Source organism: Colius striatus, chromosome Z, assembly GCF_028858725.1.
Source record: "Colius striatus isolate bColStr4 chromosome Z, bColStr4.1.hap1, whole genome shotgun sequence".
NCBI lineage: Eukaryota > Metazoa > Chordata > Aves > Coliiformes > Coliidae > Colius > Colius striatus.
In genome coordinates this window covers 68,997,095-69,141,273 of record NC_084790.1, presented here as the reverse complement: position 1 = coordinate 69,141,273, position 144,179 = coordinate 68,997,095, and the positions used below count along the sequence as shown (strand labels likewise).

Here is a 144,179-nt window from a genome sequence, read left to right as displayed (position 1 = left end):
CTTTTGATCTTGTAGCAGATTTTGTACACCTCGTTATTAAGCAGACAGCACCAGATGCTGCCAGACAAAAGGAAGGAGAAAACCTCCATATCTCCAACAGTAGTAGCAATCAGAGCTTGACAGTAACATATGGCAGAGTCAGTGCAAGTGCTGGGAACTAAGCCTAATATAAAGGGACACTAAATCACATCTTTAAGTTTTTAAATGGAAAGAACTAGCTACTTATTTTACTTTCTTGTGGCTTCCTAGCTCAAGTTTTAAAAACATGTGAGGTGTGTGAGTGATTTAGTTTTTGCTATGTTTAAACAGGTTTATATGTTATTCGAAACAGGTGGTGTTATAAACCGAATTAAGAACTTACAGCACAGCAATAAAAGAATTAAGGGCACATTATTAAAAGCACTTAAAGATATTGACAATCTCTGGAGATAGACTGTCACATTTTTAACAAATTAGAAGAAGTACCTGTACAATCAGTGTCCGAAGTCTCCTACAACACTTCCCTGTTTTCCATCTTGCAAATATTCTGCAGTAGTTAATGTTTGTACATTTGGGGCTGCTTGGATGAGCAGCCAAATTTGAAGTGTCTCTTTTTATCAGTAGGAAATTTTTTGCAGAAAGCATTCTACCAAAGTTGAGCAAATGTGTCCTAAGTATGCTTCTCTAATGTTCAAAATGGCTGTATGAGTAATAAATACTCAGAGAATTTTACCCAGCTAATATTCTCCCAACTAATGTTTGGCATTTGGAGTGCACTGAATGACAAAAGCACAACTTTTAAATATTAATTTGCAGGCCTTGCTTCAGTAATTAGGAATGTTTCTTAAGTTTTAGAAAATAAATACTGTACCACGCATAAACAAGGCAAGGCAAACTACATCAAACATCACAGTGCAATGTGATGTAAAAAGCCAGAGCCAGTCTCTCAAGTGTGGTGCAAGCTCCACAGGTGTGTGCTAGGGAGGATTTGTGAGTCTCCAGTATACAAGGAACATTTTTGTAGTGACGTAAATGCTGTACTGAGCATTTCAGCCATGGCGGAAACAGGAGATTTTCCTTATTGAAAGGAGAGGCATGTAAGATCCCTCAGATCTTTCCTAACTTGAACTATTTTTATTAATTGTTAACTCACAACCATGAGCACATTTATAAGAGGTTTTTCCTAAACATCATCGACATAGTGTCACAATTTAATCATTATACATCTAGGATGGAAGTTTCTGTTTGTTAAATTCAGATTAAAAAGTCACTTGGGCAGAACACAAATTCAGAAGACGTACAGAAAACTCCGGTGAGGGTAATATGAAAGCAAAAGCTTTCAGTCTCTGGACTGCAAAAATAGCAAAATGACCAAAAAATTGCAAATGACCAAAAATTGACTGTTTGTTGCCAAAAAGACGGGAAGAAAAGAGTTGAGAAAAGAGATGTGTTGACATATGGAAAGAGATAGCAAGGAAAAAAAAATCAGATATTTGACACAGCACTGGTATGAGGACAGAGTAAATAAATGTTCTAAACCTGAATTACAAGAAAATATGAAGGACAGAGGAAAATAATTGTGAGGTTACAGTAACCAATTTGCTTACATTAACTGAGATATCTATACCACATGACAATATTTAGATGTTGTATCTTTAAAGAGAAATTTCCATTTCCTTTTTGATAACTCTCAGGAAGATAATGACCCTGATGTTAACAAAATGTTTGATTATTTTGTTACAAAATGCATTACTATAACAAACTGATAAATTTCCCAAAGTGGAAAACTATGGTAGACCTTATTGTTTTTTCAGTTGGAAAGGAATAAAAAATGTAATATTCAACTGAGTAAAAAAATTAATTCTGAAATATTGAGAATCCATAACGTTAACATTTCTAAAATATATTTGTGTCTATCATTGTGCTGGGTCTGGTCAGGATGAAATTAACTTTCTATGTAGAAGCCCTTAGGGTACTGTTTTCTGCATTCACAGTTTGAACAGTGTTAGTACTGCATCTGTGTTTGAACTATTGCTGAACAGTGTGTGCTTGCATACAGCAAGCATTAAGGCTTTCTCTCTTCTCCCTTCTCTCTTTGAGTAGGCTGGGTATGGGCACGTGGCAGACACTGGAAAGGCACATGACCAAGACAGCTGACCCAAACTGGCAAAAGCATTATTTCATACCATGTGATGTCTTGCTCAGAAGCAAAAGCTCGGGGAGAGGAGGGAGAGACCTTTGTGGTTCTGGCATTCATCTTACCAAGTAACCATTGCCCTAGTTCCCAGAGAGTAGCATCTGCCAGTAGGGCATGCATTCCTCTTTCTTTTTCCTTACATGCAACTTTTCTTATTAAACTGTCAGTGTCTCTGTCTGTGGGTCTTATCATCTTCCTTCTATGTTCTCCCCAGCTTGTAAGAGTGAAGGAGAAATATGGTGGGTGCTTGACCACTGGCTGAAGTCAACCCACCACAGTCATTCTATGATTTAACATGATTTTTTTTGCACTGCTCCATTCCTTTAATATCTCCTCTGTGTTCTTTACTTTCCCAGATTAAAATACTCTCTGGAAAATCTGGTAAATACTTTTTACCTATTATTTGAAAAATAACAATACAGGATAATTCAATGATATTTCATTTGAACAACAACAGTGAGCATCTTTCACCACAAGCAAAATTGATACAGAATCTGCAATAGGATTTCAAGAAGATAGATTTTTATAATTTTCTAGTTTAAGGATAGCAGAGGTCTTATGTTTAAGATTTGAGAAATATTTAAAAGCATCCATATAGACTCTTTACGGTATTATAAACAAGCACTAGGACTTACCTTTGAACATAATTCAAAACTTTTTAACAAATAGTACCTGGTTTTAAAGTGAGATATTTAATGAGGATAATATACTAAACGTGGTCAACATTCTAGGAGTCATTGCAATAGTATTCCTTTTTTTCATAAGCTTCTTCAAAATGAAGTATGTTCATTTTACTTCACTGACTAAAACTGAGACGATGAAAACTGACATAAGGTCTGTGATGTAAGCAATTATTAAAATGGTAGCCAAGTGGTTTCTCAGTGATTATTTCCAATATGATGAGAAGGATCCAAATTTGTCAGTAAGTAACAGCAGGTTGTTAATTCACTAGTGGAGGATAGCCATAGAAAATCTGTATTTCTCTGGATAGCTGATAAAATAGTAATGTTGCTGCATACAACAGTGTTGAAACATATACGTATTTCAACACACCACTTTAGTGACCAATGAAAACAAAAGTATTATTCACAACAATCAGTAGAGCTCCTAGGATCAGTGCAAATATGAAGGGAGAGCAACAGATCTTAATAGAGATAATGAGAATGATTTAAGAAGGAACAATGTTGCTATCAATATACATTAGCGAATTTATTATAAGGATTGGAAAAACACCTGTTTAAGGCCAACCTTTGTACAAAACCAAGCAAATACTGACTGGACAACAATAAGCAGGGAATAGTTTCTAATTATTTGACTATAAGGCTTGACAACAGCATTTGGGAGCACTGATAAAATATCACAGGATCATAGAATGGTAGGGTTGGAAGGGACCTTTAGAGATCATCTAGTCCAACCGCACTGCAGAAGCAAGTTCACCTAGATCAGGTTGCACAGAAACATGTCCAAGCAGGTCTTGAAGACTTCCAAGGAAAGAGACTCCACAATCTCTCTTGGTAGCCTGTTTGAACTTGGCGAAAAGGGTAAGTAAAAGAGCTCCTACAATTTTCAGCTGCAACATGTCAGTTCACAAGAGAAAGTGTTAGGAGCGATAGTTGTGAATTAAGTATGTCCAGACTTGAGGGATGTGCCTTCCAGTCCTACATGACAAAACACTGCACTGCCTGTAGCACAAAAACTACAGAAGTCTTCTGGAAATAACAACTGTGACAAGATACATTTCACTCAATTTTTTAAACAGATTGCTGTTTCTTGTAGGAAAGGAAAACAAATATTTTACTTCTGAAATCTTTCTTTATAATTACAAATGAATACAAAAATGATAGATATTCCTAATCTGAAATATACACTGCAAGTTATTGGCAAGTTGAATTCTAAGCACCTGGCATTGTACACAACAGCATAGTCTCAGTATTTTGGAAAATTAACATGTGAAGTAAAAAAGAAACATCCAGTAAGAAAATACTCTACAATGTGACCAAGAGATGCTTTAAATCATGTTCTGGTTCCAGCTGAAAGAAAATAACATGTCATGGTAGCAATACAGAGAACAGCAGGTAAACATTAAAAGAATAAATCCGAAAACTTGCGATCAAAGACTGCAGAAGGAGAAAGAAGAGCATTAAAAACATAGATGTTGTGTCTCTTGTATTGTGTCAATGCACCAAGATGTTAGGTATTTAAGATCTGCTTGCCCAAGTAGAATACGTATTAAATGACTAAAAACAGTTATATCCATCAGTAAGCAGACAACAAAGCAGCTTTTACCATAGACATATCAGTCTTTCCACAAGAACAAAATGTTATTAAGAAATATGTATACTGTTATGTTTGCCTAATTATGTAATATAAAATACTATGAAGATGGACATTTTTATAAGTATTTCAAGTGAAAGCTGTAAAATGTTAAAGATGTCATGAATGGTAAATCTTTCAAAATGTTCAATGAGTAATTTATTAAACAATCAGTTAAGGCCAAGAATTCAAATCTAGAAATGTAATGAAGAATGTAGAGAATGAAGTGTAAACTTCATCAGCATGTTCTTTTAATGACTTGCAAGTTCGAGATAACATCCCAGAGGAATTTAAAAAAAACCCAACAAAACAAAGAAATCACAAAATTATTTGGCATTGTAAAGAAAAAAATTTCCAACAGTCAGAAAAATTACAAAAACAGTAACTGATGACTTCAAATAAATAGAGCACTTTTTGGTACACTAACTGTCCTTCTAATTCTCTGCTTTCCTGTGATATCTGCAGAACTCTTAGCCAAATATAGTAATATAATTATTGTATATTAATAATATCTAATTATTAACTTTTTTTGTCAGCAAGAACTATAACTTCAAGAACAAAAGTGGTAAGAAAAAATTGTAGGTTTCTAAAACAATTAAAAATATGCTAAAAACATCGGTAAACTTTGTAAAAAATGAAAATAGATCTGGTATAAAAGTCATGGTTGAAAGTAAGTAGTCATCAAAGTGTTCATCTAATTTTTTTAAAACCTGTCAAGAAAAGCAATATGATAATGTCATGAAGTTTATACATCCATGACATAAATCAGGCTACTTCCTACATTACAGTAAAGCCTTAGTAATTAGGACTTGGTATACCTCTGCCTTTTTTTTACTAGCATGGTGTGGTGGTTTAGCCCCGGCTAGATGCCAGGTGCCCGCCAAGTCATTCTGTCACCCCCCTACTAAACTGGACAGGGGAGAGAGAAATATAATGATAGTACAACAGTTCACTGGAGAATCTCTCCCTTCAGTGCCTGGCCACTTCCTTGACCTTGATGTCTGCAGAGATGTTATCACTCCCTTCTGCTGCTGCTGCAGTTTAACATCTGCACAGTAACTTCTTCCCCCTCTCAAATACATTATTCACAGAGGTGTTACCTCAGTCACTAATTGACCAGGCCTTGATCAGCAAGTCCATCTTAGAATTCACTGGCTTTGGCTCTGTCAGCTACAGGGGAAACTTCCAGCAGCTCTTTGTCTAAAGAAGTCACTCTTGTAGTTCCCCTGTTATCAAAACCTGGCCCAGGCAAAACCACCACACATGGTAAAGTTTATGGGGAAAAAAAAATTATGTGACTAGTATAGGGAGAAGGAGGAACAGGAACAGCTTTGAAGCTGAATCATGAAGCTTCAAAGACATTATGGCAGAAAAGTCACTAAGTCTGTTACTTCCAATATTCTAACAAGAGATGGCTTCACTGCATGAAAACAAGAAAACACAGAGGACACTGTGGTTGTTTGACCCTGGCTGGATGCCAGGTGCCCACCATGCTGTTCTATCACCCCACTCCTCAGAAAACCAAGGAGGGGAGAAAAGAAGATGGAAGCCTTATGGGTTGAGATAAAACAAGTTTAGTAAAGAAATAGCAAGGCCGCATGCATGAGCAGTAAAGCAATGCAAATAAAGATGTTGCTCTCTCCTTCCCCATCAGCAGCCATATCCAGCCACTTCATGAGAAGCAGGGCCTCGGTACACATAGCATTTGCTTTGGAAGACAAAAGTGAATCACATCTCCCCTTCCTGCTCCTCTCCCTGAGTTTATATTGCTGAGCTGACCTCATATGGTATGGAACATCTCCTTGGTCAGCCTGGGTCAGCTGTCCTGGCCATGGCCCCTCTCAAGATCCTGCCCACCCACAGCCATCAGTGAAGGTGGGGGAGGGACAGACTTGATGCTGGAAAGCTGGACTTGATGCTGCGTGCACAGTAGACAAAACATTGATGTGCCATCAATACAATTCTTCAGCTACCAACAGAAGGCACAGCACCACAAGGGCTGCTGTGGAAAATCACCACCACCTCAGATCCAATAAGGTGGTATCTGTAAGATTGTTTGTCTAGAAATTAGTTACTATGAAACCTAGGAAGAACCTAAATTCTGCAGGAGATATCCTATGAATCTGAAGACATGGCCCTATATGCAGTAGTAGCAAATGCACAAGGTAGAGGGAAAGTGAAATGTTTGTCCAGCTCCAGAATTACTCAAAATCATCTGATCAGTTGCATACAATGTACCAATGATACTGCGAATTTACAGTTACATTTTACTTCCGTCATTTTATGTAAGAATTCCATGAGAAAAGCCCTACTTATCCACTCACATAGTCTGTTCCACAGTGACGGATATTTCATCTAGATATCTTAAACTTATTTACATTGCCTAAAAATTCCTTTCAATTTCATAGTTAGATTGTATTCACTGTTGTAGTTCTCTTCCTTCAACAGTTCTACTAAAAACATGGGATTAAAAAAAATTATATGAACATAAAATTCATGTTATTTTTTTTAAACTAATCTAGACAGACATTAAAATGCAGACAAGTGTGTAGCCTAAGGCTTATTAATGCAAAATAAATTAATATATATGACTCCATGTAATTTGCTGAGAATTTCCACTTTAACTTCAGAAGTCAAAACACATCTTGGGAATACTTCTCCTTTGGCAAAGTGCCACTGATTTCCAGGGCATGAATTATATGGAATTAGAGTAATCACCCCGATGCCAGATAGCTTTCCTTCTAATAACTTTTTCTACGTCTAGACTATGACAAGTTTTTAAATTCAAGTGCTAGGTATTACAGTAATCTTCAGTAGCAGCAATACTGGGGAGGAAAATCTGTACATTCTACCGTGGTTCCTAATAATTTCATCAAAGCCTCTCTAAAGTAGTTGTGAAATAAAGAATAATAAAAGTATTCAACACATATTTTTATACTTCTAGGCCAGAATGTCAAGATGACAAATGTCAAGTATAAGGCAGAGAGTGATACACTTGCCATGTGTACTGCACAAGCCACTTCCAGCAGCTTCAAGCCAGTCCTGGGCATACATCTTTTCTACAACCAGGCAAGGAAAAGGCATGAAATGCCAACAAACTGAGGTAAAAGCAACTTGTTCTATGCATCCTGCACTCCTACCAGACAATGTTGGAGGGCCACAAAAAGTAGGATAAAGAGATTTTGGGATCACTGGGTGAGATGAATCTCTGTTTTGTGAATGTGGGGAGGTGGCTAAGGACAGATAGTCAGCCTCCCATGACAGGAAAGAAGAGTAAGGTTTGGAGTGGGAGTGGGGAAAAAGGGGCTGTAACCTGCTATTGGTTCCTACCCACAGCAGTAACAGTCAGCTCCATCTCCTCAAGGCTCCTCTTTGATCATGTGGCTTGTGTTTCCTAAATATGTCACTTTTAGGAATATCTGAACAAGACTAGGTAGCAAGTCTCCCCGCACTGAGCCATCAGTTCCTTGGCACTCTGCTGTCAGGCAGAGGACAAAAGAGTATTTAGTTTTCTTGTCATCAGAGAAGTCACTGAGATACACCACTTCTCTCACTACTTGTGCTTACAGTCAGCCCTACACTCTCCCTATGTCTCCTGCAAATCTGGAGCAGACTGCATCCGGCTGATCTGGAAATGGTCCTACTCTCACTCTTAGCACTCCTCCTGCATCTGTGTGTGTAACACATCTAGTCACGCCATAAGAGTCAGAGGTACTGTATCAAGCCATATAAATTTCTACCAACAGGCACCGTTGCCATGCTTTCTTTGTAAAACTTCAGCCTGCTGTGACTTTTTTTTTTTTTTAATAGACCACTGGTAACGGCAAGTGTGCTGAATGTAGAGTTTAATATACCATACCTAAAACAAATGGTAGGTAGTATTTTTTTTGCAAAAAAGAAACAAACTATGTGGCTGTGAAACATGGTACCTTGTCCAGTATCCTTCTCAAAATCACACTGGTCCTACACACTATATTATCTCTGAACTGCAGCACTTCTGCTATCTAGTCAGTCTTTATTAGTTACTAACAAGTGCTGAAATTTTACCTACAGAAACAGCCACATAAAACCAAATTCTAACTATCTGGGTGCACATTATATTTGCCACAGTTGTTGTGGCATCTGTATGAGGCTTCGGCAATGCTTCTTTTAGTCAGAATTCAACACATTTGTCCAAAGCATTGATTGATTAACAAATAGTTTTATCTAAGGCTTTGGGTTTGAAATGTAGCTAATGTTGCAGGTTAAAGTTGAAAAGTGTTAAGCAGAATTTTTTTCCATAAATTCAGTTTCTAGAAGTCATAATACACATTGAAATGAAAAGGTAGTCCTGGGTAAAGATGTAAATTTCTGATACTTTCTGAAACTCCTCTCTTATATATTACTCAGCAATTTCCCTAACATATACAGTCACCTAAAATACCAGCTGCCTACAGATGAAGTGAAAACTTTGAAGCCTCAAATCTTTGTAATTGTTCTGGTTTAGCAAGGAGCAGCTTTTGGCTTGGTAACAGGGGGAGCGGGTTGCAGTGAAGACCCGGTAAAGAGTTTGCGGACCCTCCCCCGGCTCCTGGGTTCACACCCACCTCCGGCCCGGCTGGGCCAATCTGGCGCCTCTGCGATCACTATTTAGGGGACGGGAATTTGAAATGCGAGGCAGGAGGTGTAAGAGTAATACAAGATGGAGGCGACCACGCGGACCCTTCAGCCAGAGGAGGAAGGAAGGAGGAGCAGTAGACCGGAGACCCTTCTGCAAGCCGTGGCGAGAATGCAAGCTGTGCCCCTGAAACCTGTGGAGATCCGTGGCAGGACTGAGAGCCACCAGCAGCTCCATGTGTGTGATGGGAACATGACTTTTTGTTCACTAGAAACAGGAAAGAATATATTGTAAATAGTTAACCAAGGGCTAGCAACCTTGTGATAGCTTACGAAGTTGAGAAACCGCAAAAGATAAACATTACTGAACTAATCAACTACAAGTTGTTCCGAGTTTCAGACTTAAGCAGAGGACACCAAGGAAGACTACTGGGGCCTTCATCAACGATCAGCCGGAGGCAGAAAACGACCCCTAGCAACTGGGTGGACATGCGCGGAAGGACGCTGGAGGGGTGACGTGAAGGAGAGTATAAAAGGAGGAACAGAACGACTCTCGGTGCGGCAGTTGGTGGAGCGGTGACTCCCCCTGTCGCCCAGCGCTGTGCTTTGCTTTTTCTTTTCTGTGTTAATAAATTGGTTTTAATTGGCTTAAATGGCCCATTGTGCTCATTTATAACAGCTTGGTGCCGTGACTCGGATCGGAGGCCGTAAGGGAGGATTCTCAGTCATTAGGGGGGGCGCCCCACCAATTTGGTGGCCCCGGTGCTTGAAATCCACCCTCGACCCCGACCGACGAACCCCTAAAAGAAAGAAAAGAGAAAGCAAAGGGGATCCCGGAGTGCAATTAAGGCACTCCGGAAGAATTAAGGGCCCGGGGAACCCCCTTAAAAGTTTTGTGCACAAAGTCCGGACGAAGACGCGGGACGACGGTCCAGGGCGCGTGAGTATTACGGGATCCGTCCGGGCGGGGGTTGGGATCCCGGAGTGCGACTGTGTGATGTGCATGAGAGGAGAGCTGGCAGCCAGACTCTCCAAGTGAGTGCGGACCCTCAGTAGTGCGGTTCCCACAGACCCGCGAGGGCTTGGGCCACGAACCAGGGGAAGCGAAAGTTGATTGTGTGAAAGAAGGCACTCCGGAAGAATAAGACAGGGGAAGGGCAAGCCCCTGTGGGATCCCGGAGCGCGGAAAGAAAGCACTCCGGAAGAATGGGACAGGGGAAGAGTAAGCCCCCTGCCGAGGTAAAACTCCCTCCAGTACCTAGGGAAAGCCCTTTAGGGTTTGTGTTAGAAAACTGGCGACATTTTCCAGGCACACAGGACAAGGATAAGGCCAAAATGATTCACTATTGCGTTGAAGTATGGGGAGGGAAGGAAATTTCTAAAAGGGTGTTTTGGCCTATATTCGGTTCTTCAGAACTTTGGGTAAGACAAGCCTTAAATATTTGGGTGAATAGCAAAATACCCCCCTGTACCCAAGAAGAGAGTCATTACGCTAAGGTGTGGGTGGAGAGACCGGAGGTATTTCTTTTTAAGCTCTCCGAAATACCAAAAGGGAATAAGAGTAAGAAAAAGGGAAGTAAACCAGATGACGCTTTAGTGCCACCTCCACCCTATGTACCCCCACCCCAAGTACAGGCAGCAGTGGCTCCTCCGAGCGCACCAGCAGGGACAGACTCAGATTCAGACGAACCCGAATATACAGGACCGGTAAACCGAAGCCGGACCAGGAAGGGTTTATATCCCTTAAGAGAGATGCCTATGGGGGGACCCCAACCTGGCATAGGGTTTATATCGGTGCCTCTAAGTTCGGGGGATGTTAGGGATTTTAAGAAAGAAATGGGATCCCTTTTGGAAGATCCACTTGGAGTAGCCGAGCGGGTAGATCAATTTTTGGGACCCAGCATGTACACTTGGGAAGAACTGCAATCTATATTGAACATCTTATTTACAGCAGAAGAGAAAAATTTGATCAGAAGGGAAGGAATGCGCATCTGGGATACGCAGCACGCGCAAGGGCCGGCAGCAGATACAAAATGGCCGTTACAAAACCCTAATTGGGACCATCAGAATCCGGCCCATAGAGTGCATATGCAAGATCTCAGAACAATAATTGTGCAAGGGATCAGGGAGTCTGTTCCAAGGGGACAGAATATTAACAAAGCTTTTAACGAAAGACAAAAAAAAGATGAGACCCCCACCGAATGGCTGGAGAGACTAAGAAAGAACTTTCAGTTGTATTCAGGAATGGATCCGGATGGACAAATGGGACAGGCAGTACTGAAAGTACACTTTGTTTCCAAATCCTGGGAAGACATTAGAAAGAAAATACAAAAATTAGAGGATTGGCAAGATAGGGAGCTAGATGAATTGCTAAGAGAGGCCCAAAAGGTATATGTGAGAAGGGAGGAAGAGCGAGATAAGAAACAAGCCCGAATAATGGTGGCTGCAATGCGTGAAAGCCAGGAGATGGATAGGAAACCCAAGCAAGACAAAAGGGAATCCAGGTGGAATGGACAAGATAAACAAAACTTGAAGGTGTATTTTTATTGCGGGAAAAAGGGACACTTTAAGAAGGAATGTCGGATGCGGATCAGGGATGAGAAGGAGTTTAAGGAGGATTAGGGGGGTCAGGGGCTCTACCTTTTGGAGACCCAGAAACATCGAAGAGAGCCCTTGATAAAATTGAAGGTGGGTCCCCAGGGCCAGGACATTACTTTCCTGGTTGACACTGGAGCTGAAAGGTCTACACTCCAGTCATTACCTAAAGGGTGTAAATTATCTAGAGAAACTGCCACAGTAGTGGGAGCAAAAGGAGAACCTTTTGAAGTTAAGATAATAAAAGAGGTAATGGTAGAATCAGACTCCAAAATGGGCATTGGGGACTTTTTATTAGTACCCGAATCAGATTATAACCTATTAGGAAGGGATATGATTGTAGAATTAGGTATTCAAATCACAGTGGTGGAACAGGAAATCCAAATTAAGTTGTGCCCCTTGAGATTGGAAGATGAGGAAAGGATCAACCCTGAAGTATGGTATAATCCTGACAACGCTGGAAGATTAGAAATTACTCCCTTCAAGGTCACTATTAGAAATCCAGAGATTCCAGTAAGAATAAAACAATACCCAATGTCTTTGGAAGGGAGAAAAGGGCTGAAACCAGAAATCGACCGGCTAATCAAACAGGGATTACTGGAGCCCTGTATGTCCCCTTATAATACTCCAATTTTACCGGTAAAGAAACCAAACGGGTCTTATCGTTTAGTACATGACTTAAGAGAAATAAACAAAAGAACAATAGCCAGGTTCCCAGTAGTGGCTAATCCCTATACGTTATTGAGTAAACTGAGCCCGGACAATCACTGGTACAGTGTAATCGACTTAAAGGATGCCTTTTGGGCTTGTCCTTTAGATGAAGTGAGTAGAGATTACTTTGCCTTTGAATGGGAAGACCCAGAGACAGGGAGGAAACAACAACTTAGATGGACGGTGTTACCCCAAGGTTTTACAGAATCCCCTAATTTATTTGGGCAGGCTTTGGAACAAATATTGGAGGATTACCAAACTGAACCTGGGATAACCTTGATACAATATGTAGATGATTTATTAATAGCAGGAAAAGATGAAGAAGCAGTAAGAAAAGAAAGTATAAAACTTTTAAATTTTTTGGGACTTAAAGGATTAAAGGTTTCAAGAGCCAAACTACAGTTTGTGGAAGAAGAAGTAAAATATTTAGGGCACTATTTAAAACGAGGTGAAAAAAGAATAGACCCAGAAAGAGTGCAGGCTATTCTATCATTGCCAATACCTAAAAACAAGAGACAAATTAGACAAATTTTGGGTTTAACAGGATATTGTAGACAATGGATTGAGAATTATAGTAGTAAGGCCAGGTTCTTATACCAAAAGCTGACTCAGGATGGGTGGATGAAATGGACTCAGGAGGACACAGAAAAACTGAGGGAACTAACGAAGAGTCTGATGCATGCCCCAGTTTTAAGCCTCCCTGATTTAAGAAGACCTTTTTACTTATTTGTTAATATAGAGGAAGGAATAGTTTTTGGAGTACTAGCCCAAGAATGGGCAGATAAGAGGAAACCTGTAGCGTATCTATCGAAACTTTTGGACCCCGTAAGCAGAGGATGGCCTGCGTGTCTGCAAATGTTAGCTGGGTGCGCGTTATTAGTCGAAGAGGCTAGGAAAATTACCTTTAATAGCAATCTCAAGGTTTATTCTCCCCATAATATCAGGAGCGTTATGCAGCAAAAGGCAGACAAATGGATATCAGACACTAGGCTCCTAAAATATGAGGGAATTTTATTAGAAGCACCAAATTTTACCTTAGAAACAACTGCTATTCAAAATCCAGCTACCTTTTTGTTTGAGAATGTAGAAGAAACACCTTTGACACATAATTGTTTGATAACTATTGAAGAACAAACTAAAATTAGGCCTGACTTAGAAGAAGAAGAATTAGATGAAGGAGAAAAGTTATTTGTAGATGGATCCTCCCGGGTGGTAGAAGGAAAACGTCAATCAGGTTACGCTATCATAAGGGGCACAAACTTACAAGTAGTGGAATCAGGGGCTTTGGATAAGTCCTGGTCAGCACAAGCCTGTGAACTGTATGCCATCCTTCGAGCTTTAAAACTTTTGAAGGGGAAGGAGGGAACGATATATACTGATTCCAAATATGGGTTTGGGGTAGTACACACCTTTGGAAAATTATGGGAAGAACGAGGATTAATTAACTCACAAGGGAAGGGGTTAGTTCACCAGCAATTGATAATTGAAGTATTGCAAGCCCTGAGGGGACCCAAAAGAATAGCAGTAGTACACCTAAAAGGCCATCAAACAGGAATGGACCTCAAAACTAGGGGGAATAATGCAGCAGATCGGGAAGCTAAGCGAGCAGCAGCTAGAGAAATGCTTTTAAGGGAAAACCCGAAGAGGCAGGATAGATTAACGGAGGACACGGAATTAGTCTTCACCTCCGAAGAAGAGGATAAGTTGAAGAAACTGGAATTGTCTAAGGACAATGGAAAATGGATAACCCAGGATGGGCGGGAAATATTGCCCAAAGCAGTAGCCCAAAGAATTATGTATAAACTACACCAAGGTACACACTGGGGAGCTCAAGGACTAGCAGATCATTTTGCAACCAAATATATGACTATTGGGTTGCACGACATTGCCAAACACATCACCAAAAGTTGTCCTACCTGTTTACGAGTTAATCGGAGTAACTTGAGGAAATTACCTCCCGGAGGTCGACCCTTAGCTAAAAGACCATTTTCGAGCCTACAAATTGACTTTACAGAACTACCTAAAGTGGGGCGAATAAGATACCTTTTGGTGATGGTGGATCATCTCACACACTATGTGGAAGCATTCCCAACTACCAGAGAGACTGCCCAAACTGTAGTAAAAATTTTGCTTGAAGAAGTAATACCGAGATATGGGGTACCCGAAACCATAGACTCAGATCAAGGCCCGCACTTTACCTCGAAAATAACTCAGGATTTAGCTAATGCGTTGGGAATAAAGTGGGAAAGACATACCCCATATCATCCTCAGAGCTCAGGGCGGGTAGAAAGGATGAACGGAGAAATAAAGAAACAATTAACTAAACTGATGTTAGAAACTAAATTATCATGGGTAAAATGTATACCACTGGCCCTATTGAACATCAGAACACAACCACGAGCAGATACGGGGTTATCTCCCTTTGAGATGTTATATGGAATGCCTTATAATTTAGAAAAGGTACAAACAAACCCCAATATTAATGACGACAATTTGAATCGTTATTTAATTATTTTGGCAAAGTATAGGAGAAGTTTATGGGAAAAAGGAATGTGGACCCAAAGACCTCCTTTGGATCTTGTATTACATCAGGTGCAGCCCGGAGATTGGGTGTTAGTCAGAAGTTGGAAGGAAAACCCACTAGTACCGAAGTGGGAAGGGCCCTATTTAACACTGCTCACCACAGACACCGCCATAAGAACAGCCGAGAAAGGGTGGACTCATGCAAGCCGAATAAAGGGGCCAGTAGACCCTTCCAACTTCCCAGAGTGTCCGGCTCCTCAGTGGAAAGTAAAGACACCAACAGACGACCTAAAGCTGATATTAACTAAGGTTACACCAGGGACGTCCGGACAAAGCTCATAGACTTGGAGGAAGGAAAGACGGTACGATTATAAATCCCTGCCCCTTAAGTAGTGGGAAAGACTGTCACCAGCAAACCAGGAAAGAATCCAGCGAAAGCTATCATTGACTTTGTGTCCCTATTTACCGAGCTTGAATTTTTAACAGCTAACTTTTGCATTTTTGTTAATTATTTAGCTTGCTGAACTGTTGTTATAAAATTGGTACAAGTTAAAACTTGTAAGAAGTTGTGATAGATCCACTGTCAGAAAAAGGGAGGGCCCATACTTACCAACCGTACTGGGAGGGATAGTTTGGGCATAACCTCAATCCGAGGCCTCAAAGCCGGGATTGGGGCCTCTTATTTGAATTTGGCAATACTATTCTAACCAGCCTCTTGGCCCCCGCGAGGGTCAAGCCGTGGGCGAACCAACAGCTGCAGGTGCAACTCCCTGTGAACTCTCTCAAAGAGCGAGAGGAATGTAAGTTCCATCCCCAAAAGGATCCTTGCTGCCAAGAAGATAATAACCCTCGTAACTAGCAGCAAACTAGTTGACGAGCGAGGCAGAGGGATACTTGGTGAAAGGACGGAACCCCATGGAGCTTACAGGCAATGACCAAAGGGGCGAGAGGATTCGGGTTAGAAGGATGGGAAAATTGGGCAGACTAATTAACCATACCCACACTGGCAGTGGATTTTACTTAACTTTAATGTGGATGTGGATGATATGGTCATTGATCAGGACAGCACTAGGAGACAATGTACCAAGCCATGAACCCTTTAAATGGTCACTTATCAGATGGGAAGATCAACGGGTCATTGCAAAAACTACAACTTCGGGGGCCCCCTCTTTTAGATGTCAGCTGTGTGACATTATTCAGACTCAGCCCTGTAAGAATAAGGTAGGGTTCTATATGTGCCCAGCATCAAATCCAGGGAAGGCATACTGCAACTATCCTGGGGAATTTTATTGTGGATATTGGGGATGTGAAACTATAGCTCATGGCTTTACTCCAAGAGGAGGAAGGGACCTATATATAAAAGTTGGATGGTACCCATGGGACTGCACTCCTTCCCTACTTGATTCTAGTGGTGGAGTGAGAAATCCGGGGAACTGTCAGTCTATTCAGATAAATGTGACCTACGATAAAATTAGTGATTCAATTTGGTTCATGGGAAAAACCTGGGGAGCAAGGTTATGGGAACCAGGAAAAGATCGGGGAGGGCACTTTCTAATAAAAAAGGAATCAGTCCCTCATGATCCAGCATCTGTGGGACCGAACCCAGTAATTGCTGAAGAAAGGAAAGAAAAAGAATGGGGCAATTATTCGATGGTAGGAAATTCTACAAGAGAATTAAATTACTCAGAAAATTGGCCAACAATGGCTCGATCTACTCGGGAATATAGTATGTTGTGGAAAGTGATGCAAGCTACCTTTGGACTTCTCAACAGTACAAACCCAAACTTAACCAATGAATGTTGGCTGTGTTTTGCTATTAATCCGCCCTTTTATGAAGCTTTAGGGGCCACAGCAAAACATAAAAGGGTTAATGGAACTAATCCACGGGAATGTTTTTGGAAAAAAGGTCAAGACAGAACCCCAGGGATATCAATAGCCCACGTAACAGGGAAGGGAAGGTGCATAGGGAAAATTCCACCAGATAAAACGCATCTGTGTGAAATGAATATGGCAGTTGTTAAGCCTGAAAAACCAGCCCAATGACTCCTCCCTGCAGCAAACACTAAATGGCTATGTAATACACTGGGAGTAACTCCATGTATATCCATACCTAACTTTAATGAATCATCTGAATATTGTATACAAGTTATGATACTCCCACGAATTATATACCATCCGAAAGAATATGTATACGAACATCAGACTACTCCCGAACACCACCTGATAAAAAGAGAACCTTTTACGGCCACGGCTCTTACCGTAGCCGTCCTGTTGGGAATAGGAGGAGCAGGAGTGGGAACAGGGGCAGCTGCCTTAATAAACCAACAAAAAGGTATGATGAACTTGAGAGCCTCAGTAGATGAAGATTTGAGTAGAATCGAAAAGGCGATAGATGGGCTAGTCAAATCCGTAAGATCTTTATCAGAAGTAGTGCTCCAGAATAGAAGGGGTTTAGATTTATTGTTTTTACAACAGGGGGGGTTGTGTGTAGCCTTACGAGAGGAATGTTGCACATATGCAGATCACACTGGAATAGTGATAGATACCATGGCTGAGCTCAGGAAGCAATTGGAAAAACGTAAAAAGGAAAGAGAAGCACAACAGAGTTGGTATGAATCATGGTTCAACCACTCTCCTTGGCTCACAACGCTTTTGTCCACTATAGCAGGACCTCTAATATTATTAATCTTGATATTAACCTTTGGGCCTTGTATATTTAACAAATTGATAAACATAGTGAAGGGAAGATTGGAGGCTGCTCACCTTATGCTAGTTAGAGCGAGATATGAACCACTAAACAGTGAAAACACAGAGGACTACTTGGAGCTCAGCAGAAAGGAGCTCACCAGGTTCAGTGAACAAAAAGAGTGAAATAGAAAAAGGGGGGATTGTGATGGGAACATGACTTTTTGTTCACTAGAAACAGGAAAGAATATATTGTAAATAGTTAACCAAGGGCTAGCAACCTTGTGATAGCTTACGAAGTTGAGAAACCGCAAAAGATAAACATTACTGAACTAATCAACTACAAGTTGTTCCGAGTTTCAGACGTAAGCAGAGGACACCAAGGAAGACTACTGGGGCCTTCATCAACGATCAGCCGGAGGCAGAAAACGACCCCTAGCAACTGGGTGGACATGCGCGGAAGGACGCTGGAGGGGTGACGTGAAGGAGAGTATAAAAGGAGGAACAGAACGACTCTCGGTGCGGCAGTTGGTGGAGCGGTGACTCCCCCTGTCGCCCAGCGCTGTGCTTTGCTTTTTCTTTTCTGTGTTAATAAATTGGTTTTAATTGGCTTAAATGGCCCATTGTGCTCATTTATAACAATGTGAGTGAGCCCGGACGGGCGAGGGACTGTGTGGGGAGACGGCCATGGCCCAGGCCGTGTTGGAGAGCCTGCACGCCGCAGAGCAGCCCCACACGAGAGGCAGAGAGGAGCTGCAGCCTTTGGAATGGGTGCACGTCAGACCAGCCCGTGCAGGGCTGCCATGCATGTGAGTTACCCCACGGACTCGCAGGGAGGACTGGTGTGGAGTTCACCCGTCCTGAAGAGGGACAGACGGCAGAAGCTATTGGGAGCAGACTGACTGAGACCTCCACTGCCTGCCCCCCCGAACCGTTCGGGGGGGGCAAGGTAAAAACCCCGGGATCAGGGCTCTGAGCCCGGGAAGAGGGGAGGTGTGGCGGGAAGGTGTTCTTAAAAAGGCTGGTTGGACTCTTCATTGACGTATTCCTCTGTGTTGTTTCGTTTTGGTTATGTTTTGGGTTTTTTTTTGGGGGGGGGGGTATGTTTTAGTTGATGTTGCATTAAATTATTTTCTGTTTTCTTCCCCAAACCGAGTAGCCTGGTCTGTTTTGTCCTGGACCTTAAGCGGCAATTAAGCCCTCCCTGCCCTCGAGCAATTCTCAGCCTCTTCGGTACTTGAGGCTAATCGTGGTCTTTGTTCCCTGATGGGCCTAAACCACGACAGTAATGCATCAATAGAAATTAATATCTTTCCAAAATAGTGTACAGTCATGCCTTTAAGACAATAGAAGACTACTTCTTTCCTTCAGAAACACCAAGTGATATCTGTTTTGTAACCTTTTTGAACTTTTCCTTTCCTAAAGCCTTAAGCTTCCCTCTCCAAACTCATCATTTGTCCTGCAAATACTTCACATTGCTCCCTACAGCTTTAGAAAATTAAAAGAGAAGAAAAATGCCATAAAAATTAAAGACCTTTTAAAAAGTAATTCTTGCATTTTGGATTGCAGTAACACATTGAACTGTGATATGGAAGTTCATACTTATTTGTGTTTCCTTCCAATCAGCTGACCCTTGATGCTGTACTCAAAATTACAACCTAGATCTTACAAATAAAATAAAAACCCAAAATATTCAGGACCCAAAAATACCTGCCAGTTTTTCCCACATAAAATCTATAAAATCAATATTCATTAAATTTAAAGTTCTGATGGAAAATTGCTGCAGTAATATTTATCTCCCCTTGAAACAAGTATAGGAATGATTAGTGAATTCTGTTCAGAGCTACCATTGTTCAGACATTGGTTAGTCTGCCTTGGATTTTCTTTGTTTCTCGTCTTTTAAATATATATGTTTTTTAAATAAGTTATAAAGAATTCATTGTGAGCTTTTGAGAAAAGGAAGTAAAACAATCAGCCAGATATGAAAGCTCTCAAAATTAGGAGCTGCACAGTGCACAAGTACAATTCCCAGAAGATTGAGTGTAAAATACAATACTTAAATACCACAGATGTGGCTGACATTTTCTGTTCCAGAGTTCATTCCTATTCCCATATTACAGAGATGCCAATTATAATTCTTATTCTGATAGTTCACAGTGGCACTTCCCATGTGTATCTGATACATTGATTTTTAAATAGATCACACAAGATCAGGAGCCAGGTCTAACTAGATAACCTACAACTCCTTCACAACCTGGTTACTAACACTGTAGTTTGCTGAACATTTAGTTCAGAGGCAATGCTGGAGCTTCTTTTCAGAGGAAATGTTTTCCTAAGCACCTTTGTGATAGCAGATACAGTTGAACAGGCCGAGGATCTGATCTGAATTCAAAATAACCCACAAAAAACTTAACTCACATCAGTTCCCTGAGGGGGTAGAAAGCAATATGAAGAACTAATTATGCTGACACGATCACAAAAAAGAAATAACTGTCAAACTCTGACCAGGATATCTTATTAGTACCTTCAGAGATTTCCTCTAAAATTGTTCCCTGCTTCACTTATTTATATTTAAAATGACTTTACTTACTGACCGGAGCCTGTCAGTGCTCCTCATATTTCAGACTGGATTTGAAACACAGCCAAGAGGCCTTTTTTTTTTTTTTTTAAAAAAAAAAAAAAACAAAAAGAAAGCAACAGGTTTTAACAAAAGTATCCAAGTATATCAAATCAATTGTCCACTTAGACACTTGTTCACCACCTTTTTCTGAAAACTCTGTAGTACTAACGATAATGGAGTGCTGTAAAATAGAGGTTATTTTGCCATTTACAGTTTCCACTAGTCTAGGCTAATAGAAAATAATATGTAGTGCACGGGTCATGCTTGAATAGGAAATGCAGGGCTATATGAGCCTTCTCACCATGCATCATCAAGGGATACACAATAGGTGCCTGAAACAGCCCCACCACAGCGGTGTAAAATGGCAGCATCATTGCAAACTTATGTTTAATTTCCTTAAAATATGCACATACATTTATCTAAAGGTCTGATGCATTGTAAAGGGGTTCAAACTAGATAATCTCTAAAGGGCCCTTCCATCCCCTATCATTCTATGATTCTATGAAAGAGATACTGGTTTCAGCAGATATAGAGGGAAGCAGATCTAGCATAGAACAAATTGCTCTGTTTATTAAAGTAGCTTGTAACATCCACAAATGACAATGAATGTCAGGCAGTATTCACTCATGTCTTATGATATTATTTCTGCCTAGTTCTCCCGAACACCATTTCTTTATAGAAAAAATCAATCAGGATTTATAATCAGGATGTCAGAGTTGACAATACGGCAGATAACACTCTTCCATTAAATCTGCCATACTGAACTTGCACCCAGGCCATACAAATAAAGTTTCAGTAGTGCTGAAACTTCACAGCTGGACTTAGCCACATGAAGTAAAACAGCTTTCAGGAGACCTATCTTCTTCCTGGGTCATAGAACAACTGAAGAAAGAAGGGACCTCTAGATATCACTTCGTCTGACACCTGTGCTCAAATAAGTTTATCTAGAGTAGATGGCATTGGACTTTATCCAGAAGGCTTTTGAATATCTCCCAAGGAGGAAGACTCTGCAACCTCCCTCCATAAACTGTGACAGTGTTCACCACCTTTATCTGAAAACTTCTCAAAGAAGAATACTTCCTGGTGTTCAGGAGGAACTCCCTGTCTTATCACTGGGCTCTACAGAAAAGATCCTTGCTCCATCTTTGCATCTTTACTTGAGGTATTTAAATATGTCAGTAAGATACCCCTTAGCTTTCTCTTTTCCAGAACAAACAGTTCCAACACTCTCAACCTTTCCTCAAAAAAGAGACACTCAATTTCCTTCATCATTTCAGTGGGCCTTCATTGGACTCTCTACTGCATATCCATACCTTCCTTGTAATGGGAAGCACAGACCTGGATACATTACTCCAGATGTGAACTCATCGGCACTGAGGAGAGTGTAAGGGTAACCTTCCTCAATCCGCTGGCAAAACTGCTATTAATGCAGCCCAGGTTACCATTAGCCCTTGTTTTCTTGTGGTAAGAGAACATCTTTGACTCATGTTCAACCTGGTGACTAGCAATATTCTCATGGCAATTTCTTCAAAGCTCTTTTCCAGTCTGACAGCCCCTGAGTCTGTACTGGTACATGGGGTAGTTTCCCCCCAGATGCATACCTTTACATCTCTTGTTGAATTCTATTCAGCTCATTTCTGCAGCTTGTTTCCTCAGCCCATTGAGATTCTCCTGGATAAAAGCACAACCTTCCAGTGTATGAGCCACTCCTCATCGTTTTGTCACAGTCATCAGAAAACTTAGCAAGGGAACACTCTACCCCATCATCCAGATCATTAAAGACATGAAATAGTATCGGATCCAGTATTGAACCCTGGAGTACACAGCTTGTTACTGGCCTAAGTTTGATTTTTTTGTCTCTGATAACCACTCTTTAGTCCTGGCTATTCAGACAATTTTCAATTCACTTCAATGTCTGTTCAGTCAGTCCATATGTCAACAGCTTTTCTATGAGTATCTCATAGGAGACGATGTCAGAGACCTTACTGAAATCCATGTAGACAATATCCACTTCTCTCTCATCATCTATCAGACCAGTAATTTGCTGATCAGACTAGTTTGCTGAAATATTCCCTGACCTGATGCTTGTCCACCAAGGGTTCATCTTCCTCTCCTCAGCCTTCATCCTGGTCTCTGAGACCTGGGATACTTGAAGACTACTTTTACTAGCAAAGACTGTAAAAGGCAGAGAGGCATAAAAGGCATTCAGCATCTCTATGTTTTCCATGTCCTGTGTAAAAGTCCTCACCTCCATTCAGCAGTATGCCCATGTATTCTCTAGCCTTTCCTTTGCCATTCATATATTTGTAGAAGTTCTTCCTGATTTCCTAGCCGTGCCTTCTTCTCTATGATTGGACAGTGTGTCATTATTCCTCCCAGGTTAACTGCCCTTACTTCACCGTCCATATACTACTTCTCTGTGACCTTTGCTAGGAGCATATAGTTCATCCACATGGGCTTGCTGCCATTTTTACTTGACCTTGGAGACAACTGGCTTTCTTGGTCCCTCGTTTCTTCCAAGGCCTTATCCCATTGAACACTTCCTGAAGAGGCCAAAGTCTTCTTTCATAAATTGTAATCTTGTTTTTCATTCTACTGCCTCACCTCTCAGGAACCTAACACTGCCACCAAGACTGTATTTTACCTTCACTTCCCCAGCAATCTCTTGCTTGTCTGTGAGTATTATATCCAGCAGAAGATGTCTTCCAGCTGGCTTCTCTATCATTTTCATCAGGAAGTTTTCACTGATTTTCTCCAGGAAGCTCCTGGGTTGCTTACTGTGGTGGTTTAGCCAGGGCTGGGTATCAGGTGCCCACTAAGCCATAATATCACTCCCTGACCTAAACTGGACAAGGGAGAGAGAAATATAATGACCGATTTGTGTGTCAAGATAACGACAGGGAGATCACTCAGCAGTTAGCATCACAGGCAAAAGAGACTCAACTTGGAGAGAAAAAGGTTTGATTTATTAATAAATTACAAGAGCAGGGAGATGTGAAATAAAATCAAATCTTAAAATATCTCCTTCCAGCCCTCCTTCTTCCCAAGACTCTTCCCCCTGCCAGAGGTGCAATGGATGGAGGACGGAGATTGCAACCATTTCATTACAGGTGGAATTTGCCTCTGCTTCTTCTGAGGGGGAGGCTTCCTCACACTTCGCACTGCTACAGCGTGAGGTCCCTCCCCACAGGAGACAGTCCTTCAAAAACTCCAGTGTGGGTTCAGCACACTGTGTGTTCATGGGCTACAGTTCATTACAAACTTGTTCAGCATGGGGCCTCCCATGGGGGCGGCTCCTCACACCCTGCCCCAATGTGGGTCATCCCAATGTGAGTCCTTCAGGTACCGACTGCTCCAGTTCAAGTCTTTCACAGGATCACAAGTCTTGACAGCAAATTTGCTCTGATGTGGTCTTCTCTCTTCCCACGGGCTCCCAGGTCCTGCCAGGAACTTGCTCCATTGTGGATTTACCACAGAATCACAGCCTTCTTCAAGCATCCACCAGCTCTGGTGTGGGGTCCTCCATGGGCTGTGAGTAGATCTCCGCTCCTCGGTGGCCTCCATGGACTGCAGGGGCACAGCCGCCTCACCATGGGCTGCACCACAGGTCACAGGGGAGTCTTTTTTCAAGGCCTAAGCTCTGTCTGCCCGCTCCTTCTCCACTGACCTTAGTATCTGAGGAGGTGTTTTCACATTCTCACTCCTTGTTGATGCAGCCATTTTGCAAATGCCCAGTAACTTCTTTTCCTTCTCAAATATGTTATTCACAGAGGTATTACCTCCATTACTAATTGGCCAGGCTGGGTCAGCTGCGGGGTCCATCTTAGAACTGAATGACACTGGCCCTACCAGCTACAGGGGAAGCTTCTGGCAGCTCTTTATCTAAAGAAGCCACCTCTGTAGCTTCCCCTGCTACCAATAACCTGGCCCAGGCAAAACCACTGCACTTACACACTGAAGTCTTGTCCATCCAGCAGACTCATGCCAACATGGTAGAAGAGCAGAGCGTAATGGAGGCTGGAACAAGCCTTAGCAGTCTCTACAACATCCTGGATCAATAGTTCCGGGAAGGAGAAAAATCGTTTGGATAACAGGTCAGGTTGGCAGATGAGTGCCTCAATGCCCTGCAGCAGAGAGCTGCCACATCCTCTAGGTTATCCTGTGTGGTTTAGAGTTAGTTATCCTGGACTCTTCATGTGAAAACACACCCATCTCCTCCTCAGCTTGAATGGCAACAACCCTGTCCCACAAGCTACTAGGCTTCAGGTGGAGCAGAAGCTCTCTTGATACTTTGTGATGTGCCCTGTTTTCAACAGGTTTATATCAGAAAAAGGTATTAAGTAGTAAATAGCAGTGTTAATTTAGTATCATTCCTAGATCATTAAGTGACAGCCAGGAGAGAAGAGGGATATGAATTAATCTTCTCAGCTAGGATATAGTATTTCTATTTTAAGAACTTCTACCCAGCATGCCAACACATATGTAGCCTGTGCTAAATGCTAATTGCAGCCAACAATTCAGGGACAAGCCAGTTTAGCAGTGGATTGTCAGTAGCAGGTACCCAACAAGCTCTTCAAAATTTTCACTTTTTTTTTTTTTAATTTGTAGGAGCGATTTCATATATTAACTTCTGAAATTTTAATTGTTAGATAAATAAGAGAATGAAAGGCAAAGTACAAGAGAAATAGACAAGTGAAATGATCCTGAAGTCTCTCCTCATTTGCCCTGAGCCTGAAAGCTCCATATAGTTTTGTTAGATTCAGTATAATCTTACACAAGACCAAAATAAGAGTTAAATGAACTACAGGAAATCTCAGCAAAAGCTGAGACTTTCTAACATATGCAAAGCCTACTTATAGCATTACAATTGATATATCCTAATCATTTTCAGCAGTATCACAGCATTGTCAGTCATCACTTCACTGCAAATAAAACACTGTTGCTTCCTTTAAAACCTCACTCCTGAAATCATGTGCTACGTTAAAATGTCAACATGTGCTTTGATACGCAGCTCCTACAGGTACAGATAAATGATTCTTGGTGGCATGGATCATATTTAAATGTGAAAACAAAATCAGATTTATATTTTTAAAAAATGAAGAGTTCAACCTCCTTTAGCTACCCAGTTTTATCAGGTGTTGCCACTTGTGGTTCCTGCAGTTGCCAATGTCTAACCCCTAAACTTATGCAAGTGCACTCAGAGCGTAGAGTTGACCTGCTCTACCTCCCTGGGGCCAGGGCAGCACCATAACAAAGTTAGAATGAACTTATTTTAGAGTATTTATCTTGACAGATAGTAATACAGATGCCATAGGGGACATATCATTGTAGTTTTTAAACTAGGAAACACAGATCAAGAATGAAACATTGAATAACCTTTCATGCCATTCATAAACCTGCAGGAAGTCTGAAAGAAATACATCATGGTGCTCCTGTATGCAAAACAATACAACTAGCACACAAACAAAATCTGAAATACCCCAGCACCATATGTATTTATTGACATAATGTCCTACAATGTAACACATTGTTTCTTTCTAAATATTTTATTTTATGTCATTATATAATACACAAGACCAAAGGGTAACTCTGCCTCAGATTGTCTGGACCTGTGTAATGAATTAAAATGTGATGTTGTATATGTAACTCTGGATTCAAATGTTGTTGAATAGCCTAACATTGATTTTCAGTTTTCTAAGCTCATGTCCTTCTTTACAGATCTATTCACTGTGTTTTGACAGCTGATATAATTACTTTCTAAATGTCACTGTTGATTTTAGGAAAAAGCTGGAAAGAAGCATTAATGGAAAATAGAAGCTCTAAACATAGCAGAAGTAATATATTTAAAATGTAATTGCGCTTTTTAAATATAAAATGCATCTTTACTAAGATTTTGCTGAACTTCAAGTTTCAGTTGGCAACAAGAAAATAGAAAGTTCCAGGGAGAAGCAGGAGATAGTAATGATCATTTCATATTCGTATCAGTGAGCATATAAAGGAAATACCGTGTAGGTCCCCTATTTATGCTAAACACCCTTAGCTGTTGATGGGCCAGTGAAGTTAGGAAGAGAGCAAGCTATAGCATAAATTATAGTCACATCTGGAATCAGCCCAAGTAGTAGACTCAGCTATTGAAAAGAAAAGAAACCGTGCCTGAACTGCTCAACATATAGAAGAGTTACTTGAAATGTACAAAACTAGCATTATGATGAGCTAGATTTCCTCTATTTATTAGGACTAGTTCAAATGAGTCATCAAAATTATAAAGCAAACAAATAAAAATCCTACTTTCCAATCTCCTTCCTTTCTCCATCAACTGGGAGCTAAACTGTATGGAAATCCTCCACAGATCAAGATCTACAGCTACTGAAATCAGGTCACAGCACAAAGAAAAGCAAGGAGAAAGAATACAATAAAAAAGTAACTATCTGATCTTCTTTTGCACACTTGACCAGTGAGTATTCTATAACACATATTTCACTTACTCCCAGAGTTGCTGCTTTCTAATAAGTTCTTTGCAGAGAAGAAGGGAAAAGTTGTTTTAGGAAGAATAGTATTTGGCAGCTAGTTGCAGACTATAAAAATATTGTACACAACACATGCATGTTGATATTACAGCTCAAAAGATAGCACACATTGTTTTCTTTTAGGTATCTGATATCTGACATCTGAAGCCTGAAAATAGCATAAATAGCATAAATTGTCATTGGTATATACAACTCCTCTCATTCAAAAAATTCTTCACTTTCAAAAATTGAAAAAGAAAATCTGCGACATGCTAGGGATGGAAATTTATTCTCTGAATGTGTTTTTTTTTAAAAAAAAAAAAGTTTAAAGTAGCATTGCTAGTAAAGGAAGTTGGATAGAAAACTGGTAAAATTAGAGGAAATTCAAAATGAGGTGTCTTTTGATACAGAAGTAGAACTCAAATACAAGTATGTTGAAATTAGAACGTTTAGTTAAAAATAACTGTATTAGTGTTAAATATAATTATATTAGTGTCATCCATTGAAGTACAAAATCTGTATCAAAAGACATCTCATTTTGAATTTGCTCTAATTTTATCGGTTTTCTATTCAACTTGGTTTACTCGTAATTTTACTGTAAACTATCATCTTTCTTTAAAAAACAATGCTTTCAGAGAAGAGAATTGTGAAGAATTGTGTGTACCAATGTCAACTTAGACTCAAATTAGATAATCTTAGCCTTATGATTATAGTTAGGGAAAATTATATTTACATTTTTCTTTTTTATTATAGATGAGCTATGTCCACTTTTGTTCAATAGGATGCTGTTTAAGTCAGTCAAGGGCACGCTCCCCAAGATTTCTATATAAAAATATACTGCATTGAACTTTTCTTTCTTTTTTAACTTTTTAGGATTCATCCATTTGAAAGAAGACAATTTATCAACAGTAGATGTGCTATTTATTCTAGTCACAAACTCCTGCAGCTATATTACTACTCAAAATTAAACCCTAAGTTGACCTTTAGGTGCTAATGCTTATCTTAAGTAAGTCCTGGAACAAAGAGCCAAAGAACTTGAAGAAAATTTGACATTGGTCTGAGGCAGTATAATGGAAGATCTGAAATGTTTTGATTGTTTTCTTACTATGAAGACAGGGAAATATGACAAAATAGTGCCATAGTGTACTTATAGAAATTAAACTATGTGAATATTAGGCTCTAATTTGCGTCTAAATTCTCAATGTTTCAATTCATTTTCATGAATATGAAATATATGTAAAACTAGATTTCTGAAACTCTACAGTATATACACTTACATAATTATATATAAACAGATTAGTAACTTGCAGGAAACATAACTTTTTATCCAGTAAAATCATTCTTTTACAACTTGGAAAATTCCAATTAATCTACACAAAGTCTGTTAATCTGAAATTGTTAGTAGACCTTTATCATCATTTTATTGATAATATTTGTTCAAACTGCTTAATCCTTAAAATGTTATTTAACATGCTGCTATAAGACTGCTTAGGACAGAAGTTTCAGCCACATCACTACTTGAGTTTTCAAACAAGTAAAAACTTGTAATATGTTTGGAAAATGTAGCAAAATTGCTGCAGTTTCTATATATTAAGTTGTAGAAATGTATCTAAACTGAAAATCCCAAGGACAATTTCCTTGAAGAACAGAAAGTAAATGCAAACAAATATTTTTTTTTTTCAGACTTTGGTCTTAAGAATACAACAGATAATATTCACTTTCTAAATTTTTTTTCTGCTTTTATTTTTTTTTCTGCTTTTTTTCTGTGTTTCAACTACAACATAAAATATCTTCATCCTGAGAGCATCTATGCCTGTATATACTTTATTACAGTCACTATTTACTTTCAGTAGGTCTACGTGTAAATTAGCGGACATTGCTGTGAACTAGAAAAAAAATATACTGTTTAAAATGTGAAACAGCATTTTATAAAGGCTCTACTGCTTTTTGTTTTATCTGAAGTTACTGAGAGCAGTAACGAAAACCTCCATGATTATTAAGTACTTCTGCCCATCTATGGTTTCCAGCGTTTTCAATCCATGCGGATAAAAATAGAGCTATTCAGATATTCAATACTGATTTAGAGATTTTCCATCTTCAGAGTTGAAGACTCAGTAATACTTTCGTAGTGTAGGAAGGAGCAGAATCTGTGAAATGAGAAAAAATAAATACATCTCAGACTTTGGCTTCATAATCTGGCACAAATAAATGGAGCCTTTAGCTAGAAACAGGTTTGGTTTTATTTCAAAGGTGCCCTACAAGTGCTATCTTTCATAAATCCTGCTGGCTCATAGTGTATAAGCAATATTCCTTCTCCAGTCTGCTTTTCAAAAGCAGGTATTGCCATAATCTATAGTACAAGAGTTCAGAAGCAGGAAATCCAAGAGTGATTCATGATGCAACCTCATCATAAAAAACATAGAATGATTTTGTCTAGGAAATGTATCCCTGAGCTGCTTCATCCCAAAGGAGTATAAAGCTGGACTATGCTTGACTGGAATAAATGCAGGTTTCAGGCAGTTTATCAGCCGTTATCTTAGTGTCCACATTTCACAAGTATGTAAATATAATTCCTCTGCCACATTTGTGAATATCTCCAAAGTCAAATTGTGATTGCAACTTTTCCACCAATCCTTCCTCCCATTTGGACCACAGTTGCTACCATTTTCAGAATCTGGTGCTTTTATAGAAGACTTCACCTTAGAACTAGACAGTTTAATTACTCCCATGTGCAGCTTACAGGTATTAAGGAATTGAATTCCGGTATCAGAAAACAAAAAGTATTCTGCAGCTAAATCTTATGGCCTTTCTTTATATTTATCGTTTACCAGGTCCTGTAGAACTGTTATACAGATCACTTCCATGAAATGCCAGAAATAAAAAGATATCATGTCTCATTCTACAAAAATTAATTTCTGCACACAAACTCTGGCTCACAGGAAGTCTTCCATTTGTTTCCTGACAAATTTTACTAAGCAAGATTGAAGTGATGGACAATTGCTTAATTACATTAAATATAAGACAAATAGCAAAATAAAATAATATGTAAACTCTCACATGCCCTACAATAAAGACAAAAGCAGTAATTTTACTAAAATAATTTTACAGTTGTGAAACAATTAGTACATTGGTATAGACAGGCTGTTAAAGAATGTCCTATCAATGCAAATAACATTTCATATATACAATATGCTTCTTTTTGAGGACAAGCAGTTCTGTAGGAATTCAAAATTACTAAAGCTAATCCCAAGAGAGGTAAGAGCCTGTGCCACTGCTCCAGCACCCTCACAGTGAAATAGGTGTTTCTTATATTTAAATGGAACTTTTTGTGTTCCAGCTTCATCGCATTACCCCTTGTCCTGTTGCTAGCTACTATAGAAAAAGGGATGTCCCAACCTCCTGACACTCACCCTTTAGATATTTATAAATACACCATTAATTTTGTATACATCTGTTCAGTATCAAGTGTTTTAGATAGGGCTCAAACTTTTTAATAAAACTTGTGACATTTTCACTTTTAGTCTTATTTAATAACAACAGATAATTAGAGACTTAGGGTAAATTTTAAAAAATTTTATTCCCAGTGCATGGCTGCATTTATATTCCACATAGCAGGAAGACTACTGCAATTTAACATATACCTCTTTCCTTTAGGTCTTCAATGTATGCTTTCATAAACTCTTTCTCAAACTGCTCCCTTTCACGTTCACTTTCTGTAATTTCTTCAGTGTCTTCACAGACAATAGTTTCAACAGAGCTGTCCTTGAGGCTTATGAATCTAGACCGAGAATAACACAAGAATTTATGCAACAAGCTTCTGAACATCACTGGCCAACATGAATGACACTTTAGAAACTACTAATATAGGCAAAAAGGGGAACATAAGTAACGTTTGGCCAATTTTTGCATTATGAAATTGTTAGGATCTATTATTAGAAATAAAGATTTAAAATGACATCTTCTCTATACTCCTTTTTCCACATTAAAATTATCAGATTTATCTGTCTTTTTTTTCCTTATCTACACAAATAATTTCTTTCAATAACAGGTATATTTCTTTATTATGGAACTTCTGACAGACTAAACAGTAATTTCACATCAGTTAATGAATAGTATGAGCTCCATCCTAACAACATTGCCCAGCAATGTGGAATTTTGCCAGCAACAATATGCATCTCCATTTTTTGGTTATTGTTTTGTTATTTCTCTTTTACAATGCATGGCTGGACACTATGTCATATTTGCAAATTTCTGAAAGTTACACATTGCAGATGAAAAAATAGATTGTTACATAAACAACTGTGCAAACAAATGTGCAAATTAAGAGCATTCTGAAAATCTCTGACATTACCAAAGCAAGAAGGGGAAAAAAAATCCATATAGTTGTTATTTTAAAAAGTTGAAATGTTTCATCAAATCATATAGTTTTTTAAATTCCATTAATTACTGTGAGTCTTTGTCTGGTTGACTTAGCTGGAGAGGTGCCCATCAAGCAGCTTTCTTAATCCTCCTTCTCAGCAGGAGAGGGGAAAATACAAGATTTAAAAGTTCTAGGTTGAGATAGACAGCTTAATGAAGGAAAGCAAAAGCCATGCACAGAAGCAAAGCAAAACAAAAACTATTCTCTAGTCATCAGCAGATCATCTCCATCCCAGGAAGCAGGGACTCCGTAAGTGTAGCAATTGTCTTGGAAGACAAATATTTTAATAACAAATGGCCTACAGTCCTTCTTTCTCTTAACTTTTATTGCTGAGTATAACATCATATGGTACAGTATATCCCTTCAGTCGATTTGAGGCAGCTGTCCTGGCTATATACCCCCTAGCCTCTTACTCAACCTCAGCTTATTGGCTTTTGTGGAGGAGGACTGAGAAGACAGACAGTCTTGATGCTGTGGGAGTACTGCTCAACAGTAGTCAAATACCTGGGTGTCAACACCACTCTCTCTTCAAAGACTATCGCTATAAGGGATGCAATGGAGAAAGTTAACTTCATCCCAGTCAGACTCAGTTTGGAGTCATAAATGCTGTCATAGTCAAAGAGTTGAACACTGCCTGCAGAAATGCAAGATCATTGTAATATACAGACTAAAAAGCCTTTTATTCTTTTTATTCCTGTATGTAGCATGCAGCAATAAGGTGCTATTTCATAACAACTAATACATTAATTACTAAACTCATGTCACACTATTTAGTCTTTTAACCAGCCATTTGTCCCACTCCCAGTAGCATACATTTCACATTACTGATCTTATTGACAGCTGACTGCCAGACTACTGGTCCAATTTTGGGGCTTTTTTTGTTACAGCTACTATGGCCAAGTCCACATAGTTTAGGAATACAGGTGCACATGTGAGGAACTGGCAGATAAAAATCAGAAAGCTGCAGCTCCTCTGCAATTGCCAATTTCACTCCTTTAGGGCTTTAAAATAAATTGGGTCAGAATTTGACCACCAGATATGGTATGAACTGATACTTGTGAAAGTATATCCCCTGAGTATATCTACCTTATCTTCTCAATAATATATTTCTTTCTCTTGCACATTTACTTACTTTAAACCTGTGGTTGATTCACAGATGGCTGTGGGTATTTCAACCAAGTCATCACCACTAACAACTAACAAGCTGAGCTTTGGCATATTGACCAGAGCTCGAGGAAGATAAGTCAACTTGTTTTTCTGCAGGAGAAGAGTTTGCAGTTGATCTAACCTATAAAAATGTAAAAGATAAAAAAAAAAATACTTATTTCAGACACGAGAATCTATCCAAAATAACAATATAGCCTTAATCTTATATAAAAGAACAACAATTATGTATATATCTTTGGCTTCTCAAAAATTACTCATAACACCTTTCACAAACTGTGACCTTTAACAGAAATTACCAGCCATGGTTCAACATTATAGATATTAATAGCATACCCTTGACAAGTAGTCAGAAGCACTTCCAAGATAAAATGTTATTAAAATTACTGTGTTTTCATACAGAAAACTGAATATTATATAAAGTCTCATCATATGTATCCTGGAACTAATGAAAAATATGGGTCATCAGCTCACACCTTTGTCCACATGCTGGTTTTATGAACTAGATACATCTGTGCTAGGCAGGATATTCCCATCTATTGTTTTTCACTAGTAGTTAGTACTGTGGGGAACAAAAGCTCCCGGTTATATGGCTCTTGCAAGGTGTCCCAGTGAAATCAATTTAATGACTGTATTTTATAGAGGAAAGCATTGGGCTTCTTTTTATTTATTTCCCCAGGCTTCTCCTAATGCAATAGCAATTTCTGGCTGAGCATTTTTAGCTTGGAGTAGGTACATGATGAAAAGCATAAAAAAATGATGAAATAAGTTTATCTCGTTTGACCAGAAGAGTTCATTCCTAAAACATTGCTGCAGTCCATCACTTATCAGGCCTGTATGGTTTGTTTGAATACAAGGAAAGATACTAAGCAAGGCTTCAGTTTATTGCAAACTCATCTATTTTTTAATCTCAGACTTCATGGTAGTTCATTGGGGATCGTCAGCACCGCAATAAGAGTATCAGTTTCTGGGGACAAGGTAGGGAGAATATTCTAACATTTTCTAGTCTTCATTATGCACACAAGCTAAAGAGATCTCAACATTTGAAACTCAAAGTCAAACAAAGAAAGCCTTATTTTGAGGTGTCTGATTATGACAAATTAGTATCAACCAAATGTAGAAAAGGAATATTTTGGAGCTAGAGAAAGATATAAATGTTATAGAGGAAAAAAATCATCCTTAATTTGAGTGGCTATCTTTATATAAAATAAATAACCTCTTAGAAGCTCTTTGAAGTTAATAAAATCTCTAGTCAGATTCCCTGGAAAAAAAATGTCAGTTTTATGTTGTTGTGATTAGAACATATGAATGACTCATACAAAGTAAGACTTCATTCCTGCTGTCAGAGATATCTGTGATTACACAATGTCACAGAAAAGTCTTCTTGTCCAGCAACAAAGATCTTGAAAAAATTAAGGCTGAATGAGTTTTCTGAGAAGTTTCTTCTGCCTTAGGGATCTCTATTCCCAAATCAATAAGTAATCTGCAAGATTTTTAAAATAAACTTCAGTTAATATTTTTTTTGTTTACTTATGGTTATGTAAAGTTTTGTAAACCAAATTATAGGTGAACTGCAGAGTGAATAAACAGGCCAGTGATAAGAAAGTGCTCTTTCAAGCTAGTAAGTTCCACTAAAGTGATCCACATATTTTTTCAAACTACCTAGCCAGTCCTTAAATTGAGAGGGTGAGTCTGTGCGTGCACATGCATAAGAACTTCAGAGTAGGAAGGGAGAGTTGTCAACAGTTTTTTTAAGTCTTACTAATATTTTTGTGCTTTACTGCCAAAGTTTATCAGATTCTTTCAGTAATTTAAATATGCCCAAGTTCATCTTTCCAGTTGTGGTTTCCAGAGTGCTAACTCTATGATGAGTCCCCTTTGGTGTAACTGATGCAGAGTATGCTCTATGAACTTCCCAAAGAACAGTGGTTGGATATAATGACAATCATGAATGAAACAGAAAACATGATTAGTTAACTGAACAGTAGAGCCATTGACTGCGCAATTTGCCATCAATGAACAAGAAAAAGTAGTTTCTGTTTTCCAACATAATCCATCAACAATGATGGTAAAGCTTACATGAAAAACTCAAATGAGATTTTTTTCCATGTGATTTTTCAGTTAGGATGTCCGTTGGAAGATTGACACTTTCTAGATTTGCTTTGCAATTCACAAGCCTGACAATGAATTAAAACATAAACTACCTGTCTATGTCTTCTGGGAGATCTTTCAGGTTGTTGCTGCTAATATCCAACCACTGCAAATTAGACATCCGGAGTACACAAATTGGAATAGAATGGAACTTGTTTGCTGACACATCCACAACTGTGACTTGTTTCAGGTTACTTAGCTAGAAAGAAACAGTGCTTTATTTTAGTTACATTTTGCAAATACAAGAAGACATTTAGTTCATCAAACAGTCTTATTCCTTTCAAATCAGTTAGAAAAATAACAATTGCATTATATTTTTACTCAACTTTTTGCTAGTCTTTTCTCTTAGTCATCATTCCATAGGAAAATGGATTTCATAAACAACTACATCACTTTTCTAATACTATCATGGTATTGAATGACATTTTCAAACTAAAAAAAAAAAAATCTGTAGTTTCAAATGACACCAAGGCTGGAAACCAGATAAAAATACAGGTTTGATAATTACTAGACGCCAGGTTAACATTCTCAAAAACACAGATTTTATAACTTCTATTAAAAATATAAATATTTCTTCTGCTATAGTTCTGTTATGTACTGAGAATGTATTGCTAGGAGACTCTTAAAAATGAAACTGTCAATTTAAGGCAACACAAAATTTGTTCCAATATTTTTCAATAATCTTTAAAAATACATCCTCCATACTGCGAACTAAATACATAAGGTGCACTGGAGCTTTTTATTTGAATACTTTTCAAAGGAATTACATTTTTAAGTAGTAAACCTTTAGCACAATGAGGGTTAAATAAAAGTGGGAAAGATACCATTTCAAGAAATAAATATGTCAAAGCTCTCTGTGTACTGAATCAATTATTCACAGTACCAGTGTTCATAAAACCATGCAGCTAACTAAAGTGAATATCAAAGGAGCTTAAACATAATCTAAAAATGTACTTTGGAATGGAAATTATGTCTCTGAGCTTCTAATCATATGTCATAATCACAATCTAACTCTATAGATTATAGATTATAGAGAAAATACCAAAACAATTTCATTGGTCTTTTCCCGAAGGTTTCTCAGAATGTAGAAAATAATTAGGAGCCAAAAAGCCAAATATATTTTCCACTTTCAAAGTGAGCAAAACAAAAGCAACAACATACATTGTGAAAAAATTAGTAATCAAATACATTCTGAATCTCAGAGACGGATCATATTATTGTTGTTGTTGTTATTTGTTAAGAATTAAGTCCTATTTTATTACATTTTATGGCCAAGCTTCTTCTTACCGCAATATTGACAGACCTTTATCTTAATTTGACCCTTATCGTTTATGATACTCAAGTTTACAGCTTGGTGCTGTGTCAGAGACAGTTTGGTTTGGGATTTTTGGTTGTGTTTTTTTACTTTTTGATATACAGGGGTTTTACTTGGTTGGTTGTTTTCTTTGTTTGTTTTTCTAGATAGTACTTCAAATTGTTGTCAGACCTTAAAATTTGGGGAAATCTCTTCAGGTAGATTACTACACAATTAAGTTTACCTTTCAAAAATACAATAAAGCTTCAGATTTTCTCAAATAAAAGCTATCATTACAAATTCTTTCCAACACTGCATTCAAAGAGCCTTGATGAGGCATTACCATGGAAATGTCTCACTCCTGATTCAGAACTGGCAAGCATATATTTTATTCTGACACTTCTCACTTCCAAACTGTTTTGTCATGTTGTAGACTGACTACAAGCAATGAACACTCACTCCTACACTGTAAATTTTCCAGATACTATGTCTTTTTCCAATAAAATATAACCTTCCCTTCGAACAAGGAAAGCAGAGTGACTTGTACGTTTTAGAAAATAATTGACACAGTCTACATTACATTTACTTTGTGGTTTCAGATTATTGTCGCAGTTCCATATTCCAAGCAAATATATCAAGTTCCTCTGCACTCAGAATAAATTGTCAAAACTGCCAATATGAATTCTTCCCAGAAGGAATTTATTATTAAAAGAATTAAAACAATATTCCATAGGCTTGAATACACCCCAAATGTTCTCAAACCATCGCCAAAGAAGAAAAGCCAGTCTCTGATCGCTAAACAGCAAATTGTTTTAAAATAAATTTACATTACTGTACACTCAAGTTCCTGAGAACTTGGCTTTCATGTGCAGTCACCTGTCATGCTGAAACAACTTGGTAACATTAACAGTAGGTGATAAAATGGTGTTTCCTCTACAACAGTAACTAGTTTTATGATTTCTTGAAAGTGCTTTATTGCACTAAATGTTAAAAGTAACACTAATATAGTAGTGTTATTTTTTTCTATAAACAGAGATATTTCTGATCTTTTTCATATAGTACTGAAAACAGATTTCTTTAGTACTTTACTAGATTAAAATCTATAATTTTCAGGAATTTGTACTCCCATAAAAATGTACCAACATAATATAATGCCATGAACTCTGTTGATATAAAGTTTAGTTCAGTATACCACAGAAAATATGGAGCCACGATTATATTCTGCAAGCTGCAAGACCTCAATACTTGTTCTTCTAAGGTAATATTTAACAAAATCTGTCCATTTCCTATCATATAGTGAAACCTAACGGAGTTTTTATTTAATCTGTCTCTGATGTGTTACCAACAAACACCTATGATATATTATGCAATGGAAATTAGGGCAGCTGTGTATTATATTTTGTAAGGAAAACCATACGTATTTTATTTCTTCTTGAAGGACTGATGGATTTTTGCACCTTTTATACCATTTCACTTTCAAACAAGCATGGCTTCCTTATCATTTTTATGTTATAATTTCTTTCTCTTGATGTTGGTTTTCCCTATTTTCCTCTATTATGTGCTTTGAATAAATCAGTATATAGGGTTTATACAAGTTCCATTTTTAAAAACAGCTTGATTTTGTAGCCTAGCTGCCTGAACACACTTATTGTGGTCCTTATATTTAATCACTGTTGTCATTTTTATTTGACAAACTATCCCTTTTTGCTTATCTTAATAATTTTGTTCATAGAAATAATTCAGATAACATCATGAAACTCAACTGCTCCTCTTTTTCTCTGACAGTTAAACCTGCAGTTGAAAGAAAAGGACACCATGTCCTGGGCTGAAAAAGTCATTTGATTAATGGGTATGTTTTTATTTGTCTGCTGCTTTTTGCTGCAAAACAGATTTACTGATAAGATTGCATGCAAGTTTATCATCAGTTGCCTACTACTTAGTACCAACAAATGAAAAGGAGTAAAGTCCTGTCAAGCCTTACCACAAAAATACTGTATTTTTCAATTATGTTTGAGCATTCTGTGACAGATACCACATTGCATCAAAGTCAATGTATGACAAGATATACAAAGGATTAACCCAGAAGTGTCTATCAATGCATTACAAACATGCATTCATCCAGAAATTCCAGATTCAATGAATTTAAAGAAAATTTGTGGCACTTCAATAGGGTCAGGTTGGCATATATGTTGTCTCTCAAGATACATAAGTTGGCACTTATCATCTCATTTGCTTGCTGAGAGCAGAATGGTACATATGACAAGGGAACACTCTAAGTCTAAACTGCACAGTTGCCCACTTAGATATCACGCACTGAAACCAAATCCCATCTTCTCTGTCACAGAGTTGTAAGTATACCTCTTTTATCATCTCATTGACATTTCTGGAGAAAAGCATCAGTTAAAGAAACAGAGTACAAGTATCTTTAGATGCATAAGTCTTTCTTGAAGATTTGCATGTGTATTTATAGCACAATCCATTATCAGAATTCCAAACTGGATGCAAATTTGAGGAGGCAAAAGAATTTAATAGTCAATCCCATCCTTTAGTAACAAGATACTCATTACATATTTTGTGAAAAACCCTCTAAAGTTTAAAAATGCCTGTCTTCAAACAGTATGTCATTTGATGATAACATGATAAGCTCAATCCAAGAAATGTATGTAGAATAACATCTTCACTCAAATGGCATTATTCTGATTTTTGAATGCTAAAATCAAAAATCCTTTGTAGAGCTAATCCACAAAGAGATGCTATTATTCTTATACCAAAATGTTTTCTTGAGATTATCCCCTTTTATCTTCGGAGAATTAACATCGATCAAATATCTAAGTTTTAATCGCATAAATTTAACTATCATATTGTGCTGCTGTTCAGAGGAATCTCCACCAGCTTGAGAGTTGGGCATAGAGGAATCTCATGAGTTTCAACAGGGACAAGTGCAGAGTCCTGCATCTGGGGACGAACAACCCCTTTCACCAGGACAGGATAGGGATGACCTGCTGGAGAGCAGCTCTGCAGAGAGACACCTGGGAGTCCTGGTTGATAATAATCTAACCATGAGCCAATAATGTGCCCTCGTGGCCAAGAAGGCCAATGGCATCCTGGGGTGCATCGAGAAGAGTGTGGTAAGTAGGTCAAGGGAGGTTCTGCTCCTCTCGACTCTGCACTGGTGAGGCCTCATCTGCACTGCTGTATCCAGTTCTGGGCTCCTCTACTCAAGAGGGACATGGAACTGCAGGAGAGAGTTTAGTGCAGGGCCACCAAGATGATCAGGGGATTGGAGCATCTTCCTTATGAGGAAAGGCAGCAGGAACTGGGGCTGTTTAGTCTGAAGAAGAGGCAACTGAGGGGAGATCTCATTAACATTTATAAGTATATAAATGTCAGATGTCAGGAGGTTGGGGAATCCCCCTTTTCTATTTTATCTAGTAACAAGACAAGGAGTAATGGGATGAAGCTGGAACACAAAAAGTTACATTTATACATAAGAAAAAACTATTTTACTGTGAGGAGGATGGAGCAGTGGAACAGGCTGCCCAGAGGGGTTGTGGAGTCTCCTTCCTTGGAGGTCTTCAAGATCTGCCTGGACACATTCCTGTGTGACCTGATCTAGGTGCACCTCCAATTGGAGGGGGATTAGACTAGATGATTTCTAAAGGTCCCTTCCAACCCCTACCATTCTATGATTCTATGATATTATGACTCTATGATCTAAGTAAAAAAAAAAAAAAAATCATAGGAAGGGACTTTGCTTTTTATTATAGCAGTTTTTTGTATACACAAACCTTTTATCAGATTTAAAAAAAATAAGAAAGCTATATCAGATTTTAAAAAAATAAGAAAGCTATCTGCACATGCAACATTCCTTAAAATATCAGGTATTGATCATTCACAAGTGACTGATGAACCACACAGTAAGAAGAACAGCAGATATAGTTAAAAACCATAGAATGTGGATTACGTGTTTAAATTTAAATATAGGAGTTGTTCCAAGCCAATACATGTGTTGCATGTGTGAAATTAAGTACTCAATTAATGATTTTCTGGGTTGAAGTCAAAATAAGTCTGCTATCTCAAAAAATAAGTTTGTCTTGATTAGTTGCATTAAAATTTTATAGTCTTACTGCTGCAACTACATGCAGTTTGCATAAATTATTGCATTTTGCCATCATAAAGGCATCTCGTCTTCAAACTTCCAAAACTGTAAGCTAAGAACACACATTATAAGGAAAACTAAAATATACCAAAAGTCACTTAGGGGTTTCTCATCAAGTTAAGTAGATATAGCAGCTCACCTTGGGTACATAGTCTTTGTATGTTTTAATAAAACCACTGGAAGAGGAAAAGTAACAATGTCAATAGCTTATGGGAATAAACTCTCCAGAATGTTTCGAGAGGAAATGTCCTTTGAATCTATCAAAAGACCCTGTTAAGGTATTTTCTATTCCTTCACAAAGAGATGAGCAAAAACTACTTACTTTCACAACAGAATAGAGACATACCAAAAAGTTTTTTACATTTCTGTTCCAAGATGCAACACCAGATGAAGAAATAGTATTCAAGTGGTGCCATCTAATTATGATTTAAGTATGCAATGTTTATATTTTTCAATAATAATTCTCTTTTTCCATGACTACACAGTGTAGCTGGTGAAATTACCCTTCTGATTTTAAAAACTGAGTATGTTCAATTCTGAAGCCCAGAGTAAATTACTATTTGCCAAAGCAGGACAAGGGAAAAACAACGAAAAGAGAAGGAAATTTTTTTTCTGTAATAACTTTAAAAAACTATTATAGACAAAGATGACAGCAAAACCAAATAATGATAACACAATAACTAATGACTTTTTTCTACATTGATAAAATAGTAACCATTCACTGGAAAGAAAGAAAATATCAAAGTATTTTAATAGATAGTATCAGTAAAAGAGAACCAGGTAATGGTATAAGATTGACAGAAGCAAAATAAATAAGAAATCTCTTTGAGATTTGACATGCAAATGAACCTACAAATGTGTTCCATGGCTCTAACAGTAGCATTTTGGTGATTGATGATGGAATCATTTCATCTTATGTGTATTGGTGCCAGGCAATGAAAACAGCTTTCTGTATCAGATTAAACAGATATAGCCTGATAAGCTTGGAAACAAAACTTCATGAAATAGCAGCCAGAAATCAGTTTGCTTAAAAATATATGACAGAATATTAAGGAGGAAAAGACATTCTGACTTCAGTAGTGGAGCTCAGAAGGTTTGTGATCTATGAGGAGCTTCTTATGATATTCAGAATAAGAATCTCCATGGATTTTTGCTTTACAAATAGAAATGGTAAAACTTTTTTTGCCTTGGCACTGAGTCTTGCATGCTGTGGTGCTGCACACCAGAGTAGCTTGACAACTTGACAACTGGCTACCAAGCAGGAGAATCTTACAACTTGGAACAGGATTCATCTGTTCTTGAAGCAATAGTTTCATAAAGAAAATCCCAAAATGCAGGAAAATCACAATGCAGGTAAGTCTAGCTTACTCTGTGACATATCTGGTCTGGAATTAGACCTTTTCTAGTTGAGTAAATTGTTGCAAAATTTCTATCATCAAAATTTTTTTTTTAATGCTATAGATTACATGTGCATGACACTGATAGTATTCAAGTCTACAACTGAGAACACTGTCAACAAGTGAACATAATAGTTCACAATTTTGTGGTTTGATAGGAACATAGCATTTTATTTTCTTTCCCTCCTCTTCCTTCCTTTCTTGTAGTTGTGTTATATACATGCAGAGGGGTATTGTGTACTTTCTTTAATATAATGGCAAATGCAACAGGAAAAATTTTTAGTCCTTTTCTTCCCAAAGGATTATTTTCTTTCTGTATAGTAACATTTCTAGGTTTTATGTCTTTCTCTGATACAAACATGTAAAAATCAGAAATATATCTAATGTTAGTAAGACTCATATAGAGAGATCTTTTCCTCACCTGCACAAGAAAGCTGAAAAATGTCAGATATATTATATGCACAGTGGGTGGAGATATTTGCACAAACAGGCATTTGGCTACTTTCTAAGAACTTTTTTATGCAATTAAGAGCACAAGATTTTGACTTTTTATGGTTTTAATGCTTTGTTGCTATTTGGCACTACTCCATTGAGTCTGTGTCCAAGTACCCTGCTTGTGTCCAAGTAATTTGAAGTAGTAAATAACTGAATATTTATGCATATGCTTACTTATGAAAGCTTGAAACTGGGATTTCACTAATCATTTTACAGGAAAAATCTCCCTGGTGTGAGATTTACAGAGATCTGGGACAGGCACTGGTCACATTGCAGCTCTCTAGCAATACCTCCCAGCCATGTGATCTTTGGTACTGCCCCATAGAACACAGTAAGCCTACAAACCTCATCTGCTTTTAAGGCTTGGGTTTGTTTCTTTTCCTTATACACTAATGCTGCATTTATAGAAATTTCCTTTAAAAAAAAAAAAAAAACCAGTTGCCTACATAGAAAATATCTGGCCAAGTACATAGAGCAGTTAAGATGCTTCTATATTTCAGGCAGGCTTCTAGGTCTAAATTATGCTATGAGTTCTCCCATCAACTCAGAGTACCTCAGGAGGAGGTAGGTGCAAACTCAACTGAAGATTTGATCCATAATGCTACTTGGATTGCTAAATTTTGTCCTGTGACTCTTAAATAGGAAAAGATATCTAACAAAATGTGTCATCTGGCCTGTCTCAGCATAGTTACTCAGAAGAAAAATTGTGTAGATTCAGGTTTTATGGTACTGAAGCAGTATAAGCTCAGATACATTTTACACTTTTTCTTCTACATCTTATATCAAAATAAGTGGCTTCCAAACAAGTGTTTTACTACACAGTACCCTTCAGATTGCGTCCAAGCAACTTATCTTTTCTTAGCTACACATTGCTGTCGGAGACATATAGTCATCTGGTAATTTTTTCACAGTAAACAAAGAAAAAAAACACTTCTGCATACTTGTGCATATTATGTGCAATGGGAGATATTTTCAATGAATATGACATTTTACAAATACCTATATAATGCTTTGAGCATATAAAAATGTGAATATAACAAAGGAAACTATGACTATAGAATAAATACTGAGAAGGACTAACATTTATTATTAATAGTATGCATCTAAAACTGTCAAAATTTTCACAACTTAAAATAAAAATCAACATGGTGAGGTACAAGCTAATATAAGAACACTGAAATGCACACATTTCTTAAACTGATTGTAATCTGGGAAAAGATGGAAAGATGAAAAAAGTAGCTGTATATAACTCAGTGAAAATCTTGTGTTTGATACTCAGTAGTGGTCAAAAAATAAGTAAACAGTTGGATAGATATGCAACATGATATACAACAATTAACTCCAAAATTGCTTGACACTAAATAAGATAATTGTACACCTAAATACAAAATCTCATAGTTTTGATCATTTTTTCTCAAGGAAAAATACATTAGTAGGTGAGATTCAGAGATAAGTAATAGCCATTAACAGGATGGGAAGACTTCAGGATTTTTCCTCACTTTTTTTTTTTGCAGTAGTTATGAAATCCCTAAATCAAGATCAGAAAAGACTGTAAAGAGTAGAAGAAATAAGAAAGAAATGGTAAATTTGTGATGCATTCTTCCTTTGCAGTGTAAGAGCAACATAACCATAAAGTACTGGACTTCGCCTTAAAAATAAACTTCTGTGCAATTAGACTACGGGAATTGCCACAGCAATGAGTGTTTCAGTTAAAAAACTTCACAAAATTCAGATATGGCTGCCATGTACACAAATAATGAAAACCTCTATTTCTATCTCATTGTTCAGATGACAATTCAGATTTTTTTTTTCAGCTTCAGAGTATGGCACAAACACTTCTCTGATGTTCCAGTAGAATAACACCGAACACTGTATATTCAGCTGCTTATTGTTATTTCAAAGGTGAAAACTAAAAAGTTGTATTCTCTAGAAAGTAGATATGCAATGTAGCAATATTTTACAATAATAGCACATTACCAGAGCACATGGAACTCCTAATGGAGCTCTGTGATGCTATGCTGTAAAAACACATGTTGAGACATTTTTACTGTGAAGTTCTAATATCATTAGTAGCTATGACAGGCAAATGGGAGAAAGTGAACAGAAATATAATGGCAAGAATTCACTTACCAAGGTCAAAAAACACATCAGAGAAAGTATACACCAGTTTGCCGATTTCTAATCTTGACATTCTAATGATCACTCCAGGTAAGTGTTATGGAAAATGTCAGATACCTACCAAGACTTTTTTTTATTTTGGTAATAAGATTAGTGGAGATTTAAGATGCTCTATATTTTTTTATAAACTCCTAATTTCCTCCCTTTTTTCAAAAAAAACCGTACTCCAGCATTCTACAGATATGAAGCATCATATTAGGTCCTCAAGTCTAGTCAATCTTCTTATTGCCTTTAACCAGCATTTCAAAGAAACAGACTTGGAGTCAGCTTCTGAGGATGAAAAAAAAAAAAAAATCCAACAATAGAAAAGCACCAACTCCAACCAAAAATAAATCCCCACCCAAACACCAGCCACAAAGGCAGAAGAGAACAGCAAATTATGAAATGGTGATGCCCACATGTGATTTTGACACATATCTTCCAACTCATTCAGCTCCTCTGCCACCACGATCACACAGGTCAGATGTAGCTTTTAACTGACCAGTTCTATGTTTCAAAATGAGGCAAAATGGCAGCTTCAAGACAGTTTGGCAGCCACTGTCCTGACACCTGACAGGACTGAAGCTGGGAGTCATAACCCCCAGTAGCAGCCTTGTGGTGCATAGTCTCTCCAGTTGTTTAGTCATATAACCATCTATCATATAACCAGACACAGCCAGGGAATGTTCTGTCATATAGTCATACAAAGTCTTCATGAAAACTCTATATACAAATGAGCATTAACTTAGCATATATAACATATACCCAGTCATTAATTTCTTAACCTGAAACTCATCATGCTTTATGTTGCAGTTCAGAAGCATGACAGAGACCCAGCTTTGTGAACTGGCATCTCTTCAATAAGAAAAGCAGCAACCACTGGATCATACGCTCCACTGAATTTCCTTCAGTCTTCTTCATAAATTCCGCTTCACATTGGGTATAATTCCACACTTTTTTGCGCAGCACTGGTAAAGCAGAGGGCTTACATGACTGAGCTATATACGAGGGGGAAAAAAAATAGGATGATATCTGCTTTCAGCTGATATGGATGACACTTTATGCCTTTTCCACTGATCGGTGATGATAAATAAAAATCAGTCAGGCTTACTAAGTATTGTTTACAGTTGTGGTGATTTGATCAATCGTATTACTATCTAAAACTACTTCACAATTGATAGGCATGTATTCAGTAATAAATTAAATGCATTAACTGCAGTTAGACTCACCAACTTTATTCTTCTTACAGAATAAATAATACCTCTCATTAGCTGCACTTTATGGACTAACAAATAATGAGCTTCATTCTCCCTTCACCTACAAATTCCTTCTGACTCTCATCAATCCATGTATGTGGGCACCAGCAATATTTTTCTTTAAGTCAGAATATGTAAATGTGTTACTGCTATCTATTTGTTCTCCTCTCTACTTTTATTCAGTAGCTATATAAAATCTGCCTCAGATTATCTTGCTAATGAATGGAGGACAAGTAGAATTTTGAAAACATATTTTGCTACTGGACTCAATGAGGTTCAGAACCATTTTCAGAAAAAGCAGAGTTGAAATAATATCTAATACTCTTTCCTTCCACTCAATTATTTTACAATTTGATTCATGCTTGTTGTAACAATATAGCCCTGTTGTAATGTTCACATTATGCCTCTTTGCTCATCATCAAGTTTTCCATTACTACCTCTCTATCATTCTCTGCTATAAAAAAAAACATCAGACAGTGAAGGATTATCTCACTTTTCTTGAACTCATGTTAAAGGTAAAGGAAAGGGCACTCAGGTAGGAATGAGTGAGTTCTTTAATGAAGTGGGCTGTTATTATTAGCTGCTGACATGCTCACATAGTAGAGTGGTTTTGAAGTGATGCTAAATTAATTAGCAGATTTTGGAAGCACAATGTCAAGAACAGGATCAACTGACACATTTTCTTGTGCCTAAATGCATCATCCTGTTTCCTAACATAGACCCCTGCCCTTATTTAGCCCCTTGTCTGTTAAAATATTTATGAGAGTTCTTGCAGCAGTAGGGCCTCCATGAATCTCCTTGACACCTAACACCTTTGCACCTGCTCTTTTGGGTTTCACACCCGTCCTGCTAATGTTTGATGTTACATCTTATGCCAGTTCCATAAAGCAGCTGTTGCATGCATGGATTGACAACACTTTGGCCAACTGCATTGGAAAACAACTTGTCATGAGCACTAAGAAAAGTCAAAGAGAATGCAAGCACTGAGCAAAGGACAAGATGAAATCCTGTCTCACAGATAGGCACCCAAGCCAAGCAATAGAAAAACATTTGTGAGGCTGTGAAACATACGCACAGAAAGGCTGGTCTGATTAAGGTAAATGGGACTTTGACGGTGATTTAAAATGAAGAATTTTGTCAGAGGTTGGGTTGCTGCTGTTGACTTCACAGTACTAAGTTAAACCCTTTATTACACAACTCCTCTTTGTTTTGTGATCCTGCAAAACCCACACAAAATTAATTTTCTAAAAAATCTAATACATAACTCCTTTGTAGCTTTCTGAAAATGCTGCAACTGTGGAGATTTTATGGGTGCTTTGTAATCGTGCTGAATGACAGAAGAAGGAGCTAAGGGTGAGTTCTTCCAGTGCCTGACTGAATAGTTAAACCCTTGGGAAATTAATGTCTTGTAAACTCCCCTGACCGTGTTTTTCATTTTATAATTGTTATGCACATGAAAAACAAATGTTAAGGGAAATAAATAGGTATGGAAGTTTGCAGCTTTGAAGGATAATGTGCTGGTAAATCCACCTGTCATTGTACATTTCTATAAAGACTACCAGTGTCCTGACTGTATAATGAGGGTGTGGCTTTGGAAGTGTGAGTCATGGATCACAAGGACAAGAAGTTACATGGAAATGCCTACTGGGGACCTACAGTGTCTCCCCACACCTGCATAGAGCTTGTGCCTCTGCTCTTGCTGCTAAATATATCCCTTCACTGACTAAGACTGGTCAGAGAAGCCAAATCAGACCAAAAGAGGCCAAAAAAGCCTTTCCAGCTGTTCCAGCTCAGCTTTAAAATCTCTTTTAAAATTACATTAATGCATAAAAAGCTATTTATGTCTTTTCTGGATACTGCTGTGTTTGAAAAACTTAGCACAGTGTTTAAGGAATCTCTAATCACATCAGCTGGTTTTTTTCAGGCTATATGTTAGCATTGTTGAAAGATGCAAGAGACAACTAATTATAATTCTGTTTAACTAGGTAAACAAACGGCGGTAAACAAAGCTGAGGCAAGGCTCTTTTATTCGCGGCTGTGCGGCCGATTGAGGTAATCGGGGGGTTCCTGGAGCACGGGGAGCGGAGGATAAGCAAGGAGAGCCGCCAGGACCAGGCAGCTCTCGTGAGGGGGACGGTCTTGCCGGGAGGCGGAGCCGCAGCAACCGCGGGGGATTTAATCGTCCCACAGGGAGCACGAGCGGCCAGGGTGTGGTGCGGCAGTTCACGCAGGCAGGGCGAGCGGGGAGGAAGGGCAGGGAACAACCTCGCGGCCCATTTAGAGAAGCAGAAGTCAGAGAAGTGCCCCAGCTTCAGCTTCAGCGTAGCAAAATGGTGAGCACTCACCTAAGGACTAAAGCCAGGGCTCAGGTGGACAAAACCCAGTTGAAGGTCAATGCATCCACCCAGACTGAGCTGGTTACTAGAGAAGCTTCGGTCCAAGTGGAGTGCTACAGGTAGTGTTTAGACTGCTTAGGGACCTATGCCTCTGAGGCAACAAAGTGTCATAGGTGCCCTCAAGTTCAGGAACTGCAGCACCTGGTGAAAGAGCTGCAGGAACCAGTGAGTAGGCTCTGTAGTATTAGAGGGGAAGAAGTGGAGAAAGCTGGGGACTTCCACAATCAGGTGCAAGCCTCCAGTGAATCCCATAAGTCACAGACTCTGGTTACAACAAAGACAAAGGTTTGACTTCAAAGCCCTCCTTCCAGAGTGTCCATTACAAATAAGTACGAGCACTGACAACAAGGGACTTTGACGAGCAAGCTCCCTCCCAAGCAAGAGGGGAAAACCCACTAAACAACCCATCATCTATTCCACCTGCAGTAGGTAATGGACATTGCAGGAAGAGGTGAAGGGTGCTTGTTGTGGGTGACTCGCTGCTAAGGGGCACTGAGAGACCCATCTGTGGAGCAGGTAGGGAGTCAAGAGAGGTGTGTTGCTTGCCTGGGGCCAAGATCAGGGATGTGGCCAAGAGCGTGCCACGGCTCATCAGGGATGCAGGCTACTACTCCCTACTTGTGTTCCATGTAGGTATGAATGATGTCATGAGACATGACATCTCCAGGATCCAGATGGATTTTAAATACTTGGGGAAGCAGGTAAAAGGTAGAGGGGCTCAGGTTATTTTCTTCTCTATCCTGTTCACTGGTGATAAAGGAGGAGTTTGTAATGGAAAATTCAGCCAAGTGAACTCCTGGCTGTGAGTCTGGTGCCGGCGGGAAGGCTTTGGGTACTTCGACAGTGGATCCTTCCTTGAGGACTACAGCTTCATCGGACGTGATGGGATTCATCTCTCCCGTAAAGGCACTGGGTTATTTGCGAGCAGACTAGCAAATTTAATAAAGAGGTCTTTAAACTAAGGGACTTGGGGGGTGAGGGGAGAAGCAAAACAGAACAAGCTGTCCCCTCTAGCTGGGAAACAGGGCAGGACAGGGAATGCAATGATAAGTGCCCTTCGTCTGCACACTGGGCTGAGATGTGGAAGGCTGACCACCCTGAGAAAGAGCCAAACCGGGGAGGAACCTCCTGCACCCGCCCAGGGAAACCTGTGTGTTTGAGTAAGCCCCTGCATTGCCTCTACACCAATGCACGCAGCCTGGGGAATAAGCAGGAGGAACTGGAGATGTGGGTGCGGATGCGGGGCTACAACCTCATTGCGGTCACAGAGACGTGGTGGGACAGCTGCCATGACTGGAGCACAGCCATGGAGGGTTATGTATTGTTCAGGAAAGACAGACTGACAAGCCGTGGAGGTGGAGTTGCTCTCTATGTGAGTGAGCAATTAATGTGTACTGAACTGTGCCTGGGTGGGGATGAGGAGCTGGTAGAGTGCTTATGGGTGAAAATTAATGGCCAGGGCAAGGCAGGTGACACTGTTGTAGGAGTTTGCTACAGGCCACCTGATCAGGAGGAGGATGTGGATGAGGCCCTCTTCAAACAGCTGAGAGCTGCCTCACGATCACAGTCCCTGGTCCTCATGGGGGACTTTAACCACCCTGATATTTGCTGGGATAGCCACACAGCCAAGCACACACAGTCCAGGAGGTTCCTGCAGACTGTTGACAACAACTTCGTGTCACAGATGATCGAGGAACCAACAAGGAGGGGTGTGCTGCTGGGCCTGGTACTGACAAATAGAGAGGGCCTGGTTGGGGATGTGAAGGTTGGAGGCAACCTCGGCTGCAGTGACCATGAGATGGTAGAGTTCAAGATCCTGTGTGGAAGAGGAAGAACACAAAGCAGGATCATGACCCTGGATTTCAGGCGAGCCGATTTTGGCCTCTTCAAAGATCTACTTGGATGGATCTCATGGGATACAATTCTAGATGGTAGAAGTGCCCATGGGAGCTGGTCAGTCTTCTAGCACCGCTTCCTCCAAACCGAGGATCAGTATGTCCCCATGCGCAAGAAAGGAGGAAAAGGAGGTAGGAGGCCTCCTTGGCTGAGCAAGGATCTGCTGGGACAACTCAGGCATAAAGCAGCCATCTATGAGAGGTGGAAACAGGGGCTGGCTTTGTGGGAAGAGTATAGGAACATTGCCAGGGCATGCAGGGGTGCAACTAGGAAGACTAGAGACCTTCTAGAATTAAATTTAGCCAGGGATGTTAAGGACAGCAATAAGGCATTTTTGAAGTACATCAGCAGCAGAAGGATGGTGAGGGGGGATGTGGGCCTGCTGCTAAATGCTGAGGGTGCCCTGGTGACTGAGGATGCAGAGAAGGCCAAAATACTGAATTGTCAGCTTGTCCTAAGTGGAAGAGGAAGAGGTTAAAGACTTGTTGGCCAAGCTTAAGGCTCGTAAGTCAGTGGCTCCTGATGGGATGCACCCTAGAGTGCTGAGGAAGCTGGCTGATGTGGTTGCTAAGCCTCTCTCTATCATTTTTGAACAATCATGGAGGACAGGTGAGGTGCCTGAGAATTGGAGAAAGGCCAATGTCACGTCAGTCTTCAAAAAGGGCAGGAAGGATGACCCAGGAAACTACAGGCCTGTCAGCCTCACCTCCACCCCTGGAAAAGTGATGGAACTCATCCAGAATGTTATCACTAAACATATGAAGGATAAGATGGATATCAGAGGGACTCAACATGGCTTCATCAAGGGGAAATCTCATTTGAGCAATCTGATAGCCTTCTATGAGTGCATAACCAGCTGGCTAGATGAGGGGAGAGCAGCAGATGTCATCTACCTTGACTTCAGCAAGGCTTTTGACACTGTCTCCCATAACATCCTCATCACAAAGCTCAGGCAGTGTGGCTTGGATGAGGGGACAGTGAGGTAGATCAAGAGCTGGCTGAATGACAGAGCCCAGAGAGTGGTGATCAATGGCACAGAATCAAGTTGGAAGTCTGTGGCCCTTAGAGTTCCACAGGGATTGGTCTTGGGGCCAGTCTTGTTCAACATCTTCATCAACAACCTGGATGAGGGGACAGAGTGTACCCTCAGCAAGTTGGCTCATGACACCAAACTGGGAGGAATGGCTAATTGCCCAGAAGGCTGTGCTGCCATTCAGCGGGATCTCGACCGGCTTGAGATTTGGGCAGAGAGGAACCTCATGAGGTTCAACAAGGACAAGTGCAGAGTCCTGCATCTGGGAAGGAACAACACTCTTCACCAGTACAGGCTGGGAGTCAAACTGCTGAAGAGCAGCTCTACAGAGAGACACCTGGGAGTGTCTCTCTGAGATAATGAACCAAATATGAGCCAACAATGTGCCCTCATGGCCAAGAAGGCCAATGGCATCCTGATATGCATCAAGAAGAGTGTGGCCAGCAGGTCAAGGGAGGTCCAACTCTCCCTCCACTTTGCCCTGGTGAGGCCTCATCTGGAGTCCTGTGTCCAGTTCTGGGCTCCTCAGCTCTAAAGGGACAAGGAAGTGCTGGAGAGAGTCCAGCACAGGGCCACCAAGATGATCAGGGGTATGGAACATCTTTCATACAAGGAAAAGCTGCAGAAACTGGGACTATTTAGTCTGGAGGAGACTGAAGGGTGATCTTATTAACATTTACAAATATCTAAACAGTGGGTGTCAGGAGGTTGGGACATCCCTCTTTTCTATAGTAGATTGTAACAGGACAAGGGGTAATGGGATGAAGCTGGAACACAAAAAATTCTACTTAAATGTAAGGAAAAACTGTTTCACTGTGAGGGTGCCGGAGCAGTGGCACAGGCTGCCCAGAGGGGTTGTGGAGTTTCCTTCCTTGGAGGTCTTCAAGACCTGCCTTGACACGTTCCTATGCGACCTGATCTAGGTGAACCTACTTCTGCAGATGATCTCTAAAGGTCCCTTCCAACCCCTACCATTCTATGATTCTGTGATTCTATGAAAGTTAATTTTAGGGCTATGTCTTGGATTTAGGCTGAAAATAATTTTGATAACACAAGGATGCTTTTGTTATTGCTGAATAGCCCTTGCACAGCATCATGGGCTTTCCTCACCCCACCAAGCCAACAGTGTGCTGCAGGCCTCACCAGGAGCTAGGAGGGAGCATGGCCAGGACAAATTACTCGAACCACCCAAAGGATTATTCCATACCATAGAGCATCATGTCCAGTATATAAACCAGTGGGAGTTGGTGGGGAAGGGCAGTTTGCTGCTCACACATCAGTCAGTGGGTGGTGAAAAATTTCACTGTACAGCATTCGGGTCTGGGTTTTGTTCCTTTCGGTTTTATTTCTCTATCTGTTTTATTTCTTTTAATTGCTATTATGATGGTGACTATTATGTATTAGTATTGTTATAATTATCTTTTATATCATTTTTGTTATTATACTGTTATCTCAACCCACAAACTTTATTCTTTTTTTCACATTTCTCCTCTCCATCCCACTGAGGGTGGGAGAAGTGAGCAAACAGCTGCATAACGCTTAGTTGCTGGCTGGGGTCAAACTACAACATCAGGTTTGTGCCCTGCCTTTACTATCAGTAGCAAGAAGAGAAGAAAGAGATTTGCACTGTGTTATTGCTAGCATTTCTATGCAGTGTCCGTGATGATGTGAAAATCTCATTCACCCTCTCTGTTTCCTCCATATAATTTTTTAATAATTCTCATCAGATAAACTACCTTACAGTGAAAATCAGAGAGGAAATTACTGGTTGCATTTCCTCAGAACAGAACATAATCATAGGCAAACCACTGCAACATTGCCTGTAAATCATCAGTAACAGATGTTTAGGAAAAAAAAGTAGGAATCAGGAAAGGAGAGCCTAACGCTCCTCCCTAAAGCTTCTCCTACTCGTCCTCCAGGAATTAGGATGTTAAGAACCTAAGAAATGTAGATAACATCTGAAATTATGGTTAGGTGCTATCCAATGGTTTCATTTCTCCGTGAACAATAAATTTCACAGCAGCTGTGTGGCAGAAAACAGTTACATTTCCAACATAAAAAATAATGTTGGTGCGTGCCTTGGAGTGCTCTTCTCAGTCTTTGTTCTAATAATCATACCATGTCTCACCATTCAGACAGGTATTTCTGCTCACAGAAACATGCAGTTTTGTTTATAGAACTCTACATATTGTTTTTAATGGAAAATAGGCACTAGGAACAATGGAAGGTTAATATGTGGATTTAACTGTTAAAACACATTTTACTTTCACAGAAAATAGTTCTTTGCAGCCTACTTCTCATCACCACTGAACAAATCTCTTTCTGACCATGTCCTCCTTCATATATCAGAATAAATATAAGCAAAATTTAGTAATTTGAAAACTGAAATAAAAAGAAAAACCTTGGTCCCATTTAACTGCTGTTAAGGCATTTTCATCGATATTGCTACTAAAACGGTATTGCCAAAAGATGTGAACGTGACCTAATCTGTTAAGAAAAGATTTTAAGACTACAATAAACTGCCTTTGTAAGTGAAATTAAAAAAAAAAAAAAAAAAAAAAAGAAGAAGAAGATTCATTTGTTATCTTACTTCAAATGGGAGCTCTGTTATTTCCATATTTCCAGACAAATCCAGTTTTTCCAGATTCGCACAATCACCCAGTTCCGGAGGGATTGACTTCAAATTATTGAAACTCACATTTAGCACTTTGAGGTTTTTTAAGCAGCCTGTAAGGGAAAGATAATTAAAATCAGCTCATTAAAAACAAAACAAAGAAAACAAGAAGGGAGAAGGCAAAAATAAAAGGAATACTCAGTTTAGCCAAGAAAAAAATTCTTATTGTGATGATAAGTGAGTGCAGTGGCTGCTAACAGGGGTGCAGTCAATAGTGCTGTGTTGTACTTGTATGGATTTCTTTTAATCAGTGACAACAAAGACTTGCAACATCAGGGACAAGATGTGAGGGTAAGAGAGCACTGGAACGGGCTGTCCAGATGAGTTATGAAGTCTCCTTCTCTGGAGACATTCAAAACACATCTGAATGAGTTTCTATGTGACCTACTCTTGATGGTCCTGTTCTGGCAGGGAGGTTGGACTAGACGATCTCACAAGGTCCCTTCCACACCTTAGGATTCTATGATTCTGTGTGATTCTGTGATTCTATGAGATACTCACTGACCTCAATTGAAACTAAGGAAGTTGACGTTTGTTTTGAAAACTTGCCTGCTAACAAAAAAACCTCAGTATTTTTTATAGAACATTGTGAACAATCGCTCCTGCTAAGCTTACTAAATAAAGAATTCTGTCTTTGCTATCCAATATTGCAAGCTTTTTACTATAAAAGACAATGGGAGCTTGCATTCGTTTCATTATTTTCCTTACTGCAATTTGTCATCCCTATTGTCTTACTTTTAAGGCCCTTCTAATATTCTAGGCTACATTTACGCACATTATCCTTTCTGTTTCTTCTATATATGGCATTACATAATCTCCAGTAAAAAAGGCTTTAGAGACATCTTTAACAAGCAAAATGTATTATAGTGAAAAATGCAAATTGTACTGTGACATAGTCAAAAAAAAAATGAGGAATATGAACATATCAAATAGATGACATATTAGCAAAGGAGCCCTTAAAGACGCATATAACAAAATAAGAACGTTCTATGGACAGCTGTACTTTTATATTACATGGATGATCATAGAATCACAGTCACAGAACCACAGAATGGTTTCAGCTGGTGGGGACCTTAGAAGATAATTTAGTTTAAAACTCTGTACAACCTGATTTTGAAAACTTCTGATGATGACACATCCTGAACTTGTCCAGGATACATCTCTCAGTGTATTACCATCCTTAATGTAAAATATACTTCCACAAACCCAATCAAATTTCACTCTCATTTTGAAATCATTGTTCCCAGGGCCACCACAGGCTTTATCTTTTCATTAAGATTGCTTTATATATTGAAAAGCTACAATAAAGTCTCCCTGGAACCTTCTCTTCCTCAAGCTGAAAATTCCCAACTGTTTCAGCCATTCCTCATAAGACATGTTCCTTTAAACACTGTTTAACAGGTACACAGACTTTAGTAAAGCCTTTGACACCATCTCTCACTGCATCCTCCTGGGGAAACTGACTGTCCACAGCTTAGATGGACCTACTCTGAGATGGGTGGAAAATGGCCTGGATGGCCAGGCCCAGAGATTGGTGGTGAATGGAGTAAAACCCAGTTGGTGGCCAGTCACCAGAGGCTCAGCATTGTGGCCTCTTAACATCTTTATCAATAATCTGGATGAAGTGATTGAGTGCACCCTCAGTAAGTTTGCTGATGACACCAAACTGAGTGGGAGTGTTGAACTGCTTGAGGGACCTGGTCTGGCTGGAGCAATGGGTAGAGGCCATTTGTATGAGTTTTAACAAGGCCAAGTGCCAAGTGCTGCAACAACAACAACCCCGTGCAGTGCTACAGGCTTAGGGCAGAGTGACTGGAAAGATGTCCTGAAGAAAAGGACCTGGAGATGTTGATCTACAGACATCTGAAAATAAGCCAGCAGCATGCCCAGGTGGCCAAGAAGGCCAGTAGCATTCTGGTTTGTACCAGAAATAGTGTGGCCAGCAGAAGCATGGAAATGATTGTTCCACTCTATTCAGAGCTAGTGAGGCTAGACCACAAATAATATGTTTTCGGCCCCTCACTACAGGAGGTGACATGCAGAGACATGCAACAAAACTGGTGAAGTGTATCAAGCACAAGTTTACAGTGACGAGTAATTGAGAGAACTGGAGTTGTTTATTCTGGAGAAGAGGCAGTTGAAGACAGATTTTGTCACTTTCTACAAATACTTCAAAGGAGGTTCTGACAAGGTGGGGATTAGTTTCTTATCCCAGGTAACAAATGATAAGGCAAGAGGAAATAGTCTCAAGTTGCATCAGGGGACGTGTAGATTAGACATTAAGAACTTTTTCATTAAGAGAATTGTTAAACACTGGCACCAGAGAGGTGGTGCAGTTATCATCCCTGGAGATATTTAAAAGACACATAGATGAGATGCTGAGGGACTTGGTTTAGTGGTGGGCTTGACAGTGTTAGGTGAGTGGTTGGACTTAATGATCTTAACCAAAACTGTTTTACAATTCTATGTCTTTCTTGTACTGGGAATCCCAGATCCGGATGCAGTACTTCAAATGGTGTCTCTCCAGTGTGAAGCGTAAAGTAAGAATCACTTCCTTCAACCGGCTGGACGCACTTCTTTTGGTGCAAACCAGAATACAACAGTTTTCTGAGCTTCAAGTGCATATTACCAGTTCATATCCAATTTCTCATCCAGAAGTATTTCCTTGTGTGCTGATCTCAATTCATTAATCCTCCAGCCTGTATAGATTTTGAAAATTTCCCCAACCTATCTGCAGGATAGGATCTTGTATTTCACCTTGTAGACTTTCATGAGGTTCACATAGGTCAACTCCTCAAGCCTCTCAAGGCCTCCCTGAAAGGCATCCTTTCCCTCAAATTCATGAACTAGAATTTGGACTAGATGATCTCTAGAGGTCCCTTCCAACCCTACTATTCTATGATTCTGTGAACAGTATTATTCAGCATGGTATCATCTGCAATATTCCCCTCTGATCAGTGATAATCTTGTGATATCCTTCTCAAAAAATAATCACTGAAGCAGAAATGTCTTAAAATAAAATAAAGAATAGGGGAATTAGAAATTAATTTCTCTTCCAATTAATTCCCTCAGAGAAGAAAAGTAAATTCTATTGGAGTGAAAAAGGAGCTACTCATTCATTAGCACAAGAATGTTTTGTCTTTTAGCTATGGGATATTGTACTTACTGTGGAATGGAGTTAAATTTCCTCCCATCAGTCAATATTGGTGCTATGTTTTGGATTTGTGACCAAACACTGGTGGATTTGCTACTATTGAATAGTACTTACACAGCATGAAATCATTCTCCTGTTTCTCACTCTGCTGCCACAGTGAGTTAGCCAGGTGTGAGTAAGATGCCAGGAGGGCATAAGGCCAAGACACTGGACACAAGTTGATCAAAGTATACTATAGCGTATGACCTCACATTCAGCACTATACTGAGGGCTGGGGAGGCAGAGGAGGAATTTTCCAAGGTGGCTATTGATCAAGGACCGTCTGGTAATTGGTGAGCTGGTGGTGAGTGATTGGTTTTGTATTGCTTGGTTGATTGGTTAGTTGATTTTCTTGTTAAACTGTCTTCATCCTGACTCATGAGTTTCTCACTTTTGCCCTTTGATTCTCTCCCCATTCCTCTGTGGGATACTGAACAAACAGTGGCAGGGGACTGAGCAAGCTATGTGAGGCATAGCTGCCTATGAGTGTTAACCCACCACAGATGTATTACCTAGCTTTACAGACACTGGAATTTTTACCTCTCAGTTCCTTTAGTAGCTGGAAGACTAATGTAGACAGGGCATCTAGTGTCATCAACATCCAAGTCACCCTCTTGCCTAATGCTACTCAGATGATGCATCTCTTGTGCATAACTAAGAGACATCAAGCAGAATTTCTCACAAAACAACAATATCACAAAAATTTAACAACCTTCCTGGACAGTGACGGAGATAAGCACAGATTCTCTTTCTAACTTTCCTGCCTTATGAAACCATAACTTTTGAAGCCTTTTTCTCCTTTCACTGTTCCAAACATGTATGTCAATATCCACAACACAGTTTGTCCCAGCTTGCAGATATGAGAAAGTAGAAGCTGCATCACAATGTTTCTTCTCATATATCATGTCTTTTTAATCTAAGAGAAACACACTACAGAATTTACAGTCAATTGCCAGTAATTACTATGACTAAGATTATGAAGATTACCAGAAGAAACCATGAGTCCTACAGCTGAATTTAATTCTGATAACAAACTCAGGAAAATATGGATAAGTGGGGTACAGTTCAGTGAGAACTACCTACAGGGAGCAATCTTTTGCAATTCTGTGCAGTGGCTGTTTTTTCACCGTTGGGCTCTCCAGTGGATTAAGTTATGTCACCTGACAGTTGAGCAGTAGTCAAGCATTAACCCTTCCTCTAGGACTCCTAAGATATCACAGAATCATAGAATGGTAGGAGTTGGAAGTGACCTTTACAGATCATCTAGTCAAACTCCCTTGCTGAAACAGGTCCACCTAGATTAGGTCACATAGGCACATGTTCAGATGGGTCTTGAAGACCTCCAAGGAAGGAGACTTCACACCCTTCCTGGGCAGCCTGTGCCAGGGCTCCATCACCTCACAGTAAAATAATGTTTTCCTATGTTTAAATGGAAATTTCTGACTTCCAGCTTCATCCCATTACCACTTGTCCTGTTGATAGATACAACAGAAAATTACATAGGACTCACCAGGACCTCCTGGATAAAACCTTCAAACTACCACTTCACATAATATCATTTTTTTATTTATTATATTCTGTCTTCGAAATAGCTTAGTTATGTCCACTGCTGTCATGGAAAAAAACAAAGCCACAGACTTTCATCCTGTTCATGATTTTGAATGGTCTTTGGATTGACACTGAATTTATTTGTAGAAATTTTGTAACCATTATCTCTTTTGTCAATTTTATCTTTAAATAATGCTTTTCTTTCCCTGGTGTTTGCTTCTGTGATGATTTCATAGGTATAATTTATACATAAGAACTTATTTCCCTAGCCTGAATAAGACTTCTTTTTTACTCTTCTCCCACAGAATAAAAGCCCTTTGAACATTTTTACAATTGTTGCATCAAAATCCATTTTTTTAGATTCAGAAGGACCTGGAGAGGATGGTTCAATAGTTGAGGCCAGCTGTATGAGGTTTAACAAGGCCAAGTGAGGGGTCCTGAACTTGGGTCACAACCCCACGCAACACTACAGGCTTGGGTAAGAGTGGCTAGAAAGCTTCCTGAAGGGAAAGCACCTGAGGGGATTGATTGACAGCCACTTGAACATGAGCCAGCAGTGTGCCCAGGTGGACAAGAAGGCCAATAACGTCCTGGCTTTCATTAGCAATAGAAGGGCCAGTAGGATCAGGGAAGTGATTGTTTCCCTGTACTTGGTGCTGGTGAGGTTGCACCTCAAGTACTGTGTTCAGTTTTCGACCACTCATTACTTGAAGGACAATGAGGTGCTGGAGCATGTTCAAAGAAGAGTAATGAAACGTCGAAAGATCTGAAGAACAATTCTTGTGTGGAGCAGCTGAAGAAACTGGGGTTGTTTAGTCTGGAGTAAAGAAGGTACAGATGAGCCCTTTATCACTCTCTAGAAAGAAGCTTGTGACAAGGTGAGTGTTGGTCTTTTCTCCAAAGCAACGGGACAAGAAGAAACAGCCTCAAAGTGTGCCAGGGGAGGTTTAGATTAAACATTAAACATTAAAAAAAAAAAAAAAATCACTGGAAAAGTTGCCAAGCATTGGAAGAGGCTGCCCACGGGTATGGTTGAGTCATGGTCTCTGAAGATACTCAAGACACAGAGATGTGGCTCTTAGGAAAGTCCTTTCCAATCTAAATGAGTCTGTGTGAAATACTTTACAGGATGATAGAAAAACAAGATCTACTACTTGAAGTTTAACCATCTTCTCAAAAGAAAGATGGGAAGCAAATAAGGTAGCCACAACTTGCTTTTTCTTGATAAGTTTTTAACTTCATCCTCATTTCCATTCAGTTCCATATCTCTAATCGTTTTTTCCTCCAAAAAACATTTTAAAACTCTTATAAACCGTAATCTACACAGGTATAGAATCAAATAATCAAGGTCACAGATTGAGATATTTTCCTTTCTCAGATAAAGGGAGCAAGACGGTCACTCTCCTTTTTCCCTAGATCTGTTAAACAAGGCTGATAGTCTACTATTCTCAGAGAAAACATGTAAGTATACCATTACAGGACAACACTCATGACAATTCAAGATTCTCAAATCCAGATGTCTTGGCTGAAGAAAATTAGGGGGAAAATAATCTCTAAATAACTCTAAGTGTCATAGGCATTGTTAGTAAGATTCCAGCCATTCTCATCTACATTTGGAGTTTATTGCAATAACAGCTAGGAGATTGGGGAGTGAGGGTCAGTAAGGCAGAATGAATAGCTGTCAGCACCTTGTATTTAGAGGTTTATTTATACCCCTTAAGTGCAGAAGTTCTCCACTCTCTCAGATACTGTACCCAGCCACCACCAGGTTTAATGAGCAATACAGCAGCCTTAAGAGGGGATAAAGAAGGTGACATCCTCTTCACAGTTGCACAAATATAGACCAGGATTTAACTCCATGCCTGCCATGTGTATCTTCAAATAATACTCAAATACAACTTCTCAATTAGAAGTAGTAATAAAAAAATCAGTACTGCTACAACATTGTTGTTAAGTGTGCTTAATGGCATTGAATTTTCAGTTCTATAAAAAATGCAAACTAGAGAGTTAATCTGCTAATGTGTCTGTGTTTTCCATGGAGAGGTAATAAAAGCAGTAATGAAATCCATGGCTTCCCTGCCAGTTTCCCAATCTAGAATGTTTTATTTTTAAGCTGGAGCTGCAATGCCATAGTTGTTGCTTAAGATAACATTTATTCCCAGTTTAAATTTTTAATTCATTGTTTTAAAAAAAATTAATCGGTAATTAAACTCTATAATTTCTGATAGACAATGCATCATAGTAGTAATGATAATGCAACTTCATCATTTAGACAAGCCTATAGTAGTGACAAACCACAGAGACAAACCACAGTTGATGCTACAGGGAGTCTTTATATCTAAGGATCCCATTCAATACAAATGCAGATCTGCTAGCCGAAACTGGAGGAAAACATACAGTAAATTTTTGCATTGATCTGCAATGATCTGCTAGCAGTTTCCTATGGGCCAAGATAAATAGTTTCCTATTTCCAGTCTTCTCTGCTGAATTGGCGCTAGTGAGGCCACACATCAAATACTGGGTCACTCACTACAAGAAGGACATTGAAGATCTGGAGTGTGCCCAGAAATGGGCAACCAAGCTGGTGAAGGGTCTGGAGAAAAAATAAAATGGGGAACGGCTGAGGGAGCTGGGGATGTTTGACCTGGAGAGAAGGAGGCTGAGAGGAGACATGATCAGTCTTTACAACTACCTGATGGGGAGTTGTAATGAGGTGGGGATCAATCTCTTCTCTCTAGCAATGAATGATAGAAGAGGAGGAAATGAGCTCAAGTTACACCAGGAGATGTTTAGATTAGACATTAGGAAAAACTTTTTAACTGAAAGAGTTATTAAGCATTGGAACAGGCTGCCCAGAGAGGTGGTGGAGTCACCATCTCTGGAGATATTGAAAAGATGCATAGATGAGGTGCTGAGGGATATGGTTTCATTTAGTGATGGGCCTGGCAGTGTGAGATTAGTGATTAGATTTGATGACCTTAAAAGTCTGTCACGGTTTAGCAAGGAGCTGTTTTTCCTTTGGTAACAGGAAGACCGGGTTGCATTGAAGATCTGGTAAAGAGTTTTTGGACTCTCACCCGGCTTCTGGGTTCAGACCTACCTCCGGCCCAGCTGGGCCAATCTGGCACCTCTGCCATCACTATTTAGGACAGGAATTTGAAGTTCTTGCAGGAGGTGTAAGAACGATACAAGATGGAGGCCACAATCAGAGAAGGAGGAAGGAAGGAGGAGCACCAGACCAAAGACCCCTCTGCAAGCCGTGGTGAGAACGCAGCTGTACCCCTGCAACTCATGCAGGGCAATGGCAAGACTGCGAGCCACTAGCAGCTCTGTGTGAGTGCACCCAGTCAGGTGAGAGACTGTGTGGGGAGAGAGTCATGGCACAGGCCGTGCTGGAGAGCCTGCACACCGCAGAGCAGCCCCACACAATAGGCAGAAAGGAGCTGCAGCTTTTGGGATAAATGCACGTCGGAGCAGCCTGTGCAGGGTTGCCGTGTGTGTGAGGTACCTCACGGACTTGCAGGGAGGATTGGTGCAGAGCCCATCTGCTCTGGGGAGAGACAAATGGCAGAAGGAATAGACTGACTGAAACCCCCACTCCCTGCACCGCTGGGCCATTCAGCAGAGGAGGAGATAAAAACACTGGGATCAGGGCTCTGAGTCCAGGAAGAGGGGAGGGGTGGGGAGAAGGTGGTCTTAAAGGGCTGGTTGGACTCTTTGTTGTTGTACCACTCAGTGTTGTTTTATTTTGGTTATGTTTCGGGGTTTTATGGTTATGCTTTAGTTGATGTTGCATTAAATTATTTTCTGTTTTCTTCCTCAAGTCAAGTAGCCTGGTCTGTTTTGTCCTGCACCTTAAGAGGCAATTAAGCTCTCTCTGCCCTTTGGCAATCCTCAGGTCTTTGGTACTTGAGGCTAATAGTGGCCTTTTGTTCCCTGATTGGCCTAAACAAGGTCTTTTCCAATCCTATTGATTCTAGGTTTCTATGATTAGTGACATTGCCTTTTATTTATCTGAAAGGATATACTAGTGTTCAAGATTACAGGTAACAAAACTTTTGGGTTTTCTTTTACTCCTGCTCAAAGCATCCAATCAAAGGAATGATGAAGACTTCCTGATGTTCTTTTGTAGAATAAAGTTGCTAAACCTCCTTTTGTCACTAGAGCTTATAAAAAATGTAACACCAGAACAGATCAACCCAGGGCTAGTAAAATTTCATTCTTTAACCAATTTTCATTTATTTAATTAAAGAATTGAAACATATTAAGATAAATTGTAATTTTTAAAACAAAAAATAGAAAGGATAAAGACTAGAATCTCGATCTGTGGTCAGAAGACCATTAATACAATATAATGAGGAAAAGAACCCAAGATTTTCTCATAGAAAAATATGCAGAAATTCTTGTGGGCTGAATGGTAGAGACATACCTTTAGAGACAAAAATGTAGGGTGAGAATTTACTGAAAGGGTTGAAAAGAGGATTAATAAAAGTAAAACCACAATGAGCTGAACTTAAGGCATTTTGGTAGATTAGAAACTCCATAGGAAAGTATGTGACTTTTTCTTTTCATGTGACCAGATAAGCTGAAACGTGGACTCTGATTTTCTTGACGATCTCCAAATCAGGGTGTATCTCCCAACGCCAATGTAACAGATAAGCTCGGACTCTGGGCTGGAAAACACTTTCTGAACATCAAGAATACATGGAATAAACTGTTTGGGATGGGTAGACCAAAACATATTGATCACTTTGGAAATTGAAACAGTTATTTCTTGAAAAAACATTTTCTGATATAATCAGAATGATGTGCACAGTCTACAACATGCCCACTGTGACATAAGTGAAGCCTGGTAACTAAACAACAGTTTACTAATACGAATCTGCACTGTATAGATGGATACTGTTACATGTTGCATCATTATATATAACGTCATTAACATGAAACAATATGACAAACTCAATAGATATGAGTAATTTTTTAAAAAGTAATTCATATAATAAGTAGTTTCCATGGCAGTATTTACCATCTGAGCTCAGTAGCCCATGGCATTCTTTAAAATTCTTTAAAAAAATTCAACTTAATAAACCACTGGCCTTTGCAAGATAGAGTGATGATTAATTTTTTTTGAAATAATGTTTGTGTTACATTTTAGTATAATATTCCCATTTTTTGTAACTTAAGCAGATGAATAAAAAAAATATTCTTTCCTCTCTAGTTAGTCCAATAAAAAGTACCTCTTTGTACTTTTGTGATTCAAAAACCAAGAGTTAAATGTTGAGTTTACCAACTGTTCCAGTATGAGCAAAACGTTATTTGAGCAGTCAGCCTTAACCAACTGGCATCCTCTAAGACAGTCAGCTTGTAACAGAAGTAGTGTAATACATCACCGTCAAATGGGGAAAATAAACAAAATTTCCCTGTATACACAACTGAGCTATTGAATAGATAATATTCAATACTGAAAAAGTGGCAAAGGTGAGAGATGAATCTGTAACTCCTACAAACTAGGCTGCATTTAAACTGAGAATATGTATTTTCTTCTTGGAAACTCACACATTGGCACATTTGGAATCATATTAATCGAAAAGCTATTTTAGCTACCTAGAATTCATTTAAAACTGTATTACCTATATTTTTCCCCTCTGAGTTTTAGGAAATTGGATTAATGGTATGCACAGATGAAATCCCTGTGATTTTTTACTAAAATACATCTCAAAAGCATAGTTATTTTTCCTCTTAAATATTTGGCATATCAAAAATATGGGAGAACATAATAATGTACAAAGACTTTATTAACAGCTCTTTGAGATATTTCATAAATAATTTGTGGGACAACAAATCCTGATATAGCCTTGTTATAACATCCCACTGTAAAAGATTTAGAATCACATGAAAATGGCACTTCACTAGTTCCTATAGGAATATATTGTATTGGATATTTTCAATTATAGCAATTACTAAAGTACTAGTACTAACCAATATACAGCAACTTCACTGCAGCCAAGCAATCACAGCCAGAACTGCAAACTCACTCAAAAATCATTGCCAAAGAAAATCCAATGGCTACATCCTTGCTCAGGACCTTTTCAGTTATTCCTGGGAAAACCAGACTTGACAACTTTGAGACAGACAAGTCCATTTCACAGTTTTTTCCACATTTGTTTCCTTGTTTCCCATGAAATCGTTTGCTATTTTCAGCTCAAAAATATTCCCATCTGCCTTAGATACAAATTTGATCTGTTCACATCCATAGGTGATTCCAGCTAAGAGTGTGATTTAAAATATGTAAGAATGGATCCAAGTCTTTCTTCTTTCCTATTCAGAGTGCTCTCTTCTAAATCAGGTAAAACAGAAATATGAACTTGGTTTCTCCAGATATTTTAGCCCAGAGACTGCTACTGCAGCAATCATCTGCTGTACTCTCACATATTTAAAGCGCTCTTGTGAGAATCAAAATTAGTCCAAACACTCACCAGTTTAGCTTCTGCTGAATGAGTTGTTGATCTAAACTTGGCTTCAATTCTGTCTGAAGATTAAAGACTCAACAGTATGCATGTCACTGCCAACTTCAACCATCTGTCATTACTCTCAAGTATGTCTTAGCTGTGATATTTACCTACTTGCTGTTGTTTTGTAAACAGAACACAGAATGATGAATACCTTAGCACTTAACCTTTCCAAAGACCTTACCTTCTGGTTTAGCAACCAGTCCGTACTCCTTCCTTAGAGCCCTCGAACCATACTCACACTAATTATTTTCCTTCTGATAATTTATCAGGTAGATGATTAAAGTATGAAATATTTCATTTGGATGCAGCATCAGAAACCTTCAAAATATCCAAGTCTTTTCATAATAATTTCAAATTAAAATAATGAACATTTCCACTAGATATTAATATTTGTGTCTGTGCATGTGTAGCACATGAAATAACACCATAGCCATTTGCAAGCATATCACCTTACATATCAACAAAGAGAACATTAAACAAACTGAGATAAAAACTTCTCTGTAACTTACGCCATAACAGCACATGCAGCTACATTGCATTACAACACAGGAAACTCACTAAGACTGAAAATTATTTGGTAGTTTTAGGAAAAAAAAAAAAAAGTTCACATTTCTGGAGTGGATTTTTTTGTATTATTCATTTTTAAACTACGTCAAAGAACCTGTGTCTTTGTATGTGTTAGGATTACTGCTGGTATGTACAATTATTATATAAATATTGTCTACAGCTAACCAAATTCTTTAATTTGTTTATGTCGTTTCTCAAAAGGAGAGGCTTAAATTCAAGTTTCTCCACATAAGTGTTTAGCACAGTCATGACTGCTCTCATTTAACAAAGTTTTAAAAATAAATTTCTCAACAAGAGTTTGCTGTTAAGAGAAAGATACAGAGTGCTATAACACTGAATCTAAAGTGAGGCTTACAGCAAACACTTTCCCAATATTCATTGGCCCTTCCAGTCAGACAATTGCATTAAAAAGCAGCAACCAAACCATTGAAAGGAACAAAGCAAGATCTTGGGTATAAGCAGAAGGAATGAGCATGTTGGAGAAAAAGTGAGTAAACGAAAATAATATGAAAGCTATTGACCAGATATCATATCATTTAAACATAACTGAAAGAACAATAATTGTTCCTAAAAGCATTTGAAACTGTCGTCTTTATTTCCCAAGAAAGGTCTGGTATGACCTCTATATTACCCTCTACAGAGGACCAGAATGATTCTGGCTTAGGCAGAATGATCTCCTTTTGTGTCTTTGTTCTAGGTTCAGACTCTGTTAGCACTCAGAATCATTCTTGGGAATCATTTTCATTAACAATACACACTATTACAAGAAAGAAAAACCTCCTTAGCCTTTACCTGCCTCTATCATTAATCAGCAGCCCCTTATAACCTCATGTTTAATGGTTTAGGGCAGCAGTAGCCTCTGGAAGGGAACTGTCATTTCTCCTTTCTTCCAGACCACCTAGTAGAAAATGTTTGTCTATTAAACACACTGACCCATCTGAGTTCCATAAAGTGCTGACAAAACGGCATTATTATTACTGCTTGTGTGTCTTTTATGATTTATTAGTGTATTTTATTGTCAGATTGAAACTATAAAATATACCCCAATGTCAGTAGGAAATTTTCTGTGTAAAATACAATGTTAGTAAATAAATCAAGAGCATTAGTGTAACTCTACTAATAGAGTACAAAAGGAGCAGAAAAAAAATAGAAAAACCTAGCACTGATTTCTGTGTTTTGAGATGCTCTCACCTTGTTTTTCTTAGTTAAATCTTTAATTACATAGGTGGAGGTTGTAGTCTTGTCGGGTTTTTTTTTAAAGTTATGAGCTCTTAGTACACATAAGGAGTACCAATCATGAGGAAATCTTAGGACTGTTGCATTCAAAAACAAAGACTGAGGCATTAGTACAGCTGGGTGTATGGATTGAACTACAGAGTTATGGCGGACCTGCTTTTTCAGCTCTCAGAAATACCACCAGTTACAGCACTACTCTTTCTTCTAAGAGTAGTAAATCCCTGTCAAACCAATACAGTCTTTCAAACAAGGTTTTTGTATTGTAGGACCAGAAAACACAGGAGGGACAAAAAATAAAACTGTTGTTATTAGATGGATAAAAATAACAGAGAACAAAGTACGTAAGCATTAATAATTTTTGTCTCTAAAAACTCTGATATCATGTTGAATATACAGCTTTATAAAATAGGGGTCATTTTTGAACTCATTATAAAATTCAAAAGTTGGATTTTATTCAACATTATACTTTTTATTCCTTTTTACTACAATCTTGTTTTTCAATTAATCTTATTTCAGATTTACAGTTCTCTAATACTTCTGTTTTTCTTAATGTTCATTTCCCTGCAATGTACTTAAACAACATAAATAGCATTGCACAAATAGCTGAGTTATCTTGAAACAATTTACCAATTTCAGCTGGGAGATGGTTGATTTGATTTTTTGACAACTCCAGTACTCTCAGATCTTGAAATAATGCAATGTAGGCTGGAATTATTTGTATCAACGTGTTGTACACATGCCATTCTTTTAGATATGTCTGTTCTTTCAGAGATTCTGGGAAATCCTGTAAATGAAATAAGGACATATAAATACAAAGCATCAAGTTAGAATTTTGCTCTACCATGTTTCTAAACAGGGGGGAAAAAGAATTCCACTTCCAAACTTCAACACTTTGCCTTAATTATCTTGATATAGAACAGCAGTTTGCCAAATCCTCATAGGAGCTGTTTGCTTTTGAAGAGCATTGCAGCTGTCTGTTACCACATATTCATTTTTTAACTGCAAATGTAATCATTTTGCTCCAAAACTGAAACCTATCTGAAATACTCAACTTGTTTAGTGTCTCCCGTATTATCTCGTTTTTCCAGCTGGAGGAGTTTTTTGAAAACTCATTTCAGTGCTTTAATTCACACATCAAGATGTAGTAAAATGCAACACAGAGCAGAAGAATGGGTGTATGGAGAACATCTAAATATTGCTTGGCACCAAAAAAAAGAAAAAAAAAAAAAGAAGGGAAAGGAAAAAATGTGACTACATTCTTAATATCTGCCAGAAACATTTCAGATAAGATACATGTCAGCTTTGAAAGTAACTTAACTTCTTAAGTTATTTCAGCAATGTTTGAAATTTTTTACGAGATTTCTTTAGGAAGAATAAGAATACACGATTTTTAAATCAGTCCACAATTGCAATTAATTATTGTTTTAGTCATGCAGAATCTTTTATATCAATAATTCTAGTATCATTCTAAATACACACCAAACAATTTTGCTTCTGAGTAGTTTCCAGGTTATTCTATTCATCAAAAATTTCCAATATATAATAGTTACTGAAACTAAAAGTTTTAAAGCCTTAAATTCTTACAAAATTTGCTTTAGCTAATTGCTATTCAGTTCAATGCATTGCTAACATTTGGAATAAATAACCTGGATGAACTGCTATCACTAACTTTGCTCCATAAAAACAGATGTAAGAGTTTCAGCCTTGAATAATTTCCAAATTTATTTCCTGTGTGTGAAGAATGTGACACAGTAGAAATTAGTGGTTTTTATACAGAGGACATTTCCCACTTTTTTCTTTTTTTCCTTCTAGGTATCACAGATCCCCCAAGACTTTAACGAGAGTCATATATTTTAATTATATTTTATTAATTCTGAACTTATGAACTAGGAATAGTGCTACTTAACTCAGCTAAATAAAACATCTAATTGTAATTAAAAGGTATAGTAGACTGTTGATCATAAGCTGTTTTTTTGTTGTTTTGGTTCTTTTCAAATTTACACATGCAAACACTTAGCTTGTGTATGTGATTCTGCCTTGCTACCTGCTCTTCCGTATTTTATGTGGATTGTTTCACTCCTTGCTTCATTTTCCCATTAGGTGTACGTTGCATTGTAATCTATCTTACGTATTTGTCAGTTTATGGCAGTTAAAAATTAAAATGCCTGAAGTGCCTCAGGGCTGGTAATGACAAATCTCTCCATCTTTCTGGAGTAGGTTTCCACTCCACCATCTTCAGTATGGCATGAATTTTATTATATAAAATAATAAATACCAACTGCAAATTCAAATAGTATTGTCTTCTCAATCTGTACAGAATTAAAAATGCAGCACATAGGATACAACATTTAGCTGAACTGTCATAGTTGTCACCATAGGAAATAACTGTGATTCACAGAGAAAGTAGATACAGAGTAGTCATATTGAAGAGAAAAAGATGTCTGGGTAATGTACAACATTTGCCACACTGTGTCTTCACAGACCAGGATTTCTTTTGTCTTTCTATTGACCTATTGGGGTTTTGTGCTTTTTACTGTCACAACAGACCACCTCCAACTCCTCAACTGACAGATATAGCAGGGAGCAAAATGTAATGCTTGTCCCTGTGAAGCCAACAGCCTTGGTCTTGTCCCAGACTGAACAGAGTATTCCACAAACTTCTTGGTATATTGAAAACTGTGCACCAAGATTTCTTGTGCAGCAGCTGATGTAAATAAAGACATGAATTCCAAAGAATGGAAGGAGGTTCCACTCTTTAACCAATTTCCCTGAATTAGGTTTTTTGTCTTGAGATCATTTCTATCTCATAACTATATTTAAAATTTGCAAATAAAAGTTTAAAAATACTTTGCTATATTTTTTTAGTGTTCTCCATCTTACAATATATTTGTGTTTCTAAAGCATAAATTGACATGATGTTTTACTTCACTTACAAACTAGATAGAATAGGAACCAAAATTTGCACAAGCTTTACTTTTGTTTCACTCTTTGATTCCTTTGTGTTCTTTTGTAATCTGCTGTTGCCACACTAAAGCTGGCAGCCTGCTGATAAATTGCTCCACGAAGACTGACACTTGGAGGATGGCCAGTCTTCTGCCTTTAACAGCAAAACAATACCTCAAACTCTTTTGATTTTGGGGACAGAGAAAAAATAAGCATTAAAAGGAAATAAATCACAAACCTACAACCATAAGTCATTACACAATGGCTAATGAGGAGACAATTTACCTACTAGACATGAGCTCAAACTAAAACTATGATCAAAGTGCTGAGAAGTTTAAATTTTATTTCTTTTCCAGCTCTGTAGTTTTCTCTCTCATTGGCCAAATCAAAACCTTGGATCAAAATCTCGCTCATCTTTGAAACAGTTTGGAGCTAGATCCAAAAGTAGTATATCTCACCTATATTAATTGACTGGATCAGAAATTTTATACTTGGGGGGAGTGGGGAGGAGAGAGGGGGAGCAAGGAGCCATGTAATCTCAGAATTTAAATAAGCACAAGAGGTATTTTTTTTCTGTCCATATAAAGCAGAATTCTGCATGACTATTTGTGGCAAATAGATACCTCACTGTCACTAACAGTTGTGAATAACAAATGGAAATCCTCTGTTCTTTGTAAAGATACACAGTATGTTAGATGATAAAACTGGGAGAAGATATACAAATGTAGTTGTTCACTGCCTTTTTCTGCAATTAATTTTTATGGAAGAAGGCTATGATTTACAAGCAAAGGATTTCACCATAATTCATTCATTTACCTGTGCACATTGTACGTTTTACATTTTGTTTTGAATATCCAGATCTTCTGCTTAGGTATACCAGTACAACCAATAACAGGACAGCTCTGTATTTGAGTGAACTTTGTTAATATTCATATCACAAATTCAAAACTATTTTTTTTAACTATTTTCTGAAAATCATTTTTAATTCACTGATCCACTAGAGAATAAAATTTCATTAGTTAGACCAGAAAGTAAACACTCAGAGGGGACAAACAGTTAAAATTAATTCATTGAAAAATTCATATGAATATTCATGACATTATTTTGCCATAATTTTCATTCTGCTCTAATAGTAGTACTATATCTCTGAAGAACTAATTTAATTCCATAGATACAGGTTTACATGTACAAAAGATCTCAATTAAGTATTTCATCAACTCTTTACCATTCTCTCCTAGGCAACTGATTCAAACACACTATTTGAGACTCCAAAGTCCTTATATAGCCTTTTTTCATGATGGCTTCACCTGGAAAATTGTCAGGTAAATAAAAAGATTTTTCTGAAGCATATCTTAGGAACCTCAAATTACTTGTGGCACTGTACACCATTCTCTTACTTTCAAGTCCAAAGGGCTCTGCAAACACCAGAGGATTGATGAGACTTGTGGCTGGTGCAATATGTTGTGTTCAGCCCATTTCTTAAAAAGATGAGAGAAAAGCCTGTTTATTTCAATCACAATGTCAGATCATCACAGAATCTCAAGGGCTGGAAGGGATCTTGAAAGGTTGTCTATTCCAATCCCCCTCCCAGAGCAGGACGCCTAGAACAGGTCACACAGGAACTCATCTATTAGAGTTTTAATAGATTTCTTCCCATTTAACCCTCCGGCCTGTCCAGGTCTTGTTGAATGGCAGCACAGCCTTCTGATGTGTCAGCCACTCCCCTCAGTTTAGTATCATCAGCAAACTCATTGACAATGCCCTTTGTTCCCTCATTAGGGTCATTAATGAATATATTGAACAGTAGTGGTTCCAACACTGACCCCTGAGGAACTTCCTTTGTTATTATAAGACCTTTTATTTCGTAAATACAAAGATTAATTAATTACTGTTCCCACATAGTAGAAATGCACCACACAAGGATGTAGATAATTGAGTCATAAATATTTGGTGGACATGTACAAGAGAAGACAAGGAAAAAGATAAAACTCTCTCATTGCTGCAGTTATCCATCACTGTCAATAGCCAGAAGCTAAATGATGGAGCCAGTTGGAATAAACTCAAGGGTGTTGAGGGAGCTGGCAAAGTGCTTGCCAAGCCACTTTCTGTCATCTACCAGCAATTCTGACTCACTGGAAAGGTCCTAGTAAACTGGAGGATGGCAAATAAGACACCCATCTACAAGAACGGCTGGAAGGAAGATTCTGGGAACTATAGATCTGTCAACCTGACCTCAGTGCTGGGAAGGTTATGGAGCAGATCATCCTGAACACTATCCTGAGGCACATACAGGATAACCAAGGGTTTATGACGAGCAGGTCGGTTAGACCAATCTGATCTCCTTCTATGAAAACATGACCCACTTAGATGATGAGGGAAAAGCTGTGAATGTGGTTTTCCTGGACTTTAGTGTCAAAGACTGAGGTCTTTGACATAATCTCCCACAGCTCCTGGAGAAGCTGTCTGCCCACAGCTTAGATGGACCTACTCTGAGATGGGTGGAAAATGGGCTGGATGGCCAGGACTAGAGATTGGTGGTGAATGGAGTGAAACCCAGCTGGTGGCCAGTCACCAGTGGTGTTCCCCAGGGCTGTGTTACCCTCTTCTGCTTAACATCTTTATTAATGATCTGGATGAAGTGATTGAGTGCACCTTCAGTAAGTTTGCTGATGACACCAAACTGAGTGGGAGTATTGAACTGCTTGAGGGACCTGGACAGGCTAGAGCAATGGGCAGAGGCCAATTGCATCAGGTTCAACAAGGCCAAATGCTGGGTTCTACACTTGGGCCACAACAACCACATGCATGACTTGGGACAGAGTGGCTGGAGAGATGTCCAGCAGAAAAAAAAGGGAAGGTGTGGATTGACATCCAGCTGAATATGAACCAGCAGCGTGCCCAGGTGGACAAGAAGGACAATGACTTGGCTTGTATCAGAAACATTGTGACCAGTAAGGCCAAGGAGGTGACTGTGCCCCTGTACTGAGTGCTGATGAGGCCACACCTCAAATACTGTGTTCTGTTCTGGGCCCCTCACTACAGGAAGGACATTGAGGTGCTGGAGCATGCCCAGAGATAGGTAAGAGTCTGGAGAACAAGCCTGCTGAGGAGCAGCTGAGAGAGCTGGGGATTTTTGGCCTGGAGAAGATGCGGCTGAGAGGAGACATGATCACTTCCTACAACTACCTGATGGGGAGTTGTAGTGAGGTGAGAACCAATCTCTTCTCTCTAGTAATTAATGATAGTACAGGAGAAAATTAGTTTAAGTTCTACCAGGAGAGATTTAGATTGGGCATCAGGAAAAACATTTTCATTGAGAGGGTTATTAAGCATTGAAACGGGCTGCCTAGAGGGGTGATGGAGTCACTATATGTAGAGATATTCTGAAGACACATAGATGAGGTGCTGAGGGATATGGTTTAGTTTAGTGATGGGCCTGGCAGTGTGAGGTTAGTGGCTAGACTGGATGGTCTTAAAGGTTTTTTTTCTACCATAATGATTCTCTGATTGTGATTCTGAGATCTGACATAATTTTCTAAAGAGCACTATCCATATAACTTTCAAAAGAATTGTCCTAGTAATACCAGTATATGACAGAGTGTTTTACGAAAGAAAAACATTTCTAACCTCATACTCAAAAATGCAGAATCAGTGAGACAAATGCCTCATGTTGTACAGATAAAGAGCATGAAAAAATAACAGATTTGTAACAGGTTACATCTTTACCTTTTAGGCAGCCTGGGCACTGACTAGTGGCCAACACAGGCCCCAATTCTAATAGACTGCAATACTGCAAATAACACAATTAGTTGATTTGTGGACTTAGCTCGTTTACTGCAGAAATGTCCAGTTAGAACCCTCACATAGAGACTGTAGGAAGGATGTGGTAAAGTCACTTGCTTTGACCTTGAAAAAGGTCAGAGAACTGGCACAACCCTGAAGCAAGCCTAGTTCTCAAAATTAAATCTGTAAGTCATACCAGCAACCTACTCATATTTTGCTATCAACTGCCTAAAGAATATATTACTGCTTCATTGATGAAAGGAAAGAGGAAATATAATAAAAATACTTATCAGCTAAAAGCAGATATGATAGAAGATTCAGCACCTAGCTCCGAAATGGACACTTTGCAGGGCTGCACTGTTACCTACTGCAAACAATAAGTGGCCAGCCAAGCTGGTTATGTGTCTGTAGAACTGCACAGTCAATCCCAGCTCTGACTTCATCTAGTTCCATAGTGTAAAGCACTTAACTTTGCAAATTTTAACTGTTCAAATTTTCAGCTATGTAAATTTTCAACTCTGCAAATTTTCAACTCATAGACACATCTGGGATCTGAGACTGTTTATCCTAGAGAAATGAAAGCTCAGGGGAGACCTTATCACTCTCTACAACTACCTGGAAATTGTAGCAAGGCAAGGGTTGGTCTGCTCTCTCTAGTAACAAGTGATAGAACAAGAGGAAATGGCCTTAAGTTGCACCAGGGGAGGTTCAGGCTGGGTATGAGGAGGAATTTCTTTACTGAAAGGGTTACTAGACATTGGAACAGGCTGCCCAGGGAGGTAGTGGAGTCACCACACCTGGAAGTGTTTAAGAGACAGCTGGATGTTGCACTTAAGGAAATGGTTGTGGTAGTGGTTGATAGGGCTGGGACAAAAGAAGGATTCAACGACGTTAAAAGTCTCTTCGAGTTGAAATTATTCTATGATTCTATGATTTGTCTGCAAAGCACATGACAAAAACTAAACCATAATAAATAAGATATTTGCCAGATATACAACACACAGGTTTCTCTGAGGAAACTGTCACATGTCCACAGATTTTTTCACCTGAAAATGGCCAGCCTGTGCAGCTATCTTGTTGAAACAGGAAGCCTGCTTTAACCAGGCTAAAGCTGGACAGCAAGGCACAGTGGTTGTGTGATATGACCACAGTGAGCACATGACAGGGAGACATAGTCAAAGTGCATGATGGTTAGATCAGGACTGTATTAGTCAAGATGATATAATGTACATAACAGGACTGTGATGTCACTTAAACGTGGTCTGTTAGCACACTAAATTGAGATTAAAAACTCTGGAAAAAGAGCAAATTTTGTATATTTGATTTTGCTTTGTACTGTAAAGCCTTATTTGTGGTGACAAAGCAAAACATTAGCTGTTTGGTAAAAGAAAATAAGTAATGGAATTAGTCATGTAGCTCTCTCATCCCTGATGTACTGAAAGTATTTTCAGTTGCTACTATATCAGCATCTGAGAAGCTGTAATACCTCTTTTTTTACAACATGAGACAGTATGCAGCCTAAGACTACACAGCTTTAATATCATTTTTAATATCCAAGATTCTTGAAAGGTGACAGCTCTCCAGCAGGCATTTCTGCCACATGAATGTTGGCATCAATTGAAGAAATAATCTGATGACAATTATTGGATAAGAACCAGAGTTTTCAATTATCCAGAAACCTCATGTATTTTGGTTTTTATTCAGCAAAGAACTAAAGCCGGGAGGGGGAAAAAAAAAAAAAAAAAAAAAAAAAGCAGTAAAAGGAAATACCTTCATCAATGGGGCAGGGTCTAGTTGGAGGCCTGTATCTGGTGAAGTCCCTGAGGGATTGATGTTGGGACCAGTACTGTTCAATCTATTCATTAACGACCTTGATGAGGGAACAGAGGGCACTGTCAGCAAGTTTGTTGAGGATACTAAACTGGGGGGAGTGGCTGACACACCAGAAGGCTGTGCTGCCATTCAGTAAGACCCGGAGAGGCTGGAGACTTGGGCAGGGAGAAATCTAATGAAATTCAATAAAGGCAAGTGTAGAGTCTTGCATCTGGGAAAGAATAACCTCATGTAACAGCACAGGTTGGGGAATGAAAGAGAGTAGTGTAAGGGAAACAGACCCGGGAGTGCTGATGGGCAGCAAGATGAGCATGAGCCAGCGATGTGCCCTCATGGCCAACAAGGCCAATGGCATCCAGGGATGTATTAGAAGGGCTGTGGTTCTCCTCCCCCTCTACTCTGTCCTCGTGAGACCATATCTGGAATATTGTGTCCAGTTCTGGGGCCCTCTGTTCAAGAAGGACAGGGAGCTGCTGGAGAGAGTTCAGTGCAGGGCCTTAAAGGTGATGAACTTCTACCTTATGATGAAAGGTTGAGGGAGCTGGGGCTCTTTAGGTTGGAGAAGAGGAGACTGAGGGGTGATCTCATTGATGTTTACAAATATGTAAAGGGTGGGTGTCAGGAGGATGGAGTCAGGCTCTTATCAATGATGTCCAATGATAGGACAAGGGGCAACAAATATAAGCTAGAACATAAGAGGTTCCAAAGAAGCACAGTTTCTTCACTGTGAGGACAGGGCACTGAAACAGGCTGCCCAGATGGATTGTCAACTCTAATTCTCTGAAGACATTCCAAACACATGTGGACAAGTCCCTGTGTGACTTGCTCTAGGAGGTCTTACTCTGGCAGGGGGATTGGACTAGATGATTTTTTAAGGTCCCTTCCAACACTTAACATTCTGTGATTCATATCCAAGACCAAATCTCAGACAAAGTTATATTTGAGTTCAACAGAAATAATTATTTTAATAAAATTTAACAATTTTATTGATTTTTTAACTTGCTTTTTAAATGGAAATCTCAAAAATATAATTCAAAATTCTAAACTACACAAAAGTAAAAAATCTACTTTATCTTTCTTATTAATAAAGTATATTCAAAATAAATTCCAATCAAATATTTAATAAGTCTAGAAAAGTTACAGACCAATTTTAGTCTCTCATTTGCTGAAGCTCAAAACAGCATTAATTCAGAGCTTTTGTCCAAACTGTTATTTTCCATCAAACATAACTGCAAGTAATGCAGCAAGACCATTGTGGATTGATGCTAATATTAGTTTTGATTTTAACAGAATTTCATAAAAATACTATCAAACCATCAGAGCAAGAAGACATATCTCTGAGTTGTAGAAGACATCAACAAGCCAAGAAAGCTGAATATTGTTTTCATCTCTTTACACCCATTGGGAAAATTCAGAGAAAAACACATTGCAATATGATTGCTTGTAACAAAATTTTTGAAGGTTCAGTTACATTTATCAGTAGGGAATTTTAAGTTAGCATATTTTAAAACTAGTTCAGGATAAGACAGAAAATACCTTTTTTCATTTTTTGTACTGTGAAAAGTATCAATTTCATACACACTGGCAAAAAAAAAAAAAAAAAAAGTTTGAGGAGACTGAAAGTTACAGTGCTAAGTTACTCAAACTCTTTAACAACAGAAACATATTATCTGTTGTACCTACCATCCACTGCTCTCCAGAAAGCTGGAAAATAAATTTGTTTCTTTCCTTATGTGCTTCACGTGACAAAGTATGTCTCTTCTGGGACTGAAGAGTCTTTCCAAAAGTGTCCAAGATCTTCTGGTCTGTGTCTACAAAGCCATTCTTGAGGTATTTTGATTGAGGAATGCCTTTCTTTCGGCACTCCAGTATGAAATTCCATTCCTGCTTTATTCTGAAATAGTGTCAAAAAGAGTTTCTGTAATCCAGTTGAAACAATATGTCAAATAAATCTTAAAGCTTGGTTTTTGTTTGCACAAGCACTTAAAACATGACTGTGTTCTTAATGTATTGGCCATTATAAAAAAAATTTTTAAAAAGTCATTTCTGGAGTCATGCTTAGATTTCCTAGACTTACATATAGATTTCAGATTAGCAGGTTTTCTTTTACTTACCACAAAACAGTGAAATCGGGAAATAACAGAAAACTAGAGACTGAGTACACTGCCACACAAAAAAGAATGAGTTCTGTCCTTCCTTTCAATAGGGTTGGAAATAGATCCTCACAGAACAAAATGTGTAAACAAAACCAAAGATCTGGTGATATATGCAAAAGTTTTTAATTGGAAAGAAGTATTTTTAGAAAATAAAAAATATTCCCTTTTCCCTGTCCTTTCTTGTATAATTATCTGTTTTCATTTTTTACACATTATCTTCCAATATCATCTTATAAAGTGGAAGGCCAAAGTTATCATACACCAACTAATTTCAGATTCTATTTCATTGTAACTTCAGGCTCACCTCCAGGGCAAACTTTTACACATATAACTTCAGGTGTAAATTCAATCTGATATAATTAAACATTGCCAAAAGTGCGTGCTTTAATTTAAGGAAGATTTATTTTAGTGTAGTCAATTAAAGAATAGGTTGAGTAACTGAAGCAAGCTTTCCTCATAAAAAATAAGACTCTGCAAGCCTCTTGTATCATAAATCTTATATGCACTTCATATGCTTGATTCTTGTGCTACATGAGATTCATTTACATGATCTTCACCTACTGGCAATAATTTTAAGATAAAGACTTGAAGAAAATTAACAGGTGAAGAAGGGAAAAAAGTTCAGGATATTGCGCCCCTTAAAGTAAAATCTCGTGTGTCCCAGAAAGAGAATCACATGCAAGTTTTTAAAGTTCAAAACCTGTACACATATTTGCAGTTAAGCATGAGATTTTCTCTCAAATGAAAAGATATTTTTAAAATGGCACTTGAAACAGTGTCTAACTTTATGTCACTTACAAGAAAACAGTTACAAAGATACAAGAAACATCTCCCAAATTTGGTAAAAATAAGTTATTCTATTACACTTATAGAAGAGATAGAGATATGAGACAGAGTACATTTATGGGAATATGATAGTATAAATTAAAAGTCATATTTGGCTCAGTGCTGTCAAAATAAATCTTCAAGGATCAAAACTGCATGTTTAAATAGGAAAGATATTACTGAGATAGCTGTAAACTGACCAGAACAAATTGTGCCACTTACTGAAATCTATGGGGATGTTGGAGACACTTGAAAACATAGAGCATAGCAACAGCAGGAGACCTCAGCTATCAGCATACATACAGGACATTGACACACCATAGACAATATACACTTTTGGAAACTACATATGACTGTCAGAGCAGCTAGATTGAGAGACCATAAGAGGACTTGATTTAGTTTCACGGAGCAGCACACAATACATGAGTCATCAAAACACTACAGAAAGCCCTTTATGTAATAATGACTGCAATGTATTCCCATGAAACATTTTTATGAAAAGTTCTTCTGCAAATGAATAACAAAAGGATTTCCAGCATATCAGAAGCAGAAAGCCTCTCAAAAAGATAGTGGGAGCAATAATTTATCAAGGTACAAAAGAAGAAGCAAACAAATACTTAAAGAAGTGATCAAAAGCTGCAGAAAAGTTTCTCATTCTTGGCTTCAGTTTTCATTAGAGAGATCAGTATGTTCTTTACAAGTAGGTATCTGGAGAACTTTCTGATATTTAAAGTCTGAATAGAGGAGACTTGAGAATAAAAAGAAATGTATTTGAAGTCAATCTCCCAGCTTCCCTCAGTGTCCAGTCACAGACTGCTTCAGATCACAGTGAGTTGTATTAAGCAAATGAAGTAGGAAGAAAATAACCGGACAGTTAGGAAACACGTCCAGCAACACCTTCAGCTCAGAGAGTCCCTAGGTACTGAAGCTGCTAGTACAGTCAAGGAAAATTCCACCACCAACTCACAACATCTGAAAGCCTTTTCTGAAGCTATTTCAAAGACAAGGCAGACACAACTTCTTAGCCCATTTTGTGATCATTCAACGTGCTGCGTCTGATACCTGTGATTACAGACAAAAGACACTCAAATACCTGATTGCACTAGGCAGCTCTAACAAAGGGTATCCCTTCCAGATGCAGTCTAGAAGCACTCAAATGACATAATTTTCCACATCAGAAGACATGAAAGTTGGAACACCTCTTATAGGTGCTTTGACACATGACTCAATTAAATTTTTAGTGTTGATGTTGTTTACCCAGTTATTTGAACCCCTGAGACCACCAACAAAACAAAGGGGAGGCAACATCATAACAAGAGATTACTAGGAAAAGCTGGAAGACAACACTTTCATATGCCATAAGAAAAATACATAGACCCAAACCACCTACTCATCTTTTTGCAAAACTCATCTCCCAGTAAACATAGCTATTTTTTTAATAAAATATTATTGTGCAAGGTGGGTGAGAAGTGAGCAGGGAAGAAAAATAGTCAATTGAATCCCCAAAAAAAAGATAACAACAAAAAGATCTGAACCATCAAAAGGCAGGAACTGAAAAGGAACAAAATCTGACATTCTTTTTCCTAAAATCTCCTAAATAATTCTAGCTTGCTTTCTACTGTTGTACTGTAGTTTCTCACATCCTCCTCCAGTCCCACACATGCAGATTTTCTATCCTTATCTGAAGCTTAATTCTGTGTTACTGCCCTCTCATTTCCATGGAATTCCTTAATTTGCTACCAAAGCAATACATATTTTGACTCAGTGCATAATTGAATGCACTGAAAAAGCTTGCCTCCAAGATTTTTTTTTATCCATTGTTGTCACTCATGAACATAAAGGAGCTGACTTGTTCCTCACAGTAAAAGTTGTGAGAACGTTAGAAACTTAACAAATAGGAGGAAGTCTAACTCTCAACAAAGAGTAAGGCACTAAGATGCTCTACTGCATTCTGTCATATAGAACACAGGAACACAAGACCAAAGGGCTTAGATCTAAAGGAATCAGAGGGCTCAGACCAAGGACTATATAAAATGGCAAGAAAGGAACTGTGTCAAAGATGAAAGATTAAACCAACCACTGTCATTGTACATATATACAAAATATAAATCTCAGGAGGTTTTGACACATTATTAGTTAAATAAAAAAACTTAGTTAACAAAAAACAGTTAACTAAATCAGTAAGTAAGATATTTACCTCAGAAGGAAGATCAGCATAAAAAATTAAAATGTGCCAGGAATTCAACATGCATATCAGGCACTGATGTGGAAATACTGTACCAAATTTCTTCTTTACTCATATACTAAATAATGGCAACATGCTCTGTTAAACATTCAAAGAATATCTGCTTATAGTCACCAGGCTAAATACTATGTACAAGTATATTTCAAACAGATGGAAAGTGAATTAATAAAGGAGCAACAAGCATGCATACTTTTGTACAGTACATCTCAAAATGAAAAAAAAAAAAGTTATATCCCAAGGGCAGAAGGTCTGACAATCTACAACATTCTCTTGTATCACTGAGGTACGTGCAAACCAAATTAATCAATGTGAGCTTTCCTGTCCTGGAGGTATGACTTAAATCGAGCCAGTATGTACCATTAGGCAAAGATGTGGGATAGCCACACAGCCAAGCACACACAGTCCAGGAGGTTCCTACAGACTGTTGACAACAACTTCCTGTCAGAGGTGATTGAGGAACCAATGAGGAGGGGGAGGCTGCTGGACCTGGTACTGACAAATAAGAAGGGCCTGGTTGGGGATGTGAAGGTTGGAGGCAACCTCAGCTGCAGCAACCACGGGATGGTAGAGTTTAAGATCTTGTGTGGAAGAGGCAAGACACAAAGCAAGACTGTGACCCTGGATTTCAGGCAACTTTGGCTTCTTCAAAGATCTACTTGGACAGATCTCATGGGGTATGATTCTAGAAGACAGAAGTACCAATGAGAGCTGCTCAGTCTTCAAGCACCACTTCTCCTAAGCCAGGATCAATGTGTCCCAATGTGCAAGAAAGGAGGAAAAGGAGGTAGGAGGCCTCCATGGATGAGCAAGGATCTGCTGGGACAACTCAGGCAGAAAGCAGCCATGGTGGAAACGGGGGCTGACTTCTTGGGAAGAATATAGGAACATTGCCAAGGTGCAACTAGGAAGGCTGGAGCTCTTCTAGAATAAAATTTAGCCAGGGATGTTAAGGACAGTAATAAGGTATTTTTGAAGTACATCAGCAAGAGAAGGATGGCAAGGGGGAATGTGGGCCCTCTGATAAAAACTGAGGGTGCCCTGGTGACCAAGGATATAGAGAAGGTCAAAATACTGAATGTCTTCTTTGCTTCAATCCTTACAGACAAGGCCGGCCCTTGGGAAGCTCAGTCCACCAAGGATAGTAGGATGGCCTGCACAGCAGAGGACTTGTCCTAAGTGGAAGAGGAAGAGGTTAAAGACTTGTTGGCCAAGCTTAAAGCTTGTAAGTCAATGGGTCCTGATGGGATGCATCATAGAGTGCTGAGAGAGTTGATTGCTAAGCCTCTCTCACAGAATTGAGTTGGAGGCCTGTGGCCAGTGGAGTTCCACAGGGATCAATACTGGGGCCAGTCTTGTTGATGAGGGGACAGAGTGTACTCTCAGCATCTTGGCTGATGACACCAAACTGGGAGGACTGGCTGATTCCCCGGAAGGCTGTGCTGCCATTCAGCAGGATCTTAACCAGCTTGAGAGTTGAGCAGAGAGGAAACTCACGAGGTTCAACAAGGACAAGTGCAGAGTCTTGCATCTGGGAAGGAACAACCCCATGCACCAGTACAGGCTGGGGGGTCGAACAGCTGGAGAGCAGCTGTGCAGAGAGACACCTGGGAATCCTGATTGGTAATAAACTAAATATGAGCCAGCAATGTGCCCTCGTGGCCAAGAAGGCCAATGGTATCCTGGGATGCATCAAGAAGAGTGTGGCCAGAAGGTCAAGGGAGGTTCTGCTCCCCCTCTACTCTGCCCTGGTGAGACCTCATCTGGAGTCCTGTGTCCAGTTCTGGGCTCCTCAGCTCAAGAGGGACAGGGAAGTGCTAGAGAGAGTCCAGCACAGGGCCACCAAGATCATCAAGGGACTGGAACATCTTTCATATGAGGAAAGACCATGGGAGCTGGGGCTGTTTAGTCTGGAGAAGAGGAGACTGAGGAGAGATCTTATTAATGTTTACAAATATCTAAATGGTAGGTGCCAGGAGGTTGAGGTATCCCTTTTTTTTGATGGTATCTAGCAACAGGACAAGGGGAAATGGGATGAAGCTGGAATACAAAAAGTTCCACTTAAATATAAGAAAAAACTATTTTACTATGAGGGTGCCGGAGCAGTGGCGCAGGCTGCCCAGGGAGGATGTAGAGTCTCCTTCCTTAGAGATCTTCAAGACCCTCCTGGACATGTTCCTATGAGACCTGATCTAGGTGAACCTGCTTCCTGCAGGAGGGTTGGACTAGATGATCGCTAAAGGTCCTTCCAACCCCCACCATTCTATGATTCTATGATTATAAAGCTGTAATTTGCAGGTTACAGTTGAGGTCAAAACAAAAGAGTCTATCTAGCTACATAGCTGTCACTCATTTCTGACATTCTCAAAAAAATGAGATAATGGTAGTTCTTAAAGGATCTTTTCAAAAATAAAGACCATTTTAGGTTTTCCTTTAGTGGTAATCCTCAAATAGAATCACTATTGTGTTTGTTGTATGTGGACAGTATTGTATGAGTCTTCAGGAAAAAATGTCTAAACCAGTGTGGCAAACAGGAAAAAAACCTACAAGACCAAAAAACATAAAAAACACCACAAGCAAAACCATCCTTTAAATGCGCTAATACTTTTAGAAAAATGAAATTTCTGTTTGGCACTTTAAATGCTCTCGATATTCCAGGAATACATTTTGGCATATGACAAAAAAATTAGTTGGTTATAAAATCACAGCCTTCCTGAAGTTAATATCTTTTTACCACTATTCAACAACAAAATATTTTTGTATTCCTCTAGAGCTTCATCAAACAGTTGCAGTCAGAGTATAGAAATTACTAAAATTTTCAATATTAAAAAACAGGAGTTTTGTCAAGTCAAGTCTAATTTAGGCAGGAGTACATACACAAAAAACATATTTCCATACATAGCACCCAGATGAGATCTAAGATTCTAATTCAGATAACTACTACAGTATTTCCTCTTCAGTCATGAAAATCACTCAAATACATATTTTTTTAAAAAGCTGATTGCCTGATGCTTATGTTTGCCAAAAAAAAAGTTATGTTTCATACTTTTATATTTGCAACACAAAAGCACACCTGCCACTAAAGCAGACTGTAAATGGTGCAGAGGAAAGGTTAATTCTGGCAAGCTATTTCCCAAAACCTTGCTGTTTTTCTGTAAGCATTCAGGACTATAGACATGAACTAGGATCATCAGGGAAATGGAATATGCAAGTATTTCCATTTTGGTTAGTGATGAACTTCTTTTCAGGTAATCATTCCCCAAACATTGCTTCATTATTGGAGTGCATCTGCAGTAAAGAGATTTAACAATATATAATTACTTTTTTTTATTAGAAATATTTGCTTTTGAGAATATATGAGCACCTTGTGTGGCACTTTGGATTCTCCAACAAGATCACAAATCTAATCAACCTGATACAAAGAATTACCATAGAATAAATTCAATGATTAGACCCTTCAAAGGAGCTTGGAAAATAAGAATTTTGAAGTAGTAAGGATTTCAGAACCATACCAGTAAATGAGGAGTAGCTTGATTTCTTTGAATGGTTCTTCCTTCTGCAGTTGCCCATTGCTCAATGTCTAATTAAGAGATTTTGAGGAAAAGCTATGTTTATTAGGTAAAGAAATTAAGTTTCATTAGATGATACTTTTCCTGTAAATTTTGCTAGAAAAAACAACCAGGAGACTACATGCTGATACCAATGTAGCACTGCTAGAATCACTAGTCGTGGAATTTAAGAGCAGTACAATTAAATTGGAGCTCAGCCCAGGCCAATATTCCTGATGGACAAGTAACTTTTACTTGAAATCCAATTGGACTGATTTTATTTCAGTCCCTCTGCCAGACATTTCCATGAATCCCAAAGGATTGTGGCTGAACAGCAGCTTTTGTCTTTCAGCTCATTTGTGTGTATTATTCTGGACGAAAGGTCTGTGTGTCCAAGTGCGTAAGAAAAAAAGCAAATTACTAAATGACTAGTAGTACTGCAGATCTACTCCCAACTTGTTGCCTATAATTTATGTTTGGGGCTAAGGATTCAGAGCTTGTGTTTTAGTCTTACTTAGAAAAATGTATGAATTTGGTATTGAGTGGGAGAATAAAGATAAACATCACAAAATCTTACTTACGGTACAAATAGAGTTATAACAATGAAGTTTGTCAGAGAGATAAAGACAAATCTATTTTATTAAGCACATAACCTCTCAGGGAAAAAGTCACCATCTGCCTGCAAATTGAAAGTTTTCTCTGGACTTTTGGCATTTAGGAAGTCTATAGCTCAAAAAAGTAATGCATGCACTTTTAGCTAACCAGACCTTCAGAGGAAATTTTTTTGAGAAGAGACATACTGGAAGAGAATGGCTGAACAAACTGTTATCTTTTCTGCATATTTGATAGGTGGACAGAGGAGTCTGTGCGATATCAAAACAAAGATTTAGATATTTCATCTGGATAAACAGATCTCATTTTGCCTCACCTGAATGCTTAATTTGTCAGTCCTTCAATTTCTACCTTACCCATTTTTCACAGAGAAGACAAATATTTTGCAAAAATGCAAATGTGGGGAGAAAAAAACCCACAAAAATACACCACATCTGTAAGCTTCCACACTCCTTCGCTTTCCAAAATGACAAGTAGAAAGGAAAAATTTATGAGGAAAATCATGATACCAAGTTTGCTTGACAGTATTCAGCATTTCAGAGTACAATATAGGTTTGTTGCCCATTACCAGACTCTAGAAGATTAGATATAAAGCAGTACTATAAACACTTTTTTTTTCCATAATATGGACTTTCATAAACATGTAGATTACCACAGAATACTGTACATTTCTCATAACAGTTCACATTTCATATCCTATGGGAGATCTACCATGGATTTGTCTGATGGGATGAAAAATATAAAGCAAAACGAAGCTACACCAGCACAATACTGTACTGTTCATTGTCTTTTAAACTCAGTCACTGGGTTATATGTACCCTGCAGAAGTAGGATTTTCTTAAACTGCCATACTTCCACAGCCCTACAAAACCAAAGGAAAAGCAGAGGACTGAATTAACTCTACCCAAAGTAATCTGATACCTATATCTCAGAGAGCCAAACATGCCCCTCTTACAATATTCTCAATAGACAGTTCTCCAGAATCAGATTTCTCTGGCCAGCTGCTTAAACATCTGTTCTAGACCTCTGAATTCCTAAAATCTTTACAGAATTTCAACATTAATGCAAATATAGTTCAGGCTTTGCATTTATATGTGAGGCTTTTCTCTTAGAAAATCCTCAATCAAAAAAGCGCAATATCTTATATGTGACTTCATGATGAACTAAATCACTTTGCCTCAAGGCAAGTGAAGTTCCCTAGAGGTTAATTGGAGTACTTACTCAAATAATACTTACTAAATTCAACTGCATATTTTCAGGTCATTTTACATAGTAACACATCTGATAGGACTAGCACAATCTCTAGGACATCAGTGAGAAAAACTGGATTTTAAAAAAAAAGAAAAAAAACCAAACACCAATAAAACCCACAAAAAATCCCACAAGTAAAGCAGTCTGAGTGGGCCAGATTCCAAACTCATTTGTTACACAAGTATATTTGCAGAGAAACTATATTAATTTCAGCTCTACTTGGGAATTCACTCTGGCTGTTAGCAAAAGTAAATACCTAGAATCTTAAATACTGAAATGCAGTCCCCAATTCAGGAAATAGCCTTCTCTGAGTGTCTCTTTGGAGTTATCATTTTAGGTCACAATCCTTTCCAAAATACTTTCTTACTGTGACTTGGGAGTTAAGTACTAGCATTGATTTCAGTGGAGAGTGGTAAAATTCTAATCTCTGGGTAGAATTACAGGAGGTGGTCACACACAGAACTCCCTAAAATAATGAAATATGTTTCTATAGGGAAACATTTTTTCTACTAAGCATTTAATAATTATATTTACAATTTTAACCATACTTTTGAGTGAAAAACAAGCAAAATTTGTCCTATTTTTGGCCCTACCTTTGTAAGCACTGAAAAGCATCTGAGAAATAGCCTGTGATCTTACCTTTATGACCTAAAGGCTAGTAGTCACTGGACACCTCATAAAACAAAGAGAATTTTTTTTAACTGAATTTTGAATTTGTTACCAATAATTTTATAACTTTGATCATCATTCTTTCACCTTTATCCATTCTATGAAGCCTGCATCATAAGCTGAATATGAGCTTTGCCATTCATTCCAATGGGTGAAATAGCGATCACTTGCATTGGAAACAAAGTCTGATGTATTTCATCTTTTTGTTACAGGAACTATAAAAGAAGTACGACTAACTGAAAAGCAATCTGATTGCTTGAAAACAAGACAAAGCACTGTATGTAAATTGCTAGCTAAAGGAAAGAAACAAAATCAAACAAAATCTTTTGTGAATTCCAAGAGTGCACTTGGAACCTTTTTCTTTGCATCATCTCTCAAATCCCCCTTCTCCAGTTGGTGTAGGAAGTTAACAGAATTACTATGGACCTCATTAGTAGAAAAGAGAAGAACATGTTGTCAAGCTCCATTCTTTCACCTGAAGGGGTGGATACAGACAAATAACCACAGCAGAAAAAGCAGGTAGAATGTATTGGTTTTATGGAAAACACACAGAGTAAGAAATGAGATTTAACGTATGCTACTGACAAATAATATGGGAGCTTAAATTGGTTACCTCAGAGTACAGAGGGTTACCCTCTTTCCCTCTTCTATTTTGAAATTCCCCATACCTGTAACTAGTGAACTCAGAAGTTGTCTTCTGCACCACAAAAAACAAAAAAACCAAACAAAATATGGTAGAGGGATGTTGAAATTTAGGCTCACAGTGGTATTGACCTTTCATCTATTCTGAAGATGACTGCATACACAGTTAGAAGCTATGGATGAGAATTCCTAATCATCATATTCTTTTTATGAGCAAGGCTGCAGTGGCACCTCAAGAGTCACTTACTGATGTAGACAGCAGTAGAGAGCCCTCTGCTTTATCTACATTAGAATTGCACAAAGCCACTTCTTAATTTAGCATCTGGGACAGAAACAAGGTTTGATTGTGTTTCATCCCAAATCCTTTCACTTTTCCACCATAAGGGTAACGCTCATAACAGCAAACATTGTATATCACTCAGTTCACACCAAAAAGAAAGCTTATCCTTGCTATATAATTTTTCATTTTTTCTTTTTTTTGTTGTTGTTGTTATGGTTATGGATTTTGGTTCAGGCTTTGAGTAGAGAGGAAAGAACTGTGACTTCAAGACTGTGACTATGGACATTTTGAAGATAGTGATCTTGCAGAAAGGGCAGTCAGGCTTTGTTTTATCCTTGTCTCTTAGTCCAGCTGCTCTTTTGTTAGTGTGGCTAAGCTGGCAGTGAGAATGAGTAGGGTTCTTCCAAGATGGCCAAAACACCATAAAAAGGTTTAATGCAATGATGCCCTTTAACAAGGGCACCGTTTAATATTGTGCATTTTATTTTTGCAGCAGAAAGTGCAATGTTTCCTACATTGCAACATAGTATAATATTTGCTGTCTCTAATGGAAATTAACATAAAGATACTAAAATACTGTTTTTAAAAAACATTAATTAAATATAGTGATAACAATAACGTGATTAGTGGGTTTAAGTATGTATGTAAGAGAGCATCAAGGCTCTCTTTAATACTTGAACACAAAAAAAATTCTCAGATAATTCTTTCACCTGTCATATCTTTCCTATTCAGAAGAAATTGTATGTGTACATTTATTTCTTTCTTTCATTCTGTCAAATCAACAAAAAAGTATTAAAGTATTTCTTATTACTGAGTTTCATGAGCATGTTTTCATCAATTCCATAATAAATTTAAGCCACGCTTTTATTTAGAATATAAACAATAGAATGGTACAAATGGTGTCATTTTATTCTTCAAATTAGATCTACACAGTAGCCAATAAAATACCTCATTAGTAAATCACAACCTACGTAGGGAAGAGGAGGGACAATTAAATACAAGCACAGTTTGTGCTTCATTTCTCTTACAATCATCTGAGGAAAGAAGGAGAGAAATCATTTAAATCATACTCCTTCAAAAAAAATGAATAATCTGAAATGTTAGTGGATAATAATAATAGATTCAGTTAAAATGAACAACAGAAAAGTTGGCTTACTTCTCCAATGAGCTTTTTTCTAATCTTTCTTTCTCTTTCCTCTGACGTTCTTTGTTCTTCTTAACACGAGTTTCCCACAGTCCTCTTATGAGAGAAAAGTCAAATATTATCACCTGATGCCCCATATTGTCAATATTAAATTTCTCCTGCAAGAATAAGACATCATGAACACTTCAGGAAAAGTATAATGGGAAAAATAAGGAATTAAATTATCAAATGTTGTTAAAATTGATTCCTGATACCCCTGATTCCCCTAAGGTGTTGTGCTGAAATTAATCACAGAAATGATTTGATTGGGGAAGAGTCTTTAAAGATCACATAGTTTCAACCTGTCTGCCATGGGCGAGAATGCTTTCCACTAGACCATGTTTCTCAAAGCCCTATCCAACTTGAGACAGCCACAACCTCTCTGGGCAACCTCACCACCCTCATAGGGAAGAACTTCTTCCTGTTATCTAATCTAAATCTGCACTCTTTCAGTTTGAAGCCATTACTTCTTGTCTTGTCAGTACATGCCCATGTAAAAAGTTCATCTTGGTTTCCTTGTAGGCCCCCTAAGGTATTAGAAGGCCACTCTAAGGTCTCCCCAAAGACTTCTCCAGGCTGCAAAACCTCAGCTCTCAGTCTGAATCCACAGGAGAGGTGCTCCAGCTTGGTCCCTTGGATTCACTCCAGTAGGTCTGTGACCTTCTTACATTGGGCTCCAAAAAGAGTACTCCAGATGGGATTCTCATGACTGAGTAGAGGAGAATCACTAAGCTTGGTATTTCTTTTGATGCAGCCTAAAAGAGAGCTGTCTTTCTGGAGTGAAAGTGCAATCTAGAACATAACTTACTTCTACGCAAAATCTATGGCAACAGCTAAATGTTGCTCTTATTTTCATCTGTTGTAACTAATATTAAGACCTGAACTCATAAAGAATTTATTTATTGAAAATCATGCAAAAGCACTTTGCACTTCATCTTGGATTCTTGTGCGTTGATCTTTATGTGTCCAAGCTATTTCGTGGAATTTAGGAAATTCCAGTGTTTGCAAGGGCAAGTCCTTATCTGTGAAAGGCCTTGAAATCTCAACTGTGTAACATGCACTGGAAACTTAGCTATGGTAGAAATAAGGTAAAGGGTTTGCGAACCCTTTGAAGGCTTTTAATGGTCCCCATTTACTAATATGTGTACAATCACATTTCAAAAATCAAAGACTCAGTATCGAAAAGGGCAGGAAGGATGACCCAGGAAGCTACAGGCTGGTCAGCCTCACCTCCATCCCTAGAAGGGTGATGGAACAACTCATCCTGAATGTCAGCACTAAACATATAAAAGAAAAGATGGTTGTCAAGGGAGTCAACATGGATTCACCAAGGGGAAATCCTGTTTGACCAACCTGATAGCCTTCTATAACTGACTGGCTAGATGAGGGGAGAGCAGTGGATGTCATCTACCTTAACTTCAGCAAAGCTTTTGACACTGTCTCCCATAACATCCTCATCATAAAGCTCAGGCAGTGTGGCTTGGATGAGTGGACAGTGAGGTGGATCAAGAGCTGGCTGAATGACAGAGCCCAGAAGGTGGTGATAAATGGTACAGAATCGAGTTGTAGGCCTGTGGCCAGTGGAGCTCCACAGGGATTCGACCTGGAACCAGTCTTGTTCAACATCTTCATCAACCACCTGGATGAGGGGACAGAGTGTACCCTCAGCAAATTGGCTGATGACATCAAACTGGGAGGACTGGCTGATTCCCCAGAAGGCTGTGCTGCCATTCAGTGAGATTTCAGCTGGCTTGAAAGTTAGGCAGAGAGATTCAACAAGGACAAGTGCACAGTCCTGCATCTGGGGAGGAACAATCCCATGCACCAGTCCAGGCTGGTAATTGACTTGTTGGGGAGCAGCTCTGCAGAGAGAGACCTGGGAGTCCTGATTGATAATAAATTAACCATGAACCAATAATGTGCGTTTGTGGCCAAGAAGGCCAATGGCATCCTGAGGTGCATCAAGAAGAGTGTGGCCAGTAGGTCAAGGGAGATTTTTCTCCCTCATTCAAGGAAAGGCTGAGGGAACTGGGGCTGTTTAGTCTAGAAAAGAGGAGACTGAGGGGGGAATCTCATTAATATTTACAGATATCTAAGTGGTGAGTGTCAGGAGGTTGAGGTATCCCTTTTTTTTGATGGTATCTAGCAACAGGACAAGAGGTAATAAGATGAAGCTGGAATACAAAAAGTTCTACTTAAATATAAGAAAAAAACTATTTTACTGTGAGGGTGACAGAGCAGTGTCACAGGCTGCCCAGGGAGGATGTAGAGTCTCCTTCCTTGGAGGTCTTCAGGACCCTTCTGGACATGTTCCTATGTGACCTGATCTTGGTGGACCTGCTTCTGCAGGTGGGGTGATTTAGATGATCTCTAAAGATCCTTTCCAACCCCTACTATTCTGTGATTCTGTGATTCAGTATTAATGCACTAGGTCTTGCACCATTTAGAACTGAGATGGACTGGAACTTACCTCACCAAATTTTCTATACTCAGTTAAATCGACAGAAAATTCTTGCTGGAACTCCTCCTGAAGTCTGTGACAAAGCTCTCATTTCCTTCAACACTGTAATACACAACTGTCATGATTTGACATGATAACCTTTTCTGGTAAGGGGGAAGGGGCTGTAAAGATGGCTCCAGTAAGAACTTGCTTGAAATTCTCCCCAGCTCTGAACCAGACCCAATTCTGGGGCTGAGCCAATTAGATGCCTCCATGATCACTTTTTAAGAAGAAGTCAGAAGAGGAGACTTCTTCTTGTTTCTTCCTTCTTCTGTCCCTTCTTCTTTTCTGGCTGGTGGTGGTGCAAGGAGTGCGAAAAGTGAGAGAAACAACCATATGGACTCCAAGGTCAGTGAGGAAAGAGAGGAGGTAGAGGTATTAGTAGCAATGAGCAGAACCCAGGAAGAAAAGAGGGATGGGGGAGGGTGATCCTAAAGTGCTGGTTGCAATTTTCTCATCATCCTACTCCCTTTTTTGTTTTCATTCTGTTCTGACTCTTGTAGGTCGTAGAATAAACTTTCCTACTTCCCTCTCTAAGTCGACTACTGGAGTCTGTTTTGCTCAGAACCATATTTGGTAGTGAGCCCTCCCCACCCTTGTCTTAATCCATAGCAACCTTGGTTATCTTTTTTCCTCTCATTTCGCTGGGGCCTCCACCATCCTAACAAGAGTGGGGGTGAACGGGATGCAGAGAGCAAGAGACTGTCGTGGTGTTTCTGTGCTCCCTGGGCCAAAGAGCAACAATAACACAAAAGGAATAATTTATTCTCAGCCAGCAAAACATCCTCATGTCCTCTGGAAAAAGCACAGCACAGGCTAAAAAGAATTACACACAGGTACACCAAGAGGAAAGGTTCCTCCCCGTCCACCTTATTTGTCATATCAGTTAGAAATACCCTTACAAAAACCTCCAAGCACTGGTAGAGATTGGTCAGAGAACTATATTTTCTATGACACAGTCTTCTGTATCTTAGTCTGTTTACTATATAAACTGCTATCTTTGCTGTTCATAAAGCTGCTCTCACTGCTTATTTATCTTTAGAAGCACTAACAATGAGACAAAAATAGTTCCCAATCTATGTGGAACTGAGTGCTGACAACAGCCGAGTCAAAACCCCATTAATAGCAGTGTAATGAAAATGATGACCTTATTCTCAGTAGAGAGGTTTATCTATAATCAGCAGCACCCTTCTAAAATGCATCCACTAATAACATACAGGAAATTCTTTACTGCATAAAATATAACATTCCCCTCTGCTGCCCAAGTCAAGAAACCCAGTGACAAGGACTTCCCCCTCTAGCAGCCGCAGCCCTGTAGTCACTCTGCAGGATCTAATTTCTTTTAATAGATCAATTCATATCAGTGTGTTTTGGTAGAAGGGCTATTGCAGAAGCTCAATTGCCAAGAGACCGTTAAGTGGCAGTTGGACACTTAACCTCTGTTGGAACTAGATGGCTTTAATCAACACAAAGCCTGAGTAATCTGTGAACGTACTCTATTTCCTTGACTTGTTCCCCATCTTCCTGTGTCCCAGATTAAGTCATCTGTTCTTTGTTGAGGCATTGATTTATTAGACAGTCAGGTTGGAAAAGTTCATACAGTTTTTATCCATGTATTGCATTAGGCTGCAGTGTGTCAGGGTTTTTCTTCAATGGTAAAATCAAGCAGAGGACGAATATGAGTAGGAGGTAAGAGATGTCTGCCATAACTTCTTAGGCTTAATCTCTCTTCAGAAGAGGCAAATCAGTAATCCTGATCAGACTGTAGAGTGGCTAAAGCTTTAGAAATATTCATAAAACACTAATGAAAATTTGTTTCTATGTTCAGTTCTGAAAAGGTCACCCAACAAACCTACACAGGGCTTTTGCTTTAACCCATATTCTAGTCCAAAAACTGGACACAAAGTATGAAGCACCACAGCAGAATGAATATTTATTTCCCAAAGTGCAGATGCCATCATTTTCTTGCTGATGAAACATTGCCCAGAAAAGAGAGCCTGGATAGGAGGCAGAAGGTAAGACTTACCTGATCCTAAATGTGGGTTCTTCGGGTGACTTATTCATGGACAGTGAGGATTTGAGAGAGAAAAGCAACTTTCAATCATGATTTCCATTTCTAGAAACACATAGGGTTGTACCTGTTCATTTGCACATACAGCAGATGCTTTCTTCCAATCACAAAATTAGGCCTGCAGAAGAAAACCCACAGCTATCTTCTATTAGTCACAGGTGGGAAATTATATTTGTTTAGATTAATACTTCTTTCTATCTTCCCTTCAATTGACATTCCATACTTACATTCCCTCCAATACTTAGGCCTAGGTAATCACTGTTGGCATTTCACTCATTATCAGAAATCACGGAACCAGTGAGTTTGGGAAAGGCCTATGGAGGTCACCTAGTCCAACTGCCTTGGTAGAAACAGTCATATGGTTATTCACTCAAATCTACACATACTTCATCTCTTCCAATTTCCTTCTCTTTTTGTAATTCTGCATTACTCTTTTCACACCCCATATTTACACATGCCTAAAGACAATCATGGGTCACATTTATAAAGAATTACCCAACCCACAAATACATCAGTAAGTGAAAAATGAAAACCATGCTCAAGTTATTGCTCACCCAAGAAACAAGCAGTCTTGCAACCATCAGCTACATCTGCAAGGTCCTGCTTCATAACTACACTGAGTTTGCAGCTTAATGCCATCTTCCTTGGGTGACATCTACATATAAATTATGCTGCAGATCATCAGCACACCGTTCTTAGATGATATATGGTAATAATGTTCATTTGGTCTTTAGAGTTATTAGTGTTATTAGTACACAAAAGCAAGGCTCTTCAATAATGTATGATAATGAAAACTCAGTGTTTTCCAGGGAAAAAGAGATTTAGGAGCATAAAGAGAAGGCAAATACATAATTTACAAGAGAATCACTTCTTGAAAAAAGAGTTCTCTGTGTGTGTCTATGGAAGCAAATAATCTTACCCCTCATTATTTACACCACTCAAGAAGTAACCTGCAAGGCCTTAATCAATATGCTTAAAAGGTAACTTAGAGGGGAATCAGTCTGATTTCTTATCTTTCTCTAAATGATTAGCATAGAAAAAGATCTTGCCAATCCACATATATATTTCTTTTTTAAAGATCACAAGATTTCCCTTTCATAAGCAACTACATACTGCATTTAAAGCAATATTTTTAAGTAATGTATCTTTTAAGTAATTAATTTTAAAACAAAAAAAAAGAAGGGTTTTGGTAATAAGAATTTGTGTTACTTCACAAAGTGAGAATAGGGTTTCTAACCAGAAAAACTTGTACTACTACAAGAAGAACAAAGTTTTCCTTTGTTTCACTCCTTTCTTCTCTTTATACTTTGGCCATGGTTTAGGTCCAGCAGGTGATGAAGCACCAAGCAGTCTCTTGCTCACTCCTCCCATATACTCTCTCTTTCCTTAGGGTGGCAGAGGCCCCAATGAGATAATAGGAAAAATGATAACCAAGGACCTTATGGATCAAGGCAAGAACAGGGAAGGTTCACTGTCAATTATGGTTCTGGGCAAAACAGACATGACTACTCAACTTAGGAAAATAAGAATAGTTTCTTCTACTACCTACTAGAAAAAACAGACAGAAAGCAAAAACAGAGCAGGATTATGAGAAAAATACAACCAGCATTTTAAGATTTCCTCCCCCCAACCCTTCCTTCTTCCCAGGCTCAATTACCTGCTCCGAATATCTCTACCTCCTACCCCCTCAGCAGCACAGGGGTACAGGGGATGAGAGATATGGACAGTCTCTCATAGATGGTCTCTGACACTTCTTTTTTCTCAGACGAGGAGGACTCCTCGCATTCTTCCACTGCTCCGATGTGGAGTCCCTCCCACGGGACACAATCCTTAATGAACCTCTCAGACGTGAATCCTTCCCAAGGACTACATCTTCTCACAGACTCCTCCAGGGTGGGACTCATCTGTAGCCAGCAGCATTCCAGGCACCTTCCACTGCAATGCTGCCCTCCCACAAATTTACAGCCTCCTCCAGGCCACCTCCTCCTCACCACCCCTGGTTTGGGGTCCTCCATGAGCTTCTCCGCTCATCTCCACAGGTTGCAGAGGGGCAGCTGATGTCTCACCATGGGATGCAAGGGGATCTCTACACCAGCACACTTCCTCCTCTTTTCTCTCACTGAACTTGAGGTCTGCATGGTCACTTTTCTCTTATCCAACTCCTTCCACCACCACTCAGAAAAGAAAGAAGAACCCTCCTCTTCCAACTTTTTCTTCTTAAAAAGTGATTGTGAAAGTGCCCAACTGGCTCAGCCCCAGAAGTGGATCTGGCTCAGAGCTGGGGAGAATTTCGAGCAGTGTTTTGCAGTAGCCATCTTTACAGCCCCTTCCCCATTACCTGAAACAGCTCCACAGAAACCTATGATGACGACTTAAGAAGATAGAGAAGATAAAAATATAACATATTTGAAAAAAAACAAAATCTCTTTGAACACAATAGCCTTTGCAACATCTTCTCTTGCGCAACTAACAGGCTAAGTCATCTGCAATGTTGTCCCAGTTTACATCAAAAAGGGACTCACAAGAATCCTTGTAGCTAGCATTTCCCTTCTTTACATTCTAAACCATAAATTTATATTTCTTCCCTCAGGGCTATGCTTTCAGTCCCAGATTCTATGACCTACGAACTTCTCTCAAGTTCACCATTCCAGAGCCCTGTGCCTTCAACAAAGCACCTTGCCAAGACCCTCTTCTCAGCAACAACCTCAGCCTTGTCCTACTTCAGGCTCTATCTCAACACTGAAACCCATCTTTACCCTTTTTCAGGTGAATTTAATAATCCACCATCTCTCTGGGACAGCTGAGACGAGAAGCACTTACTCACAAAAGAGTACTATTTGCTATCAATATTTGATTCTAGGTCCCTGGTCTCCCTGAGATATTTCTGCGTGCTCATAACAGAACAAATGTCTTTACAGACACTTCTGAGAGATTTCTGGTCTTAAAAATAAGACAATACTGTTCTTTTACAGTCTTGAAAAAATTTTATTCATTTAATGATGTATATAAATAGACCTATTAAAATCAAACACGATCCTTATGTTTATAAAGGCATTGATACTCAAACATTTGGAGGATTAGGAAGCAAAAAAGCAAAATCTTAGTGATTATGCTGATCATATGTTTTCATTTAAATGATACATTAATGCCAAATGTTCTTGCCAGTAAAAGCATCTGTTTAACTATCTGCATGCATTATTTTTATTTTATCATTTATATTATTGTTTCTTTTATTGTATTGTATAAATTCAGCTAAAGGTACACAGACAGTTCCCTAGCATTTACTTCAGGCTTTCATCTTTAAATTGAAGTAGTGTACAAGAGCTTTAGACCAGAATCTATTTAGAAAAGTGTTGAAAAACTGTGGAATGGAAAATAAGATATTTGCCTTGTAGTGTCTATAATCTTTATTATTTTCTATTTTCTGTTATTCGTGTTGTTGCTACAGAAATATTTGTACTTCAGACCAGGTCAACCCATCAATAAGACTGGAGGGTTTTAATATGTACCCCTTAAATGTCCTTGCTTCCCTCAGTAACTGTTATCTCCATGACTTGTTTATAGTTCTGCCACAAATGTGCCAGATGTTTCCACAGCTATCTTTGACAGCAGACAGTGATCTCATGAGCACATGCTTATATTCATTCCTACTTGGCCTCTGAATCCAGAGTACACATTTGGCTTTTTTTCAGCTTTTTTTTTTCCTGTTCTTAATAATAAGAGATAAAACTATGACTTGTAACATATATGGAAGTGTAATGAACTAGGGACATGGAAGAACAGTCAGGCAACTGGGTTTTTTACAGGATTGTCTTTTGGTGGCCTCTGATACTTACTGCTGAAGGAGTTTCATCTCAGTTACTTGTGTGCTGTGTTACTTGTGTGCCGTGTTACAAGGTGCCGTGATCTGCCCAGAAACAATCTGAGCTCATTTCCTCTTGTCCTGTCACTTGTTACTTGTGAGAAGTCTCCTCTGAGCCTCCTTTTCTCCAGGCTAAACAACTCCAATTGCCTCAGTTACTCTTCGTAACACTTGTTCTCCATAACCTTCACCTTCTTTGTCCTTCCTTGGACATGGCCCAGCACCTCAATGTCCCTCATGTAGTGAGAGGCCCAGAAATTACTACAGTATTTGAGGTACAGCCTCATAAGCACCAAGTGCAGGGGCACTATCACTTCCCTGGTGCTATTGACCACACCATTGTTAATACAAACCAGGATGCCATTGGCCTTCTTATCCACCTGGGCACACTGCTGGCTCATGTTCAAGTGGCTGTCAACCAATCCCTTCCAGGCAGGTTTCCAGCCCTAACCTGGAATGTCACATGTTGTGGTCCAAGCACAGGATCCAATACCTGGCCTTGTTGAATCTCATACAACTAACCTCCACTCATCACTCCAGCCTGAGCAGATCCCTCTGAAGAGCCTTCTCATCTTCAAACAGGTCAACACTCCTACTCAACTTCAATTCATCTGCAAATTTACTGAGAGTGCACTCAATCCTCTCATCCAGATGACTGATAAATATATTAAACAGAACTGGCCCCAGCACTGAGCCCTGGAAGATATCACTGATGACTTGCTGCCAACTGGACCTATCTCCATTCATCATCATTTGTTGTGCTTGGCCATCCAACTAGTTTTTTAACCTGTGAAGAATATACCTGTCTAAGCCACAAGAAACCAGCTTCTCCAGGAGCAGATGCACTGAGGAGCACAGCATAAAAAAAAAAATGACAAAGGTCTTCTTTTGAAAGGAAATTAGTGGAGCACAGGGGAAAAATGTTCCTATATATAATGACTGTGTGGCTTTCTAGGACTAATGGTACCCACTTTTCCATGGCTTCTTCCTGTTTACAAATGTTACTTCTGTCTTGTCTGGAGCGGGTTGGAAAGAAAAATTGTGTCTAGCCTTCTATTAACGTAGCTGTCACCAGTGTTCACGCTGGTCAGCTTACCTGTGCACAGAGTATTCCATAGAACAAGACCTGTATCTGCTCTTGAATATGGAATTTGTCCAATGTGGTTTTAATATTACAGATAAAGACAATATAAGTCTTTATTATAGTCCTTATGAGTCTGTATGGGGCCTGATTGCCCTCAAAAACAGCACTGTGTATATTTTGTTGCTTTACTTGACTTACCAAATTATTAATGTTCTGTTTTCTTTGATTTGTTCAACAGCCTTGTTCACTTGGGTCCTGTTTCTTTCAGATAATCACCGTGGGAGATCTGCTGTAGTCTTATGAGTGTGACTGGCAGGATTACATAGGGGAAGTGTGAGTGAGCATATTTCCTACCAATCCTGAAAATAATTTATCAGGAAATAAGCTCACTTGCACTGTGCTTCTGAATGATCAAGTCATTTATCTCACAAGCCTTTAAATAATTCAAAGGAAACTTGACATTTGGATAGCAACTGAACACATTTTTTGTGTTACCAAGGAAAGATTAAATTACAGAAACATGCTGTGTTTGAAAGAGCAACAGAAATGGTGGCCATGTTCCTAGTATTCAACTATGTCATGCTAACTATGCACAGTTTGTAAGTCAGATAATTCTTCTCTATGCCACTTGGAGAGTGGGAGAGGTCTGCAAAGTTTGAAGCTGTTCTTCCCTATCTACTCACTGCAGGTAACAATCTCTTGTTGTTCTACACCGGCAGAGAATTATCCTTCCTGCTAGTCTGGATGGTTTATCTATCTCTAGACTTCCCGAATTAGTTTTGGGCCAGCAATCCAACCTAGATTGTACTTCATATCAAATAGGCTTGAATGTGATGTCTGAGTCCTGGGGAATGTGTGGGCAGTGCAATGCTATAGATCACAGCAGGTGCACCTCTGAAGGCTTGGGTTGACAGAGCTCCGGCAAATGCAGGTGCACTGAAGAATAAATAGAAGAGGAAAAGGACAAGCTGCTCTGGGGATGGAGAAAGCAGTTCTAGCACCTGGAGGAGAGTCCAGATGTTCTGAGAGTTTGAAATGTTCCCTCCTACTCTCTCTAGAGCAGTCTCAGCCAGACAGCTCCTAAGTAAACAAATATAGACACAGTGTCACTTTCAAGCTACACATGCTTGAAAGTTACCCCAGCTTTCATGGAAGTTAAATTCAGAAATTAGTGTCTTTGCATATCACAGGGCTTAATCCTGAGTGCTCTGATGAATCAACTCTTTTTTTGAGTTTTCTGCCTTAGCTATTTCATGAAAGAGGCATTTGAGAATAGAATCTGATATCAACCTCTTTCACACACAAGTAATTAGCTTCTGCACTGTTTACATGCCACAAATAGGAGAGTACATATGTCTTTTCTTAACCTACTCCATATACTTCAGGTAGAAATAACTATGCACATCAATAAATTAAAAATATATGTGAATATAGATACACAAAGGCTGAGTTTGGTCTCCACACAATTTTATGTCCATATGACCCTTTATCCTGTTCTGCAACACAATGTCTTACTGTCAGTTTTCATTAATCACTTCCTGTTTTAGATGCAAATTAACCAGTCTCACAAACAAGATTCCTTTTTATCCCTACAGTCTTCACATCTTGATTTTTAGACATTTTTTCACAGGGTTATTCATTAATTAGGTCTTTAATTATGGATTAATTAGCAGCTGAATTACAATATTCCTTATACTTCTTCAACCCTTGTAGCACCAATATGTTTGCCATCAAGCATGATAGATGTTACATATGCAAGGGAATTTATTACAGATGTATTCCCCTAGCACTTCATTGAGCTGACTAATTATTCGAAGTGATTCTTCCACTGACAATGAAGCTAATGAAATACTGGACTGATGTCTGTGACATAAATCGATTCTTTTTTCAACAATGGATGTTTCTGAAGAGAGGTATAATTCTCATAAGATTGAGAGGAAGCCAATGTATTTGGAACTAGTGTGTGTCTTAAGGCTGTTTCTTGTTGAAGGAAAAACAGTAAGCTCAAAAGTTTGTTCCATACTTTTAAAGCTGGATGAATTTATGAATATAGCTGTAGTCAGCAGGTGAAAACAACTGTCTTAGGTACTAGACCACAGAGTCATGGGAAAGCTAGAGTGTGTGCTAAGAATTTATTAGAGAGACCCCCACTTAATTAACTCATACAAAGACCAGTGGCAAATAAAATTGCACTCAGTGCCACTCAACAAACTGTATACAGCTAGATGATCTTAATTAAGCATAAAATTATAGTCTCGGGTTTCTCAGACCTGTTTTATTCTATTCATTTCTTTAGGACAATGTTTCATTGACTTATTTGTCTGAAGGTTAATGGACCTGGACCATCTCCAGGAAGTGAGGCTACTACTGTTACCTTTTATGTACAGAATCCAGCCCTGGAAGTTATCTATGTGGGTAACAGCATCATAAATGTCACTTTAGGCTCCTCGTCCTCATTTAGACTAGCTAAAATTTTTAACATCTCATGTTGCTTCCAGGGTTCCATTTTCCATACACTGAACTAAGAATCGAGTCCTATCACCCACACTTTCCTGTATCGCAGGAGAGCAAAAGCCTACGTCTGACCTATGGCATCAAGCCTCTTAGTCCTATTTCCACTGTTAGATACAAGACTATTTTACTCATATTGTGAGTCAAATGCTCACAGACAGTTCCTAAGCAGTCAAATTATGTCATTTAAGAAGACATGTCAGACAATTTAGTTAAGCAGGACAAGATGCTGTTTCTTAACTACTCCAACAGCCAAGTCATTTCAGCTTAAATGGTCCAAAATCTATCACTTCCCTAAACACAACTGTTTCTTTAGTCTTTCTCACAAAACCTTGCCATGCCTGTAGACAGCTGGGCATCCTTCTTGGGATAATTCTACATCCTCATCTTCTGTCTGGGAAGAACAAAGTGGATGAAATTCTGGAAGAATCGACCAGATAATGCTAATGGGCATTATCACCCATCACCGATCCCTGATAGGGTGTTCAGTTAACTACTACTGAGTGGAAGGGAGATGGCAAGTACTTTTTAGCCTACGGAAAGTAACACATCAGTGATAGACAGCACATAAATACTTATGGTAACAACACCAACAACAATAATGACAACATTTGACTTTAAATGATAGGCTTTGTTCACAAAAGATTTAGCAGGCTAGATTTCCTGTACCAGTTAGATTAGCTGTAAGTGGCCTTCAGAAACTGAAGTTCTATAACTCTTTTTAAATTCCACTTTAAATTTTGACAGGCAACAAAGATAAATGACCAACCTCTTCATTTTTTTATTGAAAATCATTCTTACACCAGCATATGTCCTTGAGATGTAATAGCAAGGGTTTTTTACAACTGAGTCACGGAGAGAGTCTTGAAAGGTTTCCTAAATTATAAAGTTTGGATTTGTCACAAGTGTAAATCTATTTAAAGGAACTACATGTGAGGTGAATCTTACTATTTTTAAAGGTGTAGAGCAAACACAGTACTTTGGAGTAGTGTTCACAGTTTCAACTATTTTTCGCGTATATATTATTATTTAAAATATCCACAGCCTAGTAGCAGCAATGAAGATCTGATAACAACTTCTCAATTTCCCTGCTATTTCCCACCTTCACCCCATGCATCTGAAGAAACACAACAATCAGCAAAACTGTCACTTACCTACTACTAAAGAACACGAGTGTCCAGAGCTCCTGAGTGTGCTCTCCAGTTATTCAATTTGGGATAGTGAGGTTGTTTATAGCAGCAGCACAGCTCATGGATAGTCAGACCTGTTTGAACTCTACAGCGTGACTAGCCTTCCAGATGTACTAATATGCTATATTTGTAAAGTGATAACATGATCTGTGGTCTTATAGCAGAGACACGGGCAGGATAAAGTATCTACACTGCATGACTCAACACAGGATGAGAAACAACAGCTCTGGGGCAGCATCTCATTTGCACCAAGGAAAGTGAGACAGAGCTAACGTTACTCATGCTTATGTATTTTCCTTGGAAAATAGCATGGAGAATGGAAAAAAAAAAAAAAAAAGCAAAAACCAAAACAAAACCTACAGTACATTGCTCTGGTACAGGCTATCTCTTCCTCCCCAAGCCCATGCAAGTGTGAGAGAGAAATAGACACGTGTGCACACAGACATTCACTGTGCAGTTGGCATGAGTAATTGATTTACAGCAAATTCTGCATTACTTGCTGATGGTGACTCATGGTTTCTTTATGTCCACTGTTTGATACTGTTAGCAGTATTCCTGCTTACTGTTATTAATACCCTATGGTCCCGCAGGCCAGGGTTGTGGGGAGCTGGAGAAAACCATTGCTGCAACATGGGCACCTCTAGAACAGAAGCTGATGATCCTGGTAGGATGACTGGGTTCCTGGGCCATGGGCATAGCAGGAAGGAGTGAGAAAGATACAGGCAGAGACAGTAAGGTCCATCAGGACCCCAGATGGCAAACATTTTCTGATAGTACATTTGATAAAACAATCTCATTCATTCCTAATTAGAAAATCTTTCTTAGTCAAAAAATAAATTATTTACACTTAGCCAGAGAAAGAAAGCAAATACTTTCAGTACAAAGTCTTGAATCTGATGTTTCCAGAAAATGAAGATTTTCATCAGAAATCTTTCCAAAACCTGCTTTTGAATTAATTTCTTTTTAAATTCAGCTTTTCAATTAAAATGTTATTTCATTTTCTGATAAAAAAACAACTAGAATTTTTTAACCATGTCTATTTATTATTCATGATTGACAGTAATAAAAAGCATTAATAACAGCAGCTGGGCTTGACTGAAATTTGAGATAGTAATTTTACATCTTCGTGTTTTCAGTGCCCTCACTGAAATCATATCATATTGGTACCAATAGAAGGGCAAAATCAGGAAAAACAATGAAGTACAGATTTAACACTGTATTTTGTTTTCAAGCCTGAAGGAGATAATATCAAGATTCACTTTGATCTTTTTCAGTGCCGCATGTTTTGAGGTATGATGATATGCCCTATGGGTCTGTAATCACAGATCCTTACTGTTGAGTCATCTTACTCTTCACAAACATCACTGATAAAAACTGTATCAGTCACTGCCACTTCTACTGAGTTGTCTAAGAGATTTTTATCTTCTGATACATCTATCCACAAACATGCACATTTTTGCCGAATAGCTGTTTTTTCTGTAGTAGTGATGCATACCAGAATTTAGCTGCAAGACCTGATGAAGTAATCACTGAGAGAGACAATACCTTATAGGAGAGTGAACCAAAGCCTTGCACTCCTTATTTCTGCTTTTTTACATATTGTGTGGGAAAACACAGTCCTTTATTTTTCTTCAGAATACAGTAACACTAAATTCTTCTTAACTAGCAATTATATTAAGAAATATGATCTGCATCTCATTTTTTCAGGATCCACCTGTTGCTTTACAGGTATTGATTTTGGCTAAGGAGGGTAGATCTTGGACTAAGGTCTTGCGCTCTTTAAACATTGAAATACTGAGATGTGTTTCAGCAAGACAGTTCATCTTGCAGTTACTGCACTGGCCCTAGCCAAGGAGTCATACAGCAGCCGTTCTTCAAATGACAATCATAGCCTATACATGAGGAGAGACTTGGGATGTGTGCTGGGAAGGGAATAAGAATAAAAGACCAGCTGGTGAAACAAACATCACTTGATATTAAAAAACAGACAAAAAAAATGTTTGGCCTGTAAAGAAGAAGACATTAACAATGAAAGAATACCTAAGGAAGGGCATGAGAGATTTAGAGGAGATATAAAAAGTGACTGAAGAGTCAAGAGGGAGAGACAATATATAACATTGTTTAGTGGTGGATCTCAGTGATTAAAGAAAAGGAATATTGTAAGCTAAGTCAATATCTAAATGTGTCTCCAAAACCAGCTTCATTTAAAGCATATCTTGCATCCAACGTTGCACAAATCCAGTCAAAGCATAGTCCATTCTTTGCGCCAACAGGAGAGCAAATAGTAGGAAAAGCCTAGTTAGTATGGATAACACCACAAACAAGACAGTATCAGACAGCACAGGCCAATGAAGAGACAGAAGGCTTGTTAGCTTCCAACCAGACCTGTTGGCAGGCTTGAACAAATTTAAGGCATGTTTGGTTGACAGAGGTTATTTCCCTTGAAGGTATTCTTTGTATACTGAATCCTGCATCCCAGCACAGCAACACCATGTTATTCTACCAGATCCAAACTGGCCTTGGCAGTCTCAAACATGCCATATTTGCATGCAATATTCCCCTGGGAAGTGCTCCTCATCCAGCTGATCCAGTACACTGACCAAGGTCTATGTACTTAAGTGACACTACAGTCTACTAAATCAACTTCTTGGACAAGGAGCATTGCCCAGGAAGCAGTAATGAAGCAGTCAGTTCATAAAGAGGCAGGCCCATTTTGGTGGCTGGAGCTCAGCAGCCTCACTGAGCTGGAACTGTTGCCAAATGGAGATGGAGTATGCACTGAAATCCCTGGCATCCCAGTCTTGGGAACAACATGCAAAAATGCCCAAGCTGTCATAGTGTGAAGCCAGCTGCTCCATGAGACAGCAGCTATATTGTTTCAAGTGATGAGCTTGCCCTGAAAGCAATACAGCCTTTGGTCATGAGTCACTGTACTCATCTAACCCTGCTACTGTCCTAAGACAGTAGATCTTCTGCCCATGACACTGATTGATAAATCCACAGCTCAGATAATCCAACTCAGGTAACTGAGAGCTGACTATTAACAAACTCAGCATTATTTCTTTTTTCCATTTGTGCTTTAGCTAGACCATAGTTTCTTTACTCAAGCAATCTCCTCTGGCATGTAATGTTATAGAAAACTCACAAAGTACTGGCAACAAAGATACTAACAACATAATCTGCTGTGGAAATGATTGCTATAGATAATCAATTGCAATAGGTGCGTTTATTTTTCTTTTTTATTTTCCTAGTTCATTTTGCTATAGATGATAACATGTGATGAAATTAAGGTCGGTACAAGACTTTGGATATTCAAGTGTCTGGGTTACACAGGCTCCAGCCAAAACCTAGCATGGGTAAAAGTAGGAAAAGTATTTAGTGTAGACAAGGAATCTTCACATTAACACTTCAGACAAGAAAGACTGACAACAGAAGTGCTTTGAGTATAGCTGTCATCAAAACACCTATAAGAAGGAAGCACAGGACAATTAACAGCTTTTTAGGGACACATTTCCTATAAACATACAACAAAGCAAAACCTATGAGAAGACTTACACTAAGTCAGTCTAAAGAGGAGATAGAATTTCCTATACTAATTTATCATGTACTGGGCAGAACTATTCATCAAAACAAAATATTTTCACTTTTTGCTTTGTATTCACAGTATCCATGTGACCTTCAGCCTACAGCTGTCAGAGCTGCAGAATAACTGTAATAATACTGCAGAATCCATAAGTCACATAACAAATCTCTTCAGCAGGTCAGGTTCTTATATCTGTCACCTTTGACTCTTGAGGGGTTAGTCCTTTGTGATATAATCTCAGTATGCACCAAGGGAAAAATCCAATTTGCAACTCCTGACAGAGCTCCAACCCAGAGATGGCTGTTCTGAAATGTGCCCAGAACTTCAGTGTGATGGGCAAAGTCTCAGGCAATGTTTGTGATTCTGGGCTGTGAGTCACACCATCTTGCTGTCCCACATGTGCTATGAAGTTTTTTGTGCAGATCTGCTATCACACAACTGCTTCAGCAGGCTTGGGTTGTGGCTCAGCTCATGGGTTCTTTTGGTGAGGTTGCACAGCTCTGCTGAAAACGAACTCCTCTACTGTTCAGGCATTTCATTGAAGATATTGTTGACATAACAGATAAACCCTCAAGAGTCACAGCTCCCAGATGACTTTGGAATAAGGAACTCTGAAATCACTGCAAGACATCTGTAGAGTTATCCACCATATTTCATAAGTGTGTGAAAAGTAATTTCAGCTCATTGAGGCTCTTTATCCAGAGGTAAATTGCCCTCTAGTAAATATGCAAGGCCCTTAAAATCACATCAGAGAAAATGTCTAATGGTTCCTAAAAGACAGAGGCAGATCATCCATAGTCTTTTTGAGTAGACAACAATGCTGTAACTCATTGAGTTGTTTCCACAAGGTTGTTATCAAGATTATGAAATCTCAAGACAAAATCATGACATTGCTAATATTAGCATTAACATTTGACGATCAGCCCTCACTGCAAAAGATGCACAAAGATGTAAGTGGAAGCACAGATTTATCCAACCTCAGGCTTCTTTTAGAGTCACTTACACTTAATTCTCACTTGAATTGAATCACCTCATTTAAGAAACGCTGAGTAAAATTAAAGGCATGTTATCTTATTACACTTAATTGTGCAACAAGGAGCCTGCTTGTGTGCACAAACAGAAATGAGATGTATGTTACATTTGATTGATCAGCAATTGTTTGAAGGGTAGGCTTTTCGATAGAGGCCAGGCTCAATAGGCAACCTCATTAAATGTGTAATTAAAGGAACAAATAGTAGCTATCTGTCCACCCTGACTAAGTCAGTGAGGCAGCACAAGCTCTTTCCAGGAATGCTTGTCTTCATCAAGATGTAATAGAGCACTATCAAGAGATACAAATTCATTCTTTTTCAAGGACAATTAAACCGGGAAGAGGAACAGGAAACACAGGAAAACTCAGTTCCCCTTTTTAGTCAGCTTTGTCCACTCAGAGTACAGGAGCAAACAGACCATCAAATGTAACACCCTCTAATATCAGCCTGTTCAGGTTTAATGTCTGAGAGGATGATGTGGCTCTCTGGCCCGGCGGATACTGCATGACACCACAGATCCCCACAGATTTATGGCTTCTGCCCAGTTGCACTCCACTGTGTTACGCTTAAGAAAATGAAAGTGGTGTTCCTACTCTGAGCCAGCTAGTAAGAAACATGTGCACTGTTGTCATCCCACTCCCTTGGACCTGCTGCTTGCCAAAACCGTAGCAGAACAGGATGTTTTTAAGAGTGAAACAAATGTTGCCACCTACTGTCCAAATGACAAGAATATCTAGATAGTAGCATCTGCAGCACTGAACAGGAAAAATTTATATGGACAGATGAATACAAACATCTATTTTTCCTCTATTTTTGTGTATCTCATGGTGTCTTAGAGAGAAGTCTGCTTTGGCAGTTATTTTTCAGAATATATGCAAGTTATGGAACATATAACACTCTGGCATGACTATCTTGTCCCAGTAGTTCACTGTAGTCTCGTATACAATATGCAGTACACAGAAGTCTATGTCTCTATTACTAGGCTACAGGCGGTAATTCAGTAATTTTCCCAGAGGAACAGCATGTATGAGTACTAGCTACAGATAGAAAATAAAGACAGAGAGAGAGAGAGAAGCTCTCATTCCTAATCCAGAAACATTTTTCTTTTTAATTCCTGACCGGCTGCTAGGAAACTAAAAAATTCTCCAATAAGCAACCTTTGATATTTAACCTTTTTTTGTAGCTTTGTAAGAACTCTTTAGTTACCTTATGCTTGGAATTATCAGAAGAAGACACAAAAGCAAGTAAGAAAAGATTATTGGCCTTTGCAGAGCCATGAATCCAAGGGAAATAAACTTGAATCTGATTAAATAAAAGAATAGAAACACCATTAAAAAAACACCGTTAAAGAAAATCAGGCAAAAGTTCATTGTAGCTTCCTCATGAGAACCCATGTGGCTGTCATATGGGTCAGGTCAGCAAATTAGGATAAACTGTGACATCAGAAAACAACTTTGCTCTGGACTGCCAGTTGCCCACTTCTGTCTTCAGAGAAGGAAAGATGTATTCTGACTTCATATCAGCATTCTGACACATGGTGAATCAAAGGAAGGTGAACTGAAGGTTCACAGTGAACTCTTGGATTCTGACTCATAACCAATGGCTGCACAGCAGGGTAGCAAACATACTTATGTTCCCATTGCCTGCATTCCATCAAGAGTTCTGATGTAAGAGCAGATCATGAAGAGGCTGTGAAGCACATTTTCAGGCAACATTTTGAGGTTGGCTGGTGAGAGACATCTTCAATTTACCTGAAAACACCAGGTACTATTTGTGTTTTGCTGACTCAGGAGCCACCTCTTGGACACACAAGAGCCAGAGGAAAGAGTTAATTACAATAAAAATGCAATTCAGGTATCTTAAACAGAAAACTTGCATCAAGTATTTTGAAAATTTGACTCTTGGTAATGTTCAGTCAGACACTTTTTCTGCCCCAGTCTGCACAATATTTTTGAGCTTTGGCCAAGTTCTTGTCATAACTTTATGAGACAGAGCCATGGGGAAAAGGAGTATTAATCCATACCTGCAAAGTATGAGCAGAGAAAGTGGGAATCTAGACATGATCTTCAACAGAAGCAACTTTCAGATAAGCACAGCAAAATAATTGCTGAGCGACTTCTTAACTCAGTGTCATGCTACCGATTATAAACTAAATTTAGATCACACTGGCATGACCTAATAAATATGGCAACAGTTCAGGTAAATTTCCTGTTCTTCCAGCCAAAATGAGAGGCCTATCAGACAAGGACGATTTCCAGATTCTAAGTGACACATAAGAAACTAGCTCAAAATAGGGTAATATTGCTCAATCTAGTAATGAAAAGTTTGTGGTCACTACATCTCTTGTGCGATCAGATTTAAGCTAATTTTGTGGAACTCTCTCCATGTTTTATTTCCTGCACTACGCTCCAGATAAAGAAGAAAGAAATTACACTGAATGAAAATTTGGCTTCAAAAGATATCATTTTAACACCGAAGTTATAAAGACTACAAGAAGATCCCTGAAAGGAAGAGAAATAGCTTAATTGTGCCAGTCTAACGGGTTGTTAATGGGTAAAAACAAAGGAATACAAAGATCAAGAATAAGAATGGACCCCCGGATATGGACAAGAAAGAGTTTTGACTTTATGATCGTTCTTAGCACATAATAATACCAATAAGGTAATTCACCTAGAAACAGGCATCTCCTCTACATGTGTCTCAAGGGTCTAGTTGACAGGTGGATGCCACTGAATCAAATATTTGTCAGGAACAGAGTATACTCTCTGGTAAAAGAGACTCTGTTCTGAAAGGAGAGTTGTCAAATTTGCTGATGCTGCAGCCTATAAATCTTCACATGGCCAAAAGCCACAAGATATATATCCCCATGTCATGGATAGCTGAGGTCCTGGGGAGTTCTGGGAATAGTACACAGGGTGGAGGTGACACTCAATTCCAGGAGTCCCACCATTCAGCTGCAGAAGAGCCAGAACTGCGTTTGGCGAGTGCTTTGGTTTGAGAATGACTACTGACACTAGTCCTAGCCAACCTTTCTAGATACCCCTGTCTAGTCAGATATATCAATTATTTCTATGACCACACGGATTCACAACTAGTTGTGTGCTATAGTCTCCAGATGGCAGGTACACATGAAGATCTTGCCAGCCACACAGATTAAAAGCTCCACACCAACCAATTCTGTACTAGCAGTGCTCTTAGGACAGTATTATCCATTACCAGTACAGCCTTAAGCAAATGAGCTTTATATTGTTGACAATAGCAAATATTAAAGGTGCCACAACCATTAAATATATATTACCTTTCAGTCTGTCAAACATTACAAGAGGTGGCAGTGGCAATTGCAAAAGGTAATTACAGGTGGAGGAGAAGCAGTTTATCACAGTAGATGATGAATTAAAAGAAAGGATGAAGGACCCACGTTCTGCCTGGGCAATTCATACAGATTAAACAATAACTTGAAAATAATTAACCTATTAGAGTGTAATGATTTTTTAAACAGTTTAAATGGTGTTTAATTTGTTTAAATGAACTATCTCATTAACACCCAAATTTATCATTTTGATTTGGAAGGGAAGTTTTAATAATAGTAACCTTTAGTACAGCTTTCATAACCATTTTACAGATTTATAGATAAGTGTCTGAGATGGAAAAGATCCTAAAACAATTAATTTGTAAGTAGAGCAAATAATAATTTTTCAGAAAGTTTAAAAGTAGGGAGATTGGTAATAACTTTATTGGAAATATTTTGTTATTTTTTTAATCATTTCTAACAACAGAAAAATGTATATTAAAATTAGGTTTGTAAAAAATTATAATCTGCAGAAACAAAATTGTAGGCTTCTGATCAAGGATATTTTTAAAAGTGCATAAAGTGTTTAGATACTAGCATGGAAATAACAAAATACCCCAGAAACAAGCATCATTATTCAAGTAGGACTGTGTGGACAGCCACTGTGCTGAGAACATCTTTTAAGAAGGTCTTTTCAGCTCCAGTTTCTTTCGAATTTAGTTCTCTACTACTGCAGGCACCAGTCAATGTTTTTCACCAGCTAATCAAACTCCACCGGCAGTACTGAAAAAGAAGTTCCCTCATCTCATTTCTTTGGAGCTGAGGACCATTTTCCTTGTGTTCTATCTGTAATTACTCCGAGACAGTTTGTGCTAGAACAGATTGCTGGGTTGTGCAGAGGCTTGCATAGCACTGACCCACAACAGCACAGGATCTGAATAAAGGATATCTCTATCAGATTCCTTGACTTTGCAATAGTTACCAAACAACCCAGAATGCCAACTAGGAAAAATGCAATTGAAACCTACATTCCTTTGTACTGGAGAAGGAAAAAAAGGATTTAAGCAGCTCTTCATTCTGCATCCACAAGCAGTGGAGACCAAAAAGAAAGGAAGACAATAGGTTGTTTTCTGATTATCTCTGATACTCTGTGTTTTAAATAGTTTTTCATTAGCTCTGATAAGGCTAACTAGAAGATTGTATTTCAGATATTTGAGAACAAGATGGTAATGAGGGAGCATGGAAAATAACTGTTTTTTAAAAGATGAAAAGACTCTGTGAATGATTCAAGTATGGAGAGTCTGTTTTTTCACTACTAGAGGTCTGTACGATTCCCCTGATAAAAGGCAAAAGAAGCAGTTGTCACAAAACCTGCCAGAAAAAGAACAAAACTTACCAGACCTGTTTCAGTCATCTTTCCTTTTTCCCTGCTCTGGACATGTACTTCCACCTCTCTATTTTGCTGCCATTGGTATTTGCATTGTTGCAGAGACAGAAAGTCTGGCAAAATAAAACATGGGGGTGGTAGGGGAAATCCATCTATTTTTTCAGTGTTAGTTTCTGTCTGGTTAACTGTCCACCTGGCAAACCATCTCAGGTGAGTACTGGCAGCAGCAGAAGGGAAGTATCCCACACAAGCACAGCTCCAGTTAGGAAGGACTGTGGTGAAGACAACTCAGCACCTGGGTAAGTCTCCATCTGACCACAACTCATTTGAACTGCTGACAAGAGAGCTAATGACCTTATTGCTACTAAGGAGACTGTAAAAGTGACTGAAGAGTCTTCAGAAAAGCCTCAGGAACCAAAAAGCCCTTTTTGGCCTCTATCAAGAGATTACATTGAAATGTTATATTTTTAATATTGACTGTTAACTATAAATATTGATAGATTAGTCTCAAATGTGGATAATGGTGTCTTGACATTCTGTTCAAGACCAATGAGAGCTATGTGCTAAGCTGCCATCTACAGTGACTACCAGCTAAACAACATGCAATGAAAATGTCAGACTTCTGGTTTCCTCCAAGTGATTTTTAACAAGTTCCATAGAAACTCCAAGGAACCACTATTCTCCTCTTTTAGCCTGGTCCACAGGGATAATAATTTACTGTTATAAGATTGAGGATTCAAATTCATATTCAAATTCCCTTTGACTTTAGTGATCTGTTCTGGAAGAGAACATACACCACCACAATTTCTGCCTGCAGAGCTAAGGTTGAGTAGCATATACAGGTGTCTACAGGCCTTATTCCTCTAAAATGACATGTAGTTCAAGTCTGGATGTATGGTTTAAGGCATGATTTCATGAGATAGAGTGAACTTACTTGAAATGCAGTTTCGTTAATAGTGAGAGGTCTTGATGTCCCTTTTGGAGTCCTAGTTCCTTCCCTGCCCCCAGCTGGTTAGTCTTTCCATATACCTTGTGCAAGCTCTGTCAGTCATCAGTTCCTCACTGAGAGTTTCTTAACTCGAAAGAAAACTGTTCTAGTGAAATATATCAGCAGCTTTGTGAGACAAAAAAATGGTTTAGCATAGGGTCTGGATCTAACATGCTCAGATGGGAGTGGGAAGAAAAAAAAGCAGAGAGGTAGAGAGAAACATCCTCTATCACTGGCAGGAAGTTTTTATATTCAGTTCAGCAGGCTGTGAAACATATTTGAAAATGAAAGGAGGCAGGAGTAAGAGCTGAAAAAGAATGTCATAGCATGATTAGTTTTGTCTTAAGTCATAAATTCTTGGTATGTGGTTGGAATTCATTCGTTTTCTTCTCTGGAGTCATGTTACTTCACTATCTAACTCAGCATCATTTAACACTCCAAATCATAACCCCAGGATTTAAATGTATTTACAGTTACACAAGGGGAAAACTCACAGTATGTTTGCTGACACATTTTGCCTGGATTTGTATCCTGGCAATTGCAAATACAACTGTGGCTAAGAGCAGGATCTCTAAATTCCTACACATTTAATACATTCATGGTATCCCGTCTAAACTGTTTTCTGAAGATTACATAAAACATGCAGAGAAAAACATAGCTTATTATACTTCAGTTTGCACAACTGGGACCTTAGTAGTTTCATTGATCTCAGTATGTACTCGTTTTTTAACGCCTACCAGGTTAATATAAAATGTTAATATACCTTTAGAGATATGAACCATGTAAAATAATGCTGTTAGCTTGCTGGCCAGTCCTTGTCTCAGTCTATTTACTCAGAGGTATTAATAACTGTGAATTATCATCACATTTGAGATGAGAGGGGTTGCAATGTTCCTGACTTGGTTTTTAGGATCCAATATTTTTTCATATTCACATATTCAACCAGTCTCATCCCCAAGCTGAAATTCAGTGGTGTTACTGAGCTCATGGTGAGCTGAGAGAGCCTGCTGACAGTAACAGAGGTCTTGAGTCTCTTTCCTTCATTTTCTGAATTCTCTTCCCATCTCCCCTGCTTTTGACCAAAAAACTAATCTACTATCAGTTGAATGAATTACAGACACAGGCTTAATAAAGAGAAAGACAGTTTTTCTTGTTCTTCAGTATGTCTTCTGTCTGAAAGGTGAGAGAAAGCAATCAGCCAGTGACTAGAAGCAGTTCAGTGGAAAAGAGTAGCTCATATATTCCATGTTGAATGGCATGATCCAGAAAGAACTGTATCACATCAGTGGCAAGGAATACAAAAGAAAGAAAAAAACCTCTGCCCTCACTCACACAGCAGGTGCTTTCTGTATTTTCAGCACAATATGAACAATGTCATATTGGTTTCACTGTTGAAAGACATTGGTTTCACTGTTGAAAGACATCCTGCCTCAGATCTGGCACTACAGTGAAATGATAGTATGAACATGACCAGTCCAAAAGTGACTTAGCTCTTGAAATCACAGTTCACCATGGGAAAATTGAGTGTATTCAAATGTAAGCCAGTATGAAAGGTTATAACTTGCAAGTCCACACAAATTGTTTCATAGAGAGACAGATAGATATTTTGATCTATACATTTTTTCCTTTTTAAAAAGCTCTTTTTAATCAAATTTGGAAAGATTCACACAGCTGGACATGGGAAATTTGTGTGGAGAAGCTGATAACTGCTATCACTGCCTCCTCATTGACTCTTCATTGGCAGCTTCACACTTTTGCAGTTCTGCAAGCATCGATTTAAAACGGCTTGTAACACTGCCAGCTCAATTTAACACCAAGAAGCTGAAGCTAGTGAAGGAAAATGTAAGGAAGAAAACTATGCAAGTTCCACAGGGAGTCTGAGACTTGAGGATATTTCTCTATACATCCTGAAAGTAACACTGATGCTCTCTTCCTCTAAGATTTTCTGTTTGCTTTATATGAAAACCGGGGAAATGTATAAGCATCCAAGAAATGTTTGTAACCTAGAGTAAAATTTTAATAATGGCCTATTTTTATTTGTCATTTAATGTTCCATTTCCCTAAGTCATCTACCAAGTAATTTCACATTTTTCTCGAATAGCTTTGCACATGAGAAAATGAGATGTTTGTTTTTCCAAAGACTGCAGTACAGTCATTCTAATGCAAGCTTGGGAAACTTCAGAACTTCTATGAGATCCATTTGAAATATTTGCAGATTTTGGGGTATTTAAAACATCAACAGCACTTACCAGATAGGCAGTTACTAATTTCAACAGTAGTGCAGTTGACAGATTATTAGTTCCATATAAAATTACATTAATATCTCCTTAACAGAGGTATGGCTTCTAGCCCTTTATTCTCTATTGCCTTGACCTTGTGTTGTGCCCTTGTGTTGCAAAATGAGTGCATAAATCCGTGTTGTCATACTGTTTCTCCCAAAGGGCAGAGACCTTTGACATGGCAATTTATGTGTAATTTACAATGCCCACAAAGCTTGTGTCTTGTGTTAGACTTAAAGAGCCTTGGCCATCTGCCTGACATTCACCTGATAATTTGTTCAAATTTAAACTTTACAGGTGTAAATTTCCTGGAGGCAGACATTCATCTGCATACAAGGCAAGGTTTGCATACAAGACTTTCAAGGTTTTGTATTGGCTTGGCAGATCCTTAAGCCTACCTAGAGATTACTGTGATTTCATGAGGCTTTGACTGGACTAAAGACTCATAAGGGCCAGGGCCCCTATTTGGAAAGGAAGCAATTGGATCAGCTTTTGAAATTGTCTGCTACTGAATAATTCAACCTTATTTAGACATCCTAGATTTAATGCAATTAGGATTTGTTTTAAAGATGAGGTATCATTCAACTCACTGCTGCAGTATCTCAGTTTTTAATTAGAGATCTCCTTGAATGTGTTACAGATGGGGGGTTTTTTGACTCACAGAAAATCTTTCTGTACCGCCTGCCACCTTTACAAAATGTTCCCGGGGCGATTATACCCACATAAGTGTTAATAAATTTTCATCCCACATATATCAGTGAAATAGCATCTCCCTCTGACACTGGCCACACAATGTATGTGATATTAGAGCAGTATGTACCAGAAAGAGGCTTAAGCACTCCATAGCTGTTGTGACATATGTTCACTCAGGTGAGATATAGTGGAGATATCCATATTGAGAGTGGGGGGTAGACAGGTGATAATTGCCTTTCAATTGCTTATTGACTGACTTGCTGGGCAGGATAAGCAGAAGTAGCAGCTTTTAAGTCTTGTAGGACACAACTTGGAAAGCTGCTGCGAGTTCTCACAGTGATTTGCTCTTGAAACAGATGATGGTAAACTACTGCTAGAGGGACTGAACGACAGAATACGTTGTTATTCTTCCTTGGTTTTGAAAGGCTACAGAAGGATAATGAGTAAGAGCCTCCCTACTAGGCTAGAAAGGTCAAGATCCTCTTTACAGCTCTGTCAGTGTTCTTGACTGATATTTTTACTAACTGAAGGGAAAAGATCTCTCTGTTTTCCCAGTGAGTTGAATTTAGTTAACATGAACTTTCACTTTTTCTTTTTTAAGTTATATATATACCTAGGATTCCTGCACCGTTCTCCCTATGCTGCAACTTAGAATTGTCCTTCATGCCAATGCTGTGCCCGCTTTTGTGTACTAAATTCATTTGGGTTCTGCATCTGTTTTGTTACAGTGAAACTGACAATGGTACCTGGTAAGAGTCTTCTCACTGTCGTTATGCTAGTGAAGATTTGAAATTTATTTTTTTAAAAAATATATTATTACTTTTTAAAATCAAGAGTAAAATAGAAGACATCCACAGAACTGAGCAGAGACACAACAGGACACAACCACACCTGAGACATTTTGGATTCTCCCTGAAGACAATTAATAAAACAAATATATTTTCTGAGATATATTCTCAGTTACCTGTCCTTGGCCTCACAGACAGCAAGTTCCTGTGTGATAATTGCGAAATATGCACTGGAGCAATCTTTCTACCATTGGAATTGTGGCAAAATTGAGGAGTGATTCAATTTAACTACTTTAGTGACTTTTGCCTCTCCCTCTTCTTTTGCTAATTGCCTGTGAGCAGATTTTATTTCTCTTCAACTAGTTATTAAACAATTAAGCTCTCCATCTATGTTTAGTTTCCAAAGTTTTGTTTGACCACCACACTTGCTCTGCATATTTCTAGTCTTTCATTTAGACAACTTGATTTTCTTTTAAAATCTTTCTAACATAAATACTCATGCTTTCTGGAATCATTATTCTAGGAAAATATTTCTACTAGTAGTAAGTTTTCTCACTTTAGAAACTTAGAACAAAGGAAGATGACCAGTTATTAAAATGTAGATCTGTAACCTAGCTAAGAATTCTTCAACTTCTGTTTGAGGCTGTTAAAAATCTTTCATGCAGAAAGCCATGTAGAGCTTGCTTTTTCAAAAAATTGATTTTATGATCACTTGAAGCAAATATATTTTTAAAAGGAGAGGTCATGTGGAAAATGAAATACACATGCTGTGCTTTCAAAATAACCTTTACTGTGTTAGAATGGACTTGGTCTTGTTAGAGAAAGGCCAGTAATGGCTGAGGGAACCAATTTAGCCTTTTCATTATAATACTTTAAAACTTTGGCAGCATTTCAAATTTCTTCTCTCAAAATAATATTTTAAGGTGCCCTCTTACTTGAAAAAAAGACTCACGAGTTTACCCTCCATACTTGCCGAAGTGGTACTGGCAATAAATTAACACAGCTTCCTAACCACCACAGACTGGGATGATTTTTTACTAAAAATAGGCTTACAGAGCCATTTTCACCATTCACCCTGGCTTCAATCTGTGTTAGACAATAACATGAGGAAAATATAGTACTGAAGGATAATCCTGTTTCTCAGCTTCTGCTGAAAGAATATCAAGCAATTACAGAGCCACAAAAAACAGGGGAGGCAAGACATCAAGAGGTCATCTTATCATCCTACTTTGTGATCTACAACAGGATTAAGAATACCCAAAATAATATAGTCCTTGTACAACAGATATTTCCAATATCTATTTAAAATACTTTTTCCTAGTTCATTGTATTTCAATACAGTTGAAATAACATCACTATTTACAACTCTCAGATAATGAAAGATGCAAAAACAGATGCATATGTGAAGGTAGAAATTAGGAGTGTAACTTTTGTTCGCTTTTAACAAAATTTCATAGGCATTGTGTTAAATTAGTTAAACTTTGCTCAAAAACAAAGAACTTGTGTCTTGGGCAGTTTTTTGTGATTATCTTAAACACTTCTATGGCTAATACAGTGACAGACATACAAAAAGCACAACGGAAATTTCTAAAAGCAGATTATATTCTAATGGTTTACCAATAGGCTCATTTTAAGAACACTGTATTTTTCTGTGCTTAACAGAGCTCATGACACTCTTATCATAGTAGAAAAGATCCAGCTTCACTATACACAAGTGTATTTGTAGGGAGCGCATAGCCTAGAAGATATTTCAAGATGACTGTGGTGAGTGAACTAGGTTCAGAGGCTGAGACAGCAGATAAATAGTGTGAATTTTCTTACTACAAAGGATCCTAAACTGTTAGGTTGCAGAAGATATCTGATCTCTACATTACAGTTAGGACATCAAACATGTAAAAAAAGCACCTCAGAGAAGTCTGGTACCTCAAGATGACTCTTGTTAGTTGAGGGGAAAAATGCTAAATCAATGACCTATATGAATTAAAAAATTAAAAAGGTACATCTAGGTGTAAGGAAAAAAAAAATTAGTAAGCTACCTGGAAATCCAAGAATCTTATATTTGCCTACTAGGTGAAAAACAAACTGCTGCTCTAGCTTTTCTAGTTTCCACTATCTTTTCTCTTCTGAATGCAAGAGTTAGCAGCTATTCACAGCTCCTTTCAAATTTCCTGTGCCTCTGAGTGCCCGCCAGAAATGCATTCCAATGGCTCAAAAAGGTTTTTTGAATAGAAAGAGAAAATATGCATGTTCACTGCTGAAAGAATTCCTCCTTTTGATTTAAGTTTGCAGAGGAAAGTAAGGATGAAGAGGAAATTCTCAAAATACTTTCCCAGAATGTTACCGAAAGAAAACATCTGTGTTTCTTTCCCACTGTTTATATTCTGCCTTACGTTTCATTTTTTGGAGCTTACAAGTAAAATTTCAGAGTTGGGTTTTGTTCTTTTAACAGAAAGTTTTTGTAGAACCTAACCATTAATATCAGCTTCTCAATGTTGTTTTGTTCTATATCTGTAGCCTTCTTTACCTGCAGACATGTGCTTCTACTTCTACCACTGTGGAAGATCTAACAAAGAAATCAAGCAGACTGCCAGCAGACCTCAAGTCACTATTCAGGGTTCTTCATGTTCTTTTGTGAGGGGTAAAAAAGGGTAAGGAGAATGATTTTACAAATAGGGATTTTGGCATAGAATGGGCTTTTTCAACAAATTTATAGAGAAGATATTTATTCCCTTAAATATCTGTAAGTTTTTCACTGACATGTAGACAAGTCTATCAGTTATGCCTCTAACTTCCCAAATTATCTTCCTCGAGAGGAGGAGAACTTTTGAAGTGGTGGGTTTTTTCTTCTAAGTACTGCAAGGTAAAAGAATATATCTTCTTTTGGGAACACTCTGGGGGTATGATATATTAGTTTCAGCGACTGATATGAAAGTTGAAATGACAAATTAAATAATGCAGTGCCCACATAAATAGTTCAAATAATGACTTATTAAATCTTTCTCCCTAGGCAACTAGGTGATTTTTCTTATGACTATTCTTCAGATGACTGAGGTGACTATTCATCACACCTTAGAAGTCTTCCTTTATCTCATCAAGAAGCTGAATTTGGATACCACTTAGCCTTACTTTAGAACTTTTGTGTATACACATCTTCTATGCTCAGAAGCATTCCTATTGCAAATATGCAAATCCCATGGAAGGGTTGGAAATCTAATTGTATTATAAGCTGTTATTTTTGCTAACTTGATTTCTTTACCTCAATCATGGCAAAACAAATAAAACCCATAATATTTTCCCTGGGCCACCCTTAAATTATTTACCTCTTAGGAAGGGCTTTTTTTTTTTTTTAAGGCTTAGTGTCTATAGAGTATTTTATTTCCCCTGTTAATCTTTGAACTGTTTACAATTTTCAAACTTCATATTTGTCTATAGTTGATATCTACTTTGTGCTTTAAGGATATTTTCCCTATAATATCTTTTTTACAGTATAACACTTGCTGGACTTTCTGCTGAGCTGCAAACTTTTAAACATGGTTGATCTTGATTTCAGTGTGGCCATTTCCTGATTTGCATGGTTCTGGGAATCTGACTTTTCCAGGTGTGTACACAGGCAATCTCTTCTAAGACCGCTTCTTCACAACCACTAATAGGCTGTGGTTTCCATAAAAAACAAATTACCTTCTGCTGCAGGGCTGTAGAATGGCCTTTGTTTCAATCAAAGAAATGGCAAAATATATCTACAAAGGTCTATGGTGGAAGCACTCTGATCCCCATTTTGCAGTAAGGTCCTAATCTATGGGATCAAAGGACAGTCTCTGCAAATTAGCAACTACAGATTTTGTGTATGTGCTTTACAGTAACACCTGCATGGCTTACAAGCAACATGAGGTACTCACAAAACTAGGCACAATACAAAGAGAGGGAGAAAAAGATGTTACCACTGGGAAGGTGACAATTCCAGGCAAAACAGACAAACTAGGTGTAAGTTAAACTTCTTCCTTGTTTTAAAGCTGGGAATTTGAGATCCAGTGACAAAGTAGCTCTAGAATAAACAGTACTCTTGGAGAAAACAGTGCTAGATTTTCTAAGACCCAGGATAGCGCCTCTGCCATAGACCAGTGCCTGCTAAATTAGGAGACTGATAGAAATTTAATTGCTAAGGCAGGCTTACAATTAATGTCATCAGTGAAAGTTTGGAAAGTATATCTTTCAGATCTTTGTAATCCAAGAAAAAACAGTTTTATTGCACACACAGTGCTCTCAATAGCTACAGTTACTCTGTGAGGAGACGTCACTGGGAAGAAATGCATAGCAACTTTGAAGCATTTTGCATTACCTGTACATTAGCCTCATTCAGAATCTGCCTAGTATGTGACTAACTGTCTTTAAAGGATTGCTTCATAACAGCTGGTCAGACTCACTTGTGGGACAATATGACCTGGTACTGTTATTTTTAAAAAGTACAAAAATTTTAACCTGCTTTTGAGTTTTTTAACTTCTATTTTCTCCCAGTTTCCTTTCTAGTTTCTAATCTCATTATTACTGTAGATACCATCTAAATAGGTTAATAGACTGCTGCTGTGGAGCACTAGAAATCCATCTAGGCAATCAGTCTTCTATTTAGAGCAGTCAAGTGAAACTTTAAAGATGGAGCCTGAATCAAAATGTTAAGCCTAAGCACCTTTACCCAATGGAACAGATGGGATACAAGGTCATGCTTTGTAGCCATTTTCTGAGCTGTTACCACATAGGCAACCAACAACGGATTTTCTCACTTGCTGTTCAAGTGTTTCTAACAGAAAAACAGTATTCAAACAGAGGTATATTAAACAGAAATGAACATCACTAATTAATTAATTAATTAATGCCAGAGCTAATCTTTTCAGCAGGTGAACTGAAAAGTTCAACAACCTGCCTATGTATCACCTGGATAATTAGGTCCAGATTCAATTTGGCGATTAAGCACTGGTTCCCCCTTCAGTTCTGCATGAAAAGTAAGACATATGAATGCCTTTGTATGCCCTGACAAATTATATCAAAGAATATAGTAGGCCAAAAAAGTGAAATAAAAAGATGCTTTGTATTGCTTGTTGCTCTTCAATACAGTTTTTGTGCAACAGATATCACTGATAAAGGAGCAGACACATTGACACAAAGGTACTCAAATACCACTGTACATTGAGACTCAGTTTCCAAATGTTGAATAGTAGCACGTGGAAGCACTACTATCCAGGCAGTCTTGTACCAAGTACTGAGGACTGTGACAGGGATTTCTGAAATGACCCGATTATTAACAGCATCCATGACTTAAAACAAAACAAACAAATAAAAAGTTTCCAGAGACAGGATGATGGCAAGCCTGCCTTCTGCAATTCCTTCCAGGTGACATAACTGTAACATAAGGTTGTGTCTGTGATACACCTCATATGAGTATCATTAGGTTATGATTACAAAAACACTTGAAGACTAACTAATACCTCACACCATATCTAAGCCTTGTGAGTTCCAAATTCAAAGAGGACAGAAGTGGCTTAAAGCCAAAGTCTGGGCCAAAGCCCATCTCTTCACTTTACGCTTTTCCAGAAAGTATCATAGAGACAGATAATATCAACAACCTAGAAGCAACAAGAAGAAAACACCACCACCACCTCTTTAAGCATCAATAAGTGACTGAAAGAACACTTCACAGTAGCACAATGCTGATCTTAAAGGGATTTTGGTAGTACAGGTCTAGTAGAAGAAACTCAGACACTTCTCATTCTGACCTATGCTTTTTGGTGCTTGTACAAAATTACCTTAAGCAGTATCCATCAACTTCTCCACTGCAATTTTGAACACACCATGGATTCTTTATTGCTTTGTCACTCTACTGAGGTAGCTGAAAATACAAGTATTGATTATGCTGACTCTCAAGGAGAAAAATAAGGGAGTATTTTGATGGTGTGCTTATAATACCTACAATAGAATTTACCCTTTTCCACATTTCTAAGAAAAATCTGTATATCAACAAAATGTTTACACAGAGAGACAGACAGAGAGGAGAACAACTTTACAGTGCTTTGATTAGGCTTTTGGAGTGAGGGGGTTTTGCTAGTAAAAGTCAGGAAGAGCATCTTTAATACTGAATCTATGTCTGCCTTTTTGTTGGTTTTGGTCTCCTTTATTCAATCCCATTTCAGGAGGAACCTATATCCTCCTGACAAAGCCAGAGGTAATATGTGTTCCACAAGAAGGGACCTGGAGAAATTCTGATCCTCTTTAGTGTCTTGTGAGTATATGCTCTAGGCTGGAGGGGAAACGCCTGCTGTGCACAGCAGGAGCTGGTGCCAGGCTGCAAGCTCACAAGTTAGTTTGTGACAAGGTCTGTTTTATCCCATATGTTTAAACTTCCTTCCTCAAAACCTTGGCAACTGATTTAATCATGTTTTGGTTTTTTGTTGTTGTAACATGCTGGTATAAAAATTTTCTTGTCTCAGTGAGGTAATTTTTCTTTCTTTCTAATGGACAATTACTTTTTTTTTTTTGTTAATGAGTGGCATCTTTCTCCAAAATCATCCTACAGACAATATCATCGATCTTATGAGCTGATTGCCTCTTTGAAGAGACTGACTGATCATCTTAAACTGATGATGTTGATGTAAAGACAACATAAATTGTTTGCCTGACCTTTTAAAGACTGAAAGTGGGGTGGTGGGTTTTGGGTTGGTTTTTTTTTTGTTCAGGCTCATAGAAATACCTTTATATTGTAGGTACTGTCTATTCCCCTCCCATTCACCCTTTACTCCAGAATGAGAAAAGGGGTTAGATGCTGAGGTTCTGTAAATTATATCACTCCAAATAGCTCATTATGGATTGGTTCAGACATTTTAAAAAAGCAGTCCTTATCAGAGCCATCCTCATTTGCCCTCCAGTTTTGAAAGCAGTGCCATATTAAGTACATAGTTAATATTTATGTAATACCTAGTCTGATAGGCTAAAGCAGCACCAATGACTTAAAGCAGATCAAGTTACAGCAATTTAAAAAAAATAGTTATAATTATTGCTGAGCAATTCTACAGTATGAGGTATCTTTACTGCAGTGTAAGTGCATATTCACATAAGGATTCACATTAGGAAATCTCACCTCTCATTAAGTGATTGTAACGAGAAAATACTTAACACTTTAGGCCAGTTAAAATAGTCTTGCTGAGATATCCCACACATTTCTCCTACGTAGGCAGGTTTCCCCAAGGTCTTCAGGCTTCTCTTGGGAAGTCATGTATAATGGAATTAGGATTCACTAGGCGTTATTATCCCATTAACATGCCAAGCACAGAGATGCAATATCTATTTCATTGAGGTTGACATAAGGTGCATTGCTCTTTTCCAAATTTTCTCGTGTTTCAAATTGACTTGGTTTTTATGCTACTTTACTAACCCTAGACTGCATGCCAGATTTCAATACTCTTGAAACAAAAAGAACTTTTGAAGGAAAAATGTGCCAGCAATACCTCAGGTGCTCTTAGATTTAGTAAAACATTGTGTGAAACCATATTAATAATCTTGTTGCTTATTTATGTTTTACTTTGTTTTGACCATAGCAAGGGTAGAAATTATGAATAGGGAGAGGTTGAGGACCAAAGTTCCTATTCCAAAAAAATGAGAGCTGGTCAGCATTTCCAGGAACAGAAAAAAAATCACTCATACTATATTTTCATTAGTTCTTATCACCATGATAAAGCCATTTCTGTACCAAGATTTAACAAATCTATGGGAGTATTGGTTTATGAGTGAGTGAGGCTCCATCTCTGAGCAGAACCAATCTCTTGGAGGGATATGTGCAGAATAGAATACAATATAATACAACACAATACAGCAATTACAGTTGTAGTGAACCTACAGTGATCATCTAGTGTAACTGACTACTTCACGGTTGACCAAAAATTAAATATGTGATTAAGGCCATTGTTCAAATATCTATTTTTAAGGCAATGACAGACATGAGGCATCCACTAGCTCTCTAAAAAGCCTGTTCCAATGTTTGACCACTGTCCCAGCAAATAAATGTTTCCTAATGTCAAGTCTTCCTGTATCATGTAGTCTTCAGAGAGAGGTTGAGTCTTGCAGCTGTTTTCTCCCAGCACAGGCCTCTGGCCTTCAGTGCAGCCCCAGTGCAGTGAGGCCTGTCATTCTCTTGTTGCTTTCTGCCTGCCTGCAAAGCCTCACCCCTCTTCACTTCTCTCCAGGTTCCTGCTATGTGCCTGTCTCATTCAGGATCACCTGTAAGGCTGACATTGGAACTTTTCTTCTGGGCCCAGCAGCAGCTTTTGGTACCAAACCCAGTAGTCACCTTCTACCTCTCCGCTCATTTTGCGTGGCCAGTTTGGCTGCAGAAGTGATGTTGTATAAGAGGAGAGTGAGGGAAGCTGGTGAACATGGAGAAGATGAACTGTCCTTTCATCAGAGTTCACTCACAGCAGAGAGGAGCCATGCTGAGGGAAGTCTTGAAAAGAGAATGCAATAGAGAAGGACAGTGTGGATAATGGTGAGGGGCACTGGGGAGCTAATGGCACCCATTTGCCAAACAGGGGTCCTTTCCAAGCAGAGGAGAAGAAATTACATCACCAAGGCTGGACCAAGAAGAAAGCTTGTGCTTAAAGGCTGTAGTATAGTCACCTTTCCCTGTCTACTTTCTATCCAGGCAGCCCACCACATGCTAGTTACTGGGATTGTCCCTCCTCAGGTTCAGCACTTTGCTTTTCCCCTTCCTGAACTTTTTGGTAGGGCACAACCCTAGGTTGATGCATAGAGCAGCATCCGGTCATGCCTCTGTGCAGGAGGAAGGATTTGGGTGCCAAGGTAGTGCTGCTAGACTAAGCAGTGGAGGCTGGCAGGAGAGCAGGAAGCCTTGGGTGAAACATCTGCCCCAGATACAACTGTAGAGTGGCAAATCTGTTGCACTGTCACACAGTGACACAGACCAGCTTTTCATAAGTGTCATCATGCAGTCTTAGAGGGAGACCTCCCAACATGATCAGCAGCTCCTCAGCCACCCCATGGATGGTCAGGATTGATGAGGAGTGCATGTCAAGACTGAACCTTCCCTAACACAGCTTTTAACTATTCCCACACTTTCCCATGAAGAGCTCAACATCCCTCTCTCCACTTTCTCTCCTCGGGAAGCTGTAGAGAAAAATTAGGTTGCCCATCAGCCTCTTTCACTCCAAAATAGACAAGCCCAGACTCCTCAGCCACTCCTCACAGGACATGTCTTTCAGCCCCTCACCAGCTTTATTGTCCTCCTCGGGATATATTCAAGGACTTTCACATCCTTCTTCAATCATGAGGCCCAGAACTGCACACATTACCCCATGTGATGTCACACCAACACTGAATACAGCAAGATAATCTTCTCTGTCCACTGTCTGGTTCTGCTGTGTTTGATGGTCCCTATAGTGCAGGTTGCCCTGCTGGCTGCCAAGGCACGCTGCTGGCTCACACTGACCCTGTTGTCACCCAGCATGTCCAGAGCCCCTTCTTCAGCGCTGCTATCCAGAGACTACTCTCTCTGTTTATATTTGTGCCTGTCATTACATTGTCCCAAGTGCAGAATCCAGCATTTGAACTTGTTAAATTTCATGTAATTGATGATTGTTTAGCACTCCAATTTATCTAGAGCTCTCTGAAAGACCTCTTGTCCCTCAGGGGAGCCAACAACATCTCCCAGTTCAGGGTCATCAGCAAACTTGGTAATGGTGTCTTTAACTTCTGCATCACTGATAAAATGTTTTACAGAGCTGACCAGAGAATGAGGTCTGAGGAATACCACTGGTGACCAGTCACCAATCAGCCATAGCTACATTCACAACCACCCCTTGAGCCCTGCTGTTTGGCCCTTTTTCATCCAGAGGACCAGGTATCTTCTCATCTCACAGCTGAACAAGTTGTCCAGAAAAATGCTGTGAAGGATAATATCAGAAGCCTTACTAAAATCAGGAGAAACTACATCCACTGCCTTATCTTCATGCACTAGACCAGTCACCTTATCATAGAAGGATATCAAATTAGTTAAACAGGATTTTCACTTTGTGAACTCACATTGACTGTTCCTGATGACTGCATTGTCTTTGAAACGCCTTTCAAGGACTGAGGCAGCTGCATAGTGACATAACTTTTTAAAAAATAGTTGGTAGCTAAAGATTAACATTTTTTTACTTAAATTGTCTTTTCCTTCTTCATGTCCTGAATTTTGCAACTATCACGCACAGCATACCATAATGCATTCAGCCCTTCTCCCTAATATGCAATGAACTGAAAATGGGAAAGACTCAAATGCTTACAAATATATGACAGTTATAGATAACATTAGAGATAATAATTTGGTTATCTAGTTGGTCCTTCCAATTACTTTTCATAGATCTGAGTTATTACACCAGCATAATACGTCCAGACAGATGATGTGAATTCCAGCACTAAGGCTGGATGTTCACAAAATGGAAGAAGAATTTGGGTCTTTAAATAGCCAAACTTTACACTGATTACAGTATTAAGTCTTCGATGTTTTTGGACATTGAACTCTTACACTCACAGGATCAACAAGTGTTTAATAAGTTTGTAGTTCTTTCTATGGTATTTTTTTATATTTCATGAGCAGCACAAGAGTTTACTTCCATAAAGAGTTTGATACTTCAAAAAGCTAGTACTGAGTAAGAGCCTCAAAAACATGAAGTTCACCAAAGTGAACAAATGAGAAACTCAGAATTTTAGTTTTCTGAAACAGCATAGGGCATACAAGAAGATTTTGACTACCTAAGTTTACACACGTAAAACAATACAGAAAGTGAAACTTTCATTCTGCTAGTGGAGTATTTTTAAAACATACTTACTATTTTTTTTTTTTTTATGAAACAGTTTTGCAGAAAAGCAAAAAAGAGAAAGATCTCTGCAAAGGCTGTTTTCTGATTTTTTTGCACAAAAGATCAAACATCTGTTTCATCATATACCTTCCGTTACATGCAGCTAGATTGCAGCAGGTGCTTGGGTAAAAAAACAGTCATTCCACACTTTTCCCAATACTTGAGACCAAATAACTTCTACAAAACTCAGCCAGAGAGCTGACATCATGGGAGACGTTAACTAACAGTGCTAGTCTCTCTAGTCAAAGACAGGTTTCTTTCCAGGAAGATTAATCTACAATAAAATTATGGATAGATCCATACAAAGCATTAAATAGTGAATATGAAAAAAATTACACAGGTGTAAAGAAGTGCTATAATCTGTTTTGTAGGTTAGAATCATAGAATGATAGGTTACCTGCTGTTTATTTCCCTGTCATTATTCATAAGAAAGCACTATCTAGATCAATATCAAAATTGTGTTCTCAGTCTCTGCCTACCACATCTGTACATACAGTTAACACAAGTGTTCAACACTGTTTAAGGAATCAAGTCATCACACCTCTTAGGCTCACTGGATTAAAATAATTTTCTGATTCTGAACTGATACTCATCTTTATACAAACAGCTGCTCATCTAGAAATGGAAATGCTGTTTTTCAGCATGAGTAACTCCCATTCATCTCTCTCACTCCCTAGATGACAGCTGTAAGTACCATGTTATGCTTAGATATCAGTAAGAGCATACTTTACTGCTGCTACTGAAGATGTGACACCAGACTAGAGAGAAACTAGGTATATTTTTTATTTACTATGGTGTTAAATGCAAGCATTCTCAAAGCAGATATCTAGGTTGCCAGTCTCCATTTACAGATTTCTTTCTGATTTACATAGAGATGGTTGAGAAAAATGCATATATTTGTCACTACAAGAAGTACAGACTTATGCCTCCTATTCTCTATAGTCCCTAGGGCTTTTAGGTACATAGAAATGTAGCTTCAAAAAAAGCACTTTACAAGTTTAGACTCCCTCTCTGCTATGAATTTTGGCTGTAGTTAGATGGTAAGGTCATTCTCACCAGATCTAGGGGACATGAGTTTAAATTGCCTTGGGCTAGAATACATGTCTGCAGTCACCTACTATCTAAAACTCTGCTATAATATCTCTTATCAGTAAAACATTCAGAAAGAAGGTGAACAAAAGTCCTACAGATCAAATGTGATGAATCTGACAGCTCATGAGAGCTAAGGGCAGAACTAAGCTAGGAAAGCACTCTGAACACACAAGTTGTACATGTCACAGGACTGAATTGAGCAGAAAGTCCTTCAGTACCCTCTGATATTTAAAAGAATGAGTTATTTGTCCTTTTGTCTCATAGTCACATAGTGTCTCATAGTCATACAGTGTCTAATCCTATTCCTATAGAAACAAAAAGCAGTCAATCATTGCCTTAAGACTGGCAAGAATAAAAGATGAAAATGAGCATTTTGTTTTCATGTGGCTTTTAATAACCTGGGTACAACTTCTTCTCCTTAATGAAGCCCTGTCATATCCTACATGTAGTTATCCTTTTCATTATTAACACAGATATTGATATCTCTGCAGGTATCTAACAGAAAGACATTCAACTCTTCTACTGCATCAAGGCAATTCAGGAGGCAAGGCAGCAGCTCAGGCATTTTTTTTTAGTACATTGTAACTACTTCAGCTGCAGAAGTAGCATTGACAGGACATAAAGTATGGAAATACTTGATATGCACACACTCAAATCAATTATCATTTACCTATATGTGATATAGGTAGCTTTTTTCTATGTACCTTTCACCCATCACTCAGATCAGTCAGCATGTCTCAGACATTTTATACTCACTGCTTTATACTTGGGAGAGTAACTTCTCACATAATGATATAGGAGCCCTAAAAGAGGTATAAAAAGTTATCATGTGCTAGTTGTTTTACAGTAACTGCCTTATAGTGAAAAAATAGTTCTTTCCAATTCCCTAAGGTAACAGTTCACATATGAGCTTGTTGTACCTCACAGTAAATACTAGGTTATCTGAGGCAACACCCATTTTGTATCTCTTTAATTTACATTCATTTAAGAAAAGATGATACTATTAATCAACCCAAAGTTTTTAGTGACCTCACTTTCAGGGAAATCATGGCTTAGGGTAAAATGTTTTTCAAGACATTGACTATATAGAGTTGCATGGGTGGATAACCTGACAGCTTCGTGAGTCCAGGTTTTTAAACTGAGTGTCCAAGTATAGCATGACAAGTTCTGAAGGTAAGATTTGGCAGGACAGACCAGGTTCAAGGGTTCAAGGGTTAAGAAAGGCATAACAAGAAGACAAGAAAGATGTGTAACAGGCATAATTTCTCCTGCTCTCCTCCTTGTGTTCATGCTTGGCTCGCCCTCAGACTACCGCTTATGAGAAACAGCTTCAGAGCTAAAGGGACAAAGAGAAAAGTCTACTATAAAGTAAACCTCACTTTGTCCTGGAGCCTGTGCTCACTCATCCCAAACACAGCCACCTAGAAAACAACAGACTGGTTTCAAAGAAGCCCCAAGATTTTGTAATTTGTTTCTATTGCACTTCTTTATTTCTCTAGTGGCGGAAAAAAAAAAATATTACTGGGCACCTCCAAGTAACCTATAAACTGTGTAAGTAAAGTTACCTGTCTGGACTGAAACTTAAGCTTTTCAATTTTCTAACAAGATATTAAATTTCATTCTTCCTCTCTCCCTCCGGTTGTATGTCATCTTTTGTTTTGTTTGTCGAAACAACACTGTCAAAAGGAAAAAAAAAAAAAAATTAAAAATGCTACCTTCAATAAAGATTTTCTTCCCCTATTTTCCAAATATTCAAATGTAAACATGAGCTGAACCTGAATTTCAAAATTTTGGAAGTTTTATTGTCAATAATGGTAAACCTTAACAAACTGTACAACTGATAGATCTTTCGTAACGGGAGTGAGGAAGCCTGGTGACTGCAAAATAAACTAATTAACAAAAGTTAGTTTAAGAACTCCATCCTTGGAAAGCAGTATGACAGTATCATAGATTATACACCGGTCCAGAGGTCCTGCAGAGAGATAAACAGATTAGATTTCACTTGATTGCCTATAGGCTTTTCTTGAAGATTTTTTTTCTAAAATTTCAACCAAACATCATTACTTGTTTCTCTGATAGCTTCTGTTGTTTTTCACTGTTATTTTCTACTATATTTTATCATATGCTGTCTAAAAAAAGCTCAGAGTCTTTTTTGTTTTCACAATTTGTCATGTGAGTAAAAACCTGTAGTGCACTGACTCCAGCCGCACCTAGAAGCTGTAATGTGTAACTGTCCCAGTACTCACTGAGGTATCATTCTTGGTTTTGCCCAAAACCACAACTCGAGGGCCAGATGCAGCCCCAGCACAAAGACAGCACAGCTCTGGCCCTCTTCATGCACAGCAATGGAGATGAATGTTCTTTAACTGTTGCGTAACACTACAGTTTACTGTCCTTCACCTTCTCACAGTTGCACATGGGAATCAGAACAAAAAAATGGCAGCAAGAGCAAACTAAGAGCACCAAAAAAAAGACCCCTTATAGAAATCTGTCCCTGAATATGATCTGGCCTGTGTCTGTTCAGTTCACTGTGATTACAACACACTTGCATCAAAGCCCTTCACTTCCACCATGAATATGAACAAGTTCATGTGATATTGCTAGTTATTAATGAGATAATACCTTTTGCCTGCATTAGGTAGTTCTATCAAACTAAAATGAAAGAAAAAAAAACCTGTTGAAATACCAACTGTTTAATTCCAGTTAGCTTTGGTGGGAAGAACTGGCTTTGATTAACTAAGAAAAAGAGCTCTGCATTTCCATCAGACAAATGTCTGTCATGATGGTATACAACAGCACAGCAAAGGCGTGGGTCAATACTTTTTTTACAATGACAAAGTAAGCAGATAAAAATAGAACTAAGTGATGATATTGACCATGCAGGAGAAACAATCTGCCATGGTACTTGACAATCAAACCATAACTCACTTAATTACATATACAAAGCATGCTAAAACAGACTGAATTCAAGTACTCTGTTATGTAGGCCTTCATTGCCAGACATACTCTGACATCAAAAATGAAGATGCTTAGAAATGGCCTAGAGAGGGTCAAGAACCCACACCAGACATAGGCCCATAGTCTGAGGAAAAGTATCCCGTCTCCTTTCCAACTCCTGATTTCTGCAGCCATTCAGCAAAACTGTTGACCTGAATATAATATTTGAAAGACAAAATTGAACTCATTACAGAGATCATTTCTGTCAATACAGTGGCCTTTCATAGAATCATAGAATGGTAGGGGTTGGAATGGACCTTTAGAGATCATCTAGTACAAATCCCCTGCAGAAGCAGGTTCACCTAGATCAGGTCGCATAGGAACATGTCCAGGCAGATCTTGAAGACCTCCAAGGAAGGAGACTCCACAACTCCACAACAGAGCAGCCTGTGCCACTGCTCCCTCACCCTCACAGTGAAATAGTTTTTTCTTATGTTTAAGTGGAACTTTTTGTGTTCCAGCTTCATCCCATTACCCCTTGTCCTGTTACTATCTACTATAGAAAAGAGGGATGTCCGAACCTCCTGACACCCACCCTTTAGATATTTATAAATGTTAATAAGATCTCCCCTCTATCTCTTCTTCTCCAGACTAAACAGCCCCAGTTCCCACAGCCTTTCCTCATATGAAAGATGTTCTATACCCTTGATCATCTTGGTGGCCCTGCTCTGGACTCTCTCCAGCACTTCCCTGTCCCTCTTGAGCTGAGGAGCCCAGAACTGGACACAGGACTCCAGATGAGGCCTCACCAGGGCAGAGTAGAGAGGGAGAAGAACCTCCCTTGACCTTCCGGCCACACTCTTCTTGATGCATCCCAGGATGCCATTGGCCTTCTTGGCCATGAGAGCACATTGCTGGCACATATTTAGCTTATCAGCCAGGACTCCCAGGTCTCTCTCTGCAGAGCTGCTCTCCAGCAGCTTGACCCCCAGCCTGTACTGGTGCATGGGGTTGTTCCTTCCCAGATGCAGGACTCTGCACGTGTCCTTGTTGAACCTCATGAGGTTCTTTTCTGCCCAACTCTCAAGCTGGTCGAGATCCCGCTGAATGGCAGCACAGCTTTCTAGGGAATCAGCCAGTCCTCCCAGTCTGGTGTCATCAGCCAACTTGCTGAGGGTACACTCTGTCCCCTCATCTAGGTGATTGATGAAGATGTGGAACAAGACTGGCCTCAGAACTGATCCCTGTGGAACTCCACTGGCCACAGGTCTCCAACTCGACTCTGTGCCATTGATCACCACCCTCTGGGCTCTGTCATTCAGCCAGCTCTCCATCCACCTCACCGTCCACTCATCCAAGCCACACTGCCTGAGCTTTCTGATGAGGATGCTGTGGGAGACAGTGTCAAAAGCCTTGCTGAAGTCAAGGTAGATGACATCAGCTGCTCTCCCCTCATCTAGCCAACTGGTTATGCACTCATAGAAGGTTATCGGGTTAGTCAAACAGGATTTCCCCTTGCTGAAGCCATGTTGACTCCCCCTGATAACCATCTTACCCTTCATATGTTCAGTGATAACTTTTGGGCCTTTGCTGTCTTTTTTCCCACAAAATTGACATAAAACTTACTATTGACTTTTATAGTGACCCCAGCTCTCAGTTTTTAGACCATAGAATTTTAGCTACCTAGTGTGAACATGAGAGTAGAGAGTTAGAAAATGCTTGCAACCAAATGAAAGGCAAAGGTTGCGTTGAGGAATGTGAAGACAATGGGAGAGGTGTGGATTTGTGTTTCAGAAACATTGAGAACCACCTTTTCATAAAAGAAAAAACTAATAGAGGCCACCTGATAATTGTTATTTTCTACCAGTTTCTTTGCTAACATTTACACAATAACAAGCAAACACTGGTCAATAACAGGATCAATAAAAAGAATGAAAACTAAGGATATTAAAATTGCCATGATTACAATCCAAACAGAGCTGGGCAGAAGATTGATTCCCTGTCCTGCAAATGTTGAGATGTAAAATACATTCCTGCTTTGCATCAGGACAAAATCAAAGCTTTTCTTTCTCTTTTTTCTTTAAGGAAAAAAAAAAAACCCACAAGAAAAAATCCTGATAGGCAAAACACAAAAGACAGAGGAATGCAGGAAGAGATGAACAGAGGTGGGCAGCAAAATAACTGCTTTTTGGCTATGACACTGAAATTAGATTTTTGCGAAAACCCAAGTTCACTCCTTCAGCTAAATCAGAAAAAGTGAGGATTCAAACCTAGGTCTCACAAATCCCATCTGAGAGCTAGAACTGTCAAGCTATTTTCTGTTTTGAAGGTGAGTCCCTGTTCCTGAACAATGCTGTGTCAAAACAATATATTTCCACAGCAGCTCATTTGAACATCAGACCTTTTCCAATTTGTCAACATATCCAACCAGCCATAGTTACAGGACTGCATCTTCATTGTCAGACTTACAGAACAGTTGCCTGAGGCTACCTCTATGTGAGCTCAAGAATTGAACTTGGCATAAAGGCAGAGTTGTTTGGGTTTTTTTCCTTTGCATCCGAAGATGAGACTTCTTTTTGGTATATGGACATTTGAGAATGGACATCATTTCTGACAGAGTAAAATCTTAATGCAGAATAAGCTGTCCTGACAGTAGAACTGTGCTTTTAAAGCAGTATAATCAACCCTTTATTTGAATTTTTGACAACAGATTATTTTTCAATGCTATTATGATTTTTCTGTTCTTTACTCTTTGCTAGAGGTTCAATTCCACTTTCAGGAGCAATAACAATTTACAATATTCCCATTTCCTCTTCTTCTGACATTCTCTAAAGCCTGTTCCTCTCAAATGTTTGGGAAGCTATACTGGTCACTAGATGAGAGAAAGTGATCAGATTGAGAAATAAACTCTGTTGCAAATTTTTTTCTGTATCTACCACCGTTTTGGGGTTTTTTTTTGGTAGAAATTCAGAGGTAGGCCTCCACAAGACAATCAATCTGTAGTAGAAGCCAGCAGGTTGTAAGCTCACTGATCCCTAGGATGAACTTGTTTCACACTCAGGCTGACCACTTCTTTACAGTCAATGTAAAGCTCACATTCAATCCCTGTTGCCCCACAATAGCAGCACAGCAGTCAATCTAGCTTCTCAGAAATGCGTTGAAGAGCGATGGAATCCTGTGGTAAAAACAAGACTGCAGCATTAATGTCACCCACACTAGCGTCACCCTGGGTGGTCTGAGCACTGCTCACCTAAAACAGACAAATGAACTATATCTAGTATCTGGATCAGTACTGTATACAGCCTACATGTTTTGTCACCTTGGTTTCTCAAAACTCCCTTTTGTAGGTTATACATTACTTTCCATTTTCTTTTTATGCATTACTAAAGTGGTCCCAGTGATTTGGAGGGGAGGGTGGCAGGGTGGTAGCTGTTAGTGTAATTTCTTCATAAAATAACTCTTATTGTCTAATATTACAATCCTGTGCTAAAAGTTTCTAGACAGTATCTCTGAGATGGCAATCTGTACATACAGAATCTTTTCACGGTTGAAGGAGAAAGTTGGTGTGCAAACCTTCTAGAACAGCAGAAAAAACCTTCAGGAGAAACAAAATCACTTTTTTTGTGTGTATGTGCCTGATATTCTGTCTTGTTAATGTAAATACATATAAAATCTCCTTTTAGCACAAAAGTAACAGTGGAACAAATACAGCATGGCTTATTGAAGGGTCTGTTTCATATAAAATGAGATCTTGTTCTGACCTCTTGATCTGTAGAAGTATATAGATGCTGCTTGAAAGCTCCTGATGCTGCAAAACTGTCAGTTACTAAGGAAATGTTAGACTGACACATCACAGAGTAACTCTGTACAGAGAGACTGCCACTTGTCCCTACTCAGCCATGCTCCTCTGAACAGCCTGCAGGACAGCAAGTGAAGGCATACACCAGCATTTGCCTTCCCATGCACAAGCCTGTGAAAGGCAGAAACAGAGAACCTCCAAGAGAGGTTAACTGAGACAATGGGTACACATCACTACGTTAAAGTATTAGCACTGGAGCAAGTTTGAAAGAGAAAGACAGTCGGGAAGTCCAATGGTAGAGAAGGAAAAACAACCAGTCTGAAGATCAAGTAGTAGAAGGAAGTGGTAGATCAGTGCTTTGAAAAGTAACTTTTCATTTCCCCTTTCCTTCTTCATTGACTATGAACTGTGAGCTAGGGGTTACCTGAAATACCTAGATATCTATAAGCTTTGTGGAGAAGAGACTTTCTTACTTGTCAATAGTTGGTTGTACTTATCTCAACAGAGTCCTAGATAATGATGAGGCCCTGTCTGACAGCTGCCAAATTGTGCAGTGATAATGCCCAGCAGAAACACAAAATGCAAACTATTTATGAGTGAGAGGTTAGCCTTGGGAAATTTTGATCAACATTCAGCCACTGTGACAAATTTCTGCCAACCTAACATTTCTCTTGGTGCAGGAAGGGGAAAAAAAGCAAATTGATGCCCAACACATTTCTTTTCTTCCTTTGCAAAAGTGGAGGCAAGTGAACTCACTTTGAGATTTAGTGCTTGCAGGAAGACAAAAAGTAACCACATTGGGCTAAGGAAAGAGTACAATCTGTCCTTATGGGGTTCTGCAGAACTCCAGCCTACAGAGTGGTATTTCTAGGGAAAACACAAGCTAACTGGAGACAGTTCTCTCACAATAAAATCACAGTCACAGAAGACAAGACACTTAATAATGCTGATGTAGTGACTCAAGATCAGGCACACATAGATGGGCATTAGATCAGATCACTATGTGAATGTTAAAATATGTTCCAGAAAGCAGTGCTAGACTATTTGTTAATGTACCTCTGCATCTAATTTGCAAGTTAACTTGCCAGATATTTTGCAGTTGTTTGTAGATGGCAGACATAATTTGGATAAGAGTACATGTGTACATGCAATTGCAGATTTACCACTGTATCAGTGGGCACACATGCTTCAGTGATATTAGCTCCTACTGCATAAGTACCATCCTCAGCTAATAAAACACTTCCATACATCAGAAAGTAGATGATGATGATGATATGGTTCCTTCACCTACATCACAAATTGTGTCCTGTCACACAATGTTTCTGGATTTGTCATTGTAAAGAAAATCTGTCCTGTTGAATAGGTTTAACTTGTTACAAACACACATATAACCAGAGAAAGGGCCATGGAAAAAATCATAGGCAACTAGAGAAACATCAACACAATTTACAAAAACAAGAAAGCTCTTTTTATTTGGTAATTTTTATGTGTGGAAATGAAGGGCAGTTTTCCAAATGATAAACTGTCATAGACCCCTGGAAATCTATGCCCCTGTAAAACCAGCAAGATTTAGCAGAGAAAATGGTAGATTTTCACTTCAAGAGGAAGTTTCTAAGTGTTCCCAGAGCATCCATTAAGCAGCAGTTGAATTAAGATAGGCCAAATTTCACCATAAATGTTAAATGCATGCTCATCTCAAGCTGTAAAGTCGTCTCAAATTCACAAATATTTTCTCTGCTATTTCCCAAGATGAAGTTTACTGCTCACCAGAATTCCCCAAATATTTCTGTCTCATCTTAACACAGAAAACTGTGTTAACAAAATGCACAAACAACATGTTCTCATTTTGGGCGTCTGTGTCCCTTGGAGACTTAAGATGGTCTTGAGTAGCAATTTGTTAAAATGGTTCAAATCTTTTTTATCCTTAAAGGTAGTTGCAAGCAAACACTGCTGAAAAATCACCATATTTATGGAAGTTCAGTTTCCTTCTTCAGTCACTCAGATGTGCAGTATTCAGAGGAGCTGAACATATGGGAGAAGGTTTCATTTAAATACAGATGTATTAATCCAACTTTTTTTTCAGCACCTCTATGCTTGATCCAAATTTAAATTAAATATTTGGAAACTTGAATATTTTTTTGTCTTCTGGGAATGATGATCTGAACAATTTGGGCATCACAACTGAGAAGACAGTAGTCTGTGGGAAGAGAAGCAATGCAGGAAACTCATAAAAAACAGCTTTTCCACCAAAGAAAAGCAGTTACATTTGCACAAATATACATATGGATATTACATTGTGAAACTGCAGCTAGCATCCTGGTTTGTGACCTTCCTAATTCTTATTATCAAGTAAAATTTTGTTTTCCAGAAAAATCTTCTAACAATTTACTGTTCCTGGCTTACAGAAATTCCTCCTCAAAATGCTTCATGTTAGAGCAGTCACACCATTAATATAACTGCTCATGATATGCCCATGTTAGGTGACTCCGACTATTTCTAACCGCTTATCTTCAGGAAATAATGTTAACAGTATTCCTATCAGGACCAGGCAGAATAACTGTCCTACCAGGCCAGCGTTACATCATTTCTAACTTGTAACATAACCAGAAAATGGGGTTTTCACAATGCATCTCTCCAACCTCAAGAAACAAAAGCCATCAAGCAGGGTTTGGAGTGATTAGTTATGTCACTCATAACTGTTTCTTCTCTTCAATGTATAGCCACACTTGAAAAAAAAAAAAAAGAATAAAAAAGAAAATGTTTTACTATTTGCAGGCACTTGGCAGTAGACTACGGAACTACACCAGTCACTTTTCCTTAAATATGTAATCCTTCTTCCCAAACCAAAAGGGCACAGAGATGTTGATTCTCTGATTCTATGTCAAAAGTCTAATCCCCAAGTCCCCAAGACAAGCATATATTGAGACATTCTTTGCCCTAAGAGTATGATTCTATCTGTACAATCCCACTGTTGCTTTTTGTTTCCCCTATGTTAATCCCACTGTCAGTGCAGAGCCCTCCAGCACATTGGAGTCAGACATTGCAGAAAGGGAGATATCTGTTTTCCTTCTGTAGCCCCATGTGTAATCTAACTGCTTAAAATAACCCTTATATTCCAGATTTCAGTCAAAGGTTTTCTAGTTTATTCTTTATCATGGGATTTTGTATTCTTAGAAGTGGTTCACGAACTGGCCATAACACCCACAGGCTAGAAACTTTCACAACTGCTTTTTCATATGGCAATCCATTATGAGTGCCTAGATGAAGACATTAAAACTTGGTCTCTGTTGACAAATGCAGCTTTCCTGAGGCACAGAATCATAGAATGGTAGGGGTTGGAAGGGACCTTTAGAGATCATCTAGTCCAACTCCCCTGCAGAAGCATCTTTGCATGTGTGCTGGCTCAGGTATACAGATGTGTCTTAGAGACACTGACCTATGCAACTCAAGTTCAGTTCACTCAGATTCCCAGTTATTATGAAGCCTAAATGAAGCTATCATAATGGCAGAAGTTCAACTCCAACACACTTCTCACAGAAAAGTAACCTGGAGTGCAAGCCATCTGCAAGCAGTGATACATGCAGCACATTTTTAATTGCTGGGCCAGGGCCAAGTCGGAATCCAGGACTGGCATGGGAGACAGAAGCCCTCAAGTGTAGACAAAAGAGAGGCCTGGACTGCTTACAGCAGTATAAATTATGGTACAGTGTTTTGTTTCAATTTTAATTGATACTAACATTTAACTGCTATTACCATAGATTAAAATAACCACTGGATCTCTCATTTGACCTGTCATCCCTGGTACCAACAAGGATAGCTCTCCAAGAAGCATCAGACTTGTTCAGTATATGTATCTCATCACCAATACCCAGTTATGCCACGTGACTTTTATATAATGCATACACATACATATATATATGCATATCTATATTTACATAGGCTTTGTATTTGAAATGGTGAGTTCAAGGAGGGGGTAAAAAAAGAAGGATAAAGCAAAACACTATGGTTTACGATTATCTAATAACTCATAACATCTGAAAAGATGTTCCGCTTACCTCCTTCCTTCAATGCCAGACTCCCAGCCACACATTCCTTCACCTTCCCCACATATCAGCTGCAGTACTTCCTGAACCTCTTGCTGAGACGTTTCCACTTCTAAGCCAGAAAACTAGTCCACAAAAAATGTAGATAGATTTATTCTAGGTTAACTAATGGATTCAGCTCCACAAGAATTCCAGTGCCACTAGAACCATTGCAAATTTCAGTATATGCTTGGTTTGGGAGTTGTCCTTGCAACATTTGCTCATCTTAAATAAATGCCAGAATTCTCAACTAGCTTAAAGATCAAAGGCAAGATCTATGGAGGGTTTCCATTCATGGCCACCTGGGATTTTCATCCCCGTTCCTGATTTAGGCTGTAGGATCAGTGATTTATCTGGTATTCATTCAAAGTTGCTATGAAATTCCTGGTTTCTATCATGCCAGACAAACCCAGAGGGCTTTCCGGGGTCATATCGTAGTGCAGCACTGTTAACAACGGGGTAAGTCACACTGCAACACATCCAAACAAAACCAGAAAAACAGATGGGAAAACACCTGACAGCTATTCAACCTTTGAATTGCTTCTGTCTTTAACTGTTAGGGTAGCTCACCCAACTGAGTGAAAATTTCACTCTGGTTTCAGCTGATAGCAAAAAACAAGACTGCTGAGCCAGGTCAAAATATGCCATTAAACTCAAGCAATTGTGTTTTGTATACGGAAAAGACAGATTTTCAGAGAGATGCCTAAGGTAATTTTGCAAGAGAAGTATAGCTTGAGTGCATGACTGTGCTAATAGAATGTCCCTGAATGCCCCCTTAGCAAGACAGCACAAGATTTGGTAAGCTTTATGTAGCCAAAAAGAGACCATTCTTAAATCTGTTGACAGTTTCCTGAATGGCGGAGAAGACACACACCCTATAGCGTGTGGAGAAACATACTCAGACAAAATGCGATAGAGTGCAGCACTACTAACTCTACAAAAATATTTTTGAGCTCTCTGGAGAGCCTGGAGTGGTTAAAACCATCATTTTTTCAAACATCAAAAGAAATTGTGCAAAACTCCTTTCCTCAGTACTCCCTTTTTCTTCAATAAAATATGAACATTTCTTTTCTTTGAAGAAGAAGAAAGGAAATTGTAACTGCATCACTATCTCAGACTACCTCGGCTTTGGTGAGGCTGCACCTCAAATATTGTGTCCAATTTGTGCTCCTCTCTACAAGGACATTGAGACACTGGAAAGGATACAGAGGCCAGCTACCAAGCTAGTAACAGCTAAGAGTGGCTGAAGGATCTGGGACTGTTTAGCCTGGAGAAAAGAAAGCTCAAAGGAGACCATATCACTCTCTACGTGGGAGTCAGTGTGTTCTCCATAGTAACAAGTAATAGAACAAGCAGAAATGGCCTCAAGTTGCAGCAGGGGAAGTTCAGGCTGGATACAAGGAGGAATTTCTTTACTGAAAAGGTTGTCAGGCATTGGAATGAGCTGCCCAGGAAGGTGGTAGAGTCACCATCGTTGGAGATATTTAACAGATGGTTAGATGTTGCACACAGGGAAACAGTCTAGTGGTGAATAGGATTGGGACAGGGGCTGGACTCAATTATCTTAATGGTTTTGTCCAGCTGAAATGATTCTATGATAATATCTCAGGTACCTTCTGCTGCACAGCCTTACAACATCCCTAGTGTACTGGCAGAATATTTTTAGGGTTGTTTTGGTAGGATTTTTTGTTTGTTTTGGGGTTTTTTTATTGCTGTACACAAAAGACATAAACTACACTCATTTTTATAAAAAATCCTTTTCATTATCATATTGATTTTTTTATCATGTTTAATGACTAACCATTAAGAGTCAGAAGAAGGAAAACCTACAGGATACTCTATTATGAGGCTGAGTGTAGTCCATAAATTTATGTCAGTCTGCAGCGGAGCATTACATCTTTGTACAACATCTGCATAAGGTTCTCTCTCCAAGGGACTGCTGTAACTGTTTTCTTTCATTTGCTTATATCACTTCCGTCTTGTTTGTACTAACCTTCATCCATATGCTGTCAGAGATGCAGGATGACTGCTCTGCTCCTTTGTATTAGTCAGCGCTAATAGGATGAGAGCATAGAAGGTGGTATCATTATCATGTGGATATATTGGCTGTAGTTTATTTCCTAGGGAGAGAAACACCAGTTTAACTTTACGAACTGAAATCTATTTACAAATTCCACAGTCAATTTAATCTGTTATAAATCATCTCTGCTACAAAAAGGGGGTGCCTGTCATGCAGTCATGGCTGCTTATCCCTGCCTCCTACTTCTGCCAGCAATAGTGTTCCTACAGCGAATCACATCAGGGATGTAGAACAGCTGAAAGCTCATTTTATTTGGGTTTTTTGCTAGCTGAGTTTTTATTGAGATAAACTCCCTGCTCCAGCTCACTCATGTGAGCAAAACAGTAACGGCAGTATAAACAAATAGTCCATGGTGTAAGATATAAGGGGATCATCCTTTTAGCACCAGCAGCCATTTATCCTGCTTAAGTTGATCATAGACCTGTGGAATTGGTCAAATTGGTGCAACTCACTGTATGGATTATCTTATTTTCCTGCTTCTAACTTTGTCTAGTCAATTAGTGGCAGATTCCAACTAAACTAATGTAAAATTCTTAATCCTAGAGTGAAACAAAGCTGTTTGGGGCATTTCTACGCTCATATGAACCACTGCAAGCTCTTGTCCCTGTGTATAATCTCTGCTTCATACATACATAGAGACGAAGAGGCAACAACAGCAACACTTACACGATTCTACACGAAATTCCTGACAGTAGTAAGATCTAGTCTGACTCAGGTCCTATCATGAAAGTTCTATGACATCATAAAAATAATTTAGTCTGGCTATGTTTAAGTTTTACATAACATTTAGAATACAAGGATGTCTGGCCATATGTCAGAAGTCCTAGTAGCAGCTGTAGCCAACCAAAAAAAAAAAAAAAGTCTTAGGCTGGCTAGCATTACATCTTTCCATACAGGTTCCTTAGCATTTAATAAGTTAAGTACACTTAGTCCCTTCCTGAAAGAAGCGCAAGTCACCTAGGCTGATGGTTTTGTTTCATGGAAGTCTCTGTTCCCAAGATTTTAATACATATCCAGGGAGGTAATTGATTTCAATTGTTTTCCCTAGTATGCTGCGTAGTTGATTAAGCATTGCTCAGTCTCACTAGAGACCTAGTGCTAGCCCTAAGCTGGAATATGAAAACCTAAAATTTTCTATTCAGCAGACATTTTGACTGCACTGGCTATTGCTGAACTTTGCATACTCCTATGCAGCCTTTTCATCATGGCTCCCAGGAAGCCAAGGACACATTCATTTTCCTCATCCTTGTTTCTTCTTTTCCCTTTACTACTCCCAGTCCTTAAGAATGTATTGATCCTGAAGATCTCAGACAAATTGATTATCTACACAGGGAAACAGTTGGTATGAAATACTAATAATACCAAAAAGCAGCATCTGTTATCGTGCTCCATTTGCATAGTGCCAGATGTAGGCTACAGACCTACAGTTCACTGGATGAGTACAAGAGCGCTAATGCAGACTGATAAAGTAACACCATGTTTTGCTACCAATCCTTATCCCTATAGACTACTTGACCTGCTGTCAGAACTAACGCACTGAAGGCCCTTAAGTAACGGTTAACCATCTCTTGTGTACACAGAGCTTGATTGAAACGCTCAGGACTAGCTCTTCGGTTTGGCTCCACTCTTATCTTACTTGAAGCTGATAAAGGGGCTACATCTACCCTTACTGCAGCTCCTCACCAATCCCTGGGCAGAAGGAATCATGATACTTGCAGATTCTGTCAAGAACAAACAGCAGTATTTTTCCACAGTGGCACACCCATCTCAACTCTACATGGCTGTCAGGCAACAGCAGCATCTGAGCAATTTACATTGTCCCTATTCATGTGTGTGCCTTGCTGCTGAGGCTGCAGGGAGAAGGAAGGGAGAAACAAGGTATCATGGTGAGAAATGTTTACCAACTGCTTTAAAGTTCCATGAGTTGTTAGCTTTTGCAGTTACAGGGCCGACTTCTGATCTTAAACTAAAATTGATCAAAATTTCTTTACTGGCATCCCCATTTTGAAAGCTATTTCCATCATAAAGCTGGGAAGCTGATGCCTAGAAAAGCTCTGCAGGAGAACTATATTGACACTGAGTTTAGTAAAAAAAAATCCAACAATTGTGTGACATTCTTATGTTTACTTAACTCTGTTTATTTTTTCTGCCTTGAATCTATGGGAAGGGGAAAACCAACAAACTAGATTCTAAATGATGGCATGTCTGTGTCAGAATATTTTAACTTAAAGTGATGCTATCAGTTAGACCAAAGTGAAAATTAATATTTTGTTCCAAATATAATAACAACAAAAAATGGCAAACAAATCTGACTACAGCTACTCTTTCTAAACTTAAAATACTAGTTCTAGAGAACTCAAATTAAAACAAGAGTTGTTTGGATTGCAAGTATTTTCCACAAGTAAACATTTTCACAAGTTTTTTAATGCTTGCAAGAATAATCTCTCTTTCATTTTGTGTGAAACATCTTATTGTCCTAATTCAGAAAATCATCTACTGTCATGATGGTATTTGAAAATATGTTTTAAGGAAGTACTTAAACTTTAACACATGACTAGTTTAGAAGTTCTTGTGAATCACAGAAAGTAGAGGCAGAGAGCACAATGGTGAAAGTAATCTGCCTCTTCAAAATTATTGCTATTTGAGATACAAAAAACCAAATCTCTTTCTCAATTAACAAGTAATATTTATCATGACATTCTTTCTGTTAAAAATCTTACCTACAAGTGTTAGTATATAAGTTCTTCTAGCAAATCTTCTTAGCTGAATTACACACAAACATACATCATAGACTCTCAATTCCAAAATACATGGTACTTTGCTACAAGTCTATTTCATTTAAATTAGTTTACGTTAATAACAAACATAAACCACATGATGAAAAAAGTTACCACAAAGCTAAAGGAGTTAGCCTACATCTACAAGAAAAGGGCCTAGTTCAACTGGAGTCAACAATTGTACCAGCACTAGGATGCCTTAAAAACTAAGACTGGCTGTAGTTCAGCAGAGCACTCCCTGCAAGCAGCCTTCAGAAACAATCATTTCACATCTCTAGCCATGCACTTCCATACTTTTGTTGGAGATCAATGTCCCCATCAGGAAACAGCATGTCCTCAGAACACTCTCCATCTGCTTCAGTGCCAAGCAGGTTAACTTAATTTGGGCAGTTCTTACTGTAAATTAAGCTAGATTTTTGTACCAAATCAGATGAAAGGTGTTCACAGTTTCCAAACTATTAGTTTAGATGTGGCAATGTTGACAAGTGTCAGCCACAGAGAGTGACAAACAAGATATGACAATGTCTTTAGTGAGTATAGGTATTTCCTCAGTGATGTCTTATGCGATCATATATCTATCCAAGGTGCAATTTGCACTAACTTGATTTGTACTGGCATAGCAAAGGCATCCCTCCTCTACATGATTCTCTCCACCTTTCTCTCCCCAGTCCAAAGAAATATTGCTGCAGTTTCCTGGTACAGCTTAGCCAAAGGCCATGTGTACTCCAGGGCACAGGTAGAGCTATTTGAGAAGACTGTCTAGAGCTGCATTTTCACCACTATCCAGCTGCAGATCTTCTTGCTAACGCTGCTGAGCTACAGTAAAGTAGTGTGAGTGGCCCTAGCCCAGTTCAGCACATATGGTAAATTAAATCTAGGTATCTGCTGATATTGCATAGACTCAGACTAGGGATAGCCACTAATGGATCTAAAAAAGTTTCAAAAGTATTTCAATAGTCTATTAACAGCTCTTGAGACACCAAAACTCCATCAAGAACCTCATTACTGCTTTCTGGTGCAA

The 144,179-nt window shown here is 38.8% G+C and overlaps 1 protein-coding gene across 1 annotated transcript; it reads right to left on the bottom strand.

The window, feature by feature from the left end:
• Positions 1-28,822: 28,822 nt before the first annotated feature.
• Positions 28,823-88,338, bottom strand: LRRC2 (leucine rich repeat containing 2). Its single transcript, XM_062019020.1, has 8 exons — positions 88,214-88,338; positions 76,516-76,726; positions 66,901-67,057; positions 53,134-53,270; positions 34,514-34,659; positions 32,278-32,433; positions 30,367-30,503; positions 28,823-28,872 (listed from the first exon to the last, which is right to left on the bottom strand). Exons 1-8 carry the CDS (start codon positions 88,336-88,338, stop codon positions 28,823-28,825), a joined length of 1,119 nt encoding a protein of 372 aa, XP_061875004.1.
• Positions 88,339-144,179: the final 55,841 nt, after the last annotated feature.

Coding starts and splice junctions, on each gene's coding strand:
- LRRC2 (XM_062019020.1), bottom strand. CDS start 88,338: ATGGGGCATCAGGTGATAATATTTGACTTTTCTCTCATAAGAGGACTG. Junction 76,727..88,213: donor GAAAAAAGCTCATTGGAGAA/GTAAGCCAACTT, acceptor ACACTATTTCAG/AATAAAGCAGGAATGGAATT. Junction 28,873..30,366: donor TGAAGACCTAAAGGAAAGAG/GTATATGTTAAA, acceptor CTCATTTCACAG/ATTCTGCTCCTTCCTACACT.